This window comes from Chanos chanos, chromosome 3 (genome assembly GCF_902362185.1).
Source record: "Chanos chanos chromosome 3, fChaCha1.1, whole genome shotgun sequence".
Taxonomy (NCBI): Eukaryota; Metazoa; Chordata; class Actinopteri; order Gonorynchiformes; family Chanidae; genus Chanos; species Chanos chanos.
The window spans coordinates 47919118-48063296 of NC_044497.1; the positions used below are offsets into that span (position 1 = coordinate 47919118).

The 144179-nt window shown below is 39.4% G+C and overlaps 7 protein-coding genes across 9 annotated transcripts; 4 read left to right on the top strand and 3 right to left on the bottom strand.

Annotated features, from left to right (window-relative positions):
- Positions 1 to 19167: 19167 nt before the first annotated feature.
- Positions 19168 to 28494, bottom strand: rab27b (RAB27B, member RAS oncogene family). Its single transcript, XM_030769779.1, has 5 exons — positions 28336 to 28494; positions 22536 to 22621; positions 20810 to 20913; positions 20197 to 20320; positions 19168 to 19354 (listed from the first exon to the last, which is right to left on the bottom strand). Exons 1-5 carry the CDS (start codon positions 28486 to 28488, stop codon positions 19168 to 19170), a joined length of 654 nt encoding a protein of 217 aa, XP_030625639.1. The 5' UTR covers positions 28489 to 28494.
- Positions 28495 to 50007: 21513 nt separating this feature from the next.
- Positions 50008 to 59197, top strand: wdr91 (WD repeat domain 91). The gene is made up of 16 exons (XM_030768650.1): positions 50008 to 50059; positions 50402 to 50541; positions 50753 to 50932; positions 51221 to 51428; positions 52012 to 52094; positions 52417 to 52523; positions 53368 to 53533; positions 53787 to 53936; positions 54489 to 54676; positions 54827 to 54977; positions 55262 to 55356; positions 55583 to 55742; positions 56053 to 56161; positions 56276 to 56388; positions 56550 to 56747; positions 58605 to 59197. The coding sequence occupies exons 2-16, from the start codon at positions 50419 to 50421 to the stop codon at positions 58767 to 58769; spliced, it is 2196 nt and encodes a 731-aa protein (XP_030624510.1). The 5' UTR covers positions 50008 to 50059; positions 50402 to 50418; the 3' UTR covers positions 58770 to 59197.
- A 1226-nt stretch (positions 59198 to 60423) lies between these two features.
- Positions 60424 to 64602, bottom strand: c3h18orf54 (chromosome 3 C18orf54 homolog). Its single transcript, XM_030767957.1, is given in 9 exon segments — positions 60424 to 60941; positions 61175 to 61233; positions 61476 to 61679; positions 62439 to 62514; positions 62637 to 62790; positions 62922 to 63593; positions 63596 to 63700; positions 63917 to 64242; positions 64513 to 64602. Coding segments are annotated over 8 exon segments (1632 nt in total). The 5' UTR covers positions 64179 to 64242; positions 64513 to 64602; the 3' UTR covers positions 60424 to 60841.
- A 967-nt stretch (positions 64603 to 65569) lies between these two features.
- On the top strand, positions 65570 to 83063 carry scarb2c (scavenger receptor class B, member 2c). Of its 2 annotated transcripts, none has more exons than XM_030767221.1 (12): positions 65570 to 65802; positions 66620 to 66777; positions 67716 to 67860; positions 68133 to 68324; positions 68899 to 68990; positions 69197 to 69316; positions 71034 to 71212; positions 71563 to 71681; positions 74001 to 74074; positions 78672 to 78723; positions 79820 to 79972; positions 80185 to 83063. In XM_030767221.1, the coding sequence occupies exons 1-12, from the start codon at positions 65680 to 65682 to the stop codon at positions 80221 to 80223; spliced, it is 1446 nt and encodes a 481-aa protein (XP_030623081.1). In that variant the 5' UTR covers positions 65570 to 65679; the 3' UTR covers positions 80224 to 83063. The 2 variants fall into 2 exon arrangements, with proteins under 2 accessions (XP_030623081.1, XP_030623082.1); XM_030767222.1 differs by having other exon boundaries at positions 79820 to 79963.
- Positions 83064 to 83869: 806 nt separating this feature from the next.
- LOC115806495 (liver-expressed antimicrobial peptide 2) lies at positions 83870 to 85218 on the bottom strand. The gene is made up of 3 exons (XM_030767224.1): positions 85118 to 85218; positions 84319 to 84461; positions 83870 to 83907 (listed from the first exon to the last, which is right to left on the bottom strand). The coding sequence occupies exons 1-3, from the start codon at positions 85190 to 85192 to the stop codon at positions 83871 to 83873; spliced, it is 255 nt and encodes an 84-aa protein (XP_030623084.1). The 5' UTR covers positions 85193 to 85218; the 3' UTR covers position 83870.
- A 5052-nt stretch (positions 85219 to 90270) lies between these two features.
- On the top strand, positions 90271 to 113686 carry scarb2b (scavenger receptor class B, member 2b). Its single transcript, XM_030770030.1, has 12 exons — positions 90271 to 90825; positions 98247 to 98407; positions 101661 to 101808; positions 102696 to 102887; positions 103215 to 103306; positions 104516 to 104635; positions 107596 to 107774; positions 110334 to 110452; positions 110952 to 111025; positions 111202 to 111253; positions 111524 to 111676; positions 113459 to 113686. Exons 1-12 carry the CDS (start codon positions 90703 to 90705, stop codon positions 113585 to 113587), a joined length of 1542 nt encoding a protein of 513 aa, XP_030625890.1. The 5' UTR covers positions 90271 to 90702; the 3' UTR covers positions 113588 to 113686.
- Positions 113687 to 120073: 6387 nt separating this feature from the next.
- Positions 120074 to 128061, top strand: tbc1d13 (TBC1 domain family, member 13). Of its 2 annotated transcripts, XM_030769467.1 has the most exons (12): positions 120074 to 120101; positions 122986 to 123059; positions 123277 to 123317; positions 123447 to 123508; positions 124380 to 124479; positions 124844 to 124926; positions 125024 to 125183; positions 125823 to 126033; positions 126779 to 126942; positions 127121 to 127281; positions 127451 to 127508; positions 127976 to 128061. In XM_030769467.1, the coding sequence occupies exons 1-12, from the start codon at positions 120079 to 120081 to the stop codon at positions 128039 to 128041; spliced, it is 1203 nt and encodes a 400-aa protein (XP_030625327.1). In that variant the 5' UTR covers positions 120074 to 120078; the 3' UTR covers positions 128042 to 128061. The 2 variants fall into 2 exon arrangements, with proteins under 2 accessions (XP_030625327.1, XP_030625328.1); XM_030769468.1 differs by lacking the exons at positions 125823 to 126033; positions 126779 to 126942.
- Positions 128062 to 144179: the final 16118 nt, after the last annotated feature.

Consider the following 144179-nt stretch of genomic DNA (forward strand, 5'->3'; position numbering starts at 1 on the left):
AGAAAGTGGAAAACCAAGATGAACCAGCATTACCTGAAGAAGAGAGTCTTGTGCCTTTAATCAGAGTAACACCCATGGCCAATGGAAAAGCAAGCTCCTGTTCCCAAAATTCTTCTCTGTCTACTACTCTCTCAACTGAAAGTCAGTCCGATGATGACACCAATCCAGAGAAAGGAAAACTCTCTAGTGAGACTGCAGACCATGTAAAGAAGGACAAGGTAAGTTGCAGTGTGGTACACACTCCAGGATCCGAGCGAGTCACAGCCTCAGCAAAGCTTTTATCTGAGAATCTCACCGTGCCGGACGCACACATCTGCACTGCAAGCGTCATCTCCATAACTTTTTCACCTCTCATCACGTCACCAAACGCCCGATCTTACCGTTCACTACAAATCCCACTGTTCTCAGTTCTTCGAATCCACACCCTCAAATTGAATACATTATTTTGTCTGTGAAATCGTTTCTAATGCTTGAAGTTTGATTGTTTGTTTGTTTCATGTTTTGTGTGATTGTATGAGATTTGTGCATGCCTCACGTGTGTCACACTACTCAAGCTGATTTGCACACAGCTTTATGCTTCACGGCCTAACGCAGAATGACAACAAACATGTTCCTGATGCACGTATATAGCTAAATTAGTCACTCTCACGTAATACATGTTCCCTTTAATGTCATGTTTATCCAGCAGGAATCCGACTTTGATGCTAGCAAGCAGCCAGAGAGCCCCCCATCAGAGGCAGAGGAGCTGCGTCCCAAAGTCAAACAGAACCCAAAATATCAGCTTTACCTGGGCACGGAGAGAGTGGGAAATGAGACCAGGGAAACAAACGGACAAGCCGGAGAGACTGGGACTCTCAAGTCCCGCTGGGAGGCTGGAGACCTCGGCTCCAAATTAAGCACAAATTATCGTGGTTCCATGGAGTCCCTGACTTCACGTGACGGGGACAGCATGTCAGAGAGGGCAAGTCACAACACCTTGACTGTTGACTGGCAACCTGCTTTAATCACAAATGAGAAACACAATATTTTGTGTGTGTGTGTGTGTGTGTGTGTGTGTGTGTGTGTGCGTGTGTGTGTGTATGTGTGTGTGTGTTTGGATGGGCATGTATTATAGAACTAGATGTGATCATGTTAGACATACTGAATGAACAAGCTCTGTCTCTATGGGAAACAGTACTAAAAATGCATTCTCAGTGAATGTGATGCTTGCACACGCTCTCTTCCCTTTTTCCTATTGGACGGTACACATTTTCAGTCACGTGTTATTTTGATTCCCCTACTATAGATTTTTTGTAGATGTCTATTTCATTTTTAACTTTGTACAAACCATCAACATAAACTATACCTAATCCCAAGTTAAAGATTAACTAACCTTAACCCCAACAATTAACCCTAACTGTGACCCTAACCCTAATCTTAATCATAACCATAACTTTTTGTCAGTTGAGTTTCACTAGATCATGTGTGATCTGATCTGAGCATCTGTAGACTAGCTAAACAATGTCGTCTTTTCTCCATTTTGAGATGAATAACATTGTAAGTAAACATTATGCTACATGAATTCTGTATACCAATTGACTGAAATCCAACTGTCCTCTCTCCACAGCTGAACGGGATTGAAAGTCCACCACGAGTATTTAACAGTCCATATGCATCACTCTCCTTGGACCCCAACCCTAACTCCAGAATCTCAGAATATAAGGTAACAACGCCTCTCTATATCCAAGGCGTTACTCATTATTATTATTAATTGCTGTACCTCTGTTGCTATGGTAAGCATGCAAAAAAAAGATTAAAAAAAAATGATCATGAAGTTGAACTTATTTCACTCTGTTCAGCCCCAGGAAGTGATGTCACCAACCTTGTCTGAGTACAACATGTTCAGTTTGTCCAGTCGGAGCACAAGCCCCGTGCCCCCTTTGGGCCGCACACATATATCCACTTATGAGACTCTCACCAGGAGACGAGGGGTAAGACTTCATCTGCCAGCCTTTTGAGTTTTATTAATGGCTTTGTGACAAAATGATACACGTACTGGTGTTGTAAGTGTAGTGATGTCTCACAGAGGTACTGTGTAGCGTAGAGGTATTGTACTCCCACAGTACAAAGTGATGATTCATAATTGAAATCCCTTTGAAAGACATATCTGATTTAGCTGGAGGGAGTAATGATTTATAAATGTCTTGATTGGTTTTGAATGCTTATACTGTGCTTTCAAACGCTTTTTTTGGCAGATTACTCCAACAGCCCACATGAGTCTGCGGTCTGGACTGCCTAACAAACGTGATTTCATTGAGGAGTTGACCAAACAACTGGAGGAATCTCAGAGGGTCAGTATGATAGACAGCTGATCACACCTTTCATACAGCCAGTCTCAGAAAGACACTGATCCTTAGCAAAAAATCTGATATTTGTTACAGAGACTGTTAGACCAGTCTGCAATCCATCGTTAAGCTGCACTTTCTTTTTAAAGAGTGGAATTTCAAAAGCTTTAACAGTTTTTTTTTCAATGCAAATTGGTATTCTCCATGAATGTCTTTAAAAAAACACCTCAGGGGAAAGGAGAGTGTTCACACATTCTTTTTTAGTAAAGCATGTTGCCTGTCATGCTTGGTGTCCTGCAGAGAAACCAGTTTCTGGAGGCAGAGAGAATTGCTCTGGATCAGGAGAGAAATCAGATCCGCTTTGAGATGCGAGGCCTGCTGGTCAACAATGAGGACCTGCTGAGGACCAACACTCAGCTACAAGGAGAGGTCAAGAGACTGAGGGATAGGATGGTTGAGGTGGAGAGTAACCACAATGTCATGGTCGAACACCTCAAGAAAATGGAGGTAGGAGGGAACAGACGTAGCTATATGCTTTCTCTCTTTCTCTCTCTCTCTATCTCTCTATGTGACAATGTGCCTGAGACTCACTGCACGTGTGTATACCTGTGTGTGTGTGTGTGTGTTGCAGTGTGAGCTTAAAGAGGCCAGGGAAGTGATGGTTGAGGCCAACACTCAGGAATATGCCTTCAACTTCCTGCAGCAGTCCCTCAAGAACAAAATACAAGATGCTGAGGTATGTCACAGAATTATTCTTAGTGTGTGTTTATTTTTTGTGTTTATGTCCTCTGATGGTTCGGTGTTTGTGTATGCAATGATTTTTGACTGTTTATGTATTTGTGTGTTCTGTAGGATGCGTTAGAGAAGCAGACTCAACATGCCAAGGAGTTGTCTGAGAAACTGTGGCTGGCAGAAAGACAGTTGGAGGAGCTCGAGTTGGAGAAAAACAGCAAGGGGAAAAAAGCGTCAGAGCTTAACAGCAATGTACAGAGACTGGAGGTTGAGGTATAAAAATACACACAATCTCACACACACACACACACACATACACACACATACACACACACGCACACACTGCAATTACCCACTTACAAACATTCAAACTTCTACATAAGCACAAATTATCCCAGCTTTCTTACACCACCTCACTCTTCCCTGCTCACGTGGTGTATGAATGTGTTTTATTTTGCTGTATCAGTTAGCGGAGGCCCTGCAGCTGGCCAACCAGAATAGTGCTGAGCTCAACCTGCAGCAGAAGCTGAGAGCAGATGCCCAGCTCAGGGTGGAGGAACTAGAGGAGGCTATTCTGGAAAAGGACCAGGAGCTCCAGAAAATGCAGCAGATCGTCGACAAGCTCCAGGGAGAGGTATGCTACAGCCTAGAACACTACCACTCATTCTTACCTGTTAAAAATATCACAAACATGCTCTCAGTCCAGTTACATTGGAAAAGACTGGCCAATCTGGTACTAATGTTTTGATGTCTTCAGGGAGCTTATTTTGTCTTATTTTGTCTCACAGTTCCTGTTTGAATTTAATGTTTTTAATGAACTTTTATCAGTATGGCAAAATTTATATATATATATATACGTGTTGGTTTTTTTTTTTAATTTAACTTGAATATGAATAATGGCAAAAATCAGTCATAAGAAATTATTAGTTTGTCCCCCACATATATGAAAACAAATGACATCATTTACTATTGTGTAATATGGATCACTGCAAATGTTCTTATGTTGTATTTCTGTGTTTATTTTGTGTTTATTTGCATGGTTGTAGGTGTCAGGTAAGCTGATTGATAAGGAGCACATCCTAGAGGAGGAGATTCAGTTGCGAGAGCGGATTCAGCTTCAGTGCAAACAGGCTGAGAGGATGGTGGAGGACCTGCAAATGGAGCTTCAGAGTGCAACCCAAGCTAAAGACGACCTGATCAAACAGATCAAACAGGCTCAGGTATCGCTTCATTCTCTCTCTCTCTCTCTCTCTCTCTCTCTCTCTCTCTCTTTCTCTTTCTGTCTTTTTCTCTCACCAAACCACAAAAAACAAACTGAGTTTCCATTTGTCATTGTGCCTCAGCCTCATATATGTGTGTGTGTGTGTGTGGGTGGGTGTGTGTCTTTCAGGAAAAGGTAATTGATCTAGAGAGCGAACTGGAGGACATGAAAGATAATGAAGAGAGATGGATCAGCAAGCACAAAAGGGCCACTGAGCAGGTTAGTCCACACATCACACCATGTCAGTGTCCATGACGACGTCTAAGACGTTTAACAGAACATCACCTCGCGCCATCTAAGGCTCAAGAGATCATTTGGCAGATTAGTGAACGCATTCCTGCACCTCCTGGAACACAAACAGTTTTACAAAGACACACAGAAAGTTAACGCCACGTGCTACACATAGAATACATGATGAAGAAATCATGAGACATGATAAGGTTATTTATGAACAGTTATGATGCATTGAAACGCCTTATAGACCACACCATAATGAATGCTGTGAGTCAGATGGAGATGGGAGGGCTAAAGCAGTCAGATGAACATGGGAGGGATAAAGCACTACTAGCACCATTAACACATTAACAAAACATTATACATACCATGCATACCCATAAAGAATTGTGATTCCTTAAAGCTATGGGCTTCAAGTGAATTTGTAGTGACATAACAGTACTCTAAGTTTTGTTTGTGTGTGTGTGTGTGTGTGTGTGTGTGTGTGTGTGTGTGTGTGTGTGTGACAGACTGAGCAGCTCCAGCTGAAACTGATCCAGGAGAAAGATCTGAATGATCAGCTGGAATGTGATAAAGTCATTTTGGAGAGACAGGTAAATCCTAGACTCTAAATGTATGTAGGTGTGTCTGTGCATGGGTGTGCATGCATGCGCTGAGGCCATAATGATGATGATGAAGACGATAGTGATGATGAAGATGATAATGATGATGTTGTTGATGATGATGATGATGATGATGACACTGTCAGGTGAGAGATCTGCGTTCGGAGATTGATGACCTACGGACCTCTCGGGTTCAAGATGATGTCATCAATAAAGCTGAGCTCAAAGCTAGAGAGCTGGAGAATGCCCTCAGGGTAGAAGAGAGGTAAGACTCCCTCCCTCCCTCTCTCTCTCTCTCTCTCTCCCTCTCTCTCTCACACACACACACACACACACACACACACACACACGCATGTACATATACTTACATAAATGCACACTATAGACTCTAAAGACTGGCTTACAAATGTGTTGTGCATGTGTAGGAATAAAGTAACGCTGGCTAACACCATCAGTAAACTGGAGAGGAAAGTCAGTGAACTGGCTGATCAGCTGGAGGAGGAAAAAAGACTGTCCAACGAACAGAAAGATCTGGTAGGAGTTTCACCATTTCACCACTAGGATGCAGCAAAGAACTTTTTAAATAACATGTGACAAACATTGGTTAATAAACCTGTTTGAATTTAACTTTGGATGTGGATCTGGTCAGTGTGTCTAATCTGAATATGAGGTTTTTTTTTAAATGTGCATTATGTCTGCATTGGTCTGTTTATTATCATCTCATCTGCCTGTTTTACTAACACAAATACATAGGATGTGTGTGTGTGTGTGTGTGTGTGTGTGTGTGTGTGTGTCTGTGCATATGTGTGTGTGTGTGTGTTTGTGTGTGTTATTGTTGTTAATATCTGACCCTTTCTCTGCCGTTTGTGTGTGTGTGTGTGTGTAGATGACCCAGCGTATGCGTTCTCTGAAGAGACAGCTGAATGAGGCAGAGGAGGAGGTCAGTCGTCGTGAGGCTCAGCACAGACACGCACAGAGAGAGCTGACAGAGGAGAGAGAGACCAATGCACGACTGCAGAGACAGCTACTAGACTGTCAGCTCCAGGCTAAGTGAGTTTTTTTTTACTCATGTACACAGAGTTACAGATAGATAAATTGCTATACCAGTGTAATATTACAAAGATTCATGCTACCAAAAACTATGAGAGCAGTTCTGACAAGTGTATTATTCTTTACATTCCCAAAGTCTCTCCTGCTTCCGGAAAATGTTTTTCATTTTTCTACTAGCCAAACCCTACATGATCTTCTTTGTGGTGTGTATTTATGTTTATACATAGTTGTGTGCACATGGTTAGATTTATTTTGGCATGATGTGTGTGTGTCAGTAGGAGGATGGAGTCCATGAAGATGAGACAGACTCTGGACAGCCTCCGTCTGGATCTTAGTGTGGATGAGGAGGATGAACCCAAAGCCTCAGAGGCCGTACCAGAAAACGCTTAAGATGGATCAGATCACAGAGATCAGAAAACACTGGGTCTGACAAAGTAACTGTATCATTGGTTTAAAAGGGCAATAAACAAAGGACCACAAGGGAAATCACTCAATTTAGACATCACATCCTCCAACGACGGACAGCAAACACAAACAGTGAATTTGACATAAGAATGACACCGCATCCAAGAAGTGGCCGTATTGACCAAATCAAACCAGAGATGAGCGACGAGTCATGTCTGTGACCAAGACAACCAAATGGATCTGGCTTGACAGAACAAGACCATGTTTAACTTCAGGCAACTGGGACCATTTCAAACTGGTTGAAAAACCCATATAAAGATACAGTTCAATTCAAGACAGTTCGAAAACATATACGCAACAAGTCACCAACACCGTTTGAAAATGAACCAGAGTAATAAACCACTTCCAGCAATATCCAGTTTAGTCCACATTAGAGCAAACCTGAAAGAGGAAGGCAGAATTAGTCCCGGAAAAGAGACAGTATTACAGAACAGTGAGTTACCTTAACTAGAACTGCCAACCATTTTATATAGCTGCTATGGGCCTCTCAGTGCATATCCACCCTTAATAGATCAAACAAAAGTACTTTCACATACATTTGTAGGGCTTAGAAGTAGCAGACTTTGTAGTAGACAGACTTTGATCACAGTGAATGTGTTTTAGGAGGGGCCAAAAAGATAAACACTGTAATTGCAATGTAAATATTTTTAACACAATCAGTGGCCTTTGTTTTATGATGGGAATACTCAAGTATGAGTAGGACAATGAATATATGGATATTTATAGTCAAACTTTATATTATAAGGATTTTTTTGTAAATCTGTGCTATTCAGAATAGAATAGTCTTTTAACTTCATATCAGCTGTGTGTAGGACCTTGGGTTAAGTTTGAGTTTATGAAAACCAGAAAACATGAGTTTTCTTTTTCATATTCCATTAGGATTCCTTTAGAAATGTCCAAATCTTCTTATATATGGATTTCCACGTTCTTCTACATTTTGCAATTGCTCATGTAACTTCTATTGAAGTTCTGTGGTAGCCTAATGCCCTAATGAAGAGAGAAAGCGGTCTATAACTTTGAGAACACATAGACCATGAAGACTCCCCCAGCCCAAGGAAACATGGACGTTACTGCAATGTATGCACAGTTTGAGCACACTTTTAACGCCTCTTACACAAACTCTTCCTCTTGATCTTTACCAAAATGCAAGGAGTGGACTGTCGCAATTTTTTTTTCCATTTCTAGATCGAGATAACATGGATAAATAAAAATATTGAAAATATTTTGGGAACTTTCTGGGCAAAGAGAAACTGTTGACGATATTCTTTTACAACACTATTCAGTGGGTTTTTGTTTTAAAACTGTTTTATCTTGGTTGTAGACTACAGTGCTGTGTGGAATGAAACAGACAAGAACTCAGAGTATGGATCACTGTGGCAATGCTGTTAATTTTTTTTTTTTTTCCATCCACTTGAAACAAGACAATGTCACACAGGTTCTCTAGTTTAAATATCAAAGCCTTTTGACCCCTGTGGTCTTCTGTACTTTGTAAAGTCTCTCCTCATTGGTTTTTTTTTTTTGTTTTGTTTTGTTTTTTTCCTCAGAGCAGTTCATGTTGTGGCTGGAACAAAATGTGCATTGACCCCCTTGGTATTTTTGTAAAACCAGGGTCACATCCACAGTCATTACAAAGACCATTTGTCCCAAAGCTTCACCACAGAATGACAGTAGTTGTGGGGTTGACTTTTAGCTTAAATCAGTGTTTTGTTTTGGGGTTTTTTTTGCATGTTATGGGTCTGCGGTTCTGTTCATATAAATACTGATGTATGTAGCATAATCAGTAAGACTACATCAAATGAATTGAGCATACGAGTGGTTTGTGTTAATGATAAACTGTTCCCGGAGAAGTGACTCGAAGAGGGCTTTAAAAATGTGGCACATCTATATATTTAGATTTGTGCATGTTTCATTCTTCGCAATAGTAAGAGCAGTAAAAACGAGATATTTCTTGAATTGCCTTATTATTTGAAGTCATTGTGCCATTTTTTTTTTCTTTCAAGAAAAGAACCAGTCCTCTTTCCTTCGTTTCAAACAGAGCATGCTTAATGTTCTGTAGGTGTTTAAGGTAATATTTATACATGTATTCCATGAGGTATTAAGAGGTGAAGTGAAATAAGCTTTCAGTTATGAATGTTAATAAAACAAAAACCTCTACTCTTGATTTCTGTGTGAGTCTCACTGAACTACACTCACATTGTTCCTATCTCAACTATTTTGAGTGTCCATATTTAGAACATCGTACGTTGTTGCATACCCCACAGTTATGATTTTACTGTACTGTAATCAAAGACATCATGAAAAATGAACAAAATGAGCAAGCTTGCCTTACAGAAATGAGGGTGAAACCGTACTAGGAATCTTTCACCTGATAGAGGAAAACAATGAGTGACACTTCCTCTTTTCTGCTGTTTTGCTGTTTTGAATTCTGTGACAGTGGCTTTGCATCTAGTGTATGTCAGTTAGACAAGCTCATCTGCAGTCTGTTTATTTACAGTTTCTAATTGCTAATGACAACAGAGAGCAGAAATGTAGCATCTGCCTGCTGGCTGCTGTTTGATGCACTGTGGCACGTAGCAGAAGGGAGATACCTCCTCCACACACCCTCTGTCACACACACACACACACATACACTTTAACGGAGTAGGCTACTGATCCAGATGGGAGCTGACAGTTTCAACACACAGGCCTGTGTGGCAGAGAGGTACAATACAGGAAAAATAAAGTAACACACACAAACACACACACACACACAGAGAGAAAGAGAGAGAGAGGAGAGAGAGAGGTACTGACATTTCCAATTAGGGAACTCAGTCCTTGCACTATATGCCTTTCATGTTATCTATCTATCTATCTATCTATCTATCTATCTATCTATCTATCTATCTATCTATCTATCTATCTATCTATCTGTCTAAAACTTCTGAACAAGTAACATGAGATGCGTTTAGCCATTTAGTTATCTAAACGCCAACGTCAAACGCCAATAAAGGCAGCTTTGCTTCAGCAGAAAAACAAATAGTGCAGGCTAACAGTTTTCTGAGGGGTGTATTATGACGTGGGTTAGAAAGCTAACTTCGAGTTGAACTTAAGAGTTATTCGTGACACGGGATAACGCCCTCTGACATCGCTAGATCACTAGCCTTGTTTAACGCATATTATGTCTGCTTTTTGACCAATTAGACCTCCAGGACACATGCCGCCACGTTTTCTGGACAATCCAGTGGAGCTTGTAAAACTAGGTGATATCTAGGCCGGGACAGAGTATTCAGGGACTGCTATGCGTTAGGTTTCCCCGATCACTCATGACGAATGATGCACATTCTTTGCAGGTTGAAATCTATTTTTTATGTTTATTTTAAATGTCATATTGTTCCCCAGAGCAAGTGTTGATACAGATTGTACACACATTCTTATTGGGGCACCCTTAGAAGAACACAAGTTGAATTACATTCATAGAAAATTCCCAACTTTTGGTGTTTGGGTTGGGTATGAACTCATTCACTTCATTTGCGTGTGAATTGAGAGGACATGTGTGCTCAGCGCATGGAGAGACACATGGGCTTTGATAGCTGCCTTCAAAGCTATACACTGCAGCCTACTGACTTGGGGGAAATGGTATGGCTGTCATCTGTTTCTACTGATCTCTTATCCTGAGCCACAGGCCAGGCCAGAGACTTGATTTAACATGGCTTTGGCAAGAATCAAAATGACCTTTAGTTGTCGGCTCAGTTCAGTTGCTTTAATGGGAGTGAGACTGGCAGTGTTGTTTAGTACACTGCAACATTGCTACATTCAGAGAGAGTCCCTTATTTCAAACCATAACTGCCAATGCAGTGGATTCTATCACTACCACTGAAAAGGCAGTAAGACAGGCAGGTCAATGGTTAAAAGCTGTATTTTTGATCTGGAAATGATATAATAATGTAAATGAAATCATGGCTGAGACTAAGAAGTGAGGACTATTCCATCAACCATTCTTGTGAATCAGTGGCAAAAAGGGGATCTGTGCTTCAGTGTAAAAGTCAAATGTTTTGGTCTCAAAGTCAATTGAAGTTTTACGGGTGAGCCATCTTCAGCCAGCCCACCAAAGACTGTTTTTTAAAAATAGTGTTTTGTAAAAGGAATATGATTCAAAGGGTTGAGGGTTATTTGCCATAAGTGCAACATTCATTTTATAAGTAAACCACACACTCATCTCTCCCTCTGTTGTGTACCAGCAGCTGCATTTCACAGTGTCTGATTGCACCATCTCACTTCCAAGTGCAGCTTCAACAAACAGTACCACCTACTGGTGGACAGGTGTAGTGACAAGCGTCCAAGTGTCCAAACACAGGAAGTCTTTCATTATATCAAATCAACTAGCTCTCCAGACTCCTTAAAATTCAATAAGGTAATATTAGAATTATTTTGATTAAACTTGTAATTTTCTGCCTCGAAGAATAGGGTAGATGATTCTGAGATGAGTTCCAGTGTATTCCTGAGAACTTCAAAAGCAAATGCAAGTGACATTTTTCACTACAGCGCCTTAGACGCTCAAACCATATCAGGTAACATGCTATTTATATTGTGAATGAAACATGTTGTTTTCACTTCCCAGACTGAAGCAGTACGTCATCAGTACCACTCCCTGAAAGCAGGGTGATTTCTTTCTTCTTTCTTCTTCTTCTTTTTTTTTTTGTTTTGTTTTGTTTCGGTTTGGTTTTTTTATTTGTTTGTTTTATTTGTTTTAAATAAATCCTTCATTCTGCTGAATCCTCATGTTGGGGCCACACATTTCCTAAGGAGCTGAGAGACTATAGGCTATAGGCCACACAAATTTGTCAGTTTGTGTGGTGTATGTTGTAAGATCAGCAAGGCATGTTCATTTTGAAGTGTTTTTTGGTGTTAAATTATATTAACATATAATATCACACAATACATAGGAGACCTCATCATTATTCACACCCTTAATGACCAAAGATAAGCATAAATATCAGTTTAAATAAGATTCGCCACACAGAAATCTTCATTAAAATGCAATTTTTTTTTTATATCCAGTGTTTATCTTAATTGGAAATAGCCTTAATGGCATGCGTGTCAAACTGTGCTCCTCAAACACTGGGCTGCCTATACGCATCATATCCAAGCAAGCATTACACTGTCTGATTTCACCAATTAGTTATCCTTCTTAGCTCTGGAGGTGATCTAATTAGAGATATCAAGTAATTTAGTTTATGGTTTCAGCAGACACTGAAGCCCCTGACAACTGCTGTGACATTTCTGCTGTTGTGAGCACAGCTAAGTGTACTGCTGAGGTCCACGATGAAGTCCAGGAACACATCTCAGGAGTGAAGGGTGTTGTTTATGCTATCGCACTGGTTAAGGATGTGATTGTTTTTATCCTTTAGTGCGGGTCAGTGCACTGGTTAATGGTAGTGCACCAAATCAAAAATGAGGTGCAGATAGCAGAGGGTCCTGAAGAGACCATCCCTTTTACACATCGGTTACGATTTTTGCATAGCGAGTTTTACTTCTAGCTAACTAATGAACCATCTCTTAAGGATTCAGAGATGCTGAATCTGTGTGCAGTCCTGGCAATAGCTCCAGTATGAAACAACACGGCTGTATTTGCCACTGTTGTGAAAACAAATTTGCCCTGCAGGGAGACATTAACAGACTCCAGCTGTTTGCTAACATAAAGCTGTATAGCAAGCTCAGCTCATGGTACATTACTAGCCACTGCACCACAATTGGCTTAGCCAGTTAACCTACAATGGGAAAATTATTGACTTAGCCGAGTCAAAAATATATAACATACATGCAAATCATTTGTGTGTTTGATTACCATATCTTTACTGGGTCAGTGTTTCTCAACTCCACTTCTGGGGCCTTAGTCATTTTGCTCTACCATAACTGATTCAACTGATGTACAGATTACTGAGCCCTTATCTTCTTGAACTGGAATTTGTGCTGGCATTAGGCAATAATCAAAATGTGCAGTGTAATGTGTCCCCATAACTGGAGTTGAGAAACACTGTACTAGGTCACAGATTATGTGTTACCAGTCCAGTTCCGTTTCTGGAAAATTTAACAAACCGTCAAAGCACTGAGTTGACAGGCAGATTATACATAGTGCTGACCACTGCTTCTGCAGTTGGTCGAAACCTGAACTTTACTGTTTAGCCGTGAAGCCCTTTAAGACATTAATTAGGTTATTTCATGTCCAGTTGAAACACATTTTACGTATCATCAACAGTGTATTTTCCAGAAGAAAAATAAGAGCAGCAATTTGAGATGTGTAATATAGAACTCATCATCATCATGCTAACCCTCATTTAGGAACTGAGCTTTGTTAACTGTATGACTTTAATTCTCCTGCTCTGTCCTTTTGATCTCAGAGGTATTACTATTATGTGTAGACTAATTTCAGCTCACTGTGAGTATATCATTGTTATCTTACTGCCTCTTTACTGTGAGCTACAACCATCCTATACCTTAACGCTTCATACTAAACATCTCACTGAGCAGGAGAGATCACAGCCCTGAATTGATTGGGCTGAACTGATATTTTATTGTTACATTCTACGTTATACATTATAGCCCTGGTGTAACACTGTTGATGATATGTTCATAATGATACCTTTTCTGGTCAGTGTGCCCTGCATCTATAGTCATTATAATCTGTGGTCCTCTATTATGGATGCGGCATTTGTCAGATCTGCTAGAACTGCTTCACACATTACATACATTCCCTCTGTGATCAGTAGGATATTACCTATTGCTTAATCTGTTCGATGTACATGTGGATATTTTGCATGGAGTGTCTGTCAAGAATATATGAGGCAAACATTGTTTACATCTGTAAACAAGGAGTCAAAAAGAGGGGGTAGGTTCCAAGAGAAGAATATTGTGTGTTTTTGTGTTTTGTTTTTGTGCACGTATGTCTCGTGTGTGTGTGTGTGTGTGTGTGTGTGTGTGTGTGGTCTACAGGCAGTTGTCTAGGAGCAGTGTACAAATGTACAAGCCAAAAGAATCATGATCATACATTGTTATACCAGTGTGATCTCTGTGTCCTCCAATGAGAGATGACTCATACCATCATACTCAAGGGAAGCAGCCTGGCGAGAGCAGGTTTCACTTGATTCCCTGGGACACAGCAAGATGCCTTGCCCCTTCTCCTGACTATATCAGCTTGTCTCTCTTCTTTTACCAGCTGAAATATGAAATTTACACAACTGCTTTGTTTCTTTGGTTCCCTTGTTGACACCTAGTGGTGTCAAACTGTTAAAACAGGCCAGATGAGTACTGCTTGCTTTGGATCAGATCAAATCTTATCTGTTTTATAATGATTATTGTAATGTCCATGTTGCAAATGCAAGTATGTATATTTGAGAGTACAATGACGTTTTGCAGCTTACAAGGAAATATATTTACCAGAGCATCAATGCTGCTCAGTTAGAATGTTGTTGCTTAGCTACAACTACTCTCACTCTTGCTGTAACTACAAGGTGACTCTGCTTACTGAGTGTCTTCATAGCTAAAAGATCACATATGAGGCAGAGACCACACACACACACACACACACATATGTACACATATAGTCTTTAACTGTGACTCATTCTCACACAGACAGAAAGTTAATTAACTTTAACTGCATCGGTCAGGCCGATGCCTCATTAGGAAGCATCGTGTCTGAGACAGTCTCAGACGCTGAGATGACGTATTCAGGATGCACTGTTATTCAGAGAGATTTGCTCTCTGTCCTATTATGAGTGTGGCCAGACAAGGAGAGAGGAGAGGAATCTGTGACATCACCACTGAACGCATTCAGCACTGTTTCCTAATAGACTAAGAGTGATGGGTTTCAAGGTTTTTATCATGTGTTCCACAATACCATTTAAAACTAAATTAACATATAGAAGAACACATGTGAGAATCAATGTCTCCGTATTGAACTCACATACATGTTCATGACTTGTCTGTGTATTAGACTCAAGATCTGAGAGTACTTTCAGCTTTTCCCTTCTAGCTGAATACTTTCAATAACATGTCTTCTTTAAAAATGATGCATAACAGCTCCGACTGGTTTAAAAACTTTTTAATTACTTGATAAAAAAAGGAAATATCTTGAGGACATCAGCTAAGAGAAACAAACAAAACCTTTTTTGTATGCGAGCAAAGACCCAAACAAGGCTAAGAGTTCATTCTGAAACTGCACCAAACAAGTAAAGTAACAAGGGGACAAAAAAAGACAGAACAAAGCATACATCTTGCCACAACGTCATTCAATTAAGTTAATGAGCTGAAACACAGGAGCATCGATTGGCACATTTCTATTACAGTATAACAGTGCTTGTGCTAAGCCATGAACACACTGCCCAGACTTCAAAATACTATCCATTCCAATGTTCAGACCGAGAGGCCTTAATATTTAGCTTTTGGATTAGACAACGTTCAGAAAGGTAACCATCGACAGCTTCCAAACACTGATTCAAAGTTGGTGTTAATTGATGGAAGTTGGCAAACCCATGGGCAGTGCGCCAGTGGTTAATAGAAACAGCTCATTAAAGTGTGGAGTTTGTAAAAGACACACTAGCATACATCAGACCCACAGATCTATCATTATACTAATTACAAGCTCATTCCCAGGCTGATCATGCTCTTACAGTGCACTAAATATGCTACAACCTGGCAGAAAGCTAGGAGTATAGTAACTAAAGGAGAGGACATTCTAAAAATGTAAGGGGAAATAACCATTGCACAAGGAGCAGAAGCATCCATTTTTTTTTTCAGTGTCCAGGCTTCACTGTAAGACTGATGTTGGCTCCTCTATGAAATAAATGTCCTTTTCTTTATCTTATTCTCCAAAGCTAAAAGATAATTAGTGCTCACACACACATGGAACTGCAAGCTTCTCAATGTTCTGGAAGAGGAACTTTTTTTTAAATTAATTTTTTAAATGTATTTATTATTTGTAAGAGTACGTGATGAACACTTAATAACTTAAAAATAAATGCTCTGAAAAGGTATTTAGGTGTAGAATTCTGTTTTATATGTTTTGTTAAATATATTTCTTATGCATTAAAATATTTAAGAATTCACAACTTTTACAAAGGGTTAGGCAGGCTGCCATTGGTCGTAACTCCATACAGACACAAAACATAATCTTCTAGACAGTGTAAACGTTTATGTGGGGTTTTAGTCCAGAGAGAAACAAAAAAATTCTATGAGGTTCCGTCTCTTAAACATTTCTTAATTTGTCATGAATTTTAAAAATGTGAATAAAAAATAAAACAATTTGTGGGAAAACAAGGCTTGTTATCTCTTTTTTTTTTTGCACGTGAACAACATGATTTCAGAGATGAAAAAATAATAGAAATATCGTTTTGGTTCACAGATTGTCACATTTAAAGGCCTATCTACTGAACCTTTGCCACCAGAGGGGGAAAAAACAGTTCTTTAAGAAGTTCCAAGACATCAGTGGATGAACAATTTCCCAAAGAGTGGAAGAGTTTAAAGAAACTGAATTTAAAAGAAACATTCATCAACACTCGTCAGAGTGCTTTGAGCCCTATTCAGAGTCACTTAAATGAATGGACATGTCACACTAACTCCGCTATCAGAGTTTAATAAGGGTTACGGTATGGCACACCATAGGCAGTTTGGCACTGTGTACAACACTGTTCCTCTATCTTTGATTCTCAAGGCAATTCCCAACTCCCAATCAGTCAAACTGAATCCAACACCAGGATGTCCAGAGACAAAGATCACAAAGACCATGGTCCCTCAAAACTGCTATTCGTTCCATTATCATAGACTATTATGCTGTGAACTTCACATGTTCTGTACAAATCTTGATTTTCAAAATTTGAGGAATATTTTATATCAGTGATTTCTCTCAGATTAGTGATTGTTATTAAAGAACAAAATTCCACAAATGACTGCGAGCATTAGGATGTCAGGACATGTTCTTGCATACTTCAGTTGAATGCTTCATCTGCACTTGAGCACAGAATTAGTTAAAGGAACAAACTGCACTGAATACAGAGAAACTCATTAATCACAGAATCATCCTGGGCGTTTCTCAGCTCGTTTCCTTCCTAACCGAGCCAAACGGACACATCGAGGTAATGGCACTTTTTCATACAGAAGTACTATGCTCTTCATAATGTTAACCTACATCTTGGCCACAAGGATATTTAACAATATCCTGGCTTATTCAGTGCCTTTGTTCAATTATGTAACCCATTAGATATGATATTAGATATGATAATATGGACTAGGACTATCAGTAAAAAGACTACTGTTGTTATTCAGTACCTTAGCTTGGTGTGGGTTGCTGTTCTAACCCCTGTAAGTATACCAAGAAATGCCATGACATGGTATGTGTGGATGTGTATCACTATAAAAACATGACACGTGGAAGGCTGTCACTGGTCATTAGATCAATACAGACACAAAAACATAATCCTCTAGACAGTGTAAACTTTCATGTGGTGTTTTAGTCTAAATAGAACGTACTGTTTGTACTTAAGTACTATAGTTCCTATAATGTTTACCTAAATCTTGGTCAGTAGCACATTTTATCCAGTGTATGACTATAAAAACCCAGTGGGTTACATTAATCTCTATTATGCATCTCATTTGCCATGGACAACCGCAGAAACTTGCACTTCAGCGCTAAAAGAAAGTTTCACCAATTTCTCATGTTCTTTGCTTTCTTACTGTAAAACAGCTCTGTGCATGGGGTCAGTTCGCTGCATTCCACTTGCTGTTACAACCTTTAAAATCACTTTAAATCTCTTGAAACTAAGCTTTAAGCAGTAGAATGCATCAAATCCCTGACGGTACAGAGTTGTTCTAAAGTAAGGACATGATCATGAGAACATAAAATACTGGTTAACAGAAAGGTGCAATTTAAAATATGTGTAAAACCACCAACAATCTGTTGTTTAACACTCACTTTTCTAAATTAGTGACCAAGGCAGTTCTAGAAAGTTCAGTGGAATGTTTCACGGAAGGAATGATCTTTACTTTGACAAATAATCCAACACACAGATCAAACTCATAGGAGGATTAGAGGGAAACTGCACTCTACAGGCGTGTAAACTGATAAATCTCTTTTCATTTCATGTAAGATTCATCTTTCACATAATCAAACACTAAGAATATATTCAAATAAAGGAGTTCTGCGACCTCATTAATATCAACAATTTGGGTTAAATGTAGCTCCATCTACAGAGGAACCTAACAGCGATGTTTTAATAAAAACCTTGCACATATCACTATTTCAATTCTACAGTACTCCACAGAACTTTGTCTTTAAAAGCCAAATGTAATTAAAACTACCAGTTAATGTCCCACTTCAGTCAGTTATTTACAGTACAGTACAACTACAGACAGCACTGTACTTTATCATTACAGACAGCAACAGGGGTCTGAAATAATTGGCAGCTTCTGTCACAATGTCATTTCTCCTGTTATGCCAAGTAACCAGTATATAATATGAATGAGGAATGGGAAAATTGTAATAAGTTCCATTTGGGCAGTGGGGTGTGGTGGATATTGTGAATAAACACAGAAGTGCGTGCTTCTTCAGTGAAGTCATCATGCGTGATCATGGCACCAAAAAGCTCTTGACCCAAAACAGTTTCTTCATACTGATTCTGGCATAGGCAAGTTCTGCTGTTCTATAGACAATATAAAGGGTTTTTGGCACACAAATGGCAGATAATCAGTTATGAGTATCACTTAGGCAGCTTGTTCAACTGATTCCACATCTTCTTATTTGAGCATTACTACTCTAGAGATATCACACAGAAGAGGGAATGCTGGGATATTAATCTCGCTCGGCCCCCTGGGTAATGCGGTATAGAAAGAATTTTCGTATTTACTACACTAAAATGATATGCACAGTTCCAAAACAACTTTTTTGTCTGATACAAGCAAACTGAGCATTGATATCTTTATATCATTAGTACGACATCTGTTGAAAATATCTTCCTCTTATGAACACAGAGCATCCAAGACTAGCTGAAACCAGATGTAAAAACCAACACTGTTAATTATGTTTTAGTGTCTTACTATAAATAAACTTCTAAATGCTATCTGAAAATAATGTCATCTTGGGAGAGAAAAAATCATGTGAAAACTATATAAATCAATTAAATCTTCAGGCAAATCATAAGTTTAAATAAAATATGTAATATCTAATTTACGTATTAATATATTTTAGGATATCTTTGTAAATTATACATTTTTCCAGTAGTTCTAATGACCAGATAAGTTTATAAAGGGGCTGTACATAGGCTTGTTAGCCAGGAAAGGCAGTTAATATCTTAAACACTCCTAAATGTAGTGGAGGGAAGAAAAACTACACCCTCCAGACTGGACTCTAACCTGCCCAATCCCAGTGGATTTAACATGGCCTCAGCCTATAGCGAGGCTGAGTTGTGATTCCTTGTCTGTCCACTAGAGGGTGGAGTAGAGTAGGGGGGAAGGTGAAGTACATCCTAGTTGTTTAGCAAGCGCATTTCTTTTCAGCAGCAGGCGCTGCATCCAGTTTACTGGTACCCTCCCCATTCTGGGCCTCTGGCGCTGGCTTGTCCACACACTGCTCCATTCGCTTCATCACCAGGTCCAGTAGTGTGACCACCGCCTTGTCCACCTCTGCACCTGTGGCTGCGCTTGTCTCAAAGTAAGGGATGCTGCAAGGCGGAACATGAGGTTTAGGTTTAACCTTAGATTTCACTTCCATGCCAGAAAGTTTTGTCACGTACTAATGAAGCATTGACTCAAATAATGCTTAGTCATACTCTTTTCCCAGAAGGTGAAAACATTGTTCTTTTTTATTTATTTATTTATTTACTTTTGTCATCTGAAACATCTTACTTACTTGTTACAATAGACACATTAAGAATTGCTCATAAGAAATAAACAATTAAAATACTATACATAATACAACTTAAACAACTTATGTTGACATTTAACTATCATATAATTAAAATATAAGCAACCATATAATTAAACTATATAAACAGCCCTATAATTAAGATTCGGTAATTTTCTTGCCTTTTTAATGTGACAAAACCCATTATAATTAGACAGTTTCTGCTTTGTATTGCAAATCTCTTGCCTTGAAGGGATCAGACATTTCAGTCATAATTACACTCATTCCATGTGAGGTCACGTAGGCTTTGTGAGCCACAGAAACACAACAGAATCTCTTAACTCCCCTCTAGTGACTCATTCCCCAATGATAACGCACTGAGAACTTCTATATAATACATGACAAAAAGTTTGAGGTTGAGATGAAGAGGCTGAGGTTCCCATCACTTTTATCATACGGACTCAAATGAGGCAGGAATAATTCTGTTTTTCTTTTTATACAAAGTTACTGTCATCTGTTCAAAACCTATAATTACCGACAAGCATTTCATTACAACCTTTCCCTTCTAACTATAGTATCATACTGAACTGACCTTTCCGAAACTCAGACCTGAGCATCTTTTGTCTCAGATTTGAGATAAAAAGCCATCAGCAGACTCACCCATACTTATCAGCCAATTCTTTCGCCTGCTTCTCCTGGACTTCTCTCTGATCTGCCAGGTCTGCCTTGTTGCCAACAAGAACAATGTCAGGGTTTTCACAATAGGCGTTGGCTTGCAACTGACCTGCAGTGCAATGACAGGACAATACTTTAGTCAACATTACTATATGATTAATCACAATTACCCCAGAGAGTAATCGGAAATGAATCATTGGGACCATAGACTGTGCTGACCTAATAAAACCATTAATTACCACGCAGTTGGCCGCTCTTTTGGCATAAAAATATTCCTGGCTCATGGGTATGGAAAATGTTTGATTTATCACAAATGCAGAATAAGGAATAACCAGAGTTTTAAGCTACGGATGCAATTTGCTCTTCTATTGCAGATTGCTCATCTCTTATTAAACAGAAATATTAGCTTGTAGAAAACAACTTAATTTACCAAAGCAACGTTTAAAGTGGAATGTTAATGTACTTCTTACTCCTGAAAACTCAAAGAGATTTAACTGTGCCCAAAGAATGATTGATAATTGAAAACACCAATAAGCTATAAATACAGCACGATTTACAGGTTCAGCGGTGGGGAAAAGTAGATGGTTTGGTTACTCACTCATCCAGTTACGGACATTGAGAAAACTCTGCTGACTGGTGAGATCAAACATGAGCAGGAAACCCATTGCATCTCTGAAAAAAGCTGTTGTGAGACTCCTAAACCTGTAGGAAAGTGCACGCACCCACACACACACACACACACATACAAATACACATTAACACTTCCCATGATTTTCACACACAGAAGGTTTCCTGTAAGCGTCACACACATCAGTTTGGATGCACTTGTGTCAGAGGAAAAAGAAATAAGTTGATTTGTCAATTACCTGATTATACTTTTTTAACAAATGACATTTTTAATACAATTCCTGTATGGAGGCATTGTAGCATTTTACCAAGCTATATCCTTCAGACACTTTCCCAAGGCCCCGTAGAGAGAGTGCACCAAAGATATACAAGTTACGCAATAAAGTCATGACTCATTTTTTTAAAAATAGATTTGACATTTTTAAATCAAAAATTATTCCAGAAGGAATCATGCGATTACACGTCTCTGGTTATTCCAAAACTCTGGACAAGGACATCAATTCAACACTTTTCTCAACAATTCTCTTTTTTTTGTCACTGCTTTATCTTTTTTTTTTAACAGTAACATATCAAAACTCATTTCCCCTCACATGACTAAGGATTCGAAGCTGCTAATAGCACTGGGAGTCAGACACTGCAGAAGAACGTCACACTGAGGACATCGTGCCGAGCATCATCAATCATTTCTTTCACTTCAGAATACGAGTCTCTTTATAAAAGCTTTACTGCACTCTGCATCACAAAGTTTACCTGTAAATTTAGCCAGAGCAGCTTGGACCTTTGGCCTTCTTTATGTGAACCACATGAAAGGTCTTACACTTTGTCACACCACAGTCACTTCAATAAAATAACAATTTACACAATTATTTTTGACTTTGTTCGTTTTGCCGTTGTCCCTTTGAGTAGGTAAGGTAAGGATTGCATGGAGCAAACTGTATGTGGGATTAGGCTAGGGATGGGCGATACTTCAAATATACTCGATGTAGCATGGCTTCTTCTATGTGCAATGTAGTAAATGACTATATCGCTAACATCAAGTACAAAATGTCACATAATTTTTTTAAGCCGCCAGCATGAGACTTGCTTTGACGTGTAGCTTCTCACGCTCTCTCCCATGGTTCTCTCCCTCTCACAGACATAAAAAGACAAAAACTCACATGCAGTACATACGTCACACACACTCGCCCAGGAGAGTGGTCTGGATGGGCAGGCGAGTGTGTGTGACGTATGCACTGACGTATGTGTGACGTATATAGTCGAGATATGTGTTTTTGTGTCTGGAGGGAACAGGAAAAGAGCCTGGAGAGAACGAAAGAAGTGAAGTAAAATATCGAGATATATATTGTGTATCCCGATATGGCCTAAAAATATCATGATATTATTTACAGGCCATATCGCCCAGCCCTAGATTAGGCCAAAACATTCAGGGAGCGGAACAGAGCCTGGCTACAATTACAACAAATTACTGCTGTGATGCCTTTCTCCTAAAAGCAAAGAAAGAGAACATTTTCCTTGAGAATAAGATTTCATAATGTCTATTAAATTCATTTGGAGATTTATGGGGGTGGACATAAAAATCTGTTGAGTTGAGTTCAGTAATAGCAGGCAGGTTTTACTGTCTCTGACTTGCTTTCCACCTCTTCAGTGGCGAAAGTCCCTCTTTTGATAAAGTTATGACAGAGCAGCTGATACTCCACCTCTCCTGTCCAGCTGTGTCCCACAGCTGCAGATGCACTTTGAATGTCTTCCCTGTGGTTCCATTTGGGCTGTTGGTGGTGTATACCTGAAACACACAAACAACACAACACAACACATGGTCAAAATAAGACAAATAATGATCAGCTATAAACAACAATCAACATTATATATTGTTGTTCTCAGCTCCCTTACTTAGTTAGGTAAATAATTTGATTAGCATTTCATATGGCAGTTAGAGAGTCATTGTAGTATTACTACTATAGTAATTTTAAGTCTCTGAGGGTAGATATTCATTTTACTTTCAAGTGTACTTTTTATTTGGTTTTCTATAAAGTAATTCACTCTTAGAGAGGACATTCGTGTGTTTTAAATATGTCCAAGTTTGGGGAATTTTGGGAAAAGTGAATACAGCTGGTTTGACGTTGGTTAAGTGTTGCAGGAGAGACAAACACACAAGAGAAACTAAACTGTTTGTCTCAGACAAGAGTATTTATGTTGTGAACGTGCAGTGCAAGTCCTACAGAGATGCTGATTAAATCAGTGCCCTCTCCATAATCCTCCTTATTCCACTAACACATCTAACACTATTAGCAATACTTAACAATTATCTCTGACTTAACAATACTTAACAATTATCTCTGAATTAGGAATTCACTAGAAACCTTAAAGTAGGGGATGTAAAAATGAAATCTCCAGAAATCTTGCACTCAACTTTTTTTTTCATCTTTTTATGGTGCTTTAAAATACTTTATATTTCATAATAGAAAAAGAATAGTGGATTGTGGAATGAGCTTGCTAGTTTCCTGAGTAAAAACGTTCTGCTAAAATTTTAAGTCTGGGTTTTCTAGCATGACCACTGTCAAATAAATGTAGATCTGTCTGTCTACTTGAAAGAGGAGGGGCATACTGGTCTGCTACATGTAACACTGCGTGAAAAGTGGTGTATTCGGAAATATCCGGACAAAGTAAACTTCCGCTAAACCTGCTGTTTTCCGGAGGTATTCGGATGCCCGCAGAACTTTGTCATGCGGACCTGAAAACTCCCACAAATGTCCGAATACAGCTGTTAGACGGCAGTTTTCGGGCATCCGTGTGACCACAGTCGTTAGCTGATGGCTTGGTCTTTCAAATGCTAATAACAGTCAGTGGTCTAGGTGGGACTGGGTATAGAAGCCTGCCCCCCTTCCTCACTGTAACTTTCTATCAGTTAGCCTATATGTAATATTTAGCCGATATTTTGATAACCACACAAACTTCTTAGGTGTTGCATGGTGTATAATACAGCAGTGGTAGGCCCATATAGCCTTTAATGTCATTGCTCTGTCGTGCAGCTAAATTACAATGGACACCTCAAATGGAGCATACAAAAACACACTGAAAACATAATTTAAAAAAAGTCTAAATGAGAGATTCATTTATTACATATTTGGTGGTTATGCAACTGTCCTCTACTTGGGGCCAAAGGTACAGGGTGACCAGATGCAAACAGACCAAATGGGGGACAAGTAGTAAGTTTGTGTGGGACAATATGGGACATGTTACTAATGCTGAGAGATGATGTAAAACTTAGATATAATGTCAGTCTAACTGTATAAGAAACACTTGTATTGATAGACATCCAACATGCATTGGCCATTACAGGCCCATCAAAGGCAACTGTACTTAAGCAAAGCAGCAGGCATCATACAGCTCAAGTCTTTCAAGTTAAACCCCTGACCAAATCCAACTATAAGAATAAATAAGGCTCAAAATAAAATATTACATAAAATAAAACAATTTCAATGCAAATCTTTATATCAAGCCAAAATCTCTATTGGATGAGAAGCATGGTCAGAAGGGATAAAAGAACTTTTTCCTTTCTTTTTGACCATGATGTCGGCTGACAGCGTTTATCTTCATATCTGTAAAGTTTTACTAAGTTTGGTTTTTGTGACGTAGCAAAGAAATTTGTCGGCCCCACAGCTGCACAGTTTGATTGACGGCCGCCACAGACTCTTGATGACCGCCCTCAACGCTCTTCTCTCAGCCATTTGGTGAAAGCAAGGCTTTTAAAAAAACTCGCCTATGTTGCATTTTTACTGCTTTTGACATAGCGCTATTAAATAGATTAGAAACTATGCTCATGTGCGGGCGGGTAAAATAATGGATCCATATTTTTTTTATTTCTGACAGTTAAAAACCAAACGACCAGCGAAAATGCGGGACATTATCTCAGTATGAGGGATGCGGGACAAAGGATACAGGACTTTAAAAAAAAAAGTTTACAGGGCATAGGAGTTTTTGTTGTTGATTCTCGCTTGTTTGTTCAGAATGTTTCTCCTCAGTACGAGGACGCGCCCCGTTTTCAAACCACCCACTTAGAATCTAAGGTTGAGTCCTGTCCAATCAGTTTTCTGTGCGTGCATGGCGTAGGGTGACAGTAACCAATAGCATTGTGTGCAACTGCAGCGCGAAATTTGCTTTGGGCAAGGGGTTACCTGTAGTAAGGTAAGGAGAAGCGAGTCACTGAAAGATTACAGAAGTTGTACTCCGTATTCTGTCGATAGTGTGCATTTTGAAGATGACTTGCAAAAGAACACTTGAGTTTTCGAACGGACAGCGGAGTGGAGAGGCTACTCGTGCGTCGGGAATATCCAATTTTTCCAACGCAGAGTCCGAACGAAAACAAACAACTGGTGTCCCCGTTAAATGCATTTTTAAGAAGATGTCTGAACAGCAGTAAACGTTCATGGAGAATGTTATTCGGCGGTTGGACAGGATGGAGTCCCATCAAAGAGGCGCAAGAAGAGTCTGCCCGAGAAAAGAAGACGAGCGGGGAATAACTCTGTTTCGGTAAGTTTATTTCTGTAGCCTTCTGGCTTTCGTCTTTGACTGCCGCGCATTCTGATACGTTCACATTTCTTTATCTGCTTTATCCCTTAATGTGGTTGAATTTAACTCTTGTATTAATTTTGCTTCTACAGGAAGCTGTGCGGATAATGCATAATGCTGAAAACAACACGCACAGATATGATCTGCGGACAAGGTAGGACAGCGTGTTTTGTTGGTAGACTATATCGTCGCGATTGTTTCATAGCAGTGCTTGGAATTCTAAACGAACTTTTATTCAATCTTCCTTTCTTCTCCGTTTTTTTTTCTCTCTAGCATCCTGAAAGACCGATTGAGACTATTCGAAAGAGTTACCGGGTGAATTCAGAGAACAAAGAGGGGGGCAGGATCGCCACTCGAACGAGGCAAAGGAGGAGAAGAGTAAGTCAAAACATCATTTCCCTAGTAGTTCTTAGACTTTTTCTCCATTTGCTATTTTCAGTGATCTAATTTATATTTTCACTGTGTTTTGCATCTGCTCAAGGCCAGAGCTAGTGTTCTTTAAACTGAGGAAGAGGCTGCCATATGGAGGACCGCATCAGTAGATATAATTTCTGAAAGGGACGCCGCCATCTTGGATGGAAGGCCAGCGTGGGTCCTCCCGCCTAGCACAGAGTTGTCTGCACTGTGTGGGGTGCTACAGAATAGAGACCACGGAAGCTGGGTTGTTCTTGGGAATGCTCAACATTTAGAGTTTCATTTATGTTCCCAAAAGCATTTGTATTATATGCTATGATATTACAGTATATTCTGTTCTGATGTATTCTATTCTGATGTATTATATATTGTACATTGATTTTATATATATATATATATATATATATATATATATATATATATATATATATATATAAATTGTCAATTTATATGCCTTATATTATACTGTATTTGCTTTATTTATAATAAAATTTGTGTAATTTATTTTTGTTTGCCAGACTATCTATACAATCTACCTATGAACATAAAACAACAACACCACCAATAATAATAATAATATTAATAATAATAATAATTATTATTATTATTATATAAACCATATGAATTCATTTCTGGGGACCCACAATGGACCAATGGGGAAGGGTTTTAGAGGAGGGGCAAGACATTGCTCCACCAATCCAAAGAAAGACTTTTGACCAATTGCAGGATACCTGGTGGCCCAAGGTGTGAAGTGCAAATGTTCCCTTCCAAGCACCCCCAAGGGATTATTCACCATGGCAACTAAGGGCTCTAGGCAGACCCCAAAACACGGTACATATTCAGGAGTATTCCATGCCGCGTAACAGAGCTGCAAACTGCCGGATACAGCCGATAATCTGTGGAGTATCCAGGAATATACAGGAGTATTCCATGCCGAATACACCTCTTTTCACGCAGTGTAAACACATTAGTGCAGTGCTGTTCTCCAGTGTACCACATCCGTACATCATAATATTTCATTGCTGGTTTTTCCCACTAGAAGGGCAATATATATTCTACTGTGAGTGTAATAACATCCAAGTAGCTGCATATTGTAAAAACTGAGGTATTATATAAAAATAGATTAAATTTATTGCTTCAGTGTCCTCCTGAATTTTGTATAGGTAAACACAGATTTCAAAGACAACTCTAGTGCAGAGGAAGGAGCATGTGTATAAACAGCTACTTATTATAGATGGTTCTTCATTTCTTTCCATCTTTCTAGTAAAGAAACAGTTGCCAGGACTGCTGGTAGTCATACAGTTAGAGTAAGGGGAATTTGCATGTGATTTGCACTTGGCTGACCTGATCTGCGACATTTGGATGTTAACATCCCCCCTGCACTGTGTGTGTCATGTCTAAACTCTGGTGTGTATTGTGTGTGTGTGTGTGTGTGTGTGTGTGGCCTCATTATCAAATTCTTCACCTCCAACTTAGCACAGGCAAGTTTAGTAGGAGGTGGGATAGCACCTCCCTTGCAACCCCATAACTCACTCACACACACACATACACACACACACACACACACACACACACACACACACACACACACATTTTACAGCCTGCATAAACAGCGCTGGCAGGCTGTGTCTCCAAACTGACCAAAGTAGCTTACATCCAGCAGCATCAGATCTCTGGCTTCTGTCCCTGTGCTTATTATAATGATCTCAAAGTGGAAATACAAAGAACGATTTCATTCAGCTACATCGCTGCATATTACAAATTACAAGTTTCTCGTTGCCAACAATATTATCCAGCTAAACTGAGTAGCTACGCTGTTTCACTCACAATATTACACAATATTTATACACGCCGTGTATTAGATATTCCTCCATTAGCCCTTTCTAGCACTATTGTTCTTCATGTTTAAATTCCAAGCTACTGTTTCTATATACAGAAACTGTTTTGTTTTTTTTTATATCCCTGTCATACTACAGCTGTGTGGCATTCTTAGACCTTTGCACTTACTCTAGTAAAATATTCTGGATTAGCATCTGTTACTGCAGATGGATAAATATAAATATTTATGTCACCCGCACTTATGGGTTGCTCCATAAAGGGTGTAAACTAATCATTTTTCCTGCCTTTCATTTCGTTTTGAATAACTGCCGCACATTAAAACCCAGGGAATGATTTGCTTAGACAGGCTCTATACAATGAGAGTTTGAGATACTGAAGTTGTGGGTTTGTACAGACTCAGCATGTGTCTACAGAGGACTTCCTTTCAATGTTTATGACCAGTAGCACTCTAGTTTTATCTCTCCCCACACACTCAACACCTCAAAGGTGAATTACGAGTCAATTTCTCTGAGATCAAGGGAGGGGAAAAAGAGAAAAGAGAGACAGAGAGAGAAGCATGGAAGAAACAAGGCTATGTTTGATGAAGAGGTGCAGTGATAATTCTAGAGAGCTGAGTCTAAAGGAGGCGAGAGACTGATGACTGTAAAATATAAAAGGTATATAAAACATCTTTACCACTCTCTTTTCCCTGAAGTCGATTCCTACTGTGGTAATAAACTTAGGGTTGAACTTGTTGTCCGTGTAGCGATACAGGAACGTGGTCTTGCCCACTCCGGAGTCGCCCAGAGCTAAGAGCTTGATGAGATAATCATAGTCCCCATCAGTCATAGTGGTGACTGCTCTGAACCTAGAAAAATCAAGAAAAAATGTAAAAAAAAAAAAAAAAAAACGGACACAAACACAATATTCATTGCACACCGCCTGACCGCCTGGAAGCCCGAGACGGATATAGCAACATTCAGATTGCAAAATCTCATGAAAATGTTAAAGCGGAGAAATACAACATACATACAGTCTAAGAGGCCTGGTTAAAGCACTTACATCAGTACTTACATCACTGCACACTGGGAACTATGAGACTAATGTTGTGGAATGGGGAGGGACATAATTACACAATTTAGTAAACACATAATTCGCAGGCTTAGCTGAGGAGCAAGGACGGGCTTGTTTACTATGACTGAGAGCTTTACTGCTTTAAACTATGAGTTTCTTTTACTTTTATCTCTAAAACACTATTATAACTATAAACACGTCATTCAATCCAATGCACAGGTCATGCTTAGTCTGTGAAATCTTGTGGTTTTAGCTTAATCCAAACTAAGTTATAACCCTTTCCATGTGTTTGAAGTTAATCCATCCCTGTAAATAATACAAAACTTTATGGTCATGTGTAGAGTAAAGATACATGGATGTTAAACGTCCAGTGTTATAAGGGAACCGAACAGTTTTAATGTACATAATGGTGTGCAATGAGCCTTAACAAAAAATATATGTAATCTATAGTATTTCATTTGTGCATATATGAAAAGGGACCTCTTAGCTAATTCTACAACTAAATCATTGCCTCATGTCGATCACAAGATCGACAAGTTCTCCCAATTTTGTCCATGCCAGTGTAAAAAGCATTGTTTTGCACTCAGTCTGTGATACAAAACTGACAACATGCCTCCATTACTTTATATCTGACACTAAAAACAACTCTACACATCAGGACTGCCATAAATGAATGAACAAGTTCCACAACTGGCTGCATTAGTCATAATCAGTAGGGCTATTAGGACTGATAGTGAATCTATTAACTTCACATGAAAAAATACTTTTAACACTGCAGCTATGTTAAAGGGTAGTGTCACATGCAACAGCCCAGTCTAACCCCAGATGCCTCAGTTAATGGAATCATAGATCCGGTCTGACGCTGAGCCCACTGGGCGAAGAAGCTATTTCCACAGGGTTCAAGAAAAAGGCAAACATGCATCTGTAAGGTAAGTGTGTGTGTGTGTGTGTGTGTGTGTGTGTGTGAGAGAGAGAGAGAGAGAGAGAGAGAGAGACAGAGAGAGAAATGGAGAGAGACTAATTAATACATACATACATATTTTCCTTACATTAATTCCATTAATACATGGTTTGTACGTGTGGACATAAATGTGACAGCTCTATGTGTCTGATCCTATTTTGTGTGTGTGTGTAGGGAGGATTAGGTCATGTGAGACAGAGAGGGGAGAAGACAGGCCACGTGACCCCTGGCTGTTTCCACATGAGGGATCAGAAGATACTCAGGATGGGCTAGATACAATTCAAGCATGCACAAACACTTCGCAAACGCACAGATATTGCTTTAGAGTGTTTGATTTAACCGTGCTTTTTTTTACTATAATTCTAAATTTCTCTTTCTCTCTCGTTATTTTTCAGAGAAAAAAAAAAAACTTTTTATGACTAAAACTTTTAACACTAGACTTGAATATGTGTGTGTGTTTTGTAAGTCCCCTGCAAAGCGCATTTTACAAAAAAACGTTTTACTTTTCGCTAACAAAAACCTCAAAGTGCTTTAACAGAGACACAAAGTTCTTCTACTCCTCTCATTAAATTAGACTGAACTTGCGTCCCACCAGACACGAAGGCTTGAACAACTCCAGTGTGCCTTGTTTCAGCCTCACAGCCAGTGTTCCACATTTATATTTAGATGAGATCATGGGACTTGGATTCAGTGAGCACACAGGGCTCCCAGGAACACACCACCACATTATCAGGAATCCCTTCCAGCTCTTTCAAATGATGCTGTGAACATGACCCAGGGGAAGGTATGCACCTATTGATCCACAGGCAGAGGGTTTCGCTCCTTAGTTTAGGGCTTCGTCACACACACATACACTAATAAAGCTCCCAGCATGCTCCAGGGCATTTGTAGTCTGGTGACCTGGTTGCTGTATGCCTCGCAGAGCCAGGAAGTCTAATGGGCCCGGCCTAATCACACGTCAGCTGAGACTTTGCGATGGAACAGGCAGAAAAGGCTCTGACATAGATGAGACTATGTTATGAAAAGGGTACGCGAAGAGGTGAATGAAAAACAAAATGACTCGCGCGCTTGCGGAAAAGAAACTGAATGAGAGGGAAGAAGGTATCTGCTAGCCTTCGCTCTAACAGCATCGACACAAAAGTAGTTTTCTTTTCTGAATGCATGATGTAGAACGAGTACTGTGTTTAGGACGCTTAAAGAAGCACTGCAGATAGGCAACTCTTTCCATAGAACATGGTCCATGTGGCATTAAGGACCCTAATTCAGTATGTCTCTAAAGGGGAGTAACTCGGTCTCTCAGGCAGTTTAATGTCCATGTGAGATATTTGTAAATTTTACAGTTTGGTTTACAAAAATATGAAAAAATGGACTATTTTTAAGTATTTGGACAATCACCCTCAGATTTATTATTAAATGTTTCGTGTTGTTTTAAATGACATCCTCAACAAAGAATCTTAAGAAAACCTGGGATATTAATTCTGTGATGAAAATGTCTTTGAGAGGGCTACGCAATCTTGTGAGGTGGAGCTTCTTTTAAAAACCTCAAAAGGTTTGTTCTTGAATCAGATTCTGTTAATGTTTTTAAAAAGTATTTAAGCCATGGAATGTGTTTCAAGCAGGGAGTGAAGAATCCAGATACTGGGTTTGACTGACCTGCTAAAGTAAACTGCACATATCAGTTCCTACCCAGGCTAAGCACACTGTACAAGTGTTAACACACTAGGATTGGTTAATGGGTGTAGTCTTGACAACCACAAGGCTCAGACTCACAAATTCTCCATGTTCTAAACATTTTGAATTCCTTAAGTAGATAAATCGTTTTTGCACCCCTCAGTTTTATTTGTGTTTGTGAACATGGCATTACTAAAGCTAAGAAACTTGATATAGACAGTTTGGGGTAAATTTTTTCCACATCACATGAATCCTGTTTCTTTTCATTACATTAAAGTTTCCAAATCAAGTTGTCTCAGAGTTTTTTTAATATACAATTTCAAACCAGGAAAACAAATGTCTGCGGATGATTACAAAAGGGTATTGTTGTCCAATACAAAAAAGAAAAAAAAACTAAAAAGAAAGAAAAAATGAAAAAAAAAATGAAAATCATGAATGGGTCAAAATATTAATGTTTGTCTCTTGTGAGAAGAGTTTGGTCTTATGATAGATCATTTGTTTCCATCTTGTAGTTACACAACTGCGACGTATCATTAATCTGCAGCATACTAATACGGAGCTACACAAACAATGACCTAACATGGTCAGTAATGCAGTCCACTTAAACAGGAGCTCCAAGTAAGAAATGGTATGTAATACTCTCCTTAACAGTGTGGGTGTTTTCAGCTACGGGTACTATGTTATCTAAGGACAGCTTTGTATTTGCCTGCTAACACTAATGAGTTCTGGGAAATCCCTTACAAGGTAGCTGCTTTATTTCTTACTTCTAAAACCCTTGCTTCTTTCTTCAAAAACCTTCAAAGATCCAAACAACTCCTTTTAATCTGCTGTGCAGAGGTGTGCTCAGTCCCCTCTACCCTAGTGCAAACAGAATTTTAAACCAAGTGAAGAACAGGTGTAATTTACACTATTCTGCGCTAATGAGGAGGGGACAAAAAAAATCTTGCCTCTGCATGTCAGCAACGTAACACACAAAGCCCAAGTGTTGAGTATTCCACTGATGCACAGATGCATACTGGGCCACAGAAAAGAGAGAGAGATGGATAATTCTCAACACTCTAAGATGAAGAGCATGAGGAATAAGGATCCTTCATTTCCTGTCTTTTGGGTTTTCTTATTAATGTCGCACACGGTTTGCCCAGAAATGATATTGATTGTTAGCAAAGGTGCTGGGTTTTGCTTGAGGGGAAAAGACATTCCTATTGCTGAGTGCTGGGCCATTTATGAGGGCATGTTTGTTCAGTACAGCTCAACAGTGATATCTGAGAAATAGAAAAAGAAATGTCTCGCCCACACAGCAGGGTTTCTTTGCTCAAATAAGCCTGGTCTCAAATTGATCGGTTCTCGACAAAAATCAAGTGGACAAATTAACAGATGGTTTTTGGACAGACTCTTAGACACTTGACCTCTTCCAGTGATACCTAATACAGAACTCACCAAAAATGTCAGACCATTATAAAGCTATACCACTCCCTAAGGACAAGTAAAAGGTCACATATCTGCAAAAGGTCACAGTCACAATAGATTACTTAAGCTAATATGTGTTTTACGGTTCAGCCTGTAGCACAATGCAAGCTTTCTGAGAAGTCCTTTCAAGGTCCACACAGTTTAGGAATACAATTAGAAGAGTTATATATCAGAGGATGATGAGATTTCGTAAATGGATAACCCTTTGGGTATGAATGGCATGCTGTGCCCATGAGCATGCAGAGATTCTGATAGCAAAATCATTATGAGATACCACGTGCACATTCTTAAAAGCTTAAATAAATGACCCTTGAAAATCCCCTTTGACTAAATGCCTTCAGGCTAGGGGGTAGAGATGTTACCTTTGAAATATTACATCAATATGGTTGAATTATTAAAAAAAAAAAAAAATCCTTCCAAAACACCCAACACACACACAAACACACACACACACACACACACACACACACACACACGCACACACAGTATGTCATCATGATGCTAAGGGGTCTCTCTATTACTTGGCAGGTGGCAGGCTAACATCTGTAGCAGGGGGTACAGCGGTGAGGCAGAAAGGTTAGCAGTGCTGTAGGTCTCCATAAGAGATCGATTTTACACAGGGCCCAAGCAGGGTGCGGAGCCCCCTGGGCTGAGTTTAAGAGCCTGTTATTGAGACCCTAAGCTCTGCCTACACTGCTTCTGGGTATATTGAGTCTAGGACATGTTACTGGTGTGTCAGTAGCTGCATTAAGTATCCCATCATGTGTTTTATGTCTCTGGCTACAATACGTCTTAATGGTCAAGTGTTTAAAGTCTGCTGTTTCTGTCCGAATTCAAAGAATAACAATGAGATCTTAAGTTTAACACACAGTTCAGTAACATAACCCACACTCTGACAGCATCCTTTGACATTTAAAGAGTCCTCAGGTGGTTTAGGAGAAATGCCAGTTTAAGTCAAATACAACAGCTTACTTGGTATGCATTTCCACACCATGCTTTTCAATAATACTCTTTTATCATCAGCAGAGGGGACAATGTTTCCTTTTGCATCACGTTAAAGATATTTATCTTGTTAATGTGCCAATGCTATTAGCAAAAGATGTGCTTAGGGCGATGCTAAAGATTTCAGACGTACTGATCATCATTATTCAGCGAGGCAGTAATCCACGACATTTGATTAGGAGTAATACAACTGTGGCATTTAGACAAATCAGTATTAGTATAAAGGTTGGAATAAGAGACAATCCATTATACTAGAGACTCTGCCAGCTTTCATTAACCAATTTCTGTTTTGACTTGAGGCTAAAATCTGTTCTACTGAGCTTTATGTCTCATTAGGCAAAGCCAGAATCGTTTGGCACTGAGGGAAGAAGTGTATGAAGATTGGGTCAGGTGCTCCTGGAACAAAGACACAATGCACATGTATCTATCTGATAGCAGACAAGACTGATAAGCAAGTCAACAGTGTAACCAGTATGAGCATTTTAAAGAGCTTTTGGAAGCAGATGGAAACCTACATAGATGTATTTACAAACAGCCTCCCTCGGCGATCTGAAAACTTGATTAGTAATGAGTGCCATTTGAAGCATGACAGAATACAGGTTAATTATCTGTAATTGACTCTTGGTGGGCTGCAGTGCTTTAAAAGCAATCTGAATACTTATTGTACATGACTGTTTTGTCCCCAGTAGCTGGTCATAGCATTTCAATTATGTTGTCATGAAGATTAAGTTAGAGGGAATGAAGGGAGACTATCTGTGTACAATGGTTGCATTTGGTACTAAACAAACTCTAATCTTAATCTCTTAATACGCAGTGAGTAGAGTATGTAACTTTCTTACAGGACACCTTACGCAAAAAGACATACTTACATACATACATACATATTTATATGAACAAACCACTAAGCGTGTATTATATAGCACATACATGATCAAGTACACAATCCGTGTATGTATACATCAACACTGAAAACCTTTACAACCAGCCTAAAAACATGCAAATATGTTACACAATAATGATTAAATTCAGGTAGTTTGAATTATTTCAGTGGGCATACTATGTTTTATGATAAATCTGTGTTTTGTCCCAGTACATCTCCAATACTCTTTGTCTGGTCTTTCACTTAACTCTAAACTTCTTGTCAGTGAATCTAATAAGGTGAGAAAGTGAAAATCTTAATGGTACACATTCCAGTTTGCGTTTGTGGAGACATGCCACTACTTCCACTTATTCAGTTTCCCTTGGCAAGGAAAGGAAGCTTTTTTCACAGAAATGGTAAAGGGCCAGTCTCCAATGTAAGCCTAAGCCATGTTGGTGTATAATGATAGTTTCACGAAAAAAAACCCCCAACAAAACCATGTTGTCTTTTGCTCTTTATCTGTATCTTCAGCTGTCACGGATATGAGATGGTTTCCTGCGACAGTTAAGATATTCTGAAATGTACTCAATGCCATAGAAATGATTTCAATGAAACTGGCCTCTTCCGAGTAATTGTATCATTTACAAGTGAATAAGATTTAATTCCATTAAGACAGCTATTACCCAGGGCAAGCCTGGGGTAAATGATAAAACAGAAAGGATCCCGAACAGACCTATAATTGCTCCATTTTGTTTTGGATTGGAGGCTCATTTAACAAATATAAGTACAGGCAGTTAAATAGGTTACTCTCAAACACAAGTTCTTTCATGTCCACTGGAGGAAAAGAAAAAACATCAGGCAGTCATTAAACATGTTTTTAAGTCACATGGTTTTTTTTTTATCCGTTTAAGTCTGAGAGAGAAAAGAGAGTTAGAGAGAGGGCGTGTGAGAAAAAAAAGAAAAAAAAAAAAAGAAAGGCAGAGTCAGTACTATGTAACAAATTCTGCCCGTCTTTTTTCACACACTCATGTCGAGATGACAATCATTTACACTGTAACATTTGAGACCGTATTCTATTGTTGTGCTTCAATAAAATAGAAACACTATACTGTTTCCACAGTCAAGGACTCAGGAGTGTGCTTGCTCACAAGAAAAGTGACAACCAATCAAAAGCAATCAATGAGCACGCATGAGAGAACAGCACTCACAACAACATTACCCCACAGATATTTCACGGCCAATACATTACCCTGCAAATCATGTTCAGCTTAATCAATGATTCCTAGCTGTGTGCTTCGTTGAAAATGGTGTATGAGAACTTCACGTCTGAAGTTCTTTAGCAAAATTCCAGAAGTTTCCATCTATCAGCAATTGATAATGCTGCTAATTTAAAAGGATAAATACTATATGCATGATACAGATTTACTGTTTAATCAAGGCTGGGATTCATCAAGCATCTTCAGAAAATCCATTCCTCAGCAAATTTTTTTTATAAATAAATAAATAAAAATCTGCAAAGCTGTTCTTTAACAGAATACAAAACCCCACAGGAGAGACACTGAGCAATTAAAAGAAGTGTAGAAGTTGTCAATTTGTAGTTAGGGGTGTGATCACATTCCTCCTTATGTTTCTAATGCCCAGCAAGCTTCCTCTTCAAAGTCTCGCCAAAACTCCCGAAACTTTCGCCACAGTAACTCTAATGGATGAACTAGATTTAGACTGATTTGCCTTACCCATAACTACCATCACCATAAACATGACCAACCTCCTCTCCCTGAAGTCAATTTTAGATCCACAATCAGGTCTTACCGTCTTTTTTTTCCTTCCTGTGCCCTCTCAGTGGGGAAAAAAGTGCTTTACCTCCACAGCAGCTTATCTGTAAGCCAGTCAGCCAACTACCATTCAGCTGATTCTGAAACAAGCCCCACCCATGGGTGAGGGCAGGCCCTTGGAGGTCAGACGGAATCTTTTTTTTTTTTTTTTTGCTTCTTCCTCTCTCCTTCTGGCTTCTTCTGTGTGTATAAGTGTGTGTGTGTGTGTGTGTGTGTGTATGTGTGTGTGTGTGTGTGTGTGTGTGTCTGTCTGTCTGTCTGTATGAGAGAGAGTGAGAGAGAGAGAGAGAGTGACAGTGTGTGGTATTTTGTACGCTTTTCACCTCATATAAGGCTGTGCTTTATCTAGGATCTTCCAGGAAGCTGCACAGCCTGAGGGCAGGTCAGAGCAGCCATGCCTTCCAGCATGGAGTGGGAGAGGAGAGAGGAGAGAGGAGAGGGGGTGTGTGGGTACCATCTGACAAACAAATAACTCAAACACTTCTGTGTTTATGTGGTACTTGCGATCCAGCACGAAAGATCACTTGAAAGTAAGGACTCTGAACAACCTGTATGCAGCTGATGGCATTTCTGTGGTGTGTGTGTGTGTGTGTGTGTGTGTGCGTGTGCGTACATGAATGCAGATGTACATGTTTGTATGCATCAGTATGTATGAGAAATTTCAAAAAATGAGAAGTGTATGAGAAATGAGAAGTCATTTCCTGGTAAGGCTCAGGGGTTAACTACTGTAATACAGGGGTTAATATGCTTCTTCTTTTAAACAACTGCACGCATCATCAGAGATGTTACACAATATTCAGAGATTCTGGAGCTTGATATCAAACAGGAACCCGACCTACACCATAAGTCCTCTGTCATCTCAAGTAAGTGTAAACACTAGAGAACAGAAGGGTGTCACTCAATCCTTCAGTCTCCGTCACATGGCTTACTAAGTCACGAAATATCATTTTACGTGATGCGACAACCTCATAAATGATAATACATCTTATAAAATATCACTTTCAAGGTTTTCAAAGTATCAACTGCCATTTTGAGCAATCATTAACCATTAAGGTAGAGTGGAACATCTCATTTCCGATTGCCAACTACTGTTTACCAGCAGTCTTCCATCTCTCTCTGGTCATCACCCTTCTGCTCCAACAGGCCTTTCAAGCCCTTGTACTCTATATGAAAAAAAAAAAAAATTCTCTCGACCGGTGTCCAAATAACAGGTTGAGCCTGGATAGTAAATGTTTTCTCCTGACACAGGCGCATCGAGGTGATCTCTGTCTGAGAGAAACGTGAAATGCCACAAGGTCTGAGAACAGTCTGAGGGACGCTCCAGACGTGCGTGATAAAGCGAACGCAATTCAGCAGGTCAATGAGGCCACGAGGAATACACAGCAAAGCTGAACAGAGCATCCTGCTAACAGATGTTCTATCATTCTCCAAAGTGAAATGTCAAAGGCTAAACTGGGTCCCACTAACCCGTGGGACCTCAGACATGACACATAGATTTTCTTGCCAGGCGGGGCTCTGGCTCTCAATTTCCCAAGATGTGAAAGCTGATATTGTTTGGATAATATAATAATGGGAGGAAGAAGTATAATACAAGAACCATGGTTAACTAAAGCATCTTTTAAAAAAAAAAAAAGAAAAAAGACAAGCTGCTCTCAAAAGGTGAGTCAAATGGTCCCTTGATAAAAGACCATTTTCAGCATGACTGGTTTTCACCTGAAGTGGGCAGAACATTGAGATGAAACCGCAGAGCCAAACAACAGTCAGTACTCATATCTATAATCATTCCCGAAAGCACAGACAACATCAGTCACGAAGATCATAATGCTTCTGTTATACAAACTTTGTGTGTGCAGGCATGAGAAAACTTAAGTGAAAGGTCCATTTTAAAAAATCAATTATTTGAGATCGTAAAGTGTAGGAAACAAATTAACAGAATTTTCTTTAGATAATGTAGAGTTGGAAAGGGATATGAGAGATACTGCCATGCATAATGGTTTATGCTTATTCATCTTGGGATCTCAAGCTTAGTCCTTGTATGTTCGTCATTTCTCCATCATTGTTATTCATTTAATAACAGTAAATGAGGAAACAACTTCCCTTCGATACTAGTAAAACAAAGAGAACACACCCTAAGAATCTTTTTTTTTTTTTTTTTTTTAACGAATCTTAACATAGGACTTTTCAATTGTTCGTTCAAATGAAACAGATTTGTTTCTCACACTCGACCTGTTTCTCCCTGGACAAGTAGACGACATTAATCAGCGGTTTGTCTTCCTTCAAGCTGATCGTGTTAACCGACAAAAATTATCATCAAAAAAATAAGGAAAGGATAAGAAAGGAAAGTGTGACAAAACTAGGCCAAGAGAGGTTATGATTGAAGGTTTTATGAAAAGTTTAAGTAAACCTGCTGGTTCAATAAGTATTTCTCATTTTGCAAATTCTGTGAGAAATATAACAACCATGGAAGAGAACTGTTTTTAGCTTTAACCCAGCAAGCAGGAGAGTCACTATCCTACACTCTTTAGGCTACCTCACTCACATGACTGCATGATCAGTTCCCAGCATGAGGGGTAATTCGGGGGTGAAAAACAAGACAGTTAAGTCATGCAATTTGAATTAAGCACTATTGTCAGGTATGTAAGGAATGTTATTTTCTGTTGGAGGGGTCTCTGCTGAGGTCTGAGACAAGCTATTGTCGGAGAGAGAAATGTGATAAACTGTTCTTCGTGTCCAATGACTAATTGCAGCCAAGTGTGATTCTGCTTAACAATGACCTACGTTGTGTAATATTACACTAATACACGCCCACTTGCAGCATTCTGTTTATGTCATCTTATTTTTTTGAGCTCACATAAATGTATAAATGAAAAAGGTTAGAAGGTCAACCTAAACTATTTCTTTTTCTGCTTGAGGCAAATATTCTTTGCTCACAAAGTAGTCATAACTTAAATCTGACTGTGTCGGGCCCAACCACAGAAATGTCTCCCCATTATGCCAGCAAACTGGTGAAGAAACACAAATCAGTCATTAATACAAAGTGAAAGCATGAGAGAAAGGGTGAAAGGGTGAGAGGAGAGGGTGAAAGGCAGGAAGAGAGAAAGAGAGAGGAAGAGAAAGCAAAAGAGAGAAAGCATTTGGCCTAAATAATGAACCACAAAAAACATGACCAGCAGCAATACAAGCTCTGAACTCAGACCACACCCTGGATTTATTGCTAATTAACAATTAGTGGCATTAATTCAAACCTAAATAAGCACTGGCTTTCTAAGAAATGACCTTAAGATCACAGACCATGAGTCAAAGAATCTCCATTTCCACAGCATGTCCAACAACGTGTGTGTGTGCGTGTGTGTGTGTGTGTGTGTGTGTCTAAAAATACACTCGTCCAAACACACATAGGCTGCTAACAGAAAATGGACTGTGTGACATGCAAATTAAGTCCATCCAAATGAGGAGTCAATCAGCTGTATCTGAACCTTCCACTGTGCTAGACTGAAAAATGAATGCTCATGAAATATTCCTCTGGATGAATCATACATACACACACAGTGGAAGCAGAGAGAGGAGGGAGGAGGCAATTTTCCTGAAATTAAAAAATGTATGAGCTTCTACTTTGGGAAGCTGCAACTTAACGTGAATGATGACAGTGAGTACATTTTCTCTGGAATTCATTGTTTTATTTTATTTTATTATTTATTTATTTATTTTTACAATGCAAGGAATGGCTTCTTAGCGTCTGAGAGCCAAGCCCTTCTGTGCAGGGTCTCAATGTCCCCTCCTCTCTCTCTCTCTCTCTCTCTCTCACTGAGCTCAACACAAATACCAAATTGGGTGTAGGAGAACATCTGCCTACTCAACCTTCCCAATCCCCCTTGTGACAGCACAGGGCATGTGATGCAGTGCGCTGGACAGACCTTGTCTACTTCCCAAACCACATTCTATCTATGCTATATATAACAACATAACAACCATTGCCATGGCAACTTATATTCCCTTGTTCTGAGCCATACATTTGCTCTTACATTTGCTCTAATATCTTGAGAGAAGTCACCTCTGTCTAACATATTTCATACAAACATACAGGCATGGTGAAGAGGGTTATCTGGTCGTACGAGGAAGAGTGAGGCATACAAACTGCAACTCAGGAATTAATGCTGGTGTCTTTCTGTCCTGATAAATAAGAACTGTTTCCTGTTATTTGTTTTCTGATACCATGCTACCAAAAGGAGGACATTGCTATGTTGTTTACAACAACGCCAAGTAAAGGAGAGTATGTATGGTATGAAAAACTGACTCTGTTGAGTTAAAGTGATAGTTCCCTTGAATTTTAGTTTATTTAAGGCCTTGTGAAATACCTGAAGTGATAATAAGAGTGAACATATCAGTGTACTGCAATGGTTTTTCCTTGACCATCTCATATCCTCTTTAAGCACTCAACTGTTCTCTTGCTCTCTCTCTCTCTCTCTCTCTCTCTCTCTCTCTCTCTTGCTCTCTCTCTCTCCTTCTTTCTCTCTCTTCTTTCTGTCACCAGGCAACTACAACCCACTCCACAGAAAAGATGCGGGTGTGTCTGCCAGTGTCTTCTTTCTTCATGTAGTAAAAATCCACAGACACACAAAAGAAACGAAACCACAGAGACAGCCAGAGACACTTTTACAGGTTATAGGAAGAGCAAAATACAAATCTGACAATTTACTGAGTGGTCAGTACACTGTATCTCTCTATATTATCTGTTCTTCAATCTACCTCTTTTTCTGCAACTCTCAGTTGCACTTAACCATGTTTTCTCCCAACTAACATCATATTAATATAATAAATCCAACCCTTGCTACATGTCCTTCTTATTAGTTTTTAGTGCTCCCAAAAGATAGGCTTGTACGGACCCTCTGATATCTGTACAGTTGTGTTTTATGGCCCCTCCTCTGCTGCAGAGAGACTAAGCAGCGTCTTTTTGGGAGCTGTCAACATTATGCTTCGTCCGTGTCCAGGCTTACCAGAGACTAGGCTGAAATGGTAGCTCATATTTATTTCTCTTGCAGGTATACCTGTGTAATCACTTTGTAAATACAATCATAGCCGAGGAAATGACTCATGCATTGCTCTGTCCCAGCGGTGTTGCAATACGGAAGAAAAATTTGTTAACTAATTACACGTGGTTAATAACACTCTACGCAATGCAACTTATACTGCCTAAGTAAAGGAGTCTTATTAAGGAAATGAATCATTTATGCAATTACAAAACCAAGTAGCACAGCAGTCTCACACAGGCAGATCACAACTTTGCTGCACGGAGGGAGATTCTGGACCGGGAGAATGTGCGATCAGCAGAAAACCAACCGTGTTTCAAATGGCACTGTGTCACCAAAGCACAAGCTGAGCTGAGAGAGGGTATTTGTGAGGAACCAGCTGTAGACACTTTGTGTGTTTCATAGTAGCTCTTTGGCATTTCTGAGCATCTCAACCACATCAATTATTTACAGTCATCAATTAGCTCCTTCATCCATTCACATGCTTGAAGAGCACTAATCTTGGACGGTGGTTTGATGAAAAAGAAAAAAAACATTAAGAAGGTAATGTCCAAGAGGTTAACTACAGCCAATCTCTAAAAACACTTGCATCACAACAATAACCGCTATTATCATCATCTCATAGCCATTGTGAAGTTTATTGACATTAATGGTAGCAGTAATAAAAGTACAGATGCTGGGTACACTTTCTTAGGGGAGAATAATGTGTGTTACACGATGAATTATTGATCAGCAGACATCCAGAGAAATGGTTAGAGTAGCTTTGAGCAAGCTGAACCTACTGCTTCTAATATCAAGCCCCCCACCCCCGTCTCTGACTCTCTGTTACGTGCTCCGTGCATCCGTGTCACCGTGTGCACAAGTGTGTGTCTGTGTGTTACGTATCCACGGCCTTAACACTATGAAGTGAAACATCTTTTGTGCACCACCTATTGAACATGCTCAGAGTTTGTGAAGCAATCAAAAGTACACTGTAAACTAACTTCACCAACCAACCTAGATCTTCATCTTGATGTAGGAGATTAGGAAATTACACATAACATAACTTACAGATGACATATTTCCGTCTTTATCCCCCTCACTTCCCCAGAATTCTACAGTATCACTGCATCAGACTACTGAAATTAGCACTTCAGAGCAACTCATTACTTACAAAGGTACAAATCTTTTGTAACTTTACGCTCATTGAGCATAATGATCAAGGTATACTGGCAACAACGTGCCCTAAAATCCAAATGTGATTTGCACTGCACATACCACCTATTCCCTTCTCATTCCAACTGAAGTAAACGGGGAAAAACGTGGGTCATATGGAGGATTTACTATGGCAGGATGCTCTGTGGTTGAAATGGTGAATTTGCTCAGCTCTTGAGTATTAGCTGGAACCACTGGGGGGTCCCCAGTGTGTTGTTAATGTGCCCAGGAGGTGGGCCCCTCCCTGCGCCAATGAGCCTGTGGTTTAACAGATAGCCCTCCACAGAGAACACTTCCTCATCATCTGCCGCCTGGCCCTGACCCCTTACCCCCCTGGAGGACTCAGCGGGGACACCTGCACTAATTACCTTCCGAGCAAAGTGCCATGCTAAGCAAGAGACACCCTCACTTGGAAGATCTGCAAGTGTCTCGGCAAACGGGAGAGCACAACTTGTGCTGTATGTCCCTCTCACGACCTTCTTCCTCTGATTGTGTTCTGTTCATCTCTCTTTTCTCACTTTCAGTCTACCTTACATCTTAATCAAACCATCTCCCTCATTTCTTTTCTTCTCTCTCTCTCTGTCTCTCTCCCTGTCTGTCTCACTCTATCTATCACTCCCTGTTCTCTCTACCCTGTCTCCTGCTTTCCTCTCCTCTCTTTCTCTTTGTCCTTCTTTTCTGTAACAACGATTATGATTTTAATGTCAGCAGCGTGCCTCCCTGCCTGGTACACTTCCAGGACTGCTCATGGTCTGGGTTTAAAAGGCCAGGCCTGTCCACAGAGAGGGACAACATCACCTACACAGCAAGCAAACCAGTCAGGAACAGGCCAGCCGCACTGCACTACCTCAGAGCACATTTCCAGCAGGACGCAAGATTCTTAATACCTTGGTTTAAACGGATTACGTGTGTTAGTGAGAAAGTTTTATGACCATTATTGATGTGCGATTCTAAGGGTCCATAGTTAAAAATTAAGACACTCACTGACGATGATAAGAACTTTGTACATGTGATGGATATCTTATGAATGAATGTGACTTGTGCGCTATAGGATAACTCCCCCATGAGTCGTAGATTATCTGCTTATACAGCATGATTATAAGTTTAGGACACCGCTCATAAGTCACCAATAGCTTTGTGATGGGAGTTTATTTGAGTCCTGTATTTTTTGTCAAAGGAGGATACATAAGCCACCATTTATTAATTACTGTGTCATTCATTCAGCTATAAACAACTGTTGAGCGGTTTGTGGAGGTGTTGAAAACTGAATTATGGATATAATAAAAGAGAAGCAGCTCTAGGGATATACAGCAGTAGTAATAAAAGCAGCTTTGGTTAATTACTGCAAGCTCACAGTTTCTCTGCCAGGTGATTCAGACAGACAAAACTGACTCTCTTTTTTTTTTTTTACAACCCCCCAGCTGTCAAAAACTCACTGTCTGAAAAAAAAACCCACTGTGCTTTACCAAGAAGCTTTGACTGACTAAATTTCATTAAGAATTATGCTTATGTGTTCTGGAAACTAACACACTGACACCAAGCTATGTTTGCAAAGCCAAATACTGCAAAAGCACAGGTGGCCTATTTAATGACTCAAAGATCACAAGTATTCAAAGTTCACTGCCCATACTATTAAATTGTGCTCTGCCTATACAATAAAATTGCATATATATATATATATATATATATATATATATACATACACACACACACACACACACACACATACACACATTTTCCTGACACCATAAAGCAATGAAGCACACACGATGCATATAGCACATATCTGACACATCCGTTCAAGGCACTACAAGCTCAAACTGTTATCTCTCCTTTTCTGTAGATGATGGGAGTTGATTAAATTCCTTTTGAGAGAAAGCAACATTGCTGGAGGGGGACTAAATCTGTTCTGTGAAGGAAGTGCTGTCCCATCTGCACAATTTTGGTTTCAAATTTCAGTCTCTGAGGAAGAGTAAGACTGCAAAAACAGATTCGCATATGTGTCTATTTTTCGGACTGTAGTAGTAAAAACTCCTCAGTGTACCTCTGTTGTGCTCTCAGACATAATTAATGGTCCTGTGATAATTCTCAAATTAACCCTCTACATGAGTTTGCTGAATCGGAAAAACATCAGCCCAAATGTGACCGGATAAGCCAATCAATTCACCGTGGTTTATGGGATTTCATTATTTAAGAGATCAACAAAAAAACTTTGTACTGGGCAATTCTGATTCGTGGTAAACAACTTATATTACGCAGTGCGTCTAATTTTGCATTATTACTTCGTCACAATTGTGCGTCTAATTTTGCATTATTACTCACAATTTAAGTTTCTAGTAAGCATCTCTATCTTACCCATAACCAAATCAATGCAAAATCCTTAGCAATAAAGAATGCATAGGAGGCACATGGTTATAAGCAAGCTTATAAACACAGTATAAATATTATTTATTAAGTAATGCTTAACGTTGTATCATTAACTAATAACGTATGAAATGCAAGCCAACACACATTTAAATTCCAATAACCTCAAAACTTTCCGTCAGAACGTTTAGACATTGAAGTTGATTAAACAATTATTTAAGCTATTCTCACTTTACATTAGGTTGGAAAAACTAATGCTGGACAAGAGGTCGGCTGTATATGCAAACCACTTGGTTTAAGCGGTGTGAACACAATCCGAGCTTTTTTTTCTTTCGACATTTAATTTGTTAGTTGTCAACTTGAAATAAAATAAAAGCACAGGTTTCCTTAAAACAACCTGGGGTTCTCCATACAGCCCTTGTGACGCTGGATGAAATATGTGGTTGTGCAATAGGTCACGTTTAGTTGTTTTAAATGCCAGATTACACCTACAAGTAGCCTACCGAAGAGTCTTGACGTGAACGCAAGGGAAATTCTAGAATGGCGACCAAAAAACGCGGTCTGCTCAGTGAAATCCAAATAACTAACATGGTACATGAAGTCTGTTTGAAACCACACAGCCATGGCTAAGCGTTCAATATAATAATTTTACAGAGTGTAATTGCCAGCGTTTTCTCTCCTAACAAGTTTGCGTGAGGGAGGGCGGGTATGACTCAGACGCTTCCGAGAGCTTGACGATGAAATGGAACGTGACGAAAATGTTGCCAGTTGTGCAAATAACAAACATTTCGACTCTTAATTCAAGAATGCGGTAACAGGTATCTGTCTGCAAATGTTTGACAGCAGTACGGACTTACGTATCAATAAGGGATGCTCAAATGTTGTTTGCAGGTGTCTCCCTAGCCCTTATCTCCCAACGATGAGACATTATCATCTCCACAACCTAGAGAGAGGAAAGGCGCGGGGCTGAGTTCTTTTTACATAGTCATCTCGATATTTCGTGGTGCGTTATAATGGCACCAAATCATTGCAAACTCACGTAAACACTTAAACATACCTCTCACAGCCTAATTCATCCGCATGTTGCTCCTGTGCTTCTTTGAATTCCTGCCTCACACTTCGGCTCTTGTGCATGAACACTTGGCAGCTTGGGTGTGCACATAAATCCGGGTCCTAGTGCCGGCTACACGGGCTTTCCGCCCCAAGGCTGTCTGATTCAACAGGTTGTAGCCTATGTCTTGCGTATTTTACCTTGCACATGCTGATTTTATACCAGTCTTCTATTTGAACTCTCCTGTCCTTACAGCAAATTTGCCTATTACAGATGATCTGCCTGATTCAATACAACAAATTATCAGCAATAGATAGATATTACCTTTATGCAAGGTTAAGGGATAATCTATCATAGTTGTGGAAATCCAGAAATCAAGTCTTTTCCTGCACAAAGGGCTTGTGCAGTGCTTTGCACACTAGTTCTGTAAACCAGAGAACGGTGGCAGAGATCGGGTTTCTCACCTTAGATCACAATAACAGTTTAACAGTTTTTAACTTTGTTAAGTAAACATGATGGATTCTTTCAATCTAAGAGGACAAGATTTACATTCCTTTACCATACAAACTAGTTTATCTACCAAACTATATATTTTTCTTTTAATACTAGGTTTTTGAGGGGGGAAAAACTTCAGCAGACCAACCTGAGCAGAGCATTCTAAAACTCACACTTGCTTTCATTGGTCGTCATGGATACCATCCTTTCTTGTGCAAACACCAGGGGGCAATGTAAATTGTTCAGTGACTTGTGTTTAAATTGATCTTCGTTAAGACAGCAAATCAGTAAAATGACAGAAATATCATTGGGTGTGATTATCATAATCTTTTGTCCCTGGAATGAACTATTGACACAGTCTGTTTCATTGGCAACAACCATCTTAAGTACTTGAATCAAATTTTGCTCATCAGTCATATCTCCATGGAAACATTTTAAGTAGAAAGCCAATGTCTTTTACTTGTTCGTCAAAGCCCAATTAGCTTCAATATAGAGGTTGTTAGCACCGACTTATGAAGACACACAGGCTGCTAACTGCCCTCATAGCCATTACATGTCATTTTCTGGTATGTAATTAAGTGAGACATTTAGAATATTTCAGGAGAGAAGCAGAAAGAGTGAGTGAGTGAGTGAGTGAATGAGTGAGTGGGTGAGTGAGAGTGAGAAAGAGGGAAAGAGAAAGCAAAAGGCATTTTAGAGAAGGAGTTCCCAACACCTTTTGTCAGCGGAACCCCTTTGACCCAAATTATCTTCCTCAAGTACCCCCTTGAAAATTTAACTATGTGTATTTAATTTGACATTGACATTTCCATCACAATTTCGCAAACCCCCTGTAGTCCCTCTATGTTGAAAACACATGTTTTAGAAAGCTATACATTTCTGAAGTATCTGCATCTGCTAATAAAGCAAATATAAGAGAGATGAATGTCACTCTTGTCCAATCTGATGTAACAAAATATTTTTCCTCTTTATTTTTTAAAGCAGTGAGAATCAAATGTAGGTAACAGCACATGACATTTGATCACAAGTTGAATCTGAGAAAGCCTTGAAAGCTCCTACACACTTTATTGCTCTCAGAGGGAACCTGTGAGAATTGTTCTGATTAATGTGGGACGTCACTGAAAGTACAGCACTAACACACTGTGCCAGAACAATAGAGCTCAAGATGATTTAAATCAAGGACAAGATATCTGATCATTACAATGGCTTATATTTAATAAAAGAGGATTGGAAAAGAATCCCAAGAGAAAGTGCAATGCAGGCATGTTATAAATGCTGTCAAATCTTGTTTATGCATTGGTCAACCATTACCTGACCATCACACGACTGAGAGATCCAGGATGGATCTACAGAGGGTAACTGTGATTTCTTGGGTGTCTTGTAAGGCTGGATTAGCATGTCTGAAAAGTCAAACCCCAGTGTATTCATTCTGTTCCTTGCTTACTGATGGAAAGACAATGGCAGTTTTTTTCTTCACCTACTTACAGCACATTTGAACGAGACCAAGAGGTCTGACACCACAAGCATCGACGAGAAGTGTGACACTTTTTTTTGGCATGTCACCTCCCTGCAGCTACTCCCCCCGAGGAGCAGTACGAAAAAGGAACTAACGCTTGCGTTGTGACAAGTCTTCATCTGTCTTTAAGTGAGTAGTGCCACTTTTCTGACTGCTTATGACAGTACCAAAACATTTTATTCCCATAGTGCTTTTCAGGGGTTGCAAAGGTTTGAAGCTCGTAAAAATCTGCCAGAGTAGAGAAATGTGGAATTTGACTCATTTACAGTCCTGCATAATGATGTCACAACCACTGACTGCTCGGCCTCTGTCAGCAGATGAGAGAGGAAGGAAGTTTTTGCCTGATTGAGCACAACATCATAGATAATAAGGGCAATTTTAGTAGCTGAACCATTGCTGAACCAAGTCAAATGATGATTTTAACATTAGCACATTTGAATATGAATTATTTAAAGTTGTGGTGCTCACTTCCAGCATAATGTGACATAAGACAACCTAAGGCCACTGTAGTAAATAAAACTATAAATAGTTTCAGACTGTGAGAAACACACCCGATATTTAATAGCGTAAAGAAACTGTGTGTTTTTGCAAGATTGCATTGGTTCGTGTCTAAATATACTTTCAGGCACTGACAACTTTTTAAAAGCAAGGTGCAAAAAAGATGCAATCTTGAAACCCGTTGCATGTAAATAACTGTCAACCACAGGCAAGATTGTTCCACTGATATTTATTTTATATGTACAACTGCAGTAATTACACACCACTCAAAAGCCCTGACACTGGAACAGATATTTAACAGCAAGTCTGGCCATTCCCTCCCCGCATCACCATGGAGGATGTTCTACGCATGCAGAGCTTTACCATATTAAAACGAGTGCCATTCATTTGTTTTATCTGCACAATCCAGTTCCATGGGAGGAAGGATGAGGGGAAAGAAGAACTGAAGAACTGAAGAAATAATGAAAGGAGGGTTGAACAAACAAACAAACAAACATATTTTCACATATTAGATGTATTGTTTTCTTTTTCAGTAAGGTCATAACCATACCAAGGGCGTGACAAGACTGAAGCCTAGTTCATGACGTTTGCGTCTAAGCTCGTTCTGTGTCGTGGATGGCCCTCTTGGCTTCCCTAAGAGGTTAAACATTCATGACTTCACAGGACGACATCGGTCTCGTCTCTAACATCCTGCCTTAGGGGAATGGATCATCCCAGCCTCTCAGTCTCTATGAATTACACTGACAGAGCTGTAAAATCAATAGACTCATGTGCTCAGTATGTGAAGACGGAGGAAGACAAAGACATTTGGATCGTCTATAATTTCCTATCCACCTTAAAATAAGTAGAAATAATTGTTTTACCAATCGAAATGCTAGACCAACAGTACTTGTCCTTTTTTCTGATCTCTTTTAATGTGGGGAATGTAGTCTACGTGGGGTAAACATTCAGAACCTTTAAAAAAATCATCTGTGATGCAGTTGTGGTGGACTGATTTGCTCAGGCGGACAATGGCTCATTCGTGCATATCCATCTATGTCCCGCCAATTCTTTTTTCATCATGTTGATGCATTCAGCACTGGGGTCGCATCAAAGCTCTCGTTATGATGCAACCCATAAAGAGGAGCTGCCTCTCAGGCTTGATAACGAAATATTAGGGAGAGTGATTTGGGATATTATTTTGTGATTAACCCTGGTGAAAGTTATGAACTGTTCTGCAGCACTAAAGACGATTCACAATCCTTGCTTTTGCAGTTCTTCGCGGTGAAGAAAAACTGGATCATAGCACCCTCGTGTGGTACACACTCAGAATCATTTGTGTCAGCTGACTTGGGGTAGCTGAGGTCCAATCACATGACAAACACGCACAAGAAAACAGGAAGCATTTTTAACAGAACTGCTACAGATTGGTAAGTTTATTGACTATCGATATTTCTTGCAAATTCGTGTTGCACAGAATACAGTAACTGTGCATTAAGGCATTTGTAACACCCAACATAATAGTTTAAGCTGTTAACGAGCCCATAACCGTCTTTTTTATTACATTTGGTCCCTGGTCAGCTAGAACAGTTAGCTATTATCTCCCATCTACTATGGGGTTGCTTAAATGTTCCTTTTTTTAAAAAATCAATCTCTCGCGCAATAGTCTACACTGATAACTTTTAGTAATCATATGTTTTATTTTCGACCAATGTATTAATTCATTTTAATGGTTTTCATTATTGTCTTCGAATCACTCCCTCTGCTTGCAGGATAATGCAGTGTAAAGATGGGGTCAGCCGTTGAGAGAACAGACGATCTTGTAAGGGAGTATCTGATATACCGCGGTTTCACAAGTACCCTCAAACACCTTGACGCCGAAATTAAAGCCGACAAGGAGAAAGGATTTCGCGTAGGTGTCTCAAACAATGTCTCTCACACCGGTTTATTGGGCGCTTTGGATAGCCACCGTCACCTATGTTGTCTTTGTCAATGTTGCATAAACGGCATATCTTAATCTGTAAAGAATACTGTCTACGAGTCCCGTAAAGCATTGTTTTTTTTTTATTGATTTATAACAGTAAATGTACTGTTAGCTAAGTCTGACTTTTATTCTCATTCAGGTTGATAAGATAATTGACCAGCTGCACCAGTTTATCCAGAACTATGACCTGAACGCTCTCAAAGCTTACTGGGGTTACTTGGACCGTCGGCTCTTCTGTCGTTTGGAGGATGTCTATAGACCCACTGTGAACAAATTGCGAACAAGTCTCTTCCGGTTCTATCTTGTGCACACTGTACAGGTAAAGGACATTCCAGTAATAGTGTTGAAGTACTGTCCAGACCATAGTACTGCCTGTACAGGCGGTAGTACAGGCAGTGCTGTGTTGATACTACATGTGGGCGATGAATGAAATTCTGTTTTGTTTTGTTTTTTTTTAATATTATGTTGTATATTCTTTTTTGCTATTCAATCAGAGGGGATGTCTTCAACAAAACTCAAGTAGCGGAACAAATACCATCAGCAACTATATGACTTTGGCCTTAAATAGAGCATTCTTGATAATGGACATCCTTCTCTTTTATTCAAGTCAAAAAACCTGGAGAAGACTCAGGAGTTTTTCCAGAAACAGGCGGTAGAACTCCAGGGTCAAGCAGAGTGGAGGGACTGGTTCGTCCTGCCGTTCATCCCTGCTCCAGAGCAGAACCCTACCTTCTCAACCTATTTCTCCCGCCAGTGGGCTGACACCTTTCTCGTGTCCCTGCATAATTTCCTCAGTGTGCTCTTTCAGTGCATGCATATCCTTATCCTGAGTAACCAGGTTACTCGAACTGAGTTACTGTTACCCAGTTACTGTAACTAAGTTACCTGTCGAGGACATTTCCAGGAACAAACATAGACCTTATGTTTATGATCTGCTATTCCGTGTTTTACATACAGTATCTGACTGTTGAATTATGCTCCCTGGATTTTTGCACATTGGGTGAAGCTTGAATAATAGCCATGTCATAGACTGGAATCTTTTGTAGTTTTAATTCAAACCTAAATATGACTTTTAAAACTACAGTGCATTGTTTTGGGGGAGGATGGGTGCTGTAATCAGTAGCTGAAGCATCCATTGTATCTCTTAGTAGAGCGACTCTACACTGTTGTTATTGTTAAAAATAATGAATACAGCGTCATGGTGAAAGGCCCTTTTGCAGATAAGGATATGATATCTGATACAGATTTAAACATGATTTGGAGATGAACACTCCCAAAATAATTAATTTACTGACCTGTTACATCAGTCTAGTAATAAAAAGGAGAAATGTTGAGTTTTGATGGTGGTTATGTATTTTTGTTTAAATAAAATAAAAAAAGATTCCTTAACAGGCCCACCCAAACCAGCACTCCTGAGTTTTGATGCCGAAGTTCAGAGGACCAATAGCATACAAGAGGATAATGAACAGTTACGACAAGTGGTAAGCCACTTTATTTATTGACCAAATGAAAAATCACAGGACTAAGCCACTGTTTAGCTTTTCTGTATGACCATAACTTTCTACTGAAAGTTTCATTTAGAGAAAGATCAAATAACATGTAATTAACTCACTGACTACATATCAACTACACAGGCAGGCCATTCATCGAGTATCTGTCTTGAGAGAATCGAGAAGCCTCTTGAACCTCTGTAGTTTAATTGTGAACTATGCGTCTTTAACGCGTTTTTTTTGGGTTATATATTCTGATCTATCTAAACTGACAAATCAGATATACCAAGAGGTTGTTCCTGTTTTTTTCCAGTTATTTGCTCTGCAAGGAGACTTTCCTCCAAAGAAAGATGAGGAGATGGTACATCACAAACTGCCTCCCTATGTGCAGCACATGGATCGACTAGGAGACACTGAACTGTGAGGACTGACTTTGGGAAAGGATCAGCCCAACTTGTGGGGAGAGGGATGTTTTTGTGAAATTGAGCGGAGGACTCTTTGTATATGGCGTTTCTGCACATAGATGTTTGGAAGATTAATTTATTACGAGTGTGGTACTAACAGTGTATTAAAGTGTTAAGCGCGGATAAAGATAAAATTAAAGAAATAAAACAGCTTACCTGAATTGTTTTTCAACCATAGTTGATTCTTATATATTTTTGTCTTCATGCTGGGTTCTTGCTGCGTTCCATCTGTGCATTAGTCTGCTGTGTAAGTCCATACAGTTCACAGTCAGTTTACAGTTTCCATAGAAGTCCACATTAAAACTAGGTTAAGGAGAACCGTTTATGTACTCTGTATCATTGAATATGGACTGATAATGAGGGATTCTAGCACTGACCTTCACTTGCTTGCCAGTTCTTTTACCAAATTGGGCAAAGTAGTTATAATCTCTGACAGTTACAAAAAGACCTTAGTTGATCTTATATGACTAATCAAGAACATTTGTTGTCCTCTCTGTGTCTCTCTGTCTTGCTCTCTTCCTCTACCCCCCCCCCCCCCTCTCTTTCTCTCAAATCGTTCTGAAAACAAAGTTTCTCAAAGCTACTTCTTTGCACGCATAACAAACGGATGATGACTCATCAGACAGCAGAAATCCATGCAGAGCCACTTTCTGTTAGGAGGGAAAATGGATGCATAGTTGGTTAGGGATCAAGGGCCTGCAGCTTAATTGGAAGACAAAGGGTGATGTGTTAAGTGTGTGTGGGATAGAGTGGATCTGTGTAAATGAGAGAGTGAGGTGTGTCTGATTTCGCCTTCACAGGGATCTGGTATCTAGCCAACGCAACGTCAACTTGACCACTCCTTCCAGAAACTTTTTCTCCACTTTCCTCCCTCAAGGAAGACGGGCACCTGGCAAGACGCCTCAGGGAGCTGGATGCTCGCCAACACAAGCCTCTGTAGGGAGAAAAGAAACAACAGCTAGTCAAGTAAGTCCTTATGTTTCTGTGATAATGTAAGCTCTTGTTTCCAGGGAAAACAGCTGAGATGCTGTCCTCTTAAAAAAAAAAAAAGAACTGAAATAATGTTGTTGGAGGCAGATGTTCAAATGGCTCAGCTGACAGTTGTTAAAAGTATTCTCCAAACTGCTACTCCTTTTGCGATCAGCCACATCTTGACTTCTCAGGTTTCAGTTTTAAAAAAAAAATATCTCACCGCATACTGATGGTAATCGATTTGTAGCCTATGAAGATGAAGGAACCCCCACCTGTAAAGGACACCAAGATGGCCGCTGTTTCCGCGGTTACTGCCGAGCCAGTGGCTGGTCACTCCAGACAAAAGAGACAGCAGGACCACGAGAAAGAGAGAAAAGAGCTCTTTTCTAAGCCTCAGGTCAGTACCTGTCTAAACTGAGTAGAAATCTTCACGGCAGGATTCTTGAAAGTGCAAGGAATACTCTATGCACAGTCTACGTCCCATAATCTCACTTCATCAAAGTTTCATGTGAACTGAGAGTATTATTACCTGATAACCATAAGACCTCAGAGAGAGAGAGACGGAATTCTTTTGCTGTTTTATCAGTCTTGTGCGGCTAAACAACAAACTTAAAGGAAAAAAAGACAATCTAGCCATGTAATACCATTTTTAACACAGTTCAGGGATCACTTGTAGCAGTTAGCAGCTTCAAGTAGCAGGATTCTTTTTGTCTTTCATAAATGCATTGAAGATGTGCTTTCCTCCTGTCTTCTTTGAGTTTTGCCCCTGAGTCTAATAGGATAGTACACCAACAGTAGAAGTGGATAATGCATTTAGTGAGAGTTTACTCTAAGTTTCGTAATGATGCATCTGCATCTGTGTTTCTTTTTTTGTGTGTGTGTGTGTGTGTGTGTGTGTGAACGTGTACATGGTTGCCTGTCTATGCTCGTGTCTGCACACTTCCCACAGAGCACTGATAAAAAGGGAGAGAGTTCAGAGACAGAACCTCACAGCGAAGGGCAAAGTGACCAAACAGATTCTTCCACCAATCAGGCGCGAGTGGGTGGTGAGGGGAGCGGGACAGGGGCGGAGCAGCCTTTCATCAAGCTTAGTCAGGAAGAATATGGGGAGCATCACTCATCCATCATGCACTGCAGGTGAATTACGGTCAGACACAGTAACAGAACAGAAAGCAAACATGATAGAACAGAGCAGAAATCCTAGAACTGTCACATCCTTATCACATCGTGGATTGCACTGTTCAAAAATCTGAGTGTTCTCCTGTCTTCCTGACTGTGTGCTCTCAGAGTGGACAGCTCTGGCAGGAGGGTGGCCAGCCTGGATGTGGATGGAGTCGTCAAAGTCTGGTCCTTTAACCCAATCATGCAAACAAAAGCCACCATCATGTCCAAATCTCCCCTGCTCTCACTGGAGTGGGCAACAAAGCCAGACCGACTGGTAAGGCGCCAGCCTTGTTTTAACTGAGTGCTTTGATCTGAGGAGCTGGTGGAGATGGGCAAAAGCACTTATTCACGCTGCAATGCTGCATATGTATTATCAGTAGGATGTCTTTGATTGCCACCATTATCAGAGGTTTCAAACTGTTGCTAAAACTTCTTCGGACCAATAAGGATTTATGTCATTTAGCTGTTTTGATAGTGTTTTTCCACTCTAATGACAGTGTCACATTAAGGTCAAGCAGCTTTTGAGATATGCCCTCTGTGTTTGTGGTCATTCTCCAGTTGTTGTTGGGCAGTGGTGTCGGTACAGTACGGCTGTATGACACAGATGCCAAGAAGAATCTGTGTGAGATGTCCATTGATGAGGTCCATCCACGGTAAGAGGCTCTCTATGCTGTGAAATGTAGTACCTGAGATGCCCTAACTGTTTTCTTACACAAGGTAATATGCTTAAGATGATTTTCGTGGAGAAGTAATTGCATATTTGACCCAGAAATTGTCTACCAGTGAGTTAATTGTGACCCTCCTCAGCTCTCCTTGTCTCAGACTCTCACTCTCTCTCTCTCTCTCCCTCCCTCTCTCTCTGGGGTGTGTTTGTTACAGGATCCTGTCTTTGGCGTACAGCCCCAGCGGGACATCATTTGTGTGCTCAGCTGCAGCTCACTCTGCGCCGTCAGGGAGCACTACAGAGGCAGGATCCAGAGTTTCTCCTCCTGTCTCTGGGCAACTGTTGCTATGGGACACCAAGACTGTCAAACAGCAGGTATAGATCCCAGTGGCAACTAGCCTTGACAACAGTAGCCAAGGTTACACTCACAGTTACCATATTTCTATGGGTTGACTCATCAGTCATGACTGTAAATGTAGGAGTATATCTGTTTGCAGCAAACCCGTTTCTCTGTATGACAGTGCTATGTGCCTCTGTGGTTAAGATGAAGCAGAAGCTGTCACTCTCAGGGTTTCATCTACACATCATAATAGCTCTTTCTCCACAGAAACACTCATTTATCTCCATTGGCCCATATGAAACCCCATCTTCTCTTTGTTTGATTTATTAATATGTTCACATATAGCTCCAGTTTGCCCTTGAGCCTGGTCCAGTGGCCATAAACTGCACCGCTTTCAACCATAATGGAAACTTATTGGTCACTGGAGCTGCTGATGGAATGATACGGCTTTTCGGTAAGAGTTCCTTTTTGTTGATGATAAAACTCAGAATGTTGCCTTTGATTAGTGGATTGTAATGTATGTAATTCATTGCTCTTGTTCTGTTTCCCTCTCTGTGTCTGTTTGCAGACATGCAGAGGTATGAGAGCGCGATGAGCTGGAAAGCTCACGATGGAGAGGTGTACAGTGTGGAATTCAGCTATGATGAGAACACAGTGTTCAGCATAGGAGAGGATGGCAAGGTAAGACAGTAACGCTCATGCACTCTGAAAGAATCAGACAGATCAAATAAAGTCTCTGATAATAGGAATCAGAATTCACTATGGGTAGTGCCAAATGAGAGACAGGATTCCCCAGAGGAATCTCAGACTCACAGATATTTTGATTGTACGTTCTTTTCCAGTTTATTCAGTGGAATATCCATCGCAGTGGGGTGAAACAGTCTGAGTACTGTCTGCCCCAGGATGCCACAGGGCCCTTTGTGTTGTCTGGGTACAGTGGCTACAAGCAGGTGCAGGTGCCCCATGGGCGTCTCTTTGCCTTCGACTCTGAAGGCCAGCACGTCCTCACCTGCTCCAACTACGGAGGCCTCATCTACCGGGTAAGAGACCAGTTTGCTGATCCCAGATCAGGCAGATGTATATGCTAATGATGTCTTGAGTCATGAGGCACATGTTTAAAGGGGGACGTTAATGACTTTTGACGCATGGGCTTATTTTAATATTTACCCTAGGTAGGGCTGGGCGATTAATGGAATTTTTATTTTCAGTTACGATTTTGGCTTCCAGCGATTAGGAAAACAAGATGATTGAGATAAAACGAATATTGTGCCGCATTATTTCTTTATATGTATAGATATAGTAGGGGTTGCACAGAGTACCTGAGTGTTCGAGTTCTCGAGCAGCTACATCAGTTCTCGAGTTTGTACGTTAACATCGTTTACTCGTTAATCACGCGATGCTAGATCTCACGTGCACTCAGTTTCCAGTTAGAACCTTTGGCAAACAAGAGGAAGGATGGCGACAGCAGAAAAGGGTAAATCAATTGTTCGGAAGTTCTTTGATAAAACAGAAAATGGGAGATGTGGATGGATTCTCAAGGATGACTCTAACATCGAATCTGTCATATAATAGACTAGGCCACTACGCGCGGCTAAACAAATGAATGTTTTTAAAAAAATAGATGCAAGCATATATGACTAATTTCATTCTTGAGTTGGTTACGCTTGCTAATGGTGACCAGGTTTCATCAAATTTACAGAAAAAAACCCAACAGCCGCTATATCTAAACACAAAAAGAACACTTAGTGAAAAAAAAAAACACTTTGTTGACTGAACTTTCTGTCTTAGGCTCCTGTAGACTGTTGGTAACAATAACGTTAAAATTTTGTCGGTATCATCCATACTTCTCTATTGCGTAAGGAAAGACCAAGAGTTATCTTCATATAATATCATTAATTTTATGCTTTGCTGTATGTGCTGAAACCAACCCCCAATATTGTTTATTATTTATTTGATTTATTTATCTATTTTTTTTTCTTTTACATTTTTTTATTTGTTTTTCAATTGAATTATATTTAAAGTTCAAGAAAACCCACTGTTAAAAAGACATGGTTTTTTTTTAAAGTTCAGTAAATGCATGATGTTTCCAAGGCAATGAGTGATCGTATTAAATAATTGTAATCTCAATATTGATCAAAATAGTCATGATTATGATTTTTGCCATAATCGAGCAGCCCTAACCCTATTTACTCCTGTTGCTTTTGTTGTTCACATTAACTAAAGGGAGGTTAATCATTGTGGTTTTCACAAGCTGAGCAAGAAGGAATTATATCCTGTCTTAAAAGTCAGTAGTAACAGATCTTGCTTTGTTCTGCCTTCTGTGAGAACCACAGAAAGAATGTCGTCAACCACATTGCACACAGTATGAAAGACAAAGCACTAACAATACAACTGATTGATTTAAAAACACTTTATGTACCAAAATGGACAAGATGATCTTCCCCTTTAAAAATGAACTATTTCTGTGAAAAATTAGTTTGTTTCCCTGGCTTTCCCATGCTACTAGCAGGCAAAAGGGTAAGCTCTGCGCCTACTCTAAGGGACAATTCACCAACTAATTCAACCAATCATTTTCTTGCCATTATATAGTCTTATAAGGTTGTTAAATCCACTTTCTGCGTGCTGGTATTTAGCAATGCATCTATAAATGAATTTTACCTCTGCCACGAGGTCACTGTCAACTGAATATACATTGATAATTGGCCAAAGATAATTTGCCATCAGAACAAAAAACAAACATGCACTGACCTAAACTGTTGACGTATTGTTTTGTTCAGACTATGATGGCATGCACTTTTCAGTATAGTGTAAAATGCATCTGCCGTACTGTTGGTCACCAGCTGTAGTTTTACCTTGATCATGACTTGATTTGCATGTGTATTGTCTCTGTTGTCTAGCTGAATAAAGGGGAGACAGGTTTGGAGAGTGCCCTGTCTTTGGGAGGACACAAGGCTCCCGTTGTCACCGTGGACTGGTGCTCGGCGATGGACTGCGGTACCTGCCTCACTGCCTCCATGGATGGCAAAATCAAACTGAGCACGCTCCTGGCCCAGAAACCCTAAGCTCTTCCCCCCGTCGTGGGGAAGGCTGCCTAACCACTAACAGTGGTGACTGATAAACTGTAGCACATATTGTCTTACTCCAGAGATGGAGAACTCCCATGCTGGAGAGCCTCAGTGTACACAGATTGCAGCTCCAGCCTAAAACAATCACAGCCATTCGAGGTGTAAAATTAAGTTTGAGCTGCTCCTTGTAGATGTCGCAAACGTGTCTTATGTAATTATCCTCTGCCCTGCATCTTTCTTCACCCTTACATATGTCAGACATATAGCAATGCCTCATCAATGAGTTGTAGTTCAGGTAATACTGATGCAAATCCAGTGGAGAGAGATTCAAATGCATGAATGAGAGTGACAAGATAAACAGACAGAGCATAGATGCATAAGAAAATGCATAGGAGTGGGCAGGTCAGGTGTCTTAAAGCAGTTGTTTTCAGTTTAGGTACCCCCCCCCCCCCCCCAATGATGCCAGTACACATTGAGAATGATTGTTACATGTACAAGAGGATAATACACTGAAGAATTTTTTTCAATCATGTATTTTCTGAATTCAATACAATCCTTAGGGGCATTTTCCTTTTCTTAAAACTAATTGCTAACCTTGTCTAGATGACCTCTCTGACACAGTATTACGCCACCTAATACAAAATAAACCAAGTATTAAATATTGAGCTCTGACTTATGCTTGCATGTTTTGGTGTGTACTTTTTTTCCCCTCCATTCTTCCGTGAAAGAAATTCATGAAAACAAAATCATTATAAAACATTAATAACAGAGCAATCTGAGTAGGGGAAATTTGCTTTGCAAATATCGGCCACCGTTTATTCGCTAGACAGAAAAATCAATATTGCAAGTGTTTTGCATGGTAATCAGTGCTATCTGGTTTATGGTTACTATTCATTCCATCGTGGGGAAAAAAAAACATAAAACCTGCATCATGCTCCTTAAATGCTACGAACATGATCTTCACGTTGTTTGTGGGAACAGACGAAAGTTGATTGAACCCCAGGCTCTCCCAGGGGCTGGTGAACCTTTGAGGTGCTATATGACGCGGGGGCTAAAAACAGCCTTGCAGTCTGTAATGAGTAATGAGTGTGTCATCCATCTCTCTGTTCTCCCCCCTTCTCCTCTCTTTCTCATGCTCTCACTGCCTGAGCTCCTTCTCAATAACTTCATTAGACTCAGGAAATGGTCATAACTGATTCCTAAGAAATAACTTTTTTTCTTTGCTTCACATGAAGCAATGTCTAATCGAGCCACAGCGAAAGGAATTATAAATTCAAAATAAAAATTGTTCTGTGAATAAATGAAGCTAAATTTCTGTTTTAGAAAGTGCTTGTAATAAGGGATTACATAACCAATCCGTCTGAACATTTCCTTTTTGCATTTTTAAACAGGCAAACCCTTTCATCTAAATTAATCTAATGTTTTGAATTTTAAAATTATACCATAACAGTTAGATATTAAAACATGGTGGTTCTTTACGTACGAAGAAATTCCCAACACATTTTTAAATGTTTATTAACTCATTATAAAAATTAATACAAAGATCAGCAGCAATTGTATGTACAAACAATAAAGAAGTAAATACATATACAATCCTTGAGTAATTTTGTTTCAATTTCAAAGCCAAGGCATCAAAGCAGTGTCTCCTCACCAGCACTACACTATAGTTTCAGATCGTTTTTACTGCATTTTTCAATAAATATGACATATTACCTTCATATGCACATACATATCCAATCTAGTATTTCCCTGTAAAAACGTCTTTTACCTTCACTGGCTGACTTTTCATACTTAGCAGAGAGGAAACGTGTTTAGTGTTGGTCAGCTGAGAGGAAGGATGTGATGTCAGTGAAAAATAACCTAAATCGTTCAAAACAATGTCGTGACCACTTGCCGAAAATCTGCTGTGCCTGCTGTTTAGACTAAAACAGTGACTGATACGCAACAACTGCTACGCGTGAGTGCAAACCAATCAGAAAGCCAGACAGGGATAAGCTATGTTGTCACTGCAAAAAGTGAACATACTTTGAAAGAGTTTCTATGTTTGGCACTTTCATAACGCAACAGCGTTAGATTTGCTCTAAGCTTCTTCCTTCCTGAAGTTCCTTTTCCTTCTTCTCATTCATGTCATCAACTATGGTTTTTAGTCTTCCCAGATGATGGAGTGCCCTTAAAACCAAAATAAATCAGAGGATAAAGGTCTGGAACACTCAAAAAAAAAAAAAACAACCAATCATTTAACATTGCTTTTGATTCTGACGTCAAAATATAAAAATCAGTGAGAAATGTCCTTTACTGTGTTTTCAAGATGTGTACGTCATATGTCCTGTAAAGATGCATGAGGTGTGTAGAAGAGTTTGCCAAGCCACATGAGCAGGAGATCACATAAGAGGACAGTTTACCTTTGTAATGACTGTCCACCGGGTGCTGTGTCATAGTCCTCAATGTCTGGCTGAACAACCTGCAGTGATTATATAAGCCTGTGTTCCCAAATGATCTACCATTGCTGCATGCAGGACTAGTATCTTCCATCATTTACTGTTTCTAAATGTTAATAGCAGAAAATGTCTTTTCTTTATCCTACTTTGTATCTGTCTGAGGGCACCAAGACCCAGAGTGAGCGAACTGTTTTCTTCTTTTTTCTTTTTTCTGTTGGGTTTAGATTAATATCATCATGAGGAAATCGAAGTATAATGTACTTACTGTATGTCTGTTATCTGCCTCTCTGTTATGGGCCTGTGTGGGTGGATTTTGTATGATAACGCTGGCCATACCCTGAGGCTCTGGATCGTTCTGCTGAGTCACTCGTTGCTCTACAGCCTGTAGGCTAAACAACATGTGTTTAAGGGCCTCCACAGGACCCGGGTGTTTCCGACTGCTGTAACCCGACGAACAGAAGTCTATGGACTGAGCAGCAAAAAACAGAGAGGGGATTCATGATGTCTCAAATCACACACTTTAAAATGCCCCATCTCAGACTGTTCTTTAATGATTAGTAAAAGATAGATAAGTATTCCTGAAACACTAATTAGTTAAAAAAAAACCAAAAAAAAAAAACCCGATTTTTATATGAATACGAATACTTTATTAATCCCGAGGGAAATTCGAGTGCCACAACAGCACCGTCCAGCACAATCAAACACAACAATAGAATAGGTCAATACATTAAGAAGACTGAAAGAACAACTCTCCAGCTTTTAAATAATGTGACCATCCTAGAGGACTGATGTGACATACTGTTAATGAGTGTGTGCTTTGGGTGGTATGGGGCTTCACGGTTGGAGTTTGACTGTTATTTTGATTCCTCATGTCCAAATCATTGCCGGTGAAGTGTTGTGGACAAATTGTAAGTTGAAAAGTATTTTTATTTTATTTTATGATTCTACATTAATTGTTCATTGTCAGTTCAAACAGCTAGCCCCATTAAAAAAAATCAAATGATACTTTAACAAAACACTGTTACGTAAATACTTATTCTATCTCTCTCTGCGTATACAAATCATTTGAGGACAACCTGAGATGGTGGATGTTGAAATTCGGGTTTTGTGTGATTTGAGACAGAACGACCAAGTGGGTGAAACTTACGCTGTTAGGAAATGATTAATTGAGTTCAAAAATATTCAAAAGTTCATTTCACTCTCAGAGTAAAGCTCTTCAGCACAGTACCTTTTCATTGATGTCGTTCTGGAGTTCTTTGGCATTGACTGGGTCTTCAGTGCCCCCTACTGGCACTGGAGATTTACTGTAGGAGGGAAGAAAACCAATCGTCTTCACAAAGACTCACAAAGTACAGCAGAATCATCATTCACAAATACATGGTGTGGGTTGCTCTCTTATTATTATAGCAGGCTCAAAGTGACTCACAATGCGACTGGTGGGTTGTCCCATGAACGGTCAGCATCTAGTACATCCTCTGTGTCTCCTGGACTGTCACAACCTTTTCCTGTTTCCTTAAGGCCCAGTGATGGAGAGCTGAGGACCTGCTCTGCTCGCAGGATCAAAGACTCAATCTTATCATCTGTGGTAAGATTCAGAGCTAATCAGCAACAAGAAGAATATTATATGAGATTATTATGAGATAAATTATAATGGTCCATTTTTGCCAGTACTCTGACAGTATTTAATAAGACATTGATAGAAAATGACAACCTCTAAAAGGCTTCCCATTGTCCGGGTTATGTACACACTCTGCTGCTGACAGCTGCTCCGCAAACTTTAGTCTCAGTTCTCTCAGAGCGTTTCGCCCCCGTGTTTCCCATAGCGGTACCTGACTCCTGTTCCGCTTCCCTGTTTCACATGTAAACTTCACATGACTTTGTGGGTCCGGCTGTATCTCCTCACGAGACTCTTCTAGGTCTCCAATCCAGGAGGGCACTCTAGGACATTCAGAGGGTCTGCTGTGAGAGACACCAATAGGAACATCGCATTCATTTAGCCAGGCAGGATACTGCAGTTCAGGAACACTGGTCACCCCAGAGAAATCCATCTCAGATTTCTGACTGGTCATCCACCTTGGAAGGTGGTGGCTTGGAGGAGTGTCTGGTGGATTCATCTGAGTGGAGAGACGGGAGTTCAAAGGGAGACCACTACGCTGGTGTCTCACGTTGCCTGTCAAAAGGTCATCCAGACAGAGCCCTTTCCCTGTCCTTGAGTCCATTCGTCTCTGTGGTGCCCTGAGAGGGAGGGAGTGGTGCTGGGTAGGTTTTGGATGTGTGAAGGACCGGGAGTTTGAGTGGGCACCGTGACCCAAAGAGTAGCTTCTTGGCTGGGAAAGAAAGGCTGATGTGCGGGTCACGGGTAGGGAGCCATCCGGGGGCAGACAAGCAGATCATCTGTGGTTGTGCTGAAACGATCCACGTCTCTCCGCTGAGAGCTGACAGGAAGATTCAAAAAATCCAACTCCCTATCAGTTAAGCTCTCCTTCAGCACTGCAAGAGAAGTGTTTTTTTTTTTAACTGAACAGAAACGAGAGAGCATGCCTTTAACCATTTATTATACTGAAAAAAAAAAATATTTTGTTTCATTATGATCTTTAATTCTAAGTAGAATACAGATATTACATTGTAAAGCGAGGGTGTAAGACTCTGAGACAAGTAAGAAAAAAACATTCGCAAGTTTTCTGAGTGTGAAACCCTTTAATTTACCATCTCTGTTTCTAAATCTAGACTGGAACGGGCGAGGCTTCCTCAGCTCCTTGGGTATTTGTAACTGTCCAGGACCCCTCATACTCTTTTGGAAATCTGAGATGTATGCATCTAGGGCATCAGAGGCTGATTCATACTCCCTGTCTCCATATCTGATAGTATGGATTGGTTCTGGGTACAAAGAGCTCCTCAGATGTCCGGAGCTAGCCAGAAGTGAAGTTACAGTGGACTCTGGAGACAGGAGACCTTCCACCGAGGCCATTTTGCAGTGTGAAATGGACCAGCCTAATTCGGCGGCATCTGAAATATTGCCCCTGAAAGACAAGCTGTGTATAGATATGTGGGTATCAATAAGTGGTAGTTATTGTCACCAGTCCTCTGATCTCATGAAATACTTCTTAATAAAAACTGACGCTTAAATGGAAGCTTCTTGTTATTTTGCGCACATTATACACAGAAAGCCTGCAAAACGACCTCAAAAAATCTAATAACCCTGCAAGACAGGTAGTTTACTGGTAATATAGATACGGTAAACAAACAGTGGTAACAAACGCCTGGTGTTTAAAAAGTCAGAAATTTATTTCTGTTGAACTTACCGGCCATACTTTTTCAGTCTAAATACGTTAGCAACAACACTCGATTGTCAAACAGAAGCTGCATCGTCGTACGACACTGGATGGTTAAACGGCGTAGCAACTGGTAGCAAACAGTTTACAAATCAGTGCTTCGGATTTACTACAAGATTCATGTTTAAAAAGCTACTTTGAGTTCGTTTGCCATGTGTTGTTTTAAACAATACGAGCTTGTCTTCTGTATCTTTTGGATGTTTATTAATTATGCTCAAATAAGAAAGAAAGTTTAACTTTGTTTGGGCCTAGTTCTGTTCCTGGTTTTGCCCGCGTCTAGTCACATGGTAGTTATGCGTCTCTTCTATTGGCCCGTCAAAAAAGCAAAGAACTTTTACAAATGAAGACGTGAACACGTTTGTGATTTGTGGTCCATACAGTTTTCACCGGGTGGTATTTTTTGCTTGTCAGTTTATGTGCACTGTGCAGTTAAGTTTGCTACAGATATCTAATGTATAGCCGAGCTCTACTGTCAGTCACCGCAAATGAAGTTCTGCCATTGTTTGTCACGCAAGTGCTGTTTCACGTTTCTGATCCACCATGAATCCGTGGCAAGATATTTTGTACTAGATAGCCTACTTTACGTATGCGACATTATATTTAGTTAGAAGAAAACCATTTCCAAGTACAGTGCAATTCACAGAGTAATCCCTTTAGTTTTTATGAAAGCACACGATAGAAAAAGAACTACAGGTTCCATGCATGTTAACGTAAAACCACATTTAATCCCCTGTGAAACACGACTAAATGATTCATAAAATATATCGGTGTGCCTTAGAATGAGACAAAAATAACGACCATCCCTGTCAGTCGAACAATCTAGTGGATTCTTGTCCAAGCATTTTCACTGTTTCGATCATTTTTTCTTATTTTCTCTTTTGCCTGCAATTCATAACAGAGGCGACTTCCTCTCACTATTGCCTTATGTGGTCACATTTCCTCCACTTAACGTCGTGACGTTTTTTTGTTTAAGTAAGTGTTGTCAATCCGGGTCTCACTTTGTACCATCTATGGTGGAGCACATGACACACCGAATACCAAATAGACAACAGACCTAGTTTAAAGATTGAAGAAAACATCTCAAACCACTTCTTGTAGGACCAGAAGCGCTCCTAAACAGTAGTCAGCTGTCTCGACATGGTCACGAAATCATGCTGTATTTACAGCACTGGGGTGCTTTCCATTCTCATTTTAATTGCTGGCATTGCCTTGGTGTTGTCTCAAGTCTTTCCCAACATTTTGTACAACAGGATAAAGCAGGTAAGTGCGGGCAAGTCTATAATAACTAGCTTAACGAGCTAGCCGTGACAAATTGCTTGTCACCTAAATGTCATAAACGTTTATGCTAACCGCCAGCCTATGATTTCAAATGGAGTGTAGCAAACTCTGCTGTGAAAACTGATGAGCCAGACGTCGCAATAATGCTCCCTGTTGTTTGGAGATGACAAAGACGATTTGACAAGGTTTAGCCCAGATGCCGCCGCCCCTCGCACGCAGATCGGCAGCTGTTTAAACGGATGAATTTTATAAGTTTCTCTAACGTTAACTTTCATTTAGCAGATTATCTAGACAAATAACTGACACATCACTGAGATCGTGTTAATACCATGATGATACCTTTCATTTTCGTCTCGGTCATTGCAGGAAACTGAAATCTGAAATGTTCCCAGAAAATTGTGAGCAGTTTAGATTAAAGAACCACATATCCAACTGAATTGATCCCAGCCACGGTTAAGAGATAGTTCATTTAACACACTCAAGCTAAGTAGGCAGATGAAGCAGCTGTCTTTTGATAATCAGCAATTTTAACAAATAAGCTGACCAGTGCTATATCTGGTCTTTACAAAATCAGGTTTGCAATTTTAATCAAACAATTACTCAGGAAAACCCCAGGATATTGATATGTCCACAACGGACCATTAGTTTGATAAGATAGTAATATTACACCTTCAAGATATAAACATGTGGAGCAAAAACGATCTTCTCCATGATGCTAGTAATTTGAATCTTAAGTTTGTGACTATGTAGCTATGTCTCCTGGCACAATCAGTCTGACTCACTGCACTTTCCCCCACAGGAAATTGTGTTAAAGAATGGCACAGATGCTTTTGAGATCTGGCAGGACCCCCCACCTCCAGTCTACATTCAGTTTTATTTCTTCAATCTGACCAATCCTGATGAGGTGTTGGCCGGGGAAAGACCTGCAGTACTGCAGCTGGGGCCATACACCTATAGGTGAGTATTTGTTGAGCCAATGAGAATGCTGACGATTGTTAAGAGTGAAATTTAGGTCACAAAGAGATTTAATTGTGTAATAAAGATCATGGGTCTGTTTAGGGGCTGAGAAAACGTCATCACATGACTACAAGTCAGTGGTCATCTCCTTTATTAAGTTAGAAATTATGAGTCATTTGGCAAATATTTTAAGTTAGCGATGACCGTACCTGCATTTTTGTACAGTTTGTCACATTTATAACTTTAATATTGTCAGCATTTTCATTTCCCCTTTTTTGATCCTTTTAAATGTGACCTCAGGGAACTGAGTGAAAGTTCAGTCCAGCCACTGTGTTTTAATAAAAGGAAGGATTAACATGGGGATTTATAATGACTCATATTCAGAGAGAAACCTGTGGAAGCAGCTAGCAGTAGAGATTTAAACCTGTTTGTAGCCTACACTGGATTCAAAATGCAAGTGAGTGGACAAACAGTTTTGTAATGTAGCCTTATAAATGGGTCTATTTTACGTAAAAAAAAAAAAAAAAATCACTGAAACAAACTCACAGTTTCTTTGCAATTTATAGGTCAAGGATGTATCTCCTAATTTGATTTGCTCCTTTAACTGCAGGAAATCTTCCACTGTGCCCTTTTGATTTCCTTGTTAATAGTTGCCGGGTTTTTTTTTTTTTTTTTTTTTTTAGGATTGCCAAGATCATACAGTTTATTTTTATAGACGTGTTCAAGTCACAAACTGATCGGTGATCTGTGCATATGTAGAGGAAACGTTTTTACATTTGTATCCACAGCCTTGTGTTTGTATCTGCAGGATGAAGTACACCGTATGTGCAGCCGAAATGTCTATAAACTCTTTAAAAACCTGTTAGTCTTATCTTTGTTGTTCAAAGAGGAATTGGTTTTAGGATGACTATTCATTGAAGTGGATTCTTTTTTACCAGAGAGTATCGTCCTATGGAAAATGTGCGCTTCCTGGAGAATGGCACCAAAGTGGTTGCAGTCAACCCAAAGACTTATGTGTTTGAACCCAACATGACCAACGGGTCAGAGGATGATCTCATTAGAACTGCAAACATTCCAGCAATGGTGAGATTCTGTTTCTTCTCCATGAGCAACCCTGTTGTCTTTTGTTTCGTTGTTTTTTTTTTACTTCAAGTTGGGTGTTATTATCAGACAAAAGATAGAATGGGGACGCAGATTCATAATATTTGTTTTTTCTTTGGGCCTTTGCATATGTCTGTTTGATTCAATGAATGATTTCCCTCTCTCTCTTTCTCCTTCTGTGTGTGTGCACATGTGGGCGTGTGTGCTCGCGTGTGCGCGCACGTGTGCTTGCATTTGTGCATGCATGATTTCAGACAGTGATGGAGAAATTTGCAGACCACAGCTTTATCAGCAGATTCATCTCAGACTACATGAAAGGGGTTGGCATCGGTTTATTTGTGACCTACACTGTCCGAGACCTTCTGTGGGGTTACCAGGACCCACTGCTCCATGCTCTCCAGACCTTTGATCATAGTTTGGATGACAACTTTGGCCTCTTCTACAAGGTACAGTTTCATGCCCTGCCTTGGGGAGACATGTATTTGAACTACATTTTTGACAAACACACCAAAGGAAAACTAGATATTATTTTTAGTAATAAAACATTAGCCTTAGTCATGCTCTCGGTATCAGTTCTTAGTGCAGAAGGACATGAAATAGATGTATTCTGTGAAACAGTGATCAATAATACCAATGACAGTGAGAGTTTTCCTTTATTTCTATACATGGATTGAAGCCAGAACTCTATGGACATCATACAGCCTTTCTCATTGTCCAATTTTCCGAAGTTTGTTACCAGTTTAATCTGTGCACTGGCAATTTAATCTGTGAGCAATCTGTGTCAGAGAGAAAAAGCACGGAGTCAGCTGTGGTATCACGCACTCATACCACACAAGGAATCTTAAAGACCCACAGTAGACATAGTTCATTTTCCCATGTAGGTCAGTACAACACTGTCTCTAAAGATGTGGCAGAATTTTTATCTCCCTATTCTATATTGACAAACCTTCAGATGTTTGTGCAAATGACTCTTGAGTAAGAAACCCAGAGTGAAGTACTGTTGTTTGATGTGTGTTTCAGATGAATGGGACTGGTGATGGAGAGTATGTATTTTTCACTGGAGAAGACAATTATCAAGACTTTGCTCGGGTGGACTTGTGGAATGATGAAAGGTAAAGCCTCTTGATCACTTCATGATTATTACGACCACGAAAAAAAAAAACCTCTGGACGGATTTGTTTACTTATCAGGGTTTATCTTAGTTGACATAATCAATACCTTCAGCTGCTTCTTTGGTAATGTCTCTCAAATCAAGAGCTGAGAGAGGTTCCTTTGTCTTTATCTTCTCATCGTGTTTGTATTTGTATCTTTATCTTAGTTCATTAAAATGGTGGAGCACTGATGAATGTAACATGATCAATGGGACGAATGGAGCCGCCTTCCATCCAGTAATCACCAAGAAAGAGACACTATACATGTTTTCATCAGATCTCTGCAGGTAAGCTCCCTCGTGCTAGAGCAGTGAATTTTGAATAGTTATTGCCTGTTTGGAGTGATGAACAGGCCTGACCTTGCTAATCCATTATTGGATTGAGTCCTGGGCTCTTTGTGTCTCTATTAGGTAAGTTAGATACAGTCATGGTTGCCCAATCCATATGTGTACCTCAATGCTTACCCCATCCCAAATGAAGGCAAGCTTCCTATCAGTGAAGCTGCGTAAGACCTCTGTACAGATTAAAATCCCTATTTGTCGTTCAATATTTTCACCCTCTCCTCTTTTTTTTTTCCTGAGCGTCAATTTATTAGCCTATGACCTGTCCCTCAAACAAAGGTAGAGGATTTCAAAGTATTGGACTTGCTTTATCCTGGAAAAAGTAGGTGTCCATAGGCCAAAGCTCCTCTGTGATTAGAGACAGCACAGATCAGCATTACTTTCCCAACAACAATAAAGTGCTTGTGTTGCTGCCGGTGACATAGTGCTGAATGTATGAATGATTGTGCATATCGAGAAAATTCAACTTTTTAAACTAACAAATAGACCAGTCCATCCCCAGATCTTATGAAATAAGACCTCTTTGTTTTATTAAAACTAGATTTAGATTTTGCACAATTTAGAGCAGTGTAGACCAGCTTAAGGGAATTCTGTACAATATCTGCATTGTGTAAGATCTCAGCTGAGGTTCTGGTCCAGGATTTAAAGTATATGTTACTGCCAGCTCAGCAAAAAAACACCAAACTCATTCTTTTACAGCTTGAGAATGCAAGGTTAATTAGTATCATAGTAGCAGTCTGTTCGCTTAGCCTTTTACTATTACAGTCTGTTGCTGAGTATTCCAGAAAAAAAAAAAAACATTTACAGTTAGGCCTTGGTTGGGGAAACAGTAAGGGTGCCCTTTCTTGGAGTTACTTTATACATTGTCAGTTTTGTAACTATTCAGTCACACAGACAATATAACCATCTGTTGTGTGGTGACACAATGCAATGCGTTGGGAAACATTACTTCTAAAAGTAACTTCTTTCGTTGCAACATAAGAGATTGCATCACACACTAATTCCGTTTTCCGCTATGAATTAAAAATAATAGGAATACTTCCATTCATTAAAAACAAGAGTTTGGGCGCGACACATCTCTAGTTGCCAGTGCCATTCATGAACAAGCAGGTAGAGTGTTCCAACGGCAAACACGACAGCTTTAGGAAGAAGGGGATATATTATGTATTTTATTTGCGTCAAAAATAAACATACACAAATTAGAAAAGTTAAGCAAGTTGGTAAAGAAATTTGAAAAAGTAACTTGGTTAATATGGCTTAAATTCAAGAAGTAACGTGTTACGTTATTTGTTACTACAAAAAGTAATCTGCGTAATGCACATGGCTTGTAACATGTTATCCCCAGCACTGGTAAGTATTCACTCATGACCTGTACTGGGAGAAGTTGTGCTCTGGGGTGGGGCACTGGTTCATTTGTTTGGAGGATGTGTCACTCAGCGTTGCAAATTAGTACAGAAAGGAGGATCTGTAGAGACTTTTCACACTTTACATGTTATGGTGTTCCTATGCAAAACTCACTGATACTGATGTTTTACATGGAGATAAAGCTTTATTATGTCCCTCGGAAGAGCTCAGGCTTAGCACTAATTAATGTCATTCACACACATACTTACAAAGACTATAATACACTCTCTCTTTCTCTTTCTTTCTCTTTTTCTTTCAGGTCTCTTTATGCGCTCTATGAGCAGGAAGTGAATGTGAAAGGAATCCCAGGGTACCGCTTTGTTCCTCCCAGCGAGGTTTTTGCCAACCTGACAGTGAATCCAGCTAACGCTGGCTTCTGTGTGCCCGCAGGAAACTGCCTTGGTTCAGGCTTATTAAACATCAGTGCCTGCAAGCAAGGTACATGTTTGACAAAGGGACAGCACAAGATATCAGTGGAATAGCTCAGTTTAATTAACACCTTAATTATCACTTCAAAACCTTACTTTTAAACCTTACCTGAGTTCAAAGACCCAAAGCTTACAGGGCCATAACTTTATCTTCAGCTGATCACTCACTTTTCACGTGTAAAGAGAAGGGGATGGGTGACTCACTTTATGGATGCTATGAATAGTGACCACCTTACAGATAATACCAGTGACACTCTTTGTATTAGACAGTCTGTCATTCACATAAAAAAAACAAAACAACAACCATTCATTTAGTTCTTCAGTGATGATCCATATTCTTTTTTTTCCCACTCCTCTCAGGTGCTCCAATTATCATGTCATCACCACACTTTTATCAGGCTGATGAGAAGTTTGCCAAGGATATTTTTGGAATGAATCCTAAGAAAGAAGACCATGAGACCACCATAGATATAAACCCGGTAAGTGTCCTTGTTTTGCCTCACTGATTTTGACTTATCCTTCCCGATCCTGGGACCAGAGTAGATGTGTACGCTTGCTCTGATCATTGTTGAGTGAAGAAATTTTTGTTGGTCAGTGAATGGAGGTGAATTTATCCATAGTGTGCACTAGATGGGGCAATGGTACAGCTGTGATTTCCCAGGAAGCAACCACATGACTTAAGCAGGGTTTTTGTCAAATAATCCTCCCCATAACTTGGAGAAAACATGTGGGCTTTGGATCTTGGCCATCACTGAAATGTGTTACAGGTGCCCATGTCGTGTGATGAGAGTTTTATGAGCAGCTTCTATAGGAGGCCATAAAGATGAAAAGAATGTACAGCGTGGTTTAATATGTTGTAAAGGAAGACCATAGTGAATTTTCTGCAAAAATAAGCTATCATTGTCTATTTTAAGCTTAGAACTTCCTCTACAGCCCTTGTTTCTACGTTATTATGAATAACAATGTGCTGCTACTGCTGTGTATGATGCATTTTTTGGCAAATTTTGATTTCTTTTAACAACACAAAACAACAGAGGACTTCTCAGTACCATAAATAACTAGGCTTAGTGCTTGATAACAACAGTTTTATAATTTATTGCAACTGCCTTACAAATATGTTTACCTGACATAGGTTGATTTTCAGTGAACTGTTATTGTATGATTGAAGAAATATTAGCTCTATGCAGCATTTTGTTTGCATGGTCATTAAAGTCAATGTCATTGTACCATTTTTTTACTATATCAATGTTTATAGTTAGGGGTGTCAAGAGAGTTACTGCTTGTTTTACTGGAAAGCTGAATGAGTCACTGATTCACAGGAAATGCTTTATTCAGAAGGAGACAACCCTAGCCCTTAAAGAGCTTTCAGAATCATACATTAGTGGTTGGAGTTTGAGCTTTCTGATAACTTGACATGTTTGAGAAGGCAACAAGCCCTAAGAATATCTACAGATTTCTTCGCTCTGTTGGATCTATATTGTGGTAATTGTGTTAACTGTGTTTATAAGTAGCAGTGCGACACAAAGTGTTCTTTTCAATTCACCTCACTGTCAGACAACTTAAGCAACCATCAGTGCCGGAGCTGCATTAACTATTTTTGATTAACTGGTTTTGCCCCAGTACTTAGTCTGCTGATATTTTCTTTCAGGTCAAATTCTAAACTACACAATGTGAAGAGCAGAACATGCAGTTCTAAACCCGCTATGAGCAGGCTAAGAGGGGTTCACCCGTGATGCATTTGAATTTTATGTACTGACGGTTTCAGTTGTCTCTGAAGCAGAGGTTGCTGCTCAGAGTCCTGGTGTGGTAGAGATAAAGTGGAGTCTTTATTGAGCTGTTTATACTGGTAGCGACATGCACGTTCTGGGTGAAGGAACTCTAAAGATAAGTGTGGTTCTTAGCTGAAAGGTGGTGTAATGTCGGTTGTTTTCCTGTGGTAAAGCAAGATGAGAGAGGATATCACACATTTTTTTTTTTTCATTGTTACACGCTGTACACGTGACTTTTCGGTTACTGCGAGGTTCTCACCAACCAGAATGACTTTTTCAGCACTTTGAAGTTGTGGTTTGATTTAGTTGTACAACTCCCATGTTAACTCTTGGGTTTTGAGACAGAAGTGCCACTGTTAGATCAAAAGCGGTCTTTGGACTATCGGCAGGCATTGAACGAACACTAACGCATGAGTTGGAAAAGCATCCTTGATAGACTCAACGAGGAAGCGTTGAAATAAGAAAATAAATTGATGCCTCTGAATTCAGGCTGTGAAACTGTGAATTCAGGCTTACCCTGCTTTTCCCTCTCTCTCCCCCAGAAGAAACGTCATACTCTCCAACGTGTTAACCAAAAGTGACATGCAAACATCAGCAGTGTGCACTTTAAAGCAGTGAAAAGCACGTAAAGCTATGATGTTAATCAAAGTCCGCTTACTTTTATAGTCACTAATCTTTGCTCTTGCACCGTGACATGGCTTACTGTACGTGCCATCACGTACTCCGCTGCAAACAGGCAGTTGCCAGGTCGGCCCATTATAAGTGAATGGTGTGTCTGCTGATCCATAATGTGTGGAATTTTGATGAATGAAACTGTGCTACAGCTACACAAGGTTCTTTGGAAATGTTTTAATGTGGTATATATGTATACATATGAATGTTACCTGTTTGCGTACGGGTATATAACATACTATTTAAAAATATTCAGGTGATAATCAGTGAATTGTACTTCAATGATTCTACAAAGGCACAATCAACGTTGATGATAACAGCACTGAATGCTGACTATGTTGTGATCTGTCTTCTCAGCTCACTGGAATTGTGATTCGAGCTGCCAAGAGGCTCCAGGTGAATGTTTACTTAGAGAAGATAACTGCCTTCAGGTAAGCCCAAGTTCCAGTCAGGGCATTAACCCATAGTTGTTGAGTCCAAATAAATGTTCACATCCTCATATAAACTGCCATGGCACTTCCCATTCCACTGAAAACCAAGACTCCTGCTCCTAGTGCACATGAAAAGGACTGTTTCAAACGCCTTCATAAAAATGGACATAGTTGTGTTGACATTTTATGTATTTAGGCAATTTGCCAAGCATTTCCATGTCATTTTAGTGAATCAGTAGCAGTTTGGTTAGAGTTTACGATGTTTACCTTCCCCAGCTTCTGCAGGGTTCAAGTCTACCAACGGTTCAGGGATTAATGCCACTTTGAAAATATCACATCTGGCCATAACAATGGTATCTTGAATGCTGTGGTTACAACTCTCAACCAAATTTTTTTGTTTCTGTCAATCTTTGCTGCAGATTGTCTTCTGTCATACTGATGTGACTAATCACACATTTCAGGAATTTCTAGGTTCCTATGAAACCCATACCAATACACCTCTGCCCAAGCTTCACTAAATATTCCAGGAAAATCTTTTGATTAGCAATACAGAGTAGCTATTAAAAACAGTGGAGAACGATAGCTTTCTAATACAGTACAGCAACATAAAGTACTTGCATATTCACACTAAATATTCTAACTTTTGTTCCGTGCATGGCAGTGAAATCTGGTTCTGAAAACTGGATCTTGCCTCTTTTTTTAGCTATAAGGCAGGAATGGTGTTCAGATATCTGTATTGCTCAACACACAAGTTAATAAGTAAGTAGATACCAGTCATATGACTTGATTTCCCTCCAAGTTTGTCAAGGTCTTTACATGAAATCGATTAGTCTGTTACCTGCTGAAAAAGTCCCGTTCTCAGAGATGTTTGTGTTTTTTAACTTGAACATTGTTTTTTACCATTTAATAATGATAAAGCCTTTGAGAATGTTCTAGTAACTAGTAAATGATGAGGTAAAGGACTGAAAAGCAAAAACCGAAGCTTCACCATGTGAACTTAATGTGCTCAAGTCATGCTAAACCAAATGAACTTTGACCATAGAATGTTCTTCATGTATGGGCCTGACCTTTGGTGACATCTTGGACCCTAAATACTCAGTTGCTTTTCTTGAAATGGACAGCTTCCCTGCCGTGCGTGGTATTTGAAGCAGTTGAGGGTTGTCACGGCAATTCATGATCACTGTGGCAAGCAGCTGTTGTGATGTCATAGTTTTCATATACTTGGCAAGTGTGAGGCCAGCATGGAGAGTCCCCTTGCCCTTTGCGCAGTCTGCTTATGGCTTTGCCCCTGCTTCCCAGGGGGCCATACACTGCCAGCAGACACAGGGCACTTGCATTAACAGTAATTCGTTTGTTTGCAGTCCTAACAGTTGTTTGGTGTGTAATAAAAGTATGAAGGAGCATCATTTGCTGGTGTTCACGCAGTGTCCTACTACCACACCACACCTGTTGACTTTCGGATTTGGAGTAAGGCTATGCTTACACACAGTGCTGTTTTAACGGCTATGATACAGCAGGCTTTGTTTTTCAATCACATACCTTGTTCTTTGTATTTATGTATATATCTGTTATCATAAGCACAAACTTAAACCCTCAGAGTGTTGAGGTCCTATGTATTTTGGCAGTTAGGCCAAAGCGTTGGGTATGTGACTCAGCCTAATAGTTTAATGGAACTGTTTCCAGACAGTCCAGAATGCTATCAGAATGCTCAGTCAGGATGCCCTGACTACATCACAACAACAAACTGCAGTATTCTCGAACTTTGGATGATCGAAGTTTGCGTGTGTTCATTTATAGCTACGTCATTAAACTGCTTTGATCATATTTGGCAAGAATCCATTCTGATCAGACATTAAATTCTTACATAATGAATTTTTCCCACTTTTGGAGTTCCCTTCCTATGATCTCAACAATGTTTTCATTTGATATGATCATAATTGACTTCACAACATTTTCATTAGCTATCTTGAAACCTCGCTCATATTACTTTGTGTAAAAAAAAAAAAAAAACAAAACTTATTGCCACAGCCATTTCAGCATACCTTTGTACGTACCAGTCGTTTCACACACTCAGTAAACATCCTTTTGATTGTGGGCTAAATGGTTTCCAGCGGATCACTAGTGTTGTAGTTTATCAGTCATTCTGTTATCTCCACCAATCCCACTGAAGGAGATGGTGTCCAGAGAGCAGGTGAACATTCTTGTGCTAGCTGCTGAATCAACACATAGCCTCTGTTTTGCAGGGGTTAAAAAAGTGCACTGCATTTAAAGGGTGCATTTATATCGGTTTTGCATCACACTCCGATTCAGTCATCTCGACAGATTGTCTGATGTATATCAAAGTGTATCTGTTTCGTGTTATAATACAAGTGTCTAATACATGTCAAAGATCTGCGCAGAGATTCTCACTTAGAAGTAATTAGTGGTTGTCCTCATGCGCTTTTCGTGAAATGCTGCTTTTTGCTGGGGGAAATGAGACCATCAGAATGTGTTTAGTTACCTGAATGTGTCTTTTAAGGTCATGGACTTAGCTTGTCATTTTCTCGGATGCTTTTTTTATATAACAGGTCCCGTTCTGGTAACACATATGATTTATGAGCAGGGCCTTCTGTTGTTTGGCTGACGGGTCGAGGGACATTGTGGTTTCATTGCTGCCAAGACTCAGACTTTGGAAACTGTGGTCTAGACACAGAAGTGTTTTGCAAAGTTGTGCATTTGCATCATCTATTGATCAGTGTGAAATCTTAACTGTTACATTCTATGCAGAAATAACATTCCATGATTAGAGCAGGAATTTTTTTTCGGTTCAAGGAATTCATTCAAATTCAGTTAAATTCCCCAAAAAACAGGACTCCAACTTTAGGTCCACGCATTCATTAAACGAATGGATTGAATGAGTTTTTAATTAAGTTGTTCACTAAAAATAGCTTATGTTTAATCATTGAAATACATTTCAACTCCCTGAAACAGACTGTCTGGACTGAAAATGAACCATGGTTGCCTTGCCAAGAACATTGTCAATATATGATTGTGAAATTCAGGCACAAGTTTAGTTGATTTAACCATGTTGGGCCTGCTAGTGTAAGAATGAAATTTAAGGAGTGGGTGGTACCTAAGTTATTTATAGCACAACATTAAGTAACCCCTCTCTAACCATGACCTGAAATAGGCCTTAAGCCTAAACTGAATCTAACCCAGTGATGTTATTAACTGATTTTAACCTCATTAATGATTTCTAGGCCCTTCAAACCAAATATCTATTTAAAGTTCAACTGTTATTAATAACCTCACCACGTCCTCTTTTGAACACAACTTTTTGATGACTGGAAAGTTGAACACGAGAGCAGTAACTGGATATCCCACTTTTTCGGTCTGGCATAAGAACTCAGATGCAGGTCAAAACAGCATGGGTGAATTTTTAGATATCACCTGATTCTTAGCTGTGAAAATAGAGAGATGACAAGTAGCATTCTTATCTGTTTGCTGTGGTATGCAATTCATAGTTACGAATGAGACTCTAAAGCTACATTTTAAACCCTGGTTATTTCAGCTGTATGCTGCTGGGATGTATCGAACTTTAGGAGGTCTGTGATGGGGTGTAACGGTACACGTGTTTGTACCGTACCATTCGATACAGGACGTTCGGTTCGGGCGCACTGGGATCCGAGTATAGTCTAGCTTTAACCACACACATTACGTGCATAACTTTTTTATGCTCTAATGGTCGGTCAGTGACTAAAGTGATACTTGTCAAGATACAGTGTGCGCTCTCTTCTTCGATTCTGTGTGCGTAACTAAAATTCTCACTCAATTTGCTCTCTGATTCCATAATCGAGCTGTGTCTTAGCAACTGAATTAGCACATGCTCAGTGATGCAGCCTTGGTAAGTATGGCGACCGCAAAGCCAGAGTGACTAGATGTAGACATAGCTACTGGTATGTTTTTTGAAGAAAGACAGTTATGTGCCTTTATGTGCATTCCTTATGTGTTCAGGAAATAAGGGCCAGTTTGCCACTGTTTACAAGTTTGTACAAGTTTCTATGTTAACAAGTTAAATTCATAATAAATGAAAAGAAATTTCATGTTTTGCATGTCTTTATTAGTACCGAAAACATACCGAACCGTGACCTCAAAACTGAGGTACATACTGAACTGTGACTTTTGCGCACCGTTGCACCCCTACTGTGATCTGCTGATAAGTATAGATATGGACTTGGTTGTGGGTGTTGGGAAGTAATTTCGTACCAAGCTCCTGATACCAGAGAATTTCACTGTCAGTATGATTTTTTTTTTTTTTTTTTTTTTTTTGTGTTTGAGGCATTTACCTAAATGTGTGCTGCTACGTCATCTGGCCTTTATCAGTTTACTGCTGTTTAACTGGACTAGTAATTTGCTTAAGCTTTTTACATGTTGTGAGTCAGTGATCTGTGTGATATAGATTTCATCACCAGAACACATCACCAGAGCTTTGGCTCTCTAAACAGTAATGAGAAGTGTGAGTCACATGCACAGGTCAATATGTCAATTCTCACAACATTGTGATATCCATGTGAGAGTTCATCATTCCAAATTTCTCCTCCCTCATTTTTTCTTTCAGCCAGACCGGTGACATAAAGACTCTGGTGTACCCCATCATGTTCCTAAATGAGGTAAAATATTTCACCGTTCTTCCTGGTGGTCTAAACACAATGTTCTTTTCCTTTATATGCTTTTTCACTGGTATTTGTGTTAAAGGTTGTTTGGGTATTGTTCACTTTTGAGATGGGACCTCTGCCAAAGTGAAACAAAGGTGAAATAAACTGAACATGAGCTTAAGAAGTCTAACATGTGGTCAAGAACAATGCTAGATAGCCTTGGGAAATGTTTAGGTCACATTTAAAACCACAAAAGGTAAGCTCATTTGTATTCCCAAGACGACTGAGAAATTTCAGACTATGAGTATTAACAGGAAAGAACCGCATTTACATATATAAAAATGTTTCTCATCACTGAGTGCAAGCACAAAGGCAGACAGAGGTATGTTCCACAATGCAAGTGATTATTCAAAATGATATCCAGTTTAATTGTTCAGTTTCATTTAATTGTTCAGTTGTTTACTGTGAATAGCTTAGGTGTAATCAAGGAATTAAATTTCAATACACCACAGGCAGGATGCAGGCATTTTTTTTCTTTTTTTTTCTGCTAATCAGTTGTCAAGCATATATATTGAATTGAATTTAATACTTTTAACGCACTTGAAATGTGCACTTTGCAACTGCATTATTTAGGAAAATACAAGTATCGGATTGGGACTCGGTATTGGCAGATACTCGATGTTAAATGACTCAGATCGTAATCAGGAGCAAAAAAACTTGATTGGGACATCCCTAGTTACCATCCCAAGTGCTTGCAGTTATTTTGTGGCCCTGTTTTGTTTTTAAGTTCTTTTAGTTGAGCTGTTATGCATATGGGGCTAATCAAACGACAGGATATGTGCAGCCTGCTGATAGGCTGTTGCCAGGGCAGGACAATCTGACCTTATTGCCTGGCTTCTGACCCATTGCGGTACACAGACAAGTGGAGGATGATGCAAATTATCTGTGGTGGTGTTGGGGTGGGAGACCTGGATATATCATAAAGAGGTGGAAATTAGAGGAGATGTCCAAACAAACTGTTCCTAACATGAAATAAAACATGTTTTCATTAGTGAACAGATTGGGATGGTTCCACAGGCCGTACACTAATCCTATGTAATCTTTTCTTCAGAGCGTTGTCATTGATGAGGATTCCGCCAAGAAACTGCGAGCAGTGGTTGATATGGGCAATGTGGTGATCAACATACCCTTCATTGTGATTGGATTAGGCATCCTCATGGGTGTGGTCTTTTTGGTCCTTATGTGCCGACAGAGAGTCCCAGAGGTAAAACTAAACAAACTTGTAAAGTAATGTCATTACTCCGTTTAAGTCACTACAGTTATGAGTCACTGGGATTTCCCTGTCCACTTGAATTTTACCTGCCTTTCAATACCAAGTATCATTATCAAGCCCAGTCTTTTCAAAAGAGGGTGCTGGATTTGACACAATGATGCATTCATTCTGATATTTTGTTTTACTTTACTTACTCCTCACAGAGCACTCCTGCTGAACGCCAGCCTTTGCTGACGTCTTAACTTTGCAGAAGGTGGACTATTGGGAGAGAAAGCTACCTACATATGGTCTCCCTACAGAAGACGCTCAGTTCACATAGTTCTATTCTGAAACAAGCATGTCTGTGTTGGCTTGCAAACACCTTACAGTACTTACATCATGCCTTTTCAGTATTTAATCACGGAGTTGACCAGCCACTGAGGAAGCATTGAGGAGCAAAGGTGTCTTCTTGATATGCGCTCTTAGTTTTGCTGAAATGTAAAAATTGCTTCTATTTTGATTTTTATACTTTAATGACTTCGCGCAGCTTGGACTTGTGCTGTGTTATGTGGTTTGAGCGGGGTTTGATATGCTGTTTTAAGTGTTTTTAATCAGGGAATTCCAGAAAATTTCTAGGAAAGACTCCTTTAGAGAAAATGTAGAACATGGTAATTTAAGGGAAGGACTTTTTCCAGGGGGTAACGGCAGCATTGGGAGTCAAAGCTTCCATTGATTTCATTCTTTTGATTCCTGGGGAAGGTGCCTTAGTGTCTTTAATGACATTATTGTCCTCTCTTTCTTTTTGTTTAATTATGAAAAGGTAGATTCCCATCTCTGGAATGAAAAGGTAGATTCCCATTTCTGGACAAATCCTATGCAGCCTATTGGTTTATTTCATTATGATCTCACAGGAAGTGCAGGATCTGGACCAGACTGTTAAGGGCACTATTGTTGCACTATGAGCAGAGGAAATGTGGCTGCTCTTTTTTGAATAATTGCACTGACTAGACACTATGAAGCAGTACTGTATATATTTTATTAAACGAAACTGGCAGTCTGCACTATTCTGACATCAGAAAGATGGCCAGGACAGTATAGATCAAAATTCATATGGTATGAATTTGAATTTTAGATAGTAAAGACTGTACATCACAGTATAGTGTTTTTCTGCACATGGTCACACTTTTAAAATCCAACAAAATGGTGAAGGGATATCACTTTATAGGTAATTATTTAGTCTTGCTGGATTGTGGACCCGGACTGGGAGTCCCAACCCTGCTATCGTTGCCTTCAGTTTCTCCATTCTTTGTAGTACAGAGAGCATGTTATAGCTCACATAAAAGGTTCTGTTGTCACATGTCCTCTTTAATCTGTAGGCTTGCTTTCTGGTCATTTTACAAACTTCAGTGTTTTTTTATGTTTTCTCTAGTTCATAGAAATGTCAAAGTAATTTTACATTCATAGGAAGTACAGTCCCTACCATAGTGCAGATATATTACACTACGGCGGTTCTGGTATGATCATTATGCCTGCCAGCCCTATAATCAACATTTCTACAGCTTACATAAATGATGTCATAACTTGCTGCACCTTATTCAGGGTTGGAGGGTTTTACCAAAGGTCTAGTGGGGTTTTTGTAGAAATACTCATGTCAGTTTGTTATTTTATTTCTGTAGTTGTTAGTGCTGGTGCTGATGGTACAGTTTGGGAGGTTACCTGTGCAGATAGAACCATACACGCTTTATAAATCTAAACTGATTTTCACTGTACTGACAAATGAGGCTCAGTTTAAACGTGAGGGTGCATTTTCTTTTCAATGGGAAAATGATTTTAAGGTTAATTTTACTGATTGTTTTAAATTCTTGGATCAAAGATATGGGATTGGATTGTTGACTGTTTTTTGCCATTGAGTTGTTTTTTTTGTCGTGTTTTTATTTTGAATCCACTTTTCAGTTTAATCGAACCACTGTGACGTCGAGTTTTATGATTAAAGCTCTCACTGTCTGAACTTTGACATCAGCTAGTTATTTAAAGGAGATGGAAAGTATGGTGTCTTTCGAAAGATTAAGATGAGTCATAATGACCAATTCAATACTCTAAAATTTCATGAAGAAAATATTAATTAAGAACATCACAATGGTAGAATGTTAGCTGCAAGATCTAATTTCTGAAATTGTGACTATGTGTGCTTTGTATTCAGACATTCTGTTGTTTTTGTTTTTGTGAACACATAAACCGATAGATCATATTTTGTATCACTCTGTAAATTACCCTGCCATCAGTGATGGAGTAGACAGTTGTACTGTGGCCTGTCTGCTATTTTTATCTGATGCTGCTGTCTTCCACATAATTTAACAAGCACCTTTACATTAATATCCATCAGGCATTTTTTGTTTTAATGTAATTACCTCCTTTGAGTCACACCAACCTGACACCGTATGTGAAGAATTTAGATTTATCCAGAGTCAGCCAAATTTGAATTATGTAGCGCATTAGGATTACTCCCATCTTTAAGTGGGCAAAGTCACTTTAATGACGAGTCGGTTTGAACGAAAATAAAGGTCCTATCTGTTTGCGCTCAATGCCATTGCATCTATGAGATGTGAAGTGTACATAAATATACAATAAAGCATGACATGCAACGTTATTGTTATGTTACTGATACTGACAGCAATTTGACCCGTAACAGGCAGCGATATCATGATGTGGATATTTGATTTTTTTTTCAGTCATCTAGGATTTTGTTTTGTGCTATTATGGATATCAACATTACACTTCAGGGTTCAGGGTTCAGGGTTGTTCTCGTCATAGTAACAACTTTGAGAGTTCCAATTAAGGTTAAACACTGTCTGCTCTCTTTTTCCCTTCTGTTAGGATCTCTCTGTTTTCCTTTTGCAGTGTCTCTATAGAAGGGCACAGTGGAGAGGGAATTTTATGGCATTAGTGCTTGAGAGTTGTCTCAGTTGTTTTATACGCAAGATGGATTGAGTAGTAATTTAGAGATGAAGTAGACCGATGAGCGTTTTTGAAATGGAAATACTTAGATGAGTAATGATATTTGTAAATACTTGTAAACAAAAATGTTGTTCTTCGGATGAATCCACACCTCAAAACAAAAAAAATTGTGCTATTTCTTTCTCAATTCAGTTCATCAATTCACAAATGAGTTGTTATTTTTAAAATAATTTTTTTCTTTTTCGTTTATTACATCATGCGAAATGTTTTCAACTTTTCTTTTTCTGCCGTAAAAAAAAATATATATATATAAACTACACTTTCACTGTAACAATAAAAAACAAGTATAAAACATTTTAACATTATGTATTTACATCCTCTATGCACAAATTTGCCAACATGTATGTACAAATAAATAAAACCGTAATTGTCTTTGCATTATCTTCCTCCTCAGATTTTTTTTTTCTTTTACCAAAAAAAAAACTGAATGTACCTCAAGTTCTTTGAAATATATACTTGTATTTTAGAGGTCAAACATGTCTAGCCCTGTGTAATATAGTTAAATGTGTGTATTGGTCAATTCAGATCTTTAACAGTTTAGGAATAATGCTTCTAGCAGTGTCCAGGATGAAAGGGAAATTATGTAAGCCCTAGTTTACATGTATATGTACTTTTGGTGTATGTGATAGTCATCACTACATTCAATTTGAGCTTGTTATTTTGTTCAATTTGATGTGTGTGTACTGGAACAAATATATGGGAATTAAGCTAAGTTAAAACAAAATACTAATTGCAGTGTTTTGGATCGCAGCATGTTTTAGATGTACACCCAAGTCACAGCTGGAGGTTATAGTCCATTTTGCTTGGTTGAAAGACATCTTCTTCTTGGGAGTTGCCAGCAGTTGCAGTATTCAGAGGTCTCTTGGAGTGGCAAAGTCGTGCATGTTTTTTTTCTTTAAGAGGAAACGCTTGGGAAGGTACAGACGTTTCTTCTGAATAGATAGGAGAATAGAACAATACATGAATACTGGCTACTGAAACGACATTCATTTATCTTTTTGTTTTTTCAAGACATTGTTTCTAAAAATAGATTTTAAAATGCCAGCTTGTAGGCTCATCTCACAAGACATTCAAAATACGTTTTTCCCCACTAAATTATTTTCCATATTAGAATGGCAAGTTCATATGAGAAATGCTCTGTTTGTTAATCCTAGATATCAAGAAAGTACAGCGAACAGCCATGCTCATCTCACTAAAATTATCACTGACCTTTCTTGACCTCACTGTTCTTGATAAAGTATTCTACACATTTACACCACGGCATTATAGTGTTGACCTATTGATAGGTCAAGAGCCGCTGTGTGTGTGTGTGTGTGTGTGTGTGATAGAAGAGAGGTGCAAACCTGCAGTAATTGGTGGCACACTCCGAGAAGTGTCTACAACTGGCACCCACAGGTTTCAGGGTGTTCCATCGCCATAGCAACGAACGCTTTGCACGATGTATTATGCCTGAGGCCCAGTTCTCCTCCAATGGAGCTGTTTGGACCTAGAGGAGAGAGGGGAAGAGATTCATTAAGTTTGAGCATGTGAACAGGCCATTTGCAGAGGACAAAATGAAGTTTTCATGAATTGCTGACCCAAAGTTTAACAGACTGCGCAGATACAATTGCTTCGTATCTGAACACGTCCATTCTTGAGATTTCATTCATGAGTGTGTCTCAAAATTCTCTGTCACCATTGTTCCTCAACTTCCTTTTAGAATCATTCAGCTGAATATGCTTTAAGTACTGATATCTCTTGATTACTTTATACCCTTGAGATATTATTTAGATCAAAGGTTTGCTGATAATATCAGTAAAATTGTACTTTGTCTCTTGGCTGCTTGCCAGCATTGTTAAGTAAAAGTTACAGCCTTTTATAACTCTTGTCAGTTACACGTAGTGCATAATCACCGTACTTGCAATAAATTCAAGAACAAACACAAACAAACTTCCCATTTGCAGATGATTCAATGTGGTTTACAGACATTCTGCTTCTTTCAGTTCCAGTTTAAACTTAAACCACATATTTCTGTACTTAATAAAACATATCAACACAACTGATGTCACTCAAACTTTCATAAATGTACTACTGATTTGTTCTCCATCACCTGTCAAGAAAAGTAGCATCTTCTATACCAGATAAGTGTTGTTAGTGTCCTACCTCCATGGCACAGAGCAAAGACAGAAGCATAGCCACAGCAAGGAGCTTTAGGCGAATGGGATTCATGCTGACCATGGGATTTTCAGAGGTGCACTTGAGACTGCTTTGCAATGGGAGAGCGGTCTGATTCCCAGCCTTTATATTAGCACTGATTATCTTCTGATAAGGCCCACACAGGGCAAAGTTCAGTTGAAGAGAGGAGGAAAGGACACTTTAACCATGAAAATTAGGCCGATTCCACGTCCTCGTCTGCTCTGAGACCTCTTATCACATTGCCTTTCACTCCTCCCAGTGCCCTCTCAGTCTACCTTCAGTGTCCGGATGACTGATGATCACTCTGAGACTCTGAAGGGCCAGTAAGCCAGTAAGGGGAGATCCAGTCACACTTCTGTTTTACCAGATTGGGAAAACAAGCAATGTGCAATAAAACCTTCCTATTCGTAGCTGTAAAACCTCAAACTTCCCTGAACTGTTACTCATGTTTTATAGTGTCAGTGCATCACGTTTCCAAGGGAGGAAACTATTAACTGTAAAAATTATTCATTTCAAATATAAGATGAAAGTTAAGCAAATGGACAAGTCTCTACTAGAGGCACTACATGTTTTAAAGTAGTCACAGCAGTCTTTCCATCATCTCCACATTACCTACAGTTGTCAATATTTAATCCTTTATTTTTTTCTTTTTTTTAGAGTAATTGTTCATGCTCTGTCCTTGAAAGGTTTACATGGACAGCAAATGTAAAGTTTCCAAATGTTTGAGGGGATTTAGGTCAGGGTGCTGGCTAAGTAACTCAGAGACATTCACCTTTTGGATTCAGTGTAACTCTGGTTATGTCCTGCGAACAGAAACAAGAGTGTCTGTCCCAGATTCAGCTTTGTTGCTTCGGCTAGTAGTGAGTTCCTTTACTGTTCTGAACTCCATTAATTTTGCCAGTTACATTTTAGTTTTGTTAGGCCACACTATACTTTGGTACAGAATTTCCTTTGGCTGGCCACGAATCTCCTAGCCTATGTTAACACACTCTCCCCAGCAAGTGGACGTGATGGGAGTGGATCAGTTTTATCCTGAAATAAGGTAAATCATATCAGTGCAACACAGACGGAGGTCAATCATGAAAATGATACAAATCTTTTTTTGTGTGTGTGATTCTTGTTACAAGGCAGGTTGAACACAAACAAAGCTATTTCAAATTCCTTTGTCATTTTTATGATTAATTAACATATTTTGTAAGCTGTGGTACAGAATGTGTCTTAAGCAGAAGATGAGATGTTGTTAAAGGGGTGTCTAGTTTAATTCATGGCCATTCAAATAACATTTTAAAAGGGTATTGACAGATATATTGTACCATTGCATGTCTATTGTTGTCATTGTTAAGACATGTACAGTTTAAACAGACTGCATAATTGTGTCCTAAGGGCTTCACATGTTTGTTTATGGTAAAAGCCCAAAACCACCAAGACTAAATTGTTTTAGTGTTGCTGCTGAAAATTGTTCTAAGCGTAAGATATGTACTGCTGCCATGTTCTAAGCAGCTAATGCTCTTTTTCTCTTCATAGTTCTCCTACAGTCCATTACATTTCAGTTTTGTGAGAGTACAACAGGAAAAACAACAACATAACTATGTATTATGTACATTATGTATTATGAATGAAGAACAAATTTCATTCACTGTCGAGAGGGAGAGCGAGAGAGAGAGAGAGAGAGTGAGAGAAAGCACTTCCATAATTAGTCAGGAACACAAAAACAATGTTATCTGATAACATGGCTAATCATACATATATAAATGTTCCCCCATGAAGCTATATGCCCACAGTGACAAATTGAGAGATAATCTTTTGCAAAAAAGGAGGCAGAAATGTTTTGATTTGATCCTATTGGTGGTTGATAGATGGTCAGAGTGTATCTAGTAAGAGGCTGTGACCGGGGCTGGCAGTAGTCCAAATAAAAGTTTGTAAGAGGACGTGTCACAAGAGAACAGGAGGCCACTGAAAGCAACCACCAGCCAAATAAGTTGACTAGACTGTCTTATAAAAAAGAGAAATCTCCACCCACAAAATTTTAAAACATTCGAAAGACAGAAGGCATTAGACACATTGACACTCTTTATAAAGCAGTATTTTAATGTGAATGTAAAGCATATTCACTTTCTTTTATCTTCGGGTCCTCCACTACTATCATTTGCATCCAGTGTAGGCTTTTGCACTATACCTGTTAGATTCAGTCACTTAGCATGCTGTGCAACAGGCATTGTCAGTTAGGAGCTTAATGGCTATTATAGCATGTTTAATTTAAATTTAAAGGAGCTGAGGTGTCTCACTGAAAATGACAAGACAGCTGCAGTCACAAATCCAACTGCTTCTCTGCTACTTCTCTGGCCCTGTACTGCCTCATGAGACTTATTCAAGTAATAACATGCTAATAAATTGTTGGATCATAAAAAGGCAATTAGCCTTTTATTCTTTGTTTCCCAACAGGTTGGGTTGTTATCATCCAGCTGAATCCATTAAGTGAACTATACTGATTACATGAACGATAGTACTCAGTGTGGCAACAGAATGAACTGTTGTAATATTATAAGTACATGCTGAAATATTGGTTGAGGCTGTAATATCAGCACCTGTGTGACAGAGGGTTCTCTGAAGGAATGCAGGTGTTTCATGTTATCAATTTTAATTCTTCTGATGAAGACATTAAGGACTTTTGCTTATCATAAGAACATTCGTAGGACTGAAGACCACACGATTTAAATACATTTTCAAAATTCTTGTGTTTTGCTCAAGTGTTTTTAAAACTATCTGTACTGAAAAATATTTAAATTATTAAATTACTCATCATAATTATTGAAAATATAAACAGTGATGAGTGATAAGATAATCATAGTTGTTATTAATAAAATATTGATAGTTTAATGATTCAGTTTTACATTATAATGATTCAAACTTTGTTTTGTTTTGTTTTGTTTTGTTTTACACGTGCCTCTCCTGTTTTTGAAAACTGTCTGAATCTTTTAAACTGTTGAAAAAGCTGACCTCAAAAGAGCACCACATAAGAACCGAGTGACATTTAGAAAGTAGCTGTACTTTACGAAATGTCTGGGAAATAGTGTGATGTAAGAACATTTACAAAGGCACTGTGTATGCTCTGAAACACAATAAAGTCTGTTATAAAGAAATGGAGAAAATATTGGGGTGAATACTTTTGCTAGCCACTGTACTTTCCACCCTAGACATTTGACATTTGTTGACAATTAATGTAGCTCTAGGAACTCTGAAATAATGTACTGTTTCTCTGAACAACTTCTCTCTACATACAATGAACTCTGCCTGATTTTACCCCTTCAGTCCCACTGTGGAGAAGACCACTCGGAAGTTCTATTTGCAGTACTTACAGCCAGGTCCTGGTGCACCATGCTTTTGACCACACATGGCCAATGTTTGAATGGGGTGACTCAGCATCTTACAATTCTCATAGGTGTTGTATGATCAGTCCACACAGTCAGTCTACAGAGTATTATAAAGGTTGCCCTGGCTAATTACAGAGTCATGATGCATCTGGAATGAACAAAAGTTGGACCGTGCATTTTGGGCAAATGTGAAATATCTGTTTTTCATGTGGAAATAAGGACAGTGGGAATATGTACAACATGGCAAAAAACTTTACTGTTTTCCTCTCCAAACTGTAAATGAATGATTTTGTAAAATACTTGTATTGATGATATAAGTGAAATGAAAACAAACGGAGCAAGAATTTTTTTTTTTAAAGTACTCCTTTAAAAATCCACAGAGCTTACTATCAGTCATGACTTCCTGAGGTCTGGATGTATTTAGGCGTTATCACTGTCATGTTGCTGGATTACTCCCATTCCACTTGCATTGTTTGAATGTTTTTCTTTCCATTTATCTCTAAGGAGGTTCTGAGGGAAGTCACTGAATTATGATACAAGTTCATCTGGACGCTTGGTGACCACACTTTGGACTTAACCTGGGATTCACACCTCTTAGCTGTTAGCTTTGAAAGACAAAACCAACCAGCTGACATGGTCCCTGGCAGCTGGGTCTCAGACATGTGCTCATGGAAGAGATATTATTAGCAAGTGATGAGTGCCTCATTGCCTACTGGTTGTTCTTTATCTCTGGTCCCTCTAGGTGGCAGTACCACAGCTTATTTTTCCCTCTTATCTGTATCAGTCCTTTGCTAACCAGTTTGTGATGACTCTTCCTTTTGCTGTCTCTCTCTCTCTCTCTCTCTCTCTCTCTCTCACACACACACACACACACACACGCATGACATCCTGTCCATGGTATTTTTTTAGGAAGAATGAAGTTTGGTACTGGTTTAACACTGTGTTACTATGTCCATTGTCAAGGTTACTACCGTAGCATCAAGTTTTTGATTAGGTTTTCATCGTGTTTCACCGTGCATGATTTGTAGAGGTAGCTGCTCTGTTGCAAAGTCCTATTCACACAATTTCCAGTAAAACTTGAGAATGATATTGCTCAATAATTTGGGACATAAGTTTTCAGAAGATTTTGTAATGAAGCAACAGTTATTACACTGTGTCACTGGCTAGAGGAGGAAATGTAGACAGCGGCTACAATTTGCACTGTGATTGTTTTTTTAAAAAAAAAATCGAATGAAAAAATCAGTTCCGTTTAAACAAACAAACAAAAAAAATTAAACAAATCTGTCTGCTGTGTATATCTTTAGACTTCTGATTAACATACGCTTATTAAAATGGTGTCCACCAAAACTATAATCACTCAATAGTATTTTAATTGTAATGCATCATAAGATGAAACGACCTGCATATTTATTATAATCTAACCACACATGTTACGTCACCGTAGATATTATAGCAGTACGCATAAGTATCCTCTGATCATTAATACATAGTGGAAATCTGAGCTTCTGAATTTTTTGTAGGTCATTTGAAGACAGTGTCATACAAGGGCCTCGCTGACAACGACAGACATACAGAACAGATCAACCTAATGTGACCGCAAAGAGACGTTGCGTGGTTCTTATGGCCAATCAAAACTCAAGTTGAAGATCATGCAGCGGGAAAGGGCAACCTTTGAAGTCCTTTTTAAATATGCATAAAGCGTGTTTCAAACCCTCCCACGAGCACAGTAAGTAAAACCACGTTTCTCCCCCTCTTCTCATTGCACTCATTCATGCAGTTACCAAGGTGCTTTACGGATTCCATACACAGCAAGCTGCGATACTAAACTTTTCATGAAAACTTAGCATGAACAGCATTCAAGCGGCGCCCCTCAACTGAAGCGTGGACCTTTCTCATAAAATACTGAACTTGTCATTGAGTTGTAGCTTACTGGTTGTGCGGGTTATAAAATCCACAGAAAAACAAACGCAAGACCTACGGAAACGACAGCAGACAGTTACCACTCTCTCATCACTAATTTGGATAAAGCAACGGTCTTGGACGAGCCTATCTTCAACTTCGTCAGCACTTGTTGTCTTGAAGCGGTTAACATACTGTATGTTCAATTAGGTCCACATTTCATGTAAACCAGTGAAATTACAAACTAAATAGAACTTCATAGATTTGGAATACACCTGCATCATGACACGAAGATCTTGTGCGATGTACGCGACCGCAATTATCAGCGCACATCTGCTGATTGTCGGAATTGCTTTGGTCGTGGGCCAAGTCTTCCAGACTTTAATTCAAAACCGTCTGAAGGCGGTAAGTTCTCGCGTAATTATATTTTGCATTCAGTTTTTATTTACAGATATATGTGTCATTAATGTTAGGCACGTGCTAAACTTCTGACATATGTTACTTCCTCATCCTGAAATCATGAATTTCCTTAAGAATCTCTTACAGGTGTCAACGTAACTTCATTATAACGGATGTCTCATTTTAAAGCATGCTTTAGTCAGTATCCAAGAGGAACGTTCAGCATGTTTGTCCAAAAAAGCGACTGGTGGTAGATGCACATGTGAGCACGTAACTGAACTGTGCACCTTTGTTTTACATTTTGCCCCCGTAACATGTGTTTAAATCTTTGCATATGGACCCAGTGTTCACAGGGATTTACTCTTAAGAGCGTTTTGCCCCTCAGCAATTCAGACTTCTCTCACACATGGAAACCGCTCTCTGGCTGACTGTTCTCTGTTCTGTCAAATGAAAGTGATCATGAACACTTTATCTGATTGGTTTAGCCTTGCTTATTAAGATCATTTTGAAATATATGGGTCTCTCGATCACTCTGATCAGAAAGAGACAAAACCTGCGCAAGGTCTTGTTTTGCCTTCAGACCAAACTGTGGTGAATGTCTGTTTTTGAAGTTGTTCTGCTATCATGACATCTGGATCACGGATAACAGTGACATTATGATCAAAGTAACTGTGGGAAATTGAAGTAATTTGCTATAGCCTAATTGTCCTACACCCCACAATTTGTGGTTCTGACATCAAATATACACTATATTTAGGTCTCATGAAACAGAAATAAAGTAATTGTTGTTTAGTTTATAGTATTACTATGAAAACAAGACTCAACACATTTAAGTTTATTTCAAGGAAGCCCAAGAAAACATTAAAATTCTTGTTTGTCATTTTAGAGAGAGAGGAAGAACTGCAAAAGTAGTCATGCTGTTTGACAAAGGGTGTTGATTTGTTTAAGCATGGGTGTTCCACTGACATGGGAAATGCTTCATGTGGTCCAAGAGGCATGTGTTTTGTTATGATAAATTGTTTTCCATGGCCAAGATAGGTCTGACAACATGGTATCTCTCTCTCTCAGGTTATTCTGATTGTCTGCAAAGAATAGTTATACTTCTAGGAATCACCAAATTATTTCTGTTGGTTGGTTCCGTTTATTACTATAATGATGTGTTTTAAACAGCACAGACAAAAACTGCATGCATAGTTGATGAGATCTGAGACGTTGTCCTCAGAATTGCAAAAAAAACCCCAAAACAGTTGATTTATTGTAACTTTACACCTCTTAATTTTAGAAATGAACAAATCAGCATGCATTGTAATGCTTTTTATTCAGATCAGGGAGGTCAGAAGAGAGGGCAATTTACTGTGCAGCCTTCCTCCTCTTTTTCTTCTTTTTTATCAGCTCTTGTTGCCTCTTTTACCCTCTTTTCTCATCCTAAGAATGAATGGTCACCGTTAAGATTCCTTATGGTAACTACTCAGAAACCCACAGCCTAGAATAACACTTAAGGAAAACACCACTAAGCATAAAGCCCAGCCCAAGTGGTTTGTCTACACCCAGATAAGGAGTTCTTACTCACCCAAAAGCATGTGTCTAGGCTGTGGTGCTACATTGGCTAGAAGAACATGAAAATGCAGAGTAATCTTTTTTTTTATTGAATGGGGAAGTTTATTTGAACAGATGCAGCCTGACAAAAGTTGGACTAATACAGCAATCTGCACATGTGGGTAAAACAGGAATCTCTCTTTTGAATAAGTGGGAAGAGACATGACTGATGAGGTTCACATTGCTCATGATTTTGCCTTAGCACGAATGGGAGTGTGGTAAGAATCTGTTGAACAGGCTGACATATGCATATTCACAAACAATGGGCCATCTCAGTGTCAACCTTCACTCTATATCCTAAAGATAAAGATTGAAATTGGTATGGACAACAAAGACATTTGTGCCCTAAGGTATACCCTGAACTAAAACATCTGCAGACTATTTACCTCTAACCTTAATTGTAATGATGTCCTTTTCCTTCTTTCAGCAGAAATTTTCTGTAGTTTCTGAAATTTGTGAAAGTAATTACCTTCCACACATTTGGAACAAGAATGTATTTAGGGAATGAATGTGAGTGTGAGCTGAGCTCACAGTAAACATTCTACTGAATGGTTTATATACAGATTCATAAAGATTGAGTTTGGCATCAGACATGCTGTGTTAGAATAAGCTTGTGGGCTTTGCAGTTTTGACATATTCTTTGCTTTAATCTACAGTGAATTACCCAAAGTTTGTTAAGCCTCACAGTAAAACTATGGCACTGGGTCAGTGGGTTTATAGCTTACATGAGCGCTTTCTCATGAGCTAGGAAAAAATGTCTGATCCTTTTTATCCTAATCAACGCGTCAGCCAGTTTGGAGGAAGATTTACTTTGTTTATGGCGTTGGTAAATCAATATAAATTTGAGCATCAGTGTTCTCTAAATACATCTCAAGGGAAAGAAAAAACAGGGGTCATCTGGAAGACACTATTTTTTGTGCTGAGTCTGAGCAGAGTGTTGCACAACAGTTGCTCTGTTCTAGATATGAAGCATTCAGAAATAGTTCCAATTAGAATCATGAAGACAGTGTGCGATTTGATGAAAATTTTTGTAGAATTATGTCTGATTATTTCTTTGTAACACAGTGCAGACAAAGGCCGGTTCCTGAGGTTCCCTTTGAAACAGTTGTAAACAGATGGTCATATGATCACCAGGATAGTGCAGCACAACAGTAACATATGGAAAGAGTTTTCTGGTGTTTTTACTACTCTTCGGGTGTGTTTGTTTCTGTGTCTGTATGTGAGTGTTAGGGTTGGGTATCACTTGTGTTTTTTCCAATATCGGTGCTAAAACGATACTTTTAAAACAATGCCAATGCCTAAACGGTGCATGAACTGATACTTTTTTTTAAAAAAAGCACAAGACGATGGTCGCTGGTATTAAAGAATACCTTTTTTTATTTCTAAGGTCAATTTGAATTTCAAATTGGACAGTACATTAACTTAACACCTTATACCTTAAATATTTAAATACCTTAACACCTTAAAAATATAAATATAAATAAATACAAAACGCTTAAACATTTTCCATCACAAATCCACATAATAAATAAAACCTAACCCAACTACAGTAATTTAACAATAAATAAAAGGTGCAGTAATAATAACAGCAAAATACATTTTGTGTTGGAATTGTTTGTGGGTCATGCAAGGGGGTCATGCAAGCTCTCGAACACGGTGCATCCCTCTGCTTTCAAGTGTATCCTGTGAGTCTCCAGATGCTTCATTAAATTTGACGTGTTCCCCCCTTTACATGCAGTTGTTTTTAAACGTTTGTTGCATGTCCCGGTGTTGTACGACAGAGTACAAGGGCTACGTTGGGGGAAAAAAAATTGAGATTTCAATAATAAGGCCGTAATATTATGAGAACAAAGTCGTAATTTTACATGATGAAAGTCATAATATTGCAAGAATGAAGTCGTAATTTTAGGTTACGTGTTATTTCGAGGTGAAATAGCCTATCAGAAGAGCAGCCTGCCGCCTGTGTTAAAATGAGGAACATGGAGCATCTGCTGAAGTTGCACTTTAGTATAGTTTTCACGAATAACAAAATACTTAATCTTTTGGCACATCAGCACCACATTATCATATGTGTCAGAAGCAGGCTCAGGCTGGCACTGACTGTCCTCTCGCCGGTTTTGTTGGTTGCTCGTAATATATTTTCCTAAAAATTATGTTTTTTTTTTTCCCTCAAAATTTTACGATGTTTTTCTCATAATATTATTACTTTATTCTCATTAAATAACAACTTTATTCTCTTAATATTATGACTTCTTTCTCCATTACGACTCTATTCTCGTAATATTACAACCTTGTTCTCGAAATCTCCGAATTTTTTTTTCCTCCGTCGTACATTGTCCCGGTATGCCCCATGGCCAGTACATCACTGTGTCGTAGTGTTGGAATCCTTTCAAATGAAATACAGCCACACTTTAGACTGTTTAACCGTAGGCATTTTATTGGTGTTTAAGGTAGCTACTAGCTAATGGTAGGCGTCTGCTGCCATCAGAGCAAGTGTAATGTTAACTAATGATGGTACGTGACATGCAGTGCTACTTCTGTTGCCTATAACATCCATTTTGACGCAACAGAGGGCAAATGTTTCAGTTAACAGTACAGGCATTTAAGTGGCACCGGAGTGAGGTAGATACCGATCGTATGGGAACCGTTGCCATGTTGGCACAGGGTTTCAGTACCCAAGGTGTGTGTGTGTTCACGCTCATGTTTCTGTTTGTGTTAGAGCTCTTGAAAGTATGTGTTAAATTGTTTGTTAGTCAGAGTTGAACAGGGTCTACAGAAGCTCACATTAAACACCTTTGTTAAAATGCATGTGTGGCTTTAGGCTTGGAGTTACAGGGTAGGGATGGATTGTCCAAGCACCTGGCTGTGTTCCTGTAGTAAATGATTGCGAATGTGCACAGTATTGAGCCACCATTCAGTAAGTATCGAGTTTGCGAAATAAAGTGGTTGAAGTGCGAAAGGGATCATGGACTTTGATGTTGAACCTCAAAAGAGCAGTTAACTGTAGGAAATGGTTAAAATTAGTTGATTTTCTGACTTCTTTAAGAGGATCATCATCTTCACCTAACCCCACCTCACCATGTCGAGCAAGGACTGCTGTAGGCCACGCCCCATGATATAGGACTAAAGTAACGCATGGACAAGTTCCTAATTATTCAGAGATATCAGAGAGGAAGACGTTCTGGCGCCTGGACGACGCCAGCTGAGTGTCACCTCATTTCCCGCATAACCTGTGTCCTCCCTGTCCTTTGGCCTGGTGTCAGTACCACAAACTCTACCTCTCAGACCAGACCGTCTGGTCTGGAACTGCCCCTCCCCATTGATTATAAACCTGTGCCAGTCATGTCACAATGCAAACCAAAGGCACCCCCTCCCCCGTGAACTAGCAGACCCGAGCTGAGCTGAAGTGTTGCACCATCCTGAACTACTGCCTGAAATGATTTTACTTTTCTTGCATAAATAATATCATCATATCACCATTACCCAAGTCAGTCTGATGACGTGTGATTCCTAGAAGTACTAATATTCAATTTCATGGGTGATTATCAAGGCTTTAATTAGAATGGCCTCTAGACCAGTAGTGGTTTAAGTTAGACAGCCTGTATCAACTACTCTGGTTCATACTGGCCCTCTTATTTGTCTTTTAATCCAGTCGAAGTAATGCTGACCTGTGACCAAACAAATCATAGTCCAACCAATTTGATGCTGCCATGGGCCCTGTATAAACCCACTCCCTGGACTTTACCTCTGCTGAAGTATTTGACAAAAGTAAATTATGTAAGAAATATTTGTTTAGCCTATTTCTTCATCTAGTTATTTAGGTCATCATTTTTGGTGTCTGTATTCCCTCATATGTATTAGGCACATCTATCTGTCCCCTTAGTTATCAAATCCCATCCAATCCTGAAATAGCGTCTTAGCATAGTAGGGAAACAAAGGAGAAAAGGTGGTTTGATTATGCACAGTAAACACAGCATTTGCTTCTCATAGTGGAGATTGATCTATCAAGATCAGATGTAAGTATATGTGCAGCTTAACCACTTCAGAATAGGTCTACCACGTGAAGCAGTAATGCCTACCTTTTGTTTGTACTCCTAGAGGTATCCACCAGGATTTACAAAGACCATCCTTCTGTTCAGTCTAGGGGATTTGCTTGTTATACATTCCTGTAGCCGTCCCCCAACTGCTCATTCTGCTTGCACTGCTCTGCTATTCCCCGTTTTCTGTTTCTCTATTCACATCCTTCATTCAAAGGAGCCCCCTTATAAAGCTGAAGTGATGGACAGCGTGAAACCAACGGGCTACTCCCTTTATGTGTCTTAACCTCTCTACCATACTTATTGGCAAACAGCACTAGAGTTATTTGCTTGAGCTAGAGCTTGTATTCGGGTCATGGAAACCCTAGAGCCAACAATAACCACCAACAGTGAGAGGGACATGGGGCCCCAGTCTACAACAACAGGCTTTTTCCCTGAAAATCCATGGCCAGAAGTAGTCTATCATAGGCTTTACGTTAAAGTGTAGGTTTATTCAGTTTTTTAACAGCGATGTGTTCTCGTGCAAAATAACTCTCTACGGATGGGAATTTGACGCATCCCACTGGTTCTGATAGCTGAGTTTCAAGATTCCTTTAATTACCACGCTTATCTGGAACAGCACAGAAGACCGTACTTGTGTATGTTCTTGTGTTTTGTGCAAAGTCCCTGTGTATGACTTTGGACTGTTACCGATGCGAACATTGCTCGCAAAGCCCTGTAATTTGTGTACCAAACCATGCCTTACTCTGACTTACAATTTAGAAGAATGTCCCTCATTAAATCTGCTTTGCACACACATCTTAGTTTCTCAGCGTGCTCTTAACAGTACTTGCCCAGTCCTATGCATACCAATGTATTTTTAACCATTAATGCCAGCTCTTTTTCAATTTCACATACATGCATGTTAATTAACAGAAATTAACCCCCCAGATCCCATTATGCTATCCTGGTAATGTTAGCATTGCCTTAACGACACAAAACATCATTAAGCACAACAGTTTCCATTATGTCTCTGTTCTATTAGCTTTATATTTCGAACAACCAATTAAGATACTATTTTCCATTTTTAAATGTCTGAATTGTTCTTATGCATGCTTTATGATCAAATCTGTGCGGAAGCATGGTCTGCACACGAGCCCTCTTGTGTCAGGCCTGACTCTGTATTAAAGGCGCTTTCCCACAGCCATTCCAGTGTCCTTATGACTGCCTTCCCTGGTTAAACCACTTATCTAGACATGAGAATGTGGTGTGTCTTTTTTTTTTTTTTTTTTTTTTGGAACTCAACATGAGAGGAAACTTCACACCCACAAAAGTTTGGTCTGGTAGCATTTCAGGCACTTTCTTTTCAAATGTATTTATGGAATTTAAAAACATGCTAGAGTTTAGCTCAGGTAGAATTTGTAATAATTTCAAACATAAAGATCAGACAAATACCTTTTTCTACTAACATGTGAATGATATGCAGAGGCATATCATGATAATATGCATGGTGCCAGGAGTGAGTTATTTTTATGCCTGTCATTCACTGTGATCCTTGCATGAGGTTTACTGTTTCTTTTGTTTTATTGCAGTTGTCTCTGTCGTGTATTTCCATTATCACAAATAGACATTAGCAGCACTGATATTAAATTCAGTATTGGTGGTCAGCGGTAACCGAGCACAGGGTTATATGATTGACTTGATGCTGTAAAATTACAGTTGCATATGACTTAAATTCTAACTCGTGCAACATATGTCGCTGTAGTTTTGAAGTCCTGGAATACACTGTAAATGTTGGATGTTTGTAATTTACAGGAGATTGTACTGAAAGAGGGCAGTAGGGTGTTTGAGACATGGAAGAATCCACCTCCTCCTGTCTTCATGGAGTTCTTTTTCTTCAATGTCACCAATGCAGATGATGTCCTTGCCGGGAAAGACAAGCCCAGTGTTGTTGAGGTTGGACCTTACACCTACAGGTAACCGATCCATCATAGCCATGCCAATCATAATACAACAGACAGATTTCAGTGACAAAATCTTTCATTTGGATTAAATAAGTTGACTTGATTTTCTTTTTCTTTTTTTTTTCTTTCTTCACTGGGTACTGTGTCAAATATGCACCAAAGCAATTTCTCTCATATGCTGCATTTGGGTATGCCTATCAATAGGTTGTAGAATTCAAATCAATTATTACATTTTCCCCAATTTGTTTCTGTTCGAGGAAATGTGCTGTACTAGTCAAAGGTTGCTTTTCATGCAAAACAGGAGTGTACTGTATAAAAGTATGAGTGCTTATGAACCGCTGAGGAAGTGCTGTGTAGCCCAAATGTAAACTCTCTTAATGTGATATTAAACTCTAATCTAATAGAAAGGGGGCTTGGTTGGGCATATTCCACTGAGATATCAAGAATGGTTGTCAAAGATAAATATTTGGCATACCAATTGTTCAGTGTGAGGTATTAACACAGTATAATCTGCATTTGGATCTTATTTTGACAGTCTGCCAGAACTTTACAGGAAACAGTGGTTTGAATAAAACTGAGTACATACCCACATTCCAGTATTTAACAAAGCTATTAGCCATGATACAGAAGGAAAACTTTTTTTTTTCAGACTAATTAGATTGCCCATCTTTGACCAAGTATCAGAAGTCTGTGCTCTTGTTTTTCTGTATGTCTCCCTAAATTAACACGAAGGGGAACACAGTCATTAAGTACTTGTAGCAACCTCGTAGGTCTAGTATTGACTCATTGATTTGTTTGTTTGTTTGTTTTCTAACAAGTGAACATAAACCCAGCTGTCAGTTTCTGTCATTTTGACTTTGAGTGGCAATCACTTGTGCTACACTACAAAAATCATATATTATTTACTGCCAGTCTTAATCTGTTAAAACTTTCACATATCAGACACTCTAGATCATTAGGAAGACCTACTTGCACTATTAATAGGTATGCCTGCATACCGCAGGTCACACATGGTTTGTCCAGAGTTTAAGCTGGAAAGGTTGTCAACCAAACCAGTGCAGCATAGATAAGTCTGCTGCAGTGCAGGAGTCTCTGCTCACAAAACCAACAATTAATCCTTACATTTGTTGCTTCATATTTGTAGGGTAAGCTGGATTTTTTGTGTTTGCCTAATTATTAATATATATATATATATATATATATATATATATATATATATATATATATATATATATATGTATATATGTGTGTGTGTGTGTGTGTGTGTGTGTGTGTGTGTGTGTGTGTGTGTTCTATGTGTTTTTGACGGGCCCATTCCAAAGTTCATGTCAGTGAAATCATTAGGTTTACATTCAGCTCTTGTTTAATACAAATAAACTTAGTGCATCATGCTCCGACTGGTTCATATTTTCCAGGATTGTGTGTTTGCATTGTGTGGTCCGTGTAAACAAGCAGAGAGGTCTAGCAAATGCACCATTTCAGTATTTAAGGACATTGTCTGTCCCTCTGACATTTTATTGAACAAGACATGAATAGTATACAAATTCATAAAAATACACAATTTTTCTGCATCTGACATATGGAAACAAACAGAACTCATCATCGTCTCTGTTGCACTTAAACTGTACTGAAAAGGACTTCATTTTTGTGAAATCCAAATATGTATGAGAATGAAACAGGGTTTCAGCTAGGGTTTTTTCTTGCCGGTCAGCTGTCCAGAAACAGTTTATTTGACCGGACAAATTTGAAACTCGCTGGTTATGTTTCATTAACAATCTATGTTACAAATGCAAATATAATACACACCTAGGTTGACAAGAGAATGACAACGACCTCAAATCAGATTGACTATTTAATGAACAGTAACGATTGAGCAAAACCTCAACATTAGCTGATAAAATGTAGGCTATTATGAAACATCTGTAACCTGTAAAATCTTTAGCCTGTTTCTGCAGAGAGAAGTCTGCCTCTGCTGGCACACTTGACATGGGCAGAGCACAGGCAATTTTAGCCAGTGTAGCCCAGTCGTGGTACAGCTCACTGAACTCATAAATAAGCACTTTGCAAGCTGTTGCAAAAGTTAAACCCCCATTACCAAGTATGAGCATTATTACCAGACATTTTGACCAGCAAGTTTTTAATTTAGTGGGTTTTTTTTTACCAAATTGTACCAAGGAAAAACCGGTAATTCCCGGCTAACGGACACCCTGGTATAAAAGCGTTATTAAAGTCTGATATGAATGTATGAGGTGGCTTGCCATGTGCCTCTACTCATGGCTAGTTAAAGCAGATTTAGCATGCCAGTCATCAACCCTGTTAGTGCTGGTTTGTGAGAGGGTTGACACTCATGGATGGTTGAGACACAACAACCAAAGTTTTATCCATATTGAACTCATATGTTAGAAGGGTGACATGTAAAGTTGAGAAAGTGTCCAAAAGTTGAATCTGATTTGAGTAGGCTATAACAACATTCTGAGATGACACAGGGGGCTTTTCTGATAGATTAATATGTCCCTTGTTCAGTGTAGTTGCAGAAATATCACAATCAAGAAATGTTCTATCACAATCTTAAAAATGCCCTCCAGTGACAAAATGATGCAAATATTTTCTTTATGTCCAAGATGCTGAACCTTCACCGCACATACATGATTCTATTAATATTAAGAGTGCATTGAAATATTCGCTTTGTCATGTCTATAACTAATATCTCCCTCAGGTCACCGGAGATTCCTCTTCTCCTTTCATTATTTTCATTTAAGGATACATTTATCAGCAATTATTTTGAATGTCTTGTCTAGCACAAAGCGCTTTTTAAGGATAATTAATTAAAAACATTTGGCCTCTTATGCAAACTCTTTTTTATATGTTCTTATATTTTTTTCTTGAGTATTATAAAAAACTAATTTTGACAAAATCTCACACATTTAGGGAAAAGAGCGCTGCTCTTTCTTTTCCCTCAGACCATCTTTTCATTTTCAACATGATCTCTCAGATGCCATTTTGTTTGAAAATGGTATAAACAAGGTGGTTTGAAGAAAGTTGTAAATGTGTAAGGTCAAGTGGTGGGTTAGTATTAAGGATACATACTTTGCAACTTTTATCTTGTTTTTGTGATATTTCATACAACTATGAAATGAACTCATCCTGTGACATGTGCATCAAATATTGAAGCTTGTTCACTGTGCCAATATTTAATCCATCTCATGACACCCAGTTACCAAATGTTTGAGCTATATTTAATGTCCTTTGGTATACCCTCCACTAGAGAGTACAGACCAAAGGACAATGTGACCATGGTGGAGAATGCGACCAGAGTATCTGCCATCACTCCAAAGACTTTCCACTTCCTACCAGAAAAGTCAGTTGGAGATCCTGATCTTGACTTCATAACAACTGTTAACATCCCTGCAGTGGTAAGTTACATTTTCTTTGTCTGCATGATAGTGTGTGTTGTACACCTTATTTTCCACAAAATGCTTGTAACAGCTCCTAAAGAAAAAAAAAGAAAGAAAGAAAATGAAGACAATAATGATAGCAATAAACTAATAAAATTCCAAAGCTGTTCTACTCTAAACTTTTCCACAAAGGACAATACAAAAACAAAGCCTATAAGAACAAACTAAACAGGTAAAAGAATGCCATTGTTAGGGTTCCTTCTCTGGTTATGGCTAATTTTCATTTTGTTCTTTTACTTATTCATTTTTCTCTGCCAAACTTTAAATAAACCTCTATCAAAACCTGTTGCCTTTATGATACCGTTTCGAATATTACTGTGTTACTGTATTAAGCCTAAGCAAACAGCAGTTAGTTACTGCATAAAACTACTATAAGAATATAAGCTGAAAAGCATAGACCATAGTAAATTAGCTAGGTTTTCCCATGAACTCCCTTGTCCACTTGGCAAGCTACATGATACCTTGTGCTGGTAGGTGTGGCTAAAGACTGTTGTGTTCTGGTGTGGTGTGTGGAATGCAGCACAGCTGTATGGGATTTATTATCATTGATATTTTCTTGTTGTTTGTTTGTTTAATTTCTGCAGAGAAATTACATTTTTGTTGCTTAAATTAATTTGATACACAGCAAAAGCTTTGTGGAACATATCCTTTTAACTGATAACTAAATGAAAGTTGAGTTAAAAAGCTAACTTGAACTTTATGAACAGTATTGTCTCTATTTACATTTTTTGTTGAAATGAAAGCACCTTTCTTTTTCATTTCTATTTTCTCTCTTTCTTTTCTTTGAAATATGTCTCTAACTTGATCTCTTCCTTTGTCATCTCTCTTTTTTTTAAACCACACAGGCAGTGATGAACCAAGTGAAAGGCAGTTTTTTGAAGGCCACCATGCTGTCCATGTATATGAACTCGATAAGTGCTGGCGTGTTCACGACACGTTCTGTGAACGAGCTCCTTTGGGGTTATAAGGATCCTCTGCTTTCATATGTCAAAACCATGAAGCCTGAGGTGGATGAGTACTTTGGCCTTATGCTTAATGTAAGCAAGGAGCAGTCATGACTACAAAATGATCATGGGTATTAAGATGTGCTTGAAGTCACAGTCAAAAAGTCAATTACAGTTGCTGAGTAGGTGGGACTATGGTCTGTAATTAAGCATGGAAGAATTATTATGGATGAATTCAACTCCTTTTCTGTCTCCTTTATTTTTCATTGTTTTGATGGAAAATAAAGTGCTGGAATGTTTCAATATTAGTATATGATGAAGATCTTTCAGGAATGATTGAATGTGGGTCTTGTCTTACAAGTATTTGATTAGTCGCTAGTAGTGTGTGGGTGACCTTGTCTGTTGGTTGTTTCTTTATAGAAAAATGGAAGTAATGATGGAGTGTTTGTGTACCACACTGGAGAGGAGAACTACTTGGACTATGGCAGAGTTGAATCCTGGAAGGGGGAAAAGTAAATACCTTTTGCCTGAATAATTATCAACTCCACCTGCCCTCTGTGTCTGTGTAGTGACAACACTTTCATTAATGAAAATATCTAATAACTGTCATATTATCATTATCATTACTAAATACATCCATTGTTGTTGATGCAGGCAGTTCAGTAAAAGCATATCGCAGTTTGCACTAACATTACTTGCATTGACGATGGTGGAAACATGAAGATATTTGTACACAATACTTGAGGTTTCTCAAGATTTTTTTACATCACTACATTCTGACATGGTTAGACAGTGTGCATCTTGCCAGTTTTCCTTTTCTGAAGTTATTGGAGATCTTGATTTACTCTTCACAGAAAAGTTTGTGTAATTTCAAAACTCCCTGTGCCTGATCAGCAGAAATATTTTTGAGAGTTTGCAAGAGAGAAAAAAAAGAAGAGGAAAGAAAAAAGAAATGAAGAAAGAATTTGAAATTTTATCCAGCAATATATCAGCACCGTAGAGACCTGTTCCTCTGCGAGTGATTACAGGACAGCTCAGCTTCCCAACACCCATTGACCAGTCCAAACTGAATTTAAGATGTTGAAAACCTTTCATTTCAAAACTAAACAGACAGTCAGGGTGAATGCGCTCCATCCGAATTTTAACAAATTAGGATTATTTCATAATAATCAATCTCACTCTATGAGAAGGACAAGCATGTGACCATTCTGAAGTATTGACACATGTAGTAGTTATGAACAAACTGGAGTGTATGGTTGTATATATTAATGTACACTGTCCCTTCAATACCAAAAGACAGTATTTCTCAGGTCTGCTCTGGGATGCTCTAATGCCTAACACTAACAGTATGGCTGATTTGAGAGGTCAAGGGAAGAGAAACCAATATCTTAGCTGAATTGGGTGTGATAATACTTTAACATCTTATCCTTTTCTCTTGCATTTCTGTTCTGTTAGACTGAGATGGAGACCTGTTGGCCCCTTGCAATTTTCTCTTTGGTCCACATTTTCACAGTCTTTGCTATGTGAACTCTTACATAACATTTTGTCATCTGAGACACACGCAATAACTTTTCCCGCCAATATCTTATGTCAATCAATATGTTGTACTAATGTATCTGCTGGCATAGTGTGTATTGCTTCATTTTAAAAAGCAGTCTGATGAGCAGGGTGTTTTTTTGTTTGTTTTTTTTTCTCTAAAGTTTGACCTCTCTGTCTTTCAGGCAGTTGTCATGGTGGGCATCCAACCAGAGTAACATGATTAATGGCACAGACGGCAGCGCATTTCACCCCTTTTTGACCAAGGAAGAACGTTTGGATGTCTTCACAGCAGACCTTTGCAGGTAAAAATTCATTTTAGGTTCCTGACCTATCAACCGCGATGGCTCGGTGGTTAGCCCTGTTGCCTCGCAGCCGTCCCAGGTCCTTTCTGTGTGGGGTTTGCGTGGGTTTCGCTCCGGTTTCTCATAGCGTGTGCGTGTGCTCACTGCTCTAGTGTGTGTACCCACTGGTGTTAGGAAGCTGCGGATGCAGAGGCTGCATTTCATTGCTCAGTGCGCGTGTCAAAAATAAAGTACTTCTTCTTCTTCTTCTTCTTCTTCTTAAAAGGAAGAACAAGAAGAAGAACTTTTAATGTAGGAAGAATACAAAAGAACACCCGACCAAGTTTTAACGAGGTGCAGATCAACAGGTAGTGAGAATGGAAGGGAGGCCGATGGTCACACATTTTATTTCTCCATTGTATAGTTTATTAATTCCACACAACACATAACGAAGTTAATTTCACATAACAAAATGCCTTTGTTGGGAATATTAAAAGTTAAATTAAAAAATGTAAAAAATGGAAGAAGAAAGGGGAATGGAAGATTAAGGTAGATGTGAAGAGAAGGCATTTTATAGATTAGACCTCAGCGTGTTTGGTAATAGATTTAGCTCTGTCAGGAACATGACAACAGAATCAGGGAGGGTCTCTTACAGCATTACTTTTCACCTGATCAGATTATGTTTGTTTTAAAACTGAAGAATCGGCTGTCGCTGTCCACTTCCTACCCTTTGTTTGGTGGGACTTGACTCAGAATTTAAGAATTTCCTTTCAGTCAGTCAAGACCACTATCCTGATGTTCTCATCTGTTTATAAACAAAACATTGCTGACTTTCCTATGCAACGGAGCCAAAATGAATGAAAAAACAAAAAACTTATTTTAAACAACCAGATGAATAAAAACATGCACAGAGCTGGTAGCTATCCAGTTTGATATAGATATTTATCCTGTTTAATAAAAACATCCGTAATGAGCATCTGTCAGTCTATTGCAGTTTTTTTTTGTTATTTCCACGGCCCCTGATTCACTGGCTCTGATGCGTTAGATAAAGGCGAGAAGAGATGATGAGTTGAATTGAGTTTGTTAGCTAGCCAGCTGAATTGAATGAGAGTTGCCATGGATGACATGTCACAGTTTTAGTGGACTTAGTCTTTGACAGGGTTTCTCTCATACGTTGTATGATAGTGCAGAAAAAGGGCAGTTGTGGTATTGTTTCTGGTTTTAAAACCAGGAATAGTATACAGGGGAGATGAACTTAATAAATAAGTTTGGTGTAAGACTGTCAGTGAGAGGACAAGTTACTGCCTGTACGCTTGTGAAAGGCTTCTTGCTCTTTTTCTCACCACTGTACTGCAACAACTGTTTGTATATCATTCCCCTTAAAATGTCTTTCTTATCACGTTTCATGCTCATTATCCTCTTTTTTTATACCAGCTGTTAAACCAGTCCTTAGTCCAGCTTGAACATGCTTTTGATCAAACGGCAGTAAATCAAGATGTCTCAGACCTTGTTTGACTTTTCACCTGGAGACCAACTGCTGTCTCTGGTCATGCTGGTGTCTATTTCCAGTACGAACTTTGACCTAAAAAAGGGGGGGTTCACACGGACCTCCTCCCCTCTTTGTTAAGAGGCGGAAAGAATCTGTTGTACTGTTGTGACGCTTGTACTCATAGAGGTTGGATGCTTGTCAAATCAACTTTTTTTTTGTTTCCATAACACTTTCACCTAATTTGTCATAAGTGGTCCCTCCGTCTTGTGGTCAACAGGGACTCCCTGTTCGCTTCAGATGGCTTTTGACCTGATTTTAAAAGAGGAAAAGGTCAAAGCACATGTTGTTCAACCTTACTGCATGCATAGTTCAACTATGATCATTACCCTGGGACAACAGAAACTCTGGAAAGTTAATTTCCCATAATCTTGTGCTACTGAGTGGGGGGGGGGAAAAAACTGTACAAACACCAGACAACGCATCATCCGTTTCTTCAGAGAGCCGCACAAGCTGCTTAACAGCAAATGCTGTGAAAAAGAATTTAGTATATTTGTAAAGAAATATTCGTGTTGTTGGCTCATTTATTTGCTAGGGTGTAGCCAGGGTATGGTCTGATATGGTCAGGTTTTTTTTTTCTAATATAATGAGCTTTGGTTAAAGAGCTTTTTTTTCCAAAGCTGAATCTTTTCATTAAGGATCAGTGAATGCTAGGCATTAGTTGGGGTTATACAGCTCTAACTATGGCAGTATGCCAGGGAAGCTGTGGATGTTTTTGTTCTTTGTAACCTACTAATGACATTGCATGGAAATTATATGTCTATGCGATAATTGTGCAAAATCCCCTAAAAATCTCACTGTCACCACATAGCTGAAGGCAGCAGTTGACATTAAACCACTGTAAGAGTCTCTCTGAATATAAACAACGTGCCTATGTGGGTTTGGGTTTTAAATAAGATGAATCTAGTAATATGCTCACATGTATTGAAGATGTAATAAAAGACCTATATCTGATCAATGTAGCTTTTAGTAATTTTCCACTGTCTCTGCTTCGTGACTTGTTCACGTCGTAAAAAGAGGAATTCGGAATTAGAAGGAATTTGGGAAACATAAGGTCAAGGAGAGGGCGAAGGTGGGCGGACGCGAGGACTAATGCTTCACGTGTTTTAGTTGTCCGTGGGGTCACAATATGTGGCAAGGAGGATATAAAAGCTCTCACAAAAAGGAGTCTTCGAAGCTCATTGAATTAACCATTGTTTGGTGTCTTCCCAATCACTGCTGTACTGCATGCAAGGGAAATAAAGTAGCAGGTGTTAACGTCTCTGACTCCAGTCTCGATACTGGACAAAGAATAGCAATGTTTTGGTTTGGTTTGGTTTGGTTTTGTGGTCATCTGGCGTTGTTTGTCTCCTGTGATTTGTGTAAATCTACATACTTCATTTTCCGTCCTGTTTAATGCCACACTGTCCTCTGAATGTTCTCGTTGTGTTCTCAGATCCATCCACATGCGCTTTGAGAAGGAAGTGGAAGTGAAGGGCATCCAGGCATATCGCTTCACTCCGCCACGTGAGGTGTTTGCCGACCCGTCGGAGAACCCTGCCAACGCTGGCTTCTGTCTTCCAAAAGAAAAATGCCTAAAAACCGGTGTGCTCAGCATCAGCGTATGCCGCAAAGGTATGACACCAAGTCTTTCCATCTATCCTTCAACTTGCCACTGCTCATCGTAACTTCCATGTACATATATGGAAATGTCTGCTGGTTCATTGCTGTGCCATATCACATTTGATAACCACCTAAATATTGAAATATAAGGGAAATATAAAAATGTATAAGCATGTATTAATTGACCTGTATAGCTGAAATAAACGTATGTTAACGGTGATAAGGGATGCCAAATATTAGGTGACAAGTTAGAATGATTGAGCTTGAATAGGGCTACTGGAAGCCTGATCAGACATTTTGGACATTTTCCTCTGAAATCTTCATTGGACTTCTCACAGTGCATAAGTGTATCTGAAGAACATCTGATATTACTTCAGAGAGCAGGTGTTCACTCACCAGGGCATTGCCTTTTTTGTCCATCCTGGTCTTGTTCTGTGCTTATGAAGCTGTATTTTACTAAAACCCCCTCCACACTCTAATGGAACCACTCATGTGACATGCCGTGCAGCTCTCCCTACCCACAAATCCCACATTTGTACCCTTACCCCACTTCCTCCCCAACCACCGTGTGCCCTCTAAACCAAGTCACTTGATCAGACAATAGCTTTAGGACATTCTTAATCTGCGTGCGTGTGTGTGTCTGTGTGTGTGTGTGTGTGTGTGTGTGTGAGAAACAGAAATTAGGAGATTTGTGGGCTGCAGTATTCTCTCACAGTTCAGTGCCCTCTAGGGATGGTTACTGTTTAGTAATTGGAGGACAGGGAAACTTAGTCAACCTTCAACACAGTGTAGTTTCTACTTCCCCATTTGACCTCAAAGGGCGCATGTGACTTCTCTGTATGGAAATGACTGTTGTTGCTATGGAAAGGTCTTCTCCTACTCAGGTGACAAGAGCTGTAGGACATTTGCCCACACCCAACACCCCACAATGCCCCCCCCCCCCCCCCCCAACCCCTCTCTCATTCCTTCTCTCTCTGTTGTCAAACATACGAGCAGGAAAACTGTCACCTCTGCCCCACATTCAGTCTGTCCCACTGACACAACACAACTCTGGTTTCATTTTTTTTTTTTTCCCTAACGTGAGGTCACATTGAAAGTATGAAACTCTTTATTCTCTCATGTGACTGTCACGACTCTTGATCTAAACCGCCAATCTGAGCAACACAAGTCATCTTATTAACCCATTGGAGTGAAGGTGGCCTGCAGTCCGATGGGTTTGGGCACCTGTTTCTGGTTCTGCACGTCAAAAAGGGCGAGCTGTTATTGCTGGAGTGCTGTTTGCTTGCACAGTTTCATTTACTTGTTTAGATTATTCAGCTTATCAGAACTTGCGCCTAAATGTTGCCTTTGTCAGAAGGTTACTCCAGAGAAACACGCTGCAGGTCGACGGCGAGATTTCCAAATGACTTTTGAATCTTAGCCTTCAGGGATGGTCCTGATGAGTCCTCATTAGACAGATGAGCTGTGTTATTTTAGGACTGATCATTTTAGAGATAGTTGTCAATGTAGTGTTTAAAAGTGAAAGAACAGCCAATTCATTTAAATAGAATGTTGACACTAGCCTATTTCTACATCTTTGATTTTCCGTTAAAACTAAACACAGCCGCTTGTCAGCAATATTTTACGCGACACATCTTTCAGGTGTAATCTTTGCAACGCGTTCGTGGAAAACGCATGATAAACAATGCGGAGCAACTTTTGTTCACTCAATCTGGTGATAGACATTGTGGTTCTTTTTGTCTCTGATGATGAAACAACTCATGAGGCCTTGAAGAACACATAGGGTAATTGTTCTGTGTATAAGTGTTTGAACACACTGGTCATTGTCTGTGGAAGTGTAACAGGATGGAGCTTTATAGTGTGCAGACATAAGGATATGGTCACTTAGACAAAGAGTGATTTTAGTGCAGCATATACTGTTCAACTCAAAGCCTTGTGTGGGAAACAGGAAAAAACAGAGATGATGTCTATGGGAAACAAAGTCAAGGACGACATATTAATGATCTTGCCATCCCATTCAGGAATCAGTGCCTCTTTTCCTGTCGAGCTGCGGACAAGAAACAGATACACAAAACATTGAAAATGTAATATTTTAACCTACTATTATCCCAGTCATATGATAAAGAAAAACTTTGTGATGGAGTTGCTGCATGATGTTACAATTCCCTTGCTGTTGTTCTATGGAATGATTTCATGTTTTAGTGAATGACTGATAGCAAACCTTGTCTGGCATTCTTTGGGAAACAAGTGAATAGGATTTCTTAATGCTGGCTCCTGAAAGGATTTGTATCTTTTTCTAACTAATCTAAAGTCTGTAATAATTCTGGTAGAGGTTTTTGTTTTGCTTACAAATAGTGTTTCTCGCTCAGCCTCGCTCCCTCTCTCTCTTTGTATGTATGTGCACGCGCGTGTGTGTGTGTGTATGTGTGTGTGTGTGGGGGGGGGGTGTATGCGTGCGTGTGTTTTTACCTATGATGCTCTCATTATCTTTATGCAGCACCTAGACTAGAGCACTCCTTTCCTCTCCTCTTCTCTTCTTTTCATTTTCTTTTTTTTATCTCTCAATCACAGGTGCCCCTGTTGTCGCCTCCTTCCCTCACTTTTACCTGGGTGATGAGACGTATGTGGATGCCATTGAGGGACTGTCTCCAAACAGGGAGCACCATCAAACTTTCCTGGACCTGAACCCTGTACGCAGCTGGTCTCAGATCAGTTCTTCTGAATTCATTCATTATTTTCTTTACCAGTTTAAGATCAGCAAAATCACTGATCCCATCTAATGATATCATTCGCCCACTGCGTAAAGCTCCTAATGAATGTAAAGTAAAATGGAAGGACCGATAGTAAAAACCATCTGACTTTTTGTCTAATAATACGTCATAATACCATTAATAATTTAAGAACATGTTTTTATGAGTAACCAGAATGTGATTTTAGTCAGTGGAACATGTCTCTGTTGACATACTCAGTCATGCCATCTAGTGATGTAAGTTTGTAAGTACAAGAAGAAATTGTTTGAGTAATGTAAATAGGAAGAATATAGCATCAGAAAGATTTTTAATTCTCTAATAATGTGATGTTCAAAGCCAAGGTTTACCCAAATCAAGGCAAAATACAGCCAGTAATGAAAACCGTTTTCATCAGTTTCCTAAACTGAGTCTTACATTTGTTTGCGTTTGCGCTGAGCAGACCACTGGAGCCCCGGTCCGCGCCTGTAAGAGAGCCCAGATAAACATCTTTCTCGAGAGAATCAGTGGATTCCCGTGAGTACACGCGTCTCGCCTGTGATTGTTTATTCAAAGGCTGTGAATGTTTGTGTATAGGCATGTTTGTGTTTGTGCTTGTGCAATTGCACTTGTTTGTATGTGCCAGTTTTATGGTCTGGCCCTTGATTTACCTCTAAGATGAAACATCCAAATGATCTCTTCATTCTCCACAGCCAAACAAAGAAGTTGACTGGCATCGTCTTCCCGGTCTTATTCCTTAACGAGGTAAAACTCCCCATTTTAGGAGAATGTTAATTACGACCGATTTTACTTCCATGCCCCTCATTTGTTTTCTCACATCAAAGACATCAAAACAGCATCACCAAGGCAGACAAGACTGGTTTAAAAACAGTCATAATATTCCTTAATCTCAGAGGATTTGTAATGTTCTTCACACTGACTCTGAAGAAAACGCGACTTTGCTCGCGTATAACGGAATTTTACGAATCGCCTGAAAATACATCTTAAATGTCATGTGTTTGTGCTGTGTTTTAGTCGGTGGTGGTTGACGACGTGACGGCTGCCAAGCTGCACAAGCTGTTGCTAATGGTGACGCTGGTGTCACACTTCCCCTTACTCATCGTGGGGCTGGGAGTCCTTATGTTTCTCATCACCCTAATTCTCATCATACAGTTCTGCCGGGCCAAGGTAACTTTATTGTGCGTGCATGCGTGTGTGTGTGTGTGTGTGCGTGGTAACAAAAGAGAGAAAAAGAAAAACAGGAAAGTTAGCGACTTCTCAAGGGCTGGGTCAGTTTTTTATGCCACAGTCAACCGCAGTAACACTAATAAACTTTCATGATTTCTTTTTTTAGAAAATTTCGGCGTATATTTCCCTCTATCCTAAGTTGACACGAACAGCCAGTAATGAAGCAGTTTTACTTCCAGGCTTGCCTATTGTTTACCTGACTCCCATGATTTACACGCCATGATTTACATCAGTAACTCGGAAAAAACTTTGGATGTGATAGTAATCACACGGCAGCAGTTGTTTTCCTGCTGATGATTTCGTGTTAGTTTGTTAGTTTGTAAGGGTGGAGTCAGTCAGATAGCACAACAGAAACAGAACATCTGCCAATGTTCACATCCGACTTGTGTTTTTTTCAATAACAGACTTTTCGCCTGTGTTGAGGCATTTTATTACTCAGTACAAACTCATTTGGTTGAACGTTTATCTTTTTTGCATATTTTTTTTCTCCTAATAAATAATTGTATATTTTACACCTTTTGTCTTTTTTAGGGTCCTTAGCAGAATGCTTTAAACAGAGCATGAGTAAATGTTTATTGAGACAATTCTAAATATGAAACAATATGAAAAAATAACATTATTGACCGTATCACTCTGCCCTACTTTACCTTATGAAAATCAAGGACAAAATTATCATAATATTCCCTCCCTCGGTCCTCCTTTAGCAAGTCAGCAAATGTTTTCAAAAGCAGAAAGAATTTGACATTTTTGAGAGACCCGGCTACACGTTCACGTGATGTGAAAGTTCCCATTACGCGTAAAGCTTTCGAGACAGTAGAAGGGAAGGAGGGGCACAGTCTTAAAAGATGTGTAATAAATATGGAAAAATATGCAGTCACACTGGACAGATCTATTCTATCCCAAATTTCTCATGGCTTTTCTGCTCTGTTGCAGTATGGCTAAGATTTTTGGTTGGAGACAAAAGAACTTTTGATGAGCTGTGAGACTTGTGAGAATGAGTCATGAGTAAAACTTGCATTTTGATACTTAAAAGAAAAGTTCTGCCAATTCAAAAACTTGTGCCAGTATAACAGAACCAAACCTGGGATGATCTCTTAACTGCTCCACAAAAGCCCTACGGTGTACGATTTCTATTGTATTATGTTGGTTTTGATCAACACTCTCATTGACATCCTTTCATTAATGTCGTATACGTAGAGAAAACTACAAACAGTGAAAAAATAGCATCCCAAATGATAACACAGCATTTGGGTGTTGTCATTAGAGTCTGTGCCCCTTTATTGGACAGTAAATAACCTAGTAGTGGCTTGACAAAGAGCAATAGGCGAAATGGAGCTATGCTAACTCCCTCAACACGGGGAAACAAAGCCCATGAAATTATGACAAGGCACATGAAATTTTGACAAATGTTATGTGGTATCAGAACCGCTTAGTATTCTTGTCCTGCAAGTCTTTCTGAAATTTTACTATACATGTATTTAATTTTTATCCTCAGAAACCAGATCAAGAAACAATATTACATTTTTGGATGTTGCAGTCATTTCAACATTTTTAATCGCCTTTCGTAAATTTTGATTTAACCATTTAACTTAAAGTTCTCTAAACTGAACTCAATGTTCAGTCTGTGTGCCAGGGATTTCACCTTGCCTTTTCACATATAATCATTCAAGTTTGAGTTTCTGGGTTAGATGTGTTTATGATTTGTTTTTCTTCCTACCGCAGACCCCAGGAAAGAAGGACACAGTTTACTCACCCGTGAGCAGTAAAGAAAAAGAGGAAGACCCCTTGGAAAATAATACCAAGAATGGCACCTACATTGGCTTGTCCCCTGTGGAGATGCCAAAGTCCTGAGCTGCAACGGACGTTGATTTTGGGTCCTGTGTGTGTGATTGAGTGTGTCTGCAAGAGTGAGCGAGTGAGTGAATGAGCAAGTGAGTGAGTGAGTGAGCAGGTGAGTGAGTGAGTGAGCAGGTGAGTGAGTGAGTGAGTGAGCAGGTGAGTGAGTGAGTGAGCAGGTGAGTGAGTGAGTGAATGAGTGAGTGAGCAGGTCAGTGAGTGAGTGAGCAGGTGAGTGAGTGGAGGGGGGGGGTGATAAAATGTTCTAAAAAAAACTGACAGTTAACTACATGATCTGTTTCTGATTAGGTCAGTTTGGTCCCAAGTGAGATTGCACAGTATTCATTTTGTAGTATGTTTGTGGACAGAATATCATTTTAAATGAAGACTCAATGAGGAAATTGAGGTAAACATGTATAAGAAAAGAGCTGATGAAAGATAGTCGATTTTGCCACCAGCTGTGTTATAATTAGGACCATCACTACTTCCGTTCCTCCAATTTCATTTCATTTTAAGTGCTTGAAATAATGTGAGGAATGAGAACTTTCAATCTCTTAATCTGGAAACTATAGATGATATGAAACTATGTCACCAGACATGCATCACAGAAAGTTGTGTTTCTGTTTTCGTATTTTGAATTTCATATTAACTGATGCATATCTCCCTATGTTAAATCTTCTTTTGTTTTGTCCATACTGCTACACAGAGCCATAGCCTTACACTGGAGATTTCTAGTGAAATTCTGCAAGAGAGAAGGGCTTGATTCCAGGGATATGTTCAGCTTTGTTCGTTTTTCCTAGTTACTGAATTTTATTTCGCTGAACAGCATGAATGTTCAAGAAGTTTATGAAAGGTCTACAATATATATATTTTAAAGGGTTTTTTTTTTCATGTTGTCTTCAGGGCTTTTTTTTTCAGAATACAGGGAATCTCACCACATGGTTTTCCACCTTACATAATGACATATTGTATTATTCAGATTCTGATGTTACATTCACTTAGATTCTGACCACATGGTCTTCTTGAAGACCATCTGTTTTTGGATCACAACACTTTGTACATATCCTGTTAAAGAATATTTGAAATGAGCAGTTTTTACATGTTTAGAAACACTGCCTTGCTGAGTTATGAAGATAAAATATGTCTCTGTTTTCAGAGCGTTTCTCATCTGAAGTTAGTTCAGTAGTTTTCATTTGGTTTCTGCTCAAGCTGTTAAATAAAAGAATGACATAACCACTGAAACTCATGTATGTTACTAGATAATTTTTCGAGCTTTCTTTGGTGCAAAAGTTTGAGAGGCCTGATGTGATGTACCCAATGCTAGTTGCATTATCACTGACTTGAAAGACAGTTAGATAAGCCTAAATGCATGTATCTGAGCCTTTGTTTCAACACTGTAAGGCCCAGTGCAGTTCAGAATGCCAGTCAAGAAGAAGATCAGCAAGATAGAGTTATATAAATGTGTAAGCTGTCCCTTTTGGCATCTGAAACAATATATCTCAACTCAGGGACTCTCAAACTTTTAAGTCTCATCTTGGCTGACGCTGGAACTCCATTGAAGACTGTTCTGATGTGGTAAAACGTAGACATCTCGGGTTTACCGCCCCTTATGTGCTCATACCAAAGAACGCTCGTCAGTTCCAGATAACACACGCCGTGGTTTTTATGCATTTCAGTTATATATAGTCATAGCATTTTTCATTTATTGACATTTGTCATCAAATATTGAACTTTTAGTATAAAATATAACATTACACATTGCTGTTGCATATTTAAATATTAAGGACATGTCAGTTGTTTTGTTGCTCAATAATACTCGCAATATTCAAATACCCGTGAATGTAAAACCCACATTAACACATTAACACATATCTGAAGTGTTCAAAGCTAATGTTATGTTAAGTTACGTCATACTTCAGGTAGGCAACCTTTGTCTGTCTCATGCTATTTACTAATGTTCAGGACATCAGTTATGACGTTTTACTGAAGCCATAAAATATGAAGTTTGTAACATTTCTTCTTTTTGGATGTGATTAATCCACATGCTATAAATATGCAAATAAACAGTCAGCATCAGCAGAGTTCAACATCTGTTTTTAAAGGAAGATGAAGTATCCAAGAACAGTTGAAACACTGATCTCGTTCTTAAATAACCTGTAGATGCTGTTGATTAGACTTAAATAAACTGGTGTCACTCTTTTAAAGGATGCATCTAATTAAGTTCTCCAAAATCAGTTGTAGTCATTGTCTGAGATGTCATTTTTATACTTGGATCCATTTATTTCAAACTTTTTTTTAAAAAACATTTCCAAGAGAAAGACACCTGAAGAAAATGTTACATACATATAGTTAATAAATTAGAATAATATGCTTCAAAACTGCTTTAGACGAGCTGTGTAATTTTACCAAAACTGCAGGTAATCCTCATGTATGACACAAACTACAACTAAATTGTTGAATTTAAGACTACATAAATATTTGTACAATATTTTTGTATGTGAGATGAGCCTGTTCATTGTATTTACAATAAAGTTAAATAAACATTTTAATCGGTATCAAGCTGTGATTTTTTTGTTAACTGCTTGTGTTTGACCTGCTGTGTGGTTTCATGGGAACAATCCAGCGTTTTACCCTTGCGCTGTATAGCAACGCCTGATTTAGGTTAAAAAGTCGTGTAATCTCGTCAGTCATGTGCTGCCACCAGGCGGATGCATCATGAAATTGCAGTTCATTATCTGTGGATTTATTCACCAGTATTTTATTATTCTTGTCATTTTATAATAATAGATCACCTAATATTAATAAACACCAAGTGGTGCACACATATTTCTAGATCCCTCTCCTTCCTTGTCACACGGATATCGTTTTAAGTGGAATATTACAACAGAAAAGATTTGTTCACCAACGTACAGTTTACATGTTTGTAAACAAGCACTGCAAACATGTAAACTGGTATTGATGTCTATAATTTTTTTTTTTTTTTTTTAAATCTGCAGAAGGTTTGATGGGTTTTTTCATTTAGGGGATGTCAGATGCACACAATCCCCTTTATTAACTACAAATCACTATCAGATAGAGACAGAGAGAAATCTGATGTGCTTGGACTCCTGTCTAAGGTGATAACTGTAAAACAACAGACCAATATTTTAAGTTCCACATCCAGCGAGGGACTGTATCAGACACCTCTGTTTTCTTTTTTGCCTAAATTTTAACCACCTGGGGCCAGTTTAGCAGCTGCCATAAAGACCTTTCGTTGACATTTTAGAATCAAGTATTCAGCAGATATTTTATGCTTTAGTGATGCATGTTGTTTATAAGTTTGATTTGTGAAATGTTTGATTACTGAATATTATAGTTTAGTGATTGCTGAGTAACCATTTGTTCTAATGGCAAAAAAATGTTATACCTTACTGACTCAGAACTTGAAAACTTATACAAAACAGATATAATGGGTAAATGAGTACTTTCATTTGACCTGAAGTTACTATGGCTATGTGGTAGGCACAGGATATGAAAAATAAAGTTCTTTTATTATTACTGTGCTAATAAATGAGTAATAAATGTTACTTTAATTGGTTATTTTAAAGACACAGTGAATAGAGTCAAGGGTTTTGTACCCTTCTGGTTTTCGTTGGTGTTTCTCCAACTGAAAAAAGAACAAGAGACATATGATTTAACACAAACAGAGAACAAGTTGTGGATGTTAAGATTTTCTTGTTGTTCTCAGTCCTCAGTGGCTTTGGTGATGCACACAGTTGTGCTCTGATCATTGTATTTCTTGGAGAAATTCATTTTAAAATGGCGTATGTTAATCAACCAGTTTCTGCATCATTAAATTGGTCATCAAACCACACAGGATGTGTGCAGATCAAAACAACCTCAGTCTCATTAGCAACTAATTACACACACAGAAAAGTAATGTAGAAGAAAAGGGAAATCCTACTCACCATTAAATAATGAGAAGAATTTATGTCCAGTCCGACATTCTTTCAAAATTGCAGAAAATGTATCATAATCCTGGAAATGAACACCCTATTGTTTGTTTAACACAAACTGACACATGCCAGCATCTGTTATCATTTCTTCCGCTTAATGTTGTTTAAAAACTGTTGATACACACGCACACACACACATAAAAACCCCCCTGATATCTGATGGCTGACTTGTATTTGGGCGTTCCCTGTTTTTAAAAATATTCATCAAAAGAATGTCGAGCATTGGAGTGGTGAAATTCAGGGTTGTCATCTGAAAAAGGATTATTTTCACATCAGCGTTAACTGAAAGCATATTAAAAACCTAAGCGACCATAACTGCAGCTTTTACAATGGCAATAGTCTGCCCTCTGCAGGCACCATGACACCCTTGTCACTTAGCAAAATAATGACTGTACTATTGAACACAGAAACATCACAACAAGTGTCCCTCTGTTAGTTGGTTCACTACTTCAAATACCGGGCTTATGAATATTAAAGTTTTGTAAAGTTGGTCCTTACTGAAGCAACCCAAACCAGCTCTTAATCATACTTTTGTTTTTAGATTGTTTCATGTATTCATCCATGTATTTATGTGTGTGTGTGTGTGTATATATACATCATAGGTAAAAACACACGCACGCATACACCCCCCCCCCACACATACACACACACACACACACACACACATACATACACACACACACATATATATATGTATGTATGTATGTATGTATGTGTGTGTGTGTGTGTGTGTGTGTGTATGTATATGTATCTATGTATCTATGTATACTGTATGCATGTGTGTATGTATTTATTTACTCATTCCTTATTGACTCTTGATTCTGCTGGCCACACTATCCACATCAGCTAACTTAGTAACTGAATACGAATGTTAGACACTGCCTCAAATCTGTTGAAATGCTACTCTTGTGTTTAACAGTTTGTCTCTTGTCTTGGTGACATACTATCTTCCACAACTCAGATTATTTACAGGGTCCCTCAAGGTTCAGTCTTTAAGCCTGTTTCATTTTCATTCTATACCTGCTACCACCAGGACAAATAATCTGTAGACACAATATGTTTTTCATCTTATACTGATAATACTTTGTTTTATGTGCTGAAGAATGTCTAAGACTTTGCAGAATATCGTCCTTCAGGACTGTTTTATAGTCATTCGGGATTCAATGTTCTTTAATGTTGGACACCATATAATATGCAGGATATTTGTAAAAGCATTTTTAATGTTATACACACTTTTCCCACCATTCTGTGTGGACTGATATAATTCTCTATACACATGCCACAGTTACAATTAATTGTTTAACCATCAGTGTAGAACGCATTTGCAAAACCCCTTTCTTAAATGAATAAGAAATCACATATAATCCTAATTTCATCCTCTTTGTTCTGCCCTCCAGTGTTTTCCAGAACTGATTTTAATGTTTTATTAATCATTTTTGAGGCCAAGCATGGATTAGCCTCCCATACACATTTCTCAAATTTTCACAGCATACTTGTCAGCTCACTCCCCTTAGCCATGATTGGAGATCTCCTATGCAGCTTTTACTCAAGTCAGGATGAAAACAGACACTTATTTCTCTTTTGACACCCTATGCGATGCTCTGGAGTCTCAGGCTGAATGTCTTATTTTAAATAAAATTTGAGCTTCTTTCTTTCTTTCTTTCTTTCTTTTTGAGCAACACTATATCAGTTATAGCCATTTATTTTTTATTACTGCAAGAAAACAAACCTCTTCTTCTTCTTCTGGCCGTAGTATTTCGAAATAACTACCATTATGATTCACAAGGATCAGTTAATGATGATAAATTAATAATTTAACGATGAAAAATTCTGACATACCTTGGTCAGAAACTGGGAATAAATTATAGCACTCTCTTTCTAAAACGCCGCAGGATATAATTGAAAGCAATAAGTGAGAGCACCGTTTCACCGAATAGAATTCGCTTGTCGGTGTCTTGTCTCTCGCTCCACAACTTGTCATACTGGTTTGGAGGATCCTGCTTGGTCAACCACCTTGTTGTTTGTCATCCATCACTACATCCCTCTTAATATCGATGTACTGTTGCCAATCAATTATGTTATTATGAATGACTGCCTTATCTTCAATGGTTGATTACATCAGTGAAAACATCAGTCTGTTGCAGTCTCAACAATCGATGCCACATAGATGTTCTATTAAAAAGTATTTTTGTATTAAAAGTATATTTTCATTACAATAGTTCCCACACATATACATTTATACGTACTCACTTTAAAAATCCATTGTAAAAACGTGGAAGGTGTGGTTGCAGTGACTTCACACTTTCAACCAACAATAAACAGATTGTTTTTTAAGATTTGAAATAGAACATGAATACTATTTCGCTGTTCTTTGTGTGCTTTTAGAAATTTTTGACCTTTAGTTAATAATAAAGGGTTTCAGTATCTTACTTATGCTCGGTTGAGAATGTTTCCCCATCGGACTATTTTTCTTGCAACACCATTATCTTGCTCGTTGGTGAGGAAGTCAACATGTCGAGTTCGTACAGAAGCAGGTGAGCTGAGCTGTCTTACAATAGCATAAGAAATGGACATTGGGGTGTGACACAAACTTTTTCAAAAAAACAGATATCCGGAGAGTGCTTTAATGTTCAAAGGGGTCGTTTTTCGATTTCGCGAATGTTTGAATTAGTCAAGGATTGTGTGGCAGACCAAAGGAAGCTATGTGTCCGTTGTTTCGATGAAGTGCAATATGGGAAGCCTCTTGTCTCTTCCAGGTTTTTGCATAAATGAAGACTGATCGCAGTCCGTGTTGGAAAAATCTTTCCTATTCGTAGATTTATTAATTGGTTGAGATTATTAGGACTGGTACTGAATTATTAAGTGATGGCCACACTCCTCCAGGACAATAACTTGGTTATCTTAGTCACACAATGTCCCGGAGAATGAAACATTGACCTGAATGCTGGTAAGAGAGTTCTTTAATAGAGACAGATATTTTAACAGTTTGAGAATCGTAGTCGTCAAGTTACAGTAATTGTATCTGCACAACTGGTCGTCCTTTAGTTTTTGATTATTTATTCATTTAATGTTACTGACAGGTTAATATTCTCTTCAGTCATCCGTAATGTTTTTACACTTATGAGATCTGAATGTAAAAACATGCGATCTTGCTCGGTAATGCTAAGGTGGATTTGCTTCCAGAAATGCCGAACTTGTGTTGGCTACCTAATTCATCAAATTGAATAAGGCCACTTCTGCCAACTCACCGACATGTCCACATTCTCCAGTGATCAAATTATCGCGACAGGGAATGTTTTCTGTCTTGGGAAAGGGCATTTGATTCACCGTGTGCATTGGTGCCCTCTGGACAAAGGCAGTGTTCTTTGACACCTGTACTGTTTTATTCAATAATAAGAGACCTAAACCTCCAAAATTAGAGACACTCGCTTAAATGTGTTGAAATGATGGTTGTAGAAAGTTGTCCTACCCATAGAAACTTCGTCAGTACTAAATTATCACGGAGAGGTTAAATGCGTGTGTAAGTAGTACTATACAAGCTTTTATTGGTTATTGTCATGAGGTTAATCACAGTGTGGAATGTTACTTGAAAATTCTCTGAGTAGTTATGGGTAATCAAAGTTAGGCTTTAACTGTGACAGCCAAGCGTTTTTTGGTTGGCTTGTGTTGAAGTTAATCTTTGTTGCTTAGGTCAGGTCTTGTGAGTGCGGCTAGTTGATAAAAAAAAAAAAAAAACCCCAGATGATTTCCTATGGAGAGTGCCTGAGGTCCTGTGACTTTGCTGATCACAGGCAATTTTGTGGAAGGCTACAGCAAACAGGATACAGCAGGAACTGTCAAAGCAAAGAGAGGTGCCATAGTTTCACTTGTGTAAGAGACAGGGCACAGACATTATCCTGTGACTGTTGTTTCTCTATGTCACTTCTGGCGTTCTCCCGCACAGCATATGCATTGGACCAGCACTGCAATAATTAGGCCTAGTCGGGTTGCTGAATAAGTTACGCTAGTGCCAAACAAGGGCTGAAATGTTCAGTGTTGTGGGTGTTAAGGACCAGAATTGCATAGCACTTGTGTAAATATTCTGGCAGATGGCAGAGGAAACTCATAGCGCTCATGTGATCAAAAAAAGAGCTCACAACTGTTCACTATGACAGCAGCTTGGTCTCATACAACACTCTCTCCATAATGCGCCAGTGTATGGTAACTGTATATTCATTGTATATAGCCCTGGGATGTTAATTCACTTTTCCAGGCAGGGTTAATATGACCTCATAAACGGACCACGTGACTATAATGGTCAGATGGCTGCCTGTTACTAGAGACCCCTGTAGTCATCATTGGCTCATAGAAGTACAATTGATCCAGTTAGTGTTTCTCAACCCTGGCTTCAGGGGGATAAGAAAATGAACAAGTTGTCTTTGATAACAGACAGTGGGTTAAATGAGATGTCATTTTCAACATGACTTGAAACCCAGTCTGTTTACATGCTGAAGGTTTACTCTAGCTCTGGAGATAAGATGCTGCTCTGCTTGTGCAGTGCTCACAATGTTAGACTCAATGTATTTTGTTTGTTTGGTTGTGTGTGTGTGTGCGCGTGTGTGCGTGTGTGTGTGTATGTGTGTGTGTGTGCGTGTGTGTGTGTATGTGTGTGTGTGTGTGTGTGCGTGTGTGTGTGTGTGTGTTCTAGCAAGCAAGATCGTGACACAGTACTCTGTGTGTTATGCTGGAAGACTGGCTTTTGGTCCACCCTACCTGTATAGCACATTTTGCCATTAAAGGACAATGACAGACAGACTCAGATGTGTTAGACTAAGGCTGGAATAACTTGCCGTAAGAGTAGGATCACACATTCATTATATTTTTTAAGTGACGAAATTATATGATCCATATTAACCTCTGTGAGTGAACATGACCAAGGTCTTGACTATGTAAAAAAAGTAACAAGCAGTTTTTTGTAATGTTTTGTGTCGTGCGTAGAGCTTTTGCTCACACACATCATAATTCAGATGCTGATGTGTTTTTGCATGGAATCCTCTGTTTCTATGCTGTGTATGTAAAAGACTGAGAATGTAAACCAGTGGCATTCATTCGGTTCCCTATCAAGTGCTATATGTAATCTTACATGTACTCCCTGGAGAAGTTCACCTACATAGAACCCCTACAGTAAATCCATACATAGGCTAAATATAAATTGGTGGCCTATGTCATCTTGTTAAGGTGGTCTAGGAATGCAAGCGCAGCGGTCTTCACTGTGACTGCATGTTTGGTCTGTAGGCCTTTGTGTCTTTAACCGCAGTCCCAGGGTATTGGGAAACATTATGTGTATCCATGCATGTTGTAGTCATGGCATGAAAATTTCATTAACTGTGTTGTGTTGTGTTGTTGTCTCTTATCTCATCTCTTTTTATTATGTTGCAGGATTCAGGAATTCAAGGTAGCCTTGAGTGAGGAAAAGATTGACCTGAAAACACTTCGCGAGCTTTGCTTTAGTGGTATGTGCTTTTGTCTTCATATTTTGTGTAAATATTTCCCGTATTTTTTGACACACATTTTCATCAATCTAGGAATAAAACCAGTTATTGTAGTTTACTGAATTTATTTAGTCTTATCTCTCCTTTCTTTCCTCCTCTTAACCACCTTCTCTCTCTCTCTCTCTCTCTCACTCACTCACTTTTTTCTCTCTTTTCTCTCATCATCTTCCTTTTTCAGGTATCCCTTTTGAAGGAGGCATTCGTGCATTGTGTTGGAAGGTAAATTATCCAATTACTATACGGATTCAATACGATATTAAAATCCTAATACTGCATTTCAGATAGACCTATATTAATACATTTGACAAACTGGACCACTGACATGGGCCACTGCGTATCGTTCTCCAGATTCTGTTGAATTACCTGCCCCTGGATCAGTCACTATGGGACTCTTTTCTGAAAAAACAGAGGTAAGACTGCTTTCACAAGCACAGGGTAGTTTCCATCGTGTCCAACATCACTGCCTTTGGTTTCTATAGAGGCTCTGACCAAGCTGTGAGACAGAAAAGCGCCCTCAGTCAGCCATTTCAAGCATAGAGCTGTGGTTTTCCACTGCATGTCAGTTAGATGTTATTTTCACTCTCCTCTTTGTGCTCTGTGATTAAATTGAGTTTATGTACTTTTTAAGTCATGTATTTTAGACCAAATTCATGTTCTATAAAAAGATTGTCGACACCCTCAAAGTAAAAGCTGGCCTGGAAATGCAATAAGATTGAATGGATTTTCCAGCTTGTCCCCGTGCCTTTCTGAGAGAGAATTAAATCGCCCACCCCCACTGATTAGGTTCTGATTTCACCTAGACACCGCACCAGGGAACCTGGCCCTTTGAAATTGTTTAAGTCTCTTAATAAGGCGCACACAAATACACACACACGTGCGCGCGCGCACACACACACACACAGAGGGTAGCTGTGTGATGCTGACTCATGCTTTGCTGCAGCTGGTATTCACGCTCTCCTTTAATTATTCATCATTACCCATAGTCCATAGAGGGGGCCCCTTTACTGAAATGGAAAAGGAGCACAAAGCCTAACGTAAGATTGTACATGTAGGCATTTATCCAGGCGGTATCTCTTTCGGGGGGGGCTTTGTCCTCATAAACCGAAGGTTAATCTCGGAGGGGTATATGCCACCTTTCATTTCTCTGGCATTACTGAGAATGTCAAATTTTTATAAGAAACTGAAAGCAAAACGCTGATAAGGTGTGTTTTTTCTTTCTTTTTTTTTGTAAGCAGTTTAAACAACGTGCTCTAGCTTAGTTTGTTTAACCTGTTTTCTCAGAGAGCTGTACGCACAGTTCCTGAGGGAAATGATCATTCAGCCAGGCATTGCCAAAGCTAACCTTGGTCTCTCCAGAGAGGACGTCACACTGGAGGATCATGTGAGTTCCTCTCTGCTGTGTTTCACACCTGCACTGTGCACTGTGCCTGCAGAACTGTGCATTTATTCATACCTGCTCTGTTTACGTGGGGTATAACACCTGTTTGCTTTGTCTTTTAGTTGATCCTACGTTTATTATGTTAAAACAGTTTATATGTCTGGTTTTTTGTTGTTTATGTACTGTTCTCCTGATTTGTATTTGTATTTTCCCATGACTAAAAACCACAGCAGCTGTTGTGTTTTCGTGATGTGTGAGTTATGTTAACTATAAAAAAAAAACCCCACTCCCTTCCTTTTCTCTTTCCTCTCCCCCTCCCTGTCTGTCTGTCTTTCTGTCTTCCTCTCTCTCTCTCTCTCTCTCTCAGCCTCTCAACCCAAACCCAGACAGTAGATGGAACACTTATTTTAAAGATAACGAGGTTCTCCTGCAGATTGATAAAGATGTCAGGTATGTCTTTACCCTGGTAAAAGCTCTGAGCTGTTAGGTGTACAGTCAGACGGCATGGGAATATAGAAACAGTAACGGGCTTTTCTGTAACTCACAGACGCCTGTATCCAGACATGGCCTTCTTCCAGAGAGCCACAGAGTACCCCTGCCATCTGATCCTGGACCCCCAAAACGAATACGAGACCCTTAGGAGACGAGTGGAACAAACGACACTCAAAGCCCAGACGGTTGACCGCAACCGCAGTGGTGTCACCAATGTAAGAATGTATCTGTGCGTGCGTGTGTGTGTGGGGGGGGGATATGTTTGTGTATTTCTATGTGTGTGTGGTGTGTGTGTTTTCACAGTTGTATGTCTATTTTTTTATAACCATCCTAATAAGTGATGTCAATCTTGTTTGCACTGAGCAGTGTTCTGATGGCCAGACTCCGGTAAGTGTTTTTAGGGTTGCAGAGTTTGTTTTTTTGTGTGTGTGTGTGTGTGTGTGTGTGTGTGTGTGCGCGTGCGTGACTTTGGTGTGAGTCCCTGTGGTGTTCAAGATGAGATCTTCTGAATTCTTCTCTTGTCAGAAGATCAAACTGTGGTGAATTCTCAGGTGATTCAGGTGTAGGTTTTATTTTTTCAGTAGGTAGACTCATGTGTCTTGTTGTTAGCACGGCCCTTAGTACGGTAGTGTGTTTGATCAGGCAATCAGTTTCATAAATCAGGCTTTCTTTCAAGATGTCATTTTCAAACCCCATTACCCTCCATGACCAATTATTGCCATATTCTTTCCTTTCATTCCTCATAGAGAATAAATATCTCTCCTTTACAAGTCTCCCCCCCCCCCCCCCCCCCCCATGGATATTCTATCTAACCTTCAAACATCCTAAACTTTATTCTCTCTCTCTGACCTCAGGTGAGTTCACCAGGGAAAGCGTTGAACCTTTACCCCTCAAATGAGTACGAGGTCTTGCCCAATGGCTGTGAAGCCCACTGGGAGGTTGTGGAGCGTATATTGTTTATCTATGCCAAGCTCAACCCAGGCATCGCCTATGTGCAGGGCATGAACGAGATTGTGGGACCTATCTACTACACGTTTGCCACAGACCCCAACAACCAGTGGAAAGGTTAGTGTGTTTGGTGTAGAGGTTTTGGTGTAGTGAAATAAATGTTGCCCTTGGTTATTTTAGTCGTTTGAGTCACAAATCTTTTTGCTCTAATGAGTCATCGTGGTGTGTGTTTACCATCCAGTTTTAGATGCATGTGTTTGTGCTCCACTTTGTCCCCGATGCAAATAGAAATATGCATGGAAATGTACCAGAAACTGAAATATTTTTGTTCAAATTCATTATGCTATACGTTATTAATATGGATAGCGAGCCTTTTACCAACACCTATGATCAATATATCCCAAATCTCTCTGACCATCTGGTCCGTTCTGCCATCTCTGGGGACTTAGAGTGTCTGTAAGCCTGTCACGGGGGTTGACTGGCTTGTTCCCTGTAGCAAAGGTCTAAACTGCTGTTTTGTAGTTATACTAGGTATCACAGGACTATTTGCTGTCTGTCCACATTCATCTCATAAAACTTGACTGCCATGGTGGTGTGATTTTTTTTTTTTTTTTTTTTATAAGGCACGTGGTCTTGATACAAGTGTTAAGGCTGCCACCTATGGGAGGAATGAGGAATGACCTTGTGCTCTCTTATTTCTCAGTCGTACTTTACTGCCTGACTACTTGCTCTTACGGAGAAGTCTTTCTTTCGTTCTTTTTTTTTTTTTCTTTCTTCCTACTCTTCTTCTTCTCTTTCCTTGAGTGATCTACTTAATGACTTGGACGCTGATTTTGGATGTGAATGTGTGTGAATTTATCAGAGCACGCGGAGGCCGACACGTTTTTCTGCTTCACCAACCTAATGGCTGAGAACCGAGACAACTTCATCAAGAGCCTGGATGACTCTCAGTGCGGCATCACCTATAAGATGGAGAGTGTGTTTTCTATGCTCAAAGAGAAGGATATGGAGCTTTACCTCAAGCTGGTGAGGCAAGAAGTTTGTGCTGTGTGCATAAATAAAAATGAATGACAGTACTATCAATTTTATGGTTTTATTCATTCTAGTTTTATTATCTGATGGTATGATTGAGGCTTTTCTGTCGGTTTATCTTCAACTTTTTCCTTTGCTTCTCTCTTTTTCTCCTCTTTCTCTCTGTCTACAGCAAGAACAGAACATTAAGCCTCAGTATTTTACTTTTCGATGGCTGACCTTACTGCTGTCCCAGGAGTTCCTCCTGCCGGATGTTATCCGAATCTGGGACACGCTCTTCTCCGATCAGGACCGCTTTGACTTCCTCATTCTAGTCTGCTGTGCTATGCTGATGTACGAGCCCCTAACCACGGTTTTCTTTGCCCATTTACTGCCCAAAACAATCAGTCAGAGTCACTGTTTTGCCAACTAAAACTTGCCTACTGCTTTGATGTGTGATGAACTCATGGGGTCTTTTTTTTTGCTTTTTTGCTTTATCTTAACGATTTTCATTTCTCTACAGACTGATACGGGAACAGTTATTGGCAGGAGACTTCACAGTGAACATGAGATTACTGCAGGTAACCCACTTGTCCTGTGTTGGGTCATAGATCCATGTTGTGTATTAGTTAATGTGAATTTGATATGGTTTGACTGTCAGTTATCATAGGGCTGATTTGGCCTGTAGCTCTTGGCCTTATAGCTACTTTTTCCCTGCTATTTCTCATGTTTTCTTTTTCCTCAAACTAACACCTCTGATTCCTTTTATCAAAGACCTGACAATATGTCATTTACAAGTTACATTATTCTATGTAACACTGGAGTTTAAATGTACCAGTCATGGTGGAAGTGTTTTGAGAAACTCTGATTTGGACTCATTTGGGATAACAAATGATGATTGATGATTTTTAAGCATAAATCTTAATAGTGTACTTTTTCAGGTTAATAAAGGTGTATAACAATTAATAATAAACAAAAGCTGCTGCAGAAATCACTAGCGAGTAGTCACTGGTAATCAGAATCACACGAATCATTGTTACCTCTGCAGGATTATCCTATATCTGATGTCCACACCATTCTCACCAAGGCCAAGGAGCTGCAGGATGGATCGTAGCCAGCTGCCCTGGCCGCCCCCACCTTTTCTTCTCCTCTCCAAGCTGATGGCGCAAAAGGTGGGGGTGGGGGGGACTATGGAAACCGGTAACCTGGATGACAACGGTGCCCAGTTGCACCCTGGGAGGGAGGGGATGCCACTTTTTCTGTGCATTGTGGGAGATAAAAAAAAAAAACTCTACCAAAGCCTTATTCTCATGGCAGCCCCTCTCTTGGCCAGATGGTGTGTGGGCTCACGCTGTTTTTTGTTGCACTGAACACTTGAAAGTCACCATACATGGAACAAAGCAGACAACAATAACACACACACACACACATGCACGCATACACACACACACACACACACACACACACAAACACAGAGCTATCGTTCACAATCATATGTACGAAAACACTCCGAAACTCCTTTCTTTTTTTTTTTAAAAAAAATACAAATAAGGGTTTTGTCAAGGTTCTTTGTAACAGGACGTTTTTTTTTGTTTGTTTGTTTGTTTTTTTACCTATTTTACTTTATTGTGCAGGAGTGCTTTTGTTTTTGTAATGGAGCAAATGCATTATTATCATTTTAAAGAGATCTCACCTCATAAGAACAGGGTTTTTACTCCTCTGAAATGGATAATAGAGAGGACAGTTTAGTGAGTGTAAGTGCTTTGCTCTATTCTCAAGTGGAAAACAGTCTCTTACTTCCATAACAAACCCACAGTATTAACTGAACTAAACACTATGCCAGCTATGACAGTGTTTTGATACGTCCTCTTGTGTGCTGGTTATAAAATCATTAAAAAAAAAAAGTACTATGAACGACTTTGCATGCATATGGCCAGTTTTGAACAAGAAACATGTTTTGGTCACTATATCGTTAGTACTTTATGGGTATGGAACTAAAATGATTTTGAATAATCATGAGCTCATTTTGTCTCTATTTTCTTTTTCTTTTTCGAATCATTGAAGTCGGTAACTGTGTTTGCAATTGTGTTCCTGTACCACTCATGTCTCAATGCCATCCCCAAGACGTCCATAACATGGATACTATCCAAAATGCCTAAGGCCTCTTCCGATTGTCTGAGTGACAGCTGATGAATGTATACAGATCACAGTGTATCAGGCCTCCTTCAGTGAAGTGTGGATTCAACTTCACTTTGCTCTAAAGGCGTTAGTGAGCAAATCAGGATGTGGCAGTATAATTGAATGAAAGTCATGGGAATGGAATGGTTTTCAGTGGTAGCGTGTTGTCACTTTCTTAGAAGTTCTGTCAAATGGTTTACCACCCTCGAATCGCACACAAGAGGGTTTTTTTTGTTGTTGTTGTTTTCTCCCAAATCCGTTTACCCAGTTATTTACATGTCTGCGGAACACGCATTGTTCCATTGTAATCTGATGTTTAAGTTATGATTTTTTTTTTTTTTGCTCAGTGTTTCTTCACGTTGCAACTTACATCATGTTGTAACTTTAATAACGGATATTTTGAGAAAGAAAGATCAGTTTTTAAGCTATGTGTGATAACAGTGATGGTTATGCTGAACTTAATGGCTCAATAGCATGATACCGTATTAAGTAATGTTCTCATTGAAACAAACAAAAACAAAATCATACAATTATATGACAGAGAAAGAGTCGTAGTAATGAGTTGGTCTGTGAATCGAAGAGTTATGTATCCCTCACCAAGTCCCATGTTTTAACTACGAGCTATGTGGTATCCAAGGCAGTCAAAGCAAAGACTTTTCTAATGTCCTTGATAAATTGCAGCTCCAGTTCTAAACCCTTGTCGTTTTTTAATACTTTACAGCAATCAGGGCTTAGTTCATATTCGTCTCTGCAGGCAAAGAAGTAAGTGTATGTGTGTGTGTTTTTTTTTTTTTCCGCTTGGAACCCAAGTATCAACAGGTCCCCCCGAAAATCTCCCCTAAAATGTTAGCGTTATGCTTTGTAAGTCAAGCAGCCTCTAGTCTATGCATGCGGTATACTCGCAGCACCTCAGTGTACGAGAAGCAGTTTTTATCTTGCAGACTAGCAGAACTTTATCTGCTCAACCATGAGAATATCCATTTTTGCTGCAGTCAATAACATTTGTATTTAGGTCAGATTTTTGTTTTCTGTCTCTAAAACTGCTGTCTTCAGCATTTCTTTCATTAAAATGTCATGTTGCCAGTGTTTTCTCTCTAGCCGTGAAATTTCTCAGCCCATATTGTGATGGTGCAGAGGCTTCAATAACACTTTTTGAAATGCTTAGTCGTGTAATATTGATTGGTAAATTACGGCACATGCACACTAGAGCATTTGTCAAGACACTAGTCAAAGAAGTTTTGAATATACTGTTGCCACATAGGTAAATTGAGCAACAAAATCTTGTCTCAAACTGCCTTACTTTGGATGTTACAGACCAGAGATTGATGGAATAGTGGAAGTTCAGTTGTCAGAATGTAACTGTAATCTTATCGTCACTAGCGGAAAAAACAAACAAACTATGCTTTATTTCGTAACGAGGTCTTAATGTGAGAAAGTAATATCGTCTTCTCAGTTTTACAGAAGAATAACGATTCAAGTCCAAGGACAAGAGGAAGGGATTAGCAAAAGTGTTACAAGAAACTTGTGTAGCCTATCAGTGGAAAAAAAAAAAACATATTGCGAATTTGTGTCGTGAAAGTGTTTTTCCACTTTTGTTATGTTATAGTTTTGCTCAGCTTTTGATAGACTGGGCTGAAGGGCCTTTATGGAAATTAAGAGAGATTTTTTTTTTTTTACTTTTTTTAATCAGCTTTCTCTCTCTCTCTCTTTTACCTACTTGCCTCATACAACACAGACTTTTATGAGTAATTCTGTTCACTGACTTGATTTTAGGCTCGTGGGGAAAGTGGAATGGAGCCCTTAAAACAGTTAGTGAACTTTCTTAACATCAGTTAGATGAGTACTGCATTGTTTTTGTGGAGAATGAGGTTGTGATGGTGAAGTTGTGGACTGTTAGGATGTAATCAATTAAACCAGGATTATCTTTTGATTTTAAGTCAAACCTGTTCTTTTCTTACCCCCCCCTCCCGGCTCCAACTCTCTCTCTCTCTCTCTCTCTCTCTCTCTCTCCCCACCCCCTATATCCCCTTCCGCCCATCCTTCCTTCACCCCTCTAATTCTTCCTTATACAAAATCCTTCATTTTGGCCTCTATTCCAGGCTGCCTTTATTTTCTGTTGTACTGTTTTTGACCTCCATCATGCTATTAAGACAGGATGAATTTCATAGTATTTTAAAATTTAGATGCCCTCCCAAGTTGAATGTGTAAAACCAACTTGGTCACTAAACCTCAACTTTTAACCCCGCTTGTTGACTGTTTTGTCTTCCATTCTTTGTTCTCTGGTGGTGAGCCACTCCAGATAGAGGTTGCATGAGTCCTTTGTTGTCAGACATAATGTTTTTATCCACGTTACAATGGTATTTGTGTTGAGGGAATGTTTGCCATTCTGGAGAGGCAGAGAGCGACAATGTGAATGGAACTGTTTATTTTTCGCTCCATTACAAGCTAAAAAAAAATATCTTTCAGAGTGCTGAAAATTATTCCTTGATGTCTAAGCATGTATCCATTATTATTGTTATCAGTAGTTTGTAGCTGGTGTATTAAAATGATATATTTCTTTAAGGATTATATTTGTTCTTTTTCTTTGGGATGGATGCCAATTCTGAGCCTGGAATCCTCCCCAACCCCTTCCACTCATATCTCCATTCATCCCCTACATTTTGTCAGCCCCCCCCCCCTCTTAAAATGTGCAGCTGGCCTTAGACTGCTGTCCAGTTTTCAATTTTCTGCTAAACTAATGCATTCCCTCCTTCTGTCTCACACACTCTCTCACCCTCTTTCTGACTGAAAATAAGCATTCGTTTGCAGTATTTCCTCCCACCGCTGTATAGTTTGTGTAGGAGCCGAGCCCCTGGTGCATGATTATTAACACATGGGCAGCAGCATGTGTTTTTACCATATTGCTTTTAGAGCTATGAGGTAACCCCGCATCTGTGGAGAGGGGGGAGGAGAGGCTAGAGGTAACGGGATGGGCGGAATGAGGGCTTAGGCAGTCGTTCCCGATGTGAGCGAAGTGTTTAGGCCTGAAAGTTGGCAAAAGACAAAAGCTTTTTTTTTTTTTTTTTTTTAAGGCAACGCAGTCCCCAGACGTTGTTTATTCCCACTACACTTATTTTACTGCGAGTACTGTTACTTTGTCAGCCAAACAGTTGTTTGCACCATGTGAAGGAGTTTTAAAAGAATTTGTAAAGATCTTGCACAAAAATAATTAGAGAGTTCGTCTGAAATTTCCCTGAATCAGAACGATGCGTGAGTGTGCCTCCAGGTATTGTAAATTAACCTAATTACAAAAAAAAAAGAGAGTTAAATTTGTTTTCAGTTGCTACAGGACAAAGTTAATTTGGTTTGTCATTGCGCTGCAGAGAAGAAAGCGGATCTGTTTATTAGTTTAATAGGACAACTGTCACTGATCGTCATTGACAGCCTGGTGAAGACTCTTAGTCTGTGGGTGAAAGAGAACAGACAGCTCTTCCACTGCTTTTCTCCCTTGATGCCAAAACAAATTGGACAAAAATAGAGACAAGGGGTGAAAAAGAGCTTGAGAGGACAGTTAAGAGCCACAGAGTGCACTGGTGTAAATTGTCAGAGAAGAGATGTCAGAACCAATCGTCCAGTTGGTCAGTGTGTGTTCTAATGAAATAATCGCTCTTCTAATGAGCTAAAGGGACTGTTTCTGAAGGATAGAAAGCAACTTTTGATCAAGTGAAGGGAACTTTATAAGTCCACTGTCACGCAATGCCTATTGGTCTTAGAGCACGGATGCCTACATCCTGCCTCGTAGGGCTAAATTCTCTCTGTGTTTTGGCCTTACCTCTTCAAGAGAGACAGAATTTTCTCACACCTTGGAGTCAGGTGTGAGCACTTATCGACCAATTAGAGACAGTGGTGGTTTGTTGATGTGAAAATCAGTGGGACTAGAGCACCGCTGGACTTGGCCTGGACAACCCTATTGTAAAGAAGCGGTTGTCCATTTCAGTCCCAGTCCTGGGGAACCACAAGACAGCATCTTTGCTCTAGCCCTGTACTACCATACCTGAATCAACTTCGTTAGTGATAACTGTACCCATGGCTTCTTCAGCTGGGTGTGCCGATGCTGGGCATAACCACAATGAATACGTCATTATGAAAGCAGGACTTTAGTGGAGAGGAGTTGTCTCATTGTTGTAAGATGAGTACAGTGTCTTTGTGTTGGTGTTTGCGATTAACAAGATACCTGGAGATCTAACATATGACGCTAATTTAATTGAACACATAATCATTTATTTTAATTAGTTTTCAGTCACCGTTATTCTGTGTTATTGTGGTATGGCTAAGATGGTACCATATTTAGTGATGACCAAGAAAGAAAATCCTTTTAATTCTAAATACTATATCTCGATGGATTGTAATCAGATTTGTTACCTCTGATTGGTTCAAAGTTCAAATTCCCTATGTTTGCTATTTTGATGGGCATCTCTCTGACTTTATATCTTCTGTACCATTCTAGATCTGTTCTAGAGCTCATACACCTGAATTTAATATTTAGACTGTATGTGTTGAGTCTGTTTTTCAGGTTGAGGTTTTCAGTAAAAGATTTGAAAGTGAGTGACTTTATCGTGAAGGGGGAATATCGCCCGTCTTTGAGTACGTGTAATACTGATCTTTGCTCTCTCTTTTATGATTTTCATGACTGTTGCAATGCAAATTTTATATTGTACCTTTGTTTTATATGTACTAAACCATTGCCCTGAATCTCCATTCAAAGTTAGGGAAGTTATTAACTAATGTAGCGTTTTCATGAATACATTTAATCTCTTTCTTTGTGTTCATGTTTTTTTTCCCCCTTTTTTTGTCCAAGTACTGTCTTTTGAGGGTGTGTTTGTATGAGTGTGTATGTTTGTGTGTACAGTATGTATGTCTGTGCTTCTGAAAATCTTCTTTTGTTTAGCATGTGAGACATTTTTGTATGGATATACATAGATCTTAGAAATGACGTTATGTATGTTTTTACAGTGTTTGCATATGCACAATAAATACATCAACCATGATTAAAGGAAAGCAGATGTATTAATTTGAAGAACCAACACCACATCAATCTTAAATTATCTCTTGGAATTGATATTAAGCATTTTCACTGTAGCATAACAGATTGTGGTTTCTGAGTTTTTTCTGAGTTTCGCTCCCTCTATTTGATGTGCTCTCTGTGATGTGGTTGCATTGTCATACTGTCCCTAAAGCGCCTCTCTCTCTCTCTTTCTCTCTCTCTCTCTCTCTCTCTCTCTCTCTTTCTGTGTCTATCCATCTATGCCCATCTCCTCTGTTGACTGCACTACAGTGTGTGCAAGACAGTCAGTGGGTCAAAGACTCAGAAAGTCCTTTGGCTGGCTGTTTCCATGGAAACCCCTCCTCCTCTTGCTTCCTCTGCAGTAGCCTGTGTCATGTCTGTGAATATTTCTAAATAATGATATTAGTACTTGCATAATCATGTACACAGTCAAACAGTAATAATAATTTCAAACATGGGATTATTTCCAGTCATGTCACCAATATGTGCCCATTTGACTAATAAATTATTTGAAGGAGCCAGGCTTGTGTACTCAACTATGGATATTGGGGTCATTATTGTAACGGGAGAAGAAGCTGAATAGGCGGCAGGAAACCCTCGAGAACTGCTCAAGACAAGGACAGATGCTGCCGCTCTCCCTTGGGTGTAGCGGGTATTTTCCGGTATTTTCCGACCAACCTCTCAGGTGTTATATGGGCGTCAATTATGCAAAGTGTCAGACCGACAATATGGGTCCATCCAGCTCTTGTGTATGGAGGGCAATAATGTCTTATCCATGCAGAATTATAAATGCAGCCCTGTGTTGACAGCTCACATGTCAGGCAGCTCATACCACTTATATCCATAGGGTATGTAGGTTATACATAAATACCACAGTCATACTTGTATGAATATCAGAGAGAGAGCGGGAGCAGAAGAAGATGCCTCTGTTAGAAAGGTAAAATCATAATAACTGTCCATTACTTTCAAGAGGAATTTTAGAGAAAAAAAAAGCTTTTGTGCTGCAAGGCGGTTTAAAATGCTCGATGATCGGTTCCGTTGTTTAAATGTAACCCTTGTAAAAGCGTTCTCCGTAAGCATGTCTCGGATACAGCCACATCTCAGCGAAGCTTCTATTTATGCCCGAAACGTAGCAATTTCAAATTGAGGTCAAATCTGCTCGGAGTGGCTGCGCACGCAGCACTCAGCCACATCTCACCGCACGGTCTGGCCGTGTTGCTCTCTCTCCTTTATACTTGAGAACCGGTTGGCTGAGAACATCTGACTTCTGGGCCGCCTGGGAAACAATCAGCGAACAACCTTTAAAAAAAAAGACACAGCAAGATATCTCCGAGGAAGGGCGGCATCCATGCAGTTCTTCTTGGGTGCCACAATCGACCATCCGCCCGACGAAGTGCCGAACATCACCGTGATTTACCTACTAAGAACCGCTCTTTTTTTAAAATCAATTCTCAGTTGTGCAGCGAGTCGAGAACAGTTTTATTTTTGTTTGGATTTTGTTTTTGCTGTCGCGCACGGTGCATTTTACAACCACGGTTCACTTACAGACAGAATCGTCTTAAACACATCCTCGTTTGTTTTGTTGGATTTTTCCCCGCAAAACAAATACAGTCAGCATTTCATTCGTGGATGGAAAAATATATTGTAACGGCTCCCACAAATATCACAGGAGAAGCTGCAAAGAGAAGAATACACATTAAAATCATATCAGCGGAGAGGCCGTCCATTTTGTCAGTGGAGAATATTATTAGGGATGGCAGTCAAACGGAATTATGGACAGTAGCCGGTGGAAATCCCGTTCTCACTGGAAACTTGGAGATGTAAAATGAAATGAATTGTTATTTCACTGAAGTCGTTTCATATTTAACCGTATCGTGTATAGTAATGGCTTCCAATCAATGTGGGGCTATTGAGATTGGAAGATGACCCAGAAATCATGATCCCAGTGGCCGGCATGTTTCTACTATCACTGCGCTTTCAAGAATCCTCTCTGACGGTGGAAATACAACCAAAAATCTAATTTTCTGCCGATGCATACACGATCATATTAACCTAAGGTAGACGATAAATGCTGTTGAGTAGTAATCTTGGCGTTGCACTGGTCTTTTAATAACCTGCTTACTACAACTGTAAGGAGCCGCAATCAACAGAGATACCATTTTTACATTCATTTTGATGCCACTTGACGAAATGGATTGCTATTGTCGTCTATAATCCAACAACCAAACACATTGTCATTCTGTCAGCGTCACTACGACTACACTACACCTGGCTGAGCAATCGATGAAGCGGAGCTGTCAGCTGAATATGGCCCCATCATGCGCCATGTGATGCTGTAGGCTAGTAGTACAGAAGGTTCATCTGGACAATGATACCAGCTTTATCTACTTAACACGAGGGAAACAAAGCGTGCTCTGGGAAAACGTTTGACTGTCTCAAGTGTTACGAGTAGGTTTAAACCGACAGAGGTTCAGGATTTTATTATTTTTAAACAGAATTTTATAATGGGTTTTATACTGGATTTCCCGTCCACGAATAACTGTTGTGCCTGAAAATACACAAATGACTTTGTATTAGGTTATTTTTGTTGAATAAAAGCTCGAATATTCGAACTATCGCTGCACATAAAAGGAGGGAATAAACTAGTGATAGAGCTTTCCTGCGCTGGTGGCATAGAAGGGAACTGTCAACATTTTTGTTTGCGGAGTTTGATTGTTATGCCAGTTTGTTTGTCATTGACATTTGACAGATGTGGGATTGATGACAAGGGACTGGAAATCGCTGTTATACGTTACGATTTTTGAATTGTCGGTCCAGACCAGTTCAGAAAGTCGACAGTTAACAGGAATTCGACACGTCTCAAGTCCACCGTATGTGGGATTTCTCTGCTCTCGCTCAAAATGTGGAAAGAAGGTTCGAAGTGAAGCCCCACGAAAACTGAAGAATTGCAAGGGAAAAGACGAGGAAGGGGCTATGAATCCTAGATGATGATGATGATGCTGGATACACAGGTAACTACACAGACTAACTATTCTGGATTGCGACGATAGCGCTGATCTATGTTCTTTGCCAGTGTACGTGACCGATATAACGGCGTCTTATTAACATTAATCTACACCTCAGAATATGGGCTAAATAGTCCGAATGTTACAAATAAACCGTGTGTTTTTGTTTTTCTGTTGTTTCAAACAAAAATAATCGTCCGAGACTGGAAGACGACACAAACAACGACGGGTATGGACGCAGTTGCTAGAACCGATTGAAATAAATTACCATAACAATTCCCTATTCAAACAATTGCCATAGGCGGGGAATCATCTTTGTATGGTCTTTACAAAAGCGATTACAGGCTTGGCACGAGGCCATGTCTTTTGTATGGCTGTTATGGCACGCGGGACCTTGGATGCGCACTGTAGGGGTTTGTAGCCCTGAACCCATCCACCCATCCAGCTGCATGAACTGTTTTCATTTTTATTGCACTGCCTGCGTCCCTTTACACGCTTTGGATTGATTGCAGTGAGTGACTGCATAAGAAACCGCGCTAGGGTCTGAAGCACCTGTTAACTCAGCTGTGTTCATCTGTAAGCATAGACACACAATGAATGAGTGGTTTATATACATGATGTTAAACGTAACAAAAAAGTTTTAAAGCGCATTTTGTTCTCTAGATGTCTAGTCAAGTGAAATATTTAAGGGAAGTCAGGCAGAATAAATCTGAGAGTATAATGTAATATTTATCTGAAATAATGGAGAATTTGTAGCCTAATCTTGTACTTTTGTCAGGTTTGAAAACTTGAAAACTCTCGTGGAAATGCTTTTCTGATTCACGAGAGGTCATTTGCTATTCAGGAGACTTGAAGAGTTAGATGGCTCATCACACACCCACACACACACACACACACACACAGAGTTCTTCTGTGCAGCAGGAAGGGTGTGTATGATCACCTATCACTGACAGGACAATCTGCCTTTCCCTGATGTCCCACAGGAGCAGAGAATCAGTGGACTTTGTGAAGGCCACGTGTCTCAGTGAAATGTTGAAAATCTCACAGTAATAGGCTCTGTATGTTTTCCTGTAACAGGAATACCCATGAATAAATGTTATAATAGTCTCCCGTATAGTTTTATCTCACTGGTTGCAAAGTCTCAGTTTTGTTTTTGTGGTTGGAACACTTAAATGAGTAAGATTTTGATTTTGTAACTTTGATGTTTGAGAGCAACATTCTGTCTCTGCTTCACTTGTTACATTATTAGGTGTTTGAATGTAGTTCAGCAGGAACCATAAGATTGTGAAACATATCTTTTGTGTATACTGTCATATATAATATATGTAGGCCAGGAACCAATTGCATTGTTTTTTTTTTAGTCAGTGACGGCCTTGTGGAAGACAGACTTGTTTGTGTGTGATAGAAATGAAGAGTTAGAGACAATGTCAGGTGGTATGGAGAAAAATATTCCTCGTGTTTACCTAAACTTCTCTAAGCTAATATTTTTGTTGGTGGCAACAAGACTTAACAGGATCTTAGACAGGGCAAGGGTAGAACGAAGAGTTTATCTGATCAGTTTGTTCCTTTCCTATAGAGACAAAAGTTTGATAAACACTGTTTCACCATTAGTGGTGTATAATGCCACGTTGACCAAAGTCACTGTTACTCATATGAAAGTGAATACCACCAGCAGCCACAAATCATTTGATTGTTTCTGAAAGGCAAATAATGTAGTGTGTTGATGGTTTCCACTTTACCAAACATTGTGTTGTCCTCCTTAATGTTCTCATCCTCCAGTCTTAGAATGTTCTCTGCCTGACCTCTGCAGTACTCCCACCTCATTGTACTCCTCCACTCTTCGTACCACGTGATAGGCTACAAAACATGCCTGTCTCGCCAAGTCCACAGAGAGTCCACCCCCCAGCTCACCAGTAGCACATGTAAGGGGGCGTATGGGGGGTGGGGAGACAGTCTGTGTGATTGTGTTTTTGTTTATTTATTTAGAGACGGCAGTTAGAGCTGCAGGTTTAAGCAGAGTGAGGGTTGAATTTTCTGAACCCCATCATGCTGACTGCACAATGGGCCTTCACATGTTGGTGAGGTTATTGAGAATACACACACGCACACACGCACACGCACGCAAGCACACACAATCAAATTACCTTTGCAGAAATAAGATTTAAATGTGAGGATAGTGACCATTGTATATTGCAACCATAGAACAAGCATCATTCCTGTGAGGTTGAAGTGGAAAATATTGAAAGGCCTTGGCTGGAGAATGCTGTTTTTTCCTTTGTGTTTTTGTGATTGTGTATAACACATAGAGTTCATCACACTGCATGTAGGGACACTGACAGACATTGTCTGATGCTGGCTGAATATGCTTATGCCTTTCAACTCAGTGGACTCAGTGGACTCTGTGGACTCGATGAACTTTCCCTCTGTTTTCCCCAGATAGGCATGGGCTTATAAGTTATTTATATGGCATAATGCATTATATATAAATCATATTACCTCTAAGATCTTCAAAAGCATTTTGCACTGAGCCTTGGTGAAGTGTAGGAATACAGAAGAAAGTCTTGTTGTAGCCCATGCTTCCTCTGAGATACCAGACTGTTCTGCTGCCCTCTGGGTGGATAGGAACTGTATGATTATGTATTTACGTGTGTATGTATATGTATACTTATTAATTTAATCTGTTTACCTAACACTTTGTTTTTCCTCATATGCACACATGTAGACACAACCAACACAAATGTGTCCCATGACAGGGATGTTTGATGGCCTTCTCTCTCTCTCCCTCTCTTTATCTCTCTCTCTCTCTCTCTCTCTCTCTCTCTCTCTCTCTCTCTCCTTCTATATATATATATATATATATGTAGAGAGAGAGAGAGAGAGAGAGAGAGGGGATGGGGATATGGGCGTCTGTTTCACTCATTAGGATGTGTCTGGCTGAGCTCCTTTGAGAAGTAGAACCATCAGTATGAATGGTCTGCAGAGAGGGTGAGTGGTAGGGCTATAAACTAACTTTTGGGTTGGGGCCAGTCGGATGAATTATAGATAAGGCAGAAACATATGCTGGGCTGGAATGCATCCGGTAGGAATCGATAAACACAAAGCCACAATTTTTTTAAACAAAACTCACTCTCATTATCGTTCTGAGTGTTCTATAGGCTATTGCATCCATCTCTCTCTCTCTCCCTTCAACCTGGCAGTTTGTGTACTGGATAAAACCTTATTGCAAAAACGCATCAAGATGCTCAGTCATTGCCTAAATTCCTGTCTCATTTCTGTTCCTCATTTGTCAGGACTGGAGTTCATTACCATCATTTTGATTGGCACCAAACTGTCTCTGGCGGATGTCAGAATGCTTGGATGTACGCATGTTTTTATGTTTGTGTTTTGTGTATGAGATGCTAGTTGCAGAAGATCTGCCACACATGGGATGTAATCTGATACAGGAAGTGCTTGGCCTGGCTGTTGGTGACCTTTTGGAAGTGCATCTTGGGATTTTAGTTCATGGGAATAAAGCTACAGCTGTTACTGGATAAACATACTTGGCGTCTCTAAGCGTGTGTGCGTGTGTGCGTGTGCGTGTGCGTGTATGTGTGTGTGTGTGTGCGTGGTTGTATGTGTGGATGTGAATATCTGTGTGTGAGTTTGAGGGTGACAGAGACAATCGCCAGAGATAAAGAGTCGTGACCAGTATGTACCCATATCTGTGCATCTCCATGCGTGCACTCTGAAGCATATACTTGATGCTTGTGCGTTCGCTTGATGGGTGACTGTGGATGCCTCTCTGTTGGTCTGTTGTGAGCTGGATAAATAGCTATTTACTGTATCTTTTTCCCTTTCTTTCCCCCTTTGGCCTCAACGTTCTGTGGTTGCTACGCTAACAGAGCAGACAGCCAACCCCGTGGAGCTAAGCCTGCTCTGGCAGCAGGCCCAGACAGCTGGGGGAGTGTGGGAAACAGGGGCAGCATCTCCTTCACCTAGTCCAGTATTCTCTCAAATGTTAGATCATATTCTCTCAACAACTTATTAGTGCTCAGTGTTCTATTCTGCTGTAATGATTATCTGGGACTTAAGGGAAGCTGGTCTGGGATCAGTTCTTTAGAAGAATTTTTTCTCCCCAGTAGTTCAACACAGAAATTCAGTGTATGCTTCAATATATGATGAAGGAGGAAAGTCACGAGTTGTCAGCTGTGCATTCATATTTGATATGCTCTGTTAGCACACGTGGCACACAAGCATACATTCATAGAGGGGCCAAAAGGAGTTGTCAACCACAGGGCTGAGACAAGCATTCTTGGATAATTCCTTGATTTACTGATTAGGTTGGCTGAAAATCTGAAATCAAATTGGTCAGTCTCTATTCAACACTAAATTGCCTGTAGTGATGTTCCCGTTGTCCAACAACTCCATTTAAACCCACATGTTTTTCATACTGCCCTCACTAGCCCAAACATCAGCCAAGCAGGTTGACACGTGGAACAATGTGCTTTGAATTATGGTAGTGGCTTGGCAGTTGGCACAGCGTCTCATGATGTCTGTCATTCCCCCAAATGTCCACTAGATGGCTCTCCCCGCTATTTAAATTTGAACAGCCTTGGTGCCGAACTTGCCCAACACATTCGCTCATGTGTTTTCACTCAGTTAATTTGGAGTTTTGATTGAGCTGTTTTGAAGAAAAGAGAAAGGAGTAAAAAACTGTTGCATAACGGCTCTGTGCTAGTTACTTTTCCAGCTGTGCTGATGTTTATTTTTTTTTTCTCTCTCTCTTTGTGGCCGTATTACTGCACTCCACAGAAAGAGTACTCTCTCTTTCTTGTCTTCAGCCAGGGATGTGGGAGTTAAGGTCAGACTCACTCCCATCAGCTCTGAGCTTAGTGAGACTAACTTTGATGTTTGCACAATTTGTTTTTGAACAGGGAGAACAGAAAAGATACTTTTAGAAACGAAAAAAAAAAAAATTTTGTCTACAAGCAGCAGTTCTATAAGTATACCACCTTCACAGGCACATACTATAATGATGTAATTGCTCAGAGTATTATAAGTTATGAACCAGAGGATATGAAAATTAAACCTTAGGTCTTGCAACATTTGAAACTAGTCGGTATAATGCTCTTGTTCATTGTTCTGTTCGTGGTTATTTGTTTTGTTTTGTCATTTTTTTCTTTCCAGATCAGATAGTGTTTCATCTCTCACAGCGAAACAGAATATGCATGACTTCATCAAAGAGTGTGTTCTTTTCCTCTCATCGTTTACTCTTGGGATAGTCAGGTTTCTCAATGAACTAAAGTCCAAAAGTGAGAAGGAGAGTTGTTTGCTAATGTAAACATTTGTTTTAGTATGGTTGTGGGGATCAAGAAAAGGACGGACAGTGGTTTAATGAGTCACGGATAAAAGGATGTGGATAAAGGCACATTCACAACAGTGAGTCACAGTCACTATCTTGGAGTCACAGAGCTGAAGTGGGTTGTGAAGTGGGTTATGTTTCATGGTACTTTCATCAGCGCACTGAAAACATTTACTCTCCCAATTGTGCTAGAATAGTCTATGACAAAGCAGTGGGGAGTACTGAATGACATGTGTTGTGCTACCGCATTTACTGTAAGCATATGATTAAATAGCCTTTAGTCAGTATCTGAGTCAGGAAATCCAAAAGAGACTCAGAATTCAGTGACACACATAACAGTGGATTATCTCTGAGAGCATGATCTAGTTAAATGTCACCAGTTGGTGCGTTAGACAATTGTTGGACTGAATGGGTCTCTTTATGTCTTTGTCTCTCATTCTCATTGTTGCCTGGGTCATCAGAACTGGGTGTATGGACATGAATGTTCAGAGCCAATGCAGTCTTTCTTGTGAAGAATGCCTCATTGTGTAACAGATTATGTTGTTGTGTATGTTTGTGCGTCTAGAAGGGCGTAGGAGTCCGTGTGGACGTGCGTGTGTAATTGGCTACAGCAATCTCTCTAACCTTTCATTCTAAAGTAAAAACATCGTACTGGAACCGTGCCAAAGTGATGGGTGAGCGATGCAGAACTGGACTCTTTTTTCTGTCCCGTGATCAGTGACGTTCAAGCTGCTTAGCGTCTGACAGACCGATACATACGCACAGATATTCACTCCCAGTCATATCACATTACGTTCTTTTTCCTCTTTCAGTTTGAATTTGAATCGCTGGCTTATTACAACCTGCGAGATAGATCACTTGTTTAGTCTCTGCCTCAGACGTTCATTAGCAGCAGAACTAATTTCCCAAGACGACTTGCTCATTGGCTCTGTCAGCCGTGACACTTTGGATCTCTCCCATTAGCCTCTTCATGTTAGCGTGTTTCTCCCTTTATTCTCATTTAGCACTCTCAGTTTGACCTCACTGTGTAATTACTGGACTGTTGTGAGTCAAACAGTATATTATATGATTCAGTCTAGCCCAGTCAAATTACATAACAGGGCATGCAGTTCAGCTCCACAAAGCCAAATAACATAGCTTATAAAACAGTGTAGACAGTCAGGGTATTTTATGAAAGTACAGTTTTTTTCGTACCGTGCTATGCCGCTGTATACTGTTACTGATTGTACCATACTGTAACAAACCCCCGTTTTCATTCTCCTCTCTGATCTTCCACTTTGTTGAGGGTTTGGGTGGGGTTGGGGGTCTTATTATCTGTCCAAGTCAGGTGTCTTGTGTCACCCTGTATTCCCCTGTCCCTTTGCAGTGCTTTGGTGCTTAATAGGGGGGTGGGGGGTGGGGGTGGAGACTGCTCCTCTATCTCCTTACCATGGGTGGAGCTCATGGAGCTCCTTGTATCCCCCGTGTGGTAATTGCAGGCGAAGCCACGCCCAGTTACTGCTATTTCCCACAGGACTATCAACCTCTCTGTGTCATTACACAGTGCATTATGGGGAATACAATATATATGACTCACAACAGGGTGGTGTTACCATATCGGTTCTTCGTTATCTCTCTTCAAGTCTGGATAGGGGGATGCGTTTGGATTTTTTTCTTTATCGTCGCCATGGGAATGCAGACAAAA

Bases quoted from the DNA above. Each gene is read 5' to 3' on its own strand.
- tbc1d13 (XM_030769467.1), top strand. From the start codon at position 120,079: ATGTCGAGTTCGTACAGAAGCAG. The intron at 123,318-123,446 runs GTAAATTATCCA...ATCGTTCTCCAG, and splicing joins TTCGTGCATTGTGTTGGAAG to ATTCTGTTGAATTACCTGCC. The intron at 125,184-125,822 runs GTAAGAATGTAT...CTCTGACCTCAG, and splicing joins ACCGCAGTGGTGTCACCAAT to GTGAGTTCACCAGGGAAAGC.
- wdr91 (XM_030768650.1), top strand. From the start codon at position 50,419: ATGGGGTCAGCCGTTGAGAGAACAGACGATCTTGTAAGGGAGTATCTG. The intron at 53,534-53,786 runs GTAAGTCCTTAT...ATCGATTTGTAG, and splicing joins AAGAAACAACAGCTAGTCAA to CCTATGAAGATGAAGGAACC. The intron at 56,162-56,275 runs GTAAGAGTTCCT...GTCTGTTTGCAG, and splicing joins TGGAATGATACGGCTTTTCG to ACATGCAGAGGTATGAGAGC.
- LOC115806495 (XM_030767224.1), bottom strand. From the start codon at position 85,192: ATGGTCAGCATGAATCCCATTCGCCTAAAGCTCCTTGCTGTGGCTATG. The intron at 84,462-85,117 runs GTAGGACACTAA...TCTCTCCTCTAG, and splicing joins CTTTGCTCTGTGCCATGGAG to GTCCAAACAGCTCCATTGGA. The intron at 83,908-84,318 runs GTTTGCACCTCT...CTATCTATTCAG, and splicing joins TGTGCCACCAATTACTGCAG to AAGAAACGTCTGTACCTTCC.
- scarb2c (XM_030767221.1), top strand. From the start codon at position 65,680: ATGGTCACGAAATCATGCTGTATTTACAGCACTGGGGTGCTTTCCATT. The intron at 74,075-78,671 runs GTAAGCCCAAGT...TTTTTCTTTCAG, and splicing joins GAGAAGATAACTGCCTTCAG to CCAGACCGGTGACATAAAGA. The intron at 78,724-79,819 runs GTAAAATATTTC...TCTTTTCTTCAG, and splicing joins CCATCATGTTCCTAAATGAG to AGCGTTGTCATTGATGAGGA.
- rab27b (XM_030769779.1), bottom strand. From the start codon at position 28,488: ATGACTGATGGGGACTATGATTATCTCATCAAGCTCTTAGCTCTGGGC. The intron at 20,914-22,535 runs GTGGAGTATCAG...ACTTTCCTACAG, and splicing joins GACACAGCTGGACAGGAGAG to GTTTAGGAGTCTCACAACAG. The intron at 19,355-20,196 runs GTGAGTCTGCTG...TCCGCCTTGCAG, and splicing joins GAATTGGCTGATAAGTATGG to CATCCCTTACTTTGAGACAA.
- scarb2b (XM_030770030.1), top strand. From the start codon at position 90,703: ATGACACGAAGATCTTGTGCGATGTACGCGACCGCAATTATCAGCGCA. The intron at 111,026-111,201 runs GTGAGTACACGC...CATTCTCCACAG, and splicing joins GAGAGAATCAGTGGATTCCC to CCAAACAAAGAAGTTGACTG. The intron at 111,254-111,523 runs GTAAAACTCCCC...GCTGTGTTTTAG, and splicing joins CGGTCTTATTCCTTAACGAG to TCGGTGGTGGTTGACGACGT.